A 144,179-nucleotide genomic window follows, 5' to 3' on the forward strand; every position below is an offset into this window, starting at 1 on the left:
AAAGGTTGTGTAAGTAGAGCTGGGGTGGGGGCGGAGCTTTTGACTAATAATAAAGAAGGTCTCAGTTAAAATGTTAGTAACTACTCCATACATCTACAGAATACTAACTGAACAGCCCTGTATATATTTTACATGAATGTGATGTCTGGAATGCAAGTGCAAATATTTGGCACAAATATATTTCAGATTTATCTTTCTGCATAACCTATCCATTGACTTAGTCTGGTAGCAAGGCATAAAATATGAAGGTAATGGAAGCCCAATTTAAAATTCAAATACGTAATATTCACAATTTATGAAGGGTTACAAATTCTATAATACTGAACACCACTCGATAATCTACATATAATAAATGTAACATCAACAAAATAAATGGCTGCCCTTAATGGAGTTTAGGATTCTAGTAGCACAATGGATTGCAACTTCATTATTAGTAAAAAGCATTATTTCACTTACAATGGAAAACAAAGAACAGTTTTCTTTGCAATGCAATTCTGTTTTTTATGCCTTGCAGATATATGGTAACCTACTATAAAATGACGTATCTTCTTTCAACAAAAAGCTCCTTGAGACAAAATTTTGCATATTCCCAGCCATTTATTGCTAATGCTAATATTATAAAACACTGCATTTATATGCACCTTATTTATATACACCTGAAAAGATGATATGAAAAATCAAGCAATTCAGTTATAAAGAATATTTATCTATCTATGTCGTGACAATATACATAATAATATATAAGATACATGATAAGAAAATGTTATACCACCACATATACATTCAGCATTTGACAACTGATAACAATAAAAGTGCTTCATATTTCTCTTTATACATATATAAATATTTGAAAAAATTTAAACAACTTTTACAGAAGGCTCTCGCGAAGTGGTTTCTGTGATCATGAGTGCTGATATTATGCCATCAACAACCAACATATGAAAATAATTGCAACCCAAAGGAACACTTTTGACAGAAACTGCTCCTCTTCAAACTGGGGTGTTCCACGAGGAGCTAGAAAATACAAAGAAACAAATGCAATTACAACTAAAAATTTACAGCTTTACTACATGCATTAAGACAACTACACAAATATTTACCTAATTTTACTTTACTTTATTAATGTCTTTGAATGAAATGCTAATGAGCTTTCTAATGCCACAGTAATTCCTACTAAAAAGAATTCACATGTATCATCTTCCTGATAGATGAAAAGTGTGTGCTCACATAAGGGTTCAGGTTCAGGTCTCAGCCAGTCAATCAATCAATTTTAAAGTGTCACAAAGTTTCACAAAAGTGCACATTCCAAGGCAGAGTGGTCTATGAAGAGTTACAATTTTGATACTTTTTTCCAAGATACCCCCTCCCCCCTTTTAAGGGGAATATGGTGGCACTCTTATGCTGAGATCTTCGTAAATCCATATCTCTATCATATTTTGTTCAATGTCACTGAAATTTTGCACATTGTATAAGTATCCAATATGCTTTAAATAATTTTTACAGAATCGTTAGTAGAATTTTAATGCTATGAGAGAATTTTGAATTTTTTGTTACATTATTATTTTAAGTAACACTTTTTCGTTATTCCCAGGCAAATTTTTTTATGGTAAAGTAATCTAAAATAATAAATGTACAACAAGTGCAGTAATGTTTTGGTAAATTATTTCTATTATTTTCTATGATATTTTGGATTTTAACATTTTTTTTAACGGACAAATTTTCCATATAATATCAACCATAAAACTGATTATAATGTCCAGATTAAAATTTTGTTCCTTTTAAATATTTCTTCCATGTAAAAGAATAGGTGTGCCAAATTTCAACAAAATCCTTCCAATAATTTCTGATATGTGTGTTCTTGAAAGGAGAAAAATTTAAGTTGCAGAAAAATCATTTTAAAGTTTGGATGAAGTATTTAAAATTTTTAAAATCATACCTTAGCTAAAACTGCCCATGTCCATATTCCAGTTCATCATCATCATCATCGTCCTCTGTAGCTCTTTTAACTCCTCTGCTGGCAATTTTTTCTGTATTCTCTACTGAAATCTCCACCTTCATGATCTGTTGCTCATCGATGATCTGCAGTATCTGCTCAGTGAAGACTCCAGGTGTAAAGCTGAACTTGCTGAGGGTGTGAAGTCTTGCCACATTCCCCTCATTAAACACTGCTGCAGCTTCCAAAGCAGAAATCTTCACTACCAAATAGGAAACAAACACAGTCTTTGGACATCTCTTCCAAATAAACTTAGCATTGACACTTTAATTTTGGTTCTCCATTTTGCCATGCAGACGTTTTTCTAGCAGTTCTGGTGAAGCCAGTCCTTGTAAAGTTGTTTTAATAGTGATTGCAACCTCCAAGGGAAGGTTATTTTTATGGCTGTAAGTTTCCCCATTTTCCTTGCTTTTCAGAAATTTGCACCATTAACTAGAAAACAGACCATGATGTGGTATAGTGTCTCTTGACAAGTAATGAAACCAAATAGCCCATACTACCTTCCTCATACTTTCCAAATCAATGAGGTTATTTCAAACTGTAGCAGCATAACAGACTTGCAGAATGTCAGTTCTCTTCTTTGTTAGTCTGTTTTTACCTCCCAATGGCTTCCCATCCTTTAGTAGCTTGCCTTTATTGTCTGCAACAAGCCATCTGAGACGTCCGCCCATCTTCTTCTGAATATGGCCTAATCACTCCAGATTTTTAACAGTGCAATCATTTCCATAGGGCTGATTTTCAACTACATTCTTGCAAGCACTAGAGTCTCCAGCTCCTATATACTGTGTGTATCTTACACCATACTTTCTCCGAAGACCTATTGAAAATGATTTTCATACCAACAGCTTCTATACCACCACTGGAGCCTACATTAATTCCTGTTACAAACAGCTTTGTGAGCTTCTTGCCATTCTGTTTCTTTACCTGCATCATTACGTTTCTTGTGCAAGGAACATGCAGAACAATATTTAGACACAGCCTGTAAGTCTACCACTTTTTCAGTGTCATTAGTGTTGACTGTTGAAACTCCATGCAGTGAAGTATGCTTCCCTTTAAGTGCCTCTGCCCACAATTCTGAAACCTGTATTTCTGTCGTGATTTGTTTCTTCTGACACACTTTTCCCAGGTTTTTGTTTGGATGCACTTCATCAGTTATTCACTTTATATAGTAAATATATATAGACTTTCTATATTTTTTTAATACTTTACCAGGCCCTTTGCACTGTAAAAAATGATCAATATATTCAACTTTGCGCAAAGAATGACACAATAAATCCAATTTCACTCGAATTCCACTACTTACAGCTTTAATTTTTTTTTTACACCATCTGTAGTTTAAATTTCAAAGAAAAAAATTGGAATAATAATCTCAATTAACTTTACTTTCAAATAAGCAAATATAAAAAATTGTGAGTTTTTTCATGATTTCTGCCACCATCTCCCTCTTTTTTTTTAAAAAAAAAAAAAAAAAAAAAAAAAAAAAGAAAAAAAAAAAAAAAAAAAGGGCACACACACACACACACACACCTGGTGTATACTTGAGGGGGGGCTCATGAACTATAAAAGTGATGTGGGAGTGGTAAAACTGATGTCCTAAAAGCAATATTGGTGCTACAGCTGAGAAATAATTGGAAGAGAAGTAAAAGTGCATGATCTGGGCTAGTACATAGTTCAAGGCAGCAAGAGAAGGCCTACCCATGTGACCCCCATGCGAAGCCAATTTTGGGTGAAGACAGTTACAGAGTGAAGATTGCCTTCTGACAGGGAGATTCGTATAGGCCCTGTTTATACCAAAGCGAACATGAGTGTGCACAGGTGAACGCACATTCGCTTGCAATGTGCATTCCATATTCACTATGTAATGACTGTTGATGTGCTGGAGTATTATGTATAGACAATGTCAACTGGCAATACTTTTATGGTGAGGATTATGATCCCACAAACACCTGTGGGGTCTGTACTCTTCAACTAAAAGGAAAGCAGTATCATCTAGCCACTCCTTCGCTCCGAAATCACTCAACAAAATACTATATCACAGCAGTTTGCACGAAAAAACATTACACTGTGGAAAAGCAAGTGTCTATTATCAAAGATTGTGCCGAATTGGTGAGGACGTGAACTTCCTTTGATAGTTTGTCCTGAAACCAAGAAAAACTGAATCAGAAGCGAACATATGCGAATGCAACCTGCACACAATCCAATGTCATGCACATAGCATTCACACCAGAGCGAATGCGCATTCATTTGTGTGTGCTTTGGTGTAAACAGGGCTTCAGAGTAAAAGTGAGAAGGCTAAAAATGTAATGCCTATCCGTTGGACTGACAACAATAAAATAAAGTGAGAGATGGGGCAAGGCAACTGTCCCGAGGGCTCTACACACAATGAGGGCCATCCTTCTCACAGTTTTGTCAACCCCCCCCCCCCCCCCCCCCCCGCCCATCTGTAACAGTGAAAGCGATGACGAGGGGAATAGCATCCACTATTCATCAGAGTGATACCCCTAAAACAGAAAATAGGGTGTAGCAGAAAAAAATATCCTCAATGTATCCCCAGGTAGTTAAAACAGAGTAAAAAGAGGGGCAGTTGGAAAAGGAAGTAGCCAAGGAGGAATTCTCTGTTCTTTCGAAAGGAGGAAATTTTGCTATCACGCCATCACAGATTCCCACGGAAGATATTGTTGCCAATATAGAAGCAGGGATTCGTCTGTTACCACCGCATTCCGCCGATGAAATCAGGATGGAAACAGCTAGGATATTACGTATAGTCAAGCCACCCAGCAGTAATTTATCCCTAGGAGAAAGGAAGGCATGACAGGAGATTAATGTGGACAGGAATATTATTGTACTTACAGCTGATAAGGGTAATGCTGCTGTCATGCTGAAGAGTGAGGATTATCATAGAAAGACCAGTGACCTCTTGGATCCCACCACCTATAAAAAACTGAAAAAGGACCCTACAACGAAAGTGTTAAGTGCTACCCAGCGATTAATAAAAAGCTCTTCCATTCCTACAGAAGATAAAAGTAACCTTTGCAAAACTGAAGCTTACCCTCCTAGACTGTATGGGTTACCTAAGACACACAAGCCCAATGTCCCATTGAGACCGATAGTAAGTGCCATTGGGGCTCCTACTCAAGAGCTGGCTAGATATCTTGCTTCTTTGTTGCAACCGTATATAGGTAAAACTGACACTCATATTAAAAATTCCATGCATTTTATCGAAAAACTGAGGGAGATCACAATTAGTCCAAGTGACATCCTTGTCAGTTTCGATGTAGTATCCCTGTTCACCATGATCCCTGTTGACGAAGCTCTTTCTTACATAGCTGATATGTTTCCTACTGATATAATAGCTTTGTTCCGACATTGTCTATCCTCGACTTATTTTCAATATAACAACGAGTATTATGAACAAATTGATGGGGTGGCCATGGGTAGCCCTCTAAGCCCTGCTATTGCTAATCTATTTATGGAATTTTTTGAACTACAGGTGCTGCAGTCGGCCAAGAAAAGCCCTTTGAAATGGTATTGATACGTGGATGACACCTTTGTGATATGGAATCATGCTGAAGAGGAACTGAGTGATTTTTTGGTGCACATAAACAGTTTCAATCCAAGGATACAATTCACCATGGAGAAAGAGAGTAATGGACAACTAAATTTTTTGATGTATTGGTTATTAAACGGGCAGATGGGACTCTAGGGCACAAGGTATATAGGAAAGACACACACACCGATCGTTACCTACATAAGGATTCAAATCATCATCCTAGGCAGAAGAGAGGAGTCATAAAAACTTTAGTGGACAGAGCTAATAACATCTGTGAGCGAATTTACTTACAAGAAGAATTAAGCCATTTGCGAACAGCTTTCAAGAGAAATGGGTACACTGACAAGGAAATAGATCGAGCACTCCACCCTAGAAGAAAAGTGTCTGAAAATACACAACAACAACAACAACAACAACAACAACAACCGTCGGCTGGAAAAGTTTTTCTTCCATTTATTCATAACATAACGGACCGTATTGGTAAAGTTTTGGCCAAGTTTCAACTGGAGACAATCTTTCGACCTACCAAGAAAATTAGTGAAAGTTTAAGATCGATGAAAGACGCACGACACCCCTTAGCTACCCCAGGTGTGTATAAAAATCCGTGTAGCTGTGGCATGGTTTATATTGGAACAACCAAAAGGAGTGTTAATACCCGCCTAACGGAACACAAAAGGAACTGTAGATTGGGACAGATTGAAAAATCAGCTGTAGCGGAACACGTTTTCAAAGACGGTTGGTCACTGTCCTCACCCATCCAGTCCCCTCCCTGCTCCCATTCTAGCACTACACGGCCATCATTTCATCACCACACACAGTCTTTTAATTTCTCTCCTTTCCGCTACTTACCCCCCCCCCCCCTCCCAACCTTCTCTCCTGCCCTCCGTCTAAACTGCAGCACTTCACTGTCCGCCACTCCCACCATACATCCCTCCCCCTCCCCACCCCCCAGCCTTCTCCTTACCTCCACCCAGTTGCCAAGTTGCCACTCCCCTCATGCACTGGTGCTGCTGCTTGCAGTGTGGTTTCAGCTGTCTCAGACTGCAGACATTCATGCAAGTTGCATTTACGTGAGTGTATGTGTGTGCGTGTGTGTATGTGTATGTGTCTATAGCTGACGAAGTTCTTAATGGCTGAAAGCTATAATTGTGTGAATCTTTTTATTGTGCTTATCGCGACTCAGCATCTCCCCTATATGGTGAGTAGCAACTTTCCTTTTCTAATATTGTTACATTCCATCGTGGATTTTCCATTGTTTGATATATTCAGATCCTTGAGACAGTCAGCAACACCTATCCCGAATGGCTGGATTGCATGGGGCTGATACCTGAACAGCCACTCAAAGTTGGGGTGGGCTGCTGCACTAATTGTCAATAACTGAGGCAATACTGAAATTTTCAAGGCTTGTCGGCCAGAAACAGGTGCCACCAAATCCAGAGTGCTGGTTCACCAGCCTCTGCACACAAACTCTGAACTGGGCTGGTCCACAACGCTCCAGTCGATATTCAAATTCCTCATGGTGGACAGCATCTAACATCTTGAAGGAAAAAATATGGGCTGATTCATAAACACTACTACTGTAATCCGACGAATGCCCTCTAAAACTGCAGGAGGCACGATTTGTTAGCTCCATTAATCTTTTCACTGTGGCATATCAAATTATTCAATGATTTGAAGCCCTCACCTGCAGGTCTTTCAGGATCCAAGTTAATTTCGAATCAAATAGTAGGTCCCCGAATGTTATCCTTAAAACGTAAAATACTGCCCCCACTGTGAGCTCTGGTTGGCTAAAACTTCAACAAGCATGGTTAAAATTGACACGCGTAGTCTCCTCTGATGAGAACCTAAAACCAGTTTCACTGGCTGGCCAAACTTCCTTCTCCTGATGGTCAACTGTAGCTGCCTCAGTGTTATCGTAAAACCAAAAGAACAGAAGAAGATTGTGAAGTCATCCACAAACAAAGATCCATGGTCATTGTAGAGGGTTCCTGACAGCGCAGGAGATGCCACTGATAGCCGTTGTGAATAGTGTGGCATTAGGTACACTGCCTTGGGGGACTCCATTCTCCGGAACACAGACCAGGTATCATCAATGCGATATTGAAAGCAATAGTCCTTGAGGAAGGTCTGAGTAAGACATGGCAGATGTTGACTTAGTACCGGTTTATAAAATTGGCAAAGCATGTTGTATCTCCAAGTGGTGTCATACTCGTTTTCAAGGTAAAAAACACACCTTCCAAAACATGCAGTAACTGGAGAGCAAAAATAAAGGCCAATGGCTGAAAATGACCCTTTAGTTGTAGAAAAGTGTTATCTGAGCAGAGTTCGAAAGGCAGATATTATCTGGACACATGAAATGCTTGATAAATTCAACCACTGGAGCAAATGGTAACTGAGGCTGACAGCACATTGGTGCACTGAAGTCACCCACGAGGAAGAATGGGCGAGGGAGTGCCCAGAAGAGTTCTAGGAGGAGGGGTTTTGTGGTTAACATCCTGTCAGCAATGAGGTCATTAGAGATGGAGCACAAGTTTGGAGCTGGGAAGGACAGAGAAGGAAATTGGCCGTGCCATTTCCTGCTATTTGCCTTAAGCGATTTAGGGAATATTGTGAAAAAACCAAATCTGGATGGCTGGACACAAGTTTGAACTGTCGTCCTCCTGAATGTGAGTCCAGTATGTTAACCAGTGCATGACCTCATTTGCTCAGAAGAGTTTCGTCAGTGCATCTACATCCAACGAATTATAATATAGAAGACATAAAGAACACACTGTGATTTTAACTGGTGTGAAAAATTGTACTGCAACTGCTTGTATGGCCACGGTAAGAGCAGAGAGGGAGGGGAGTCTCATCTGTCATTGATGAAAACAGCCACTCCACCCTAAGCCCTGTCTCCAGGAACATCTTCCTCCCTGTAGGGTGTGGTACCTTAATGCATGTGTTTTGGAGAACTTAAAATAAGTTTCTTGCAAGTACATAAGAAATTGTCTTAATTCTTTTAAATCGAAAGTCCCTGTGGGAGCCACTGATTAGTGATGGTTGTAGCTCTCCAGTTCTTCTACGTGGATATCAGTGTCCTCAACCGTAAAATCACCAACAGAAAGGGACAGTGCTTGTCAATCCAACGGTTTTGCTACTATTGCTTTCAATTTTGAACAACATTTTGTATAAGTTTTTCCTTACTTATGGCAGGAGTTGCTTGCATGGATGGAGTTGGCAGCTTAGTGGGCTTCTGATGGTGTGCAGTGGTATCTGGCTGAGGTTTCAAGTCCAACATTGACAGATTCTGAATAATTTTGGGTTCCAATGTAGCTTCTCCCTCATAGGTACCCTAGTAAGTGCATGTACCATACTTGAATCACTGGTCTGTGTTTGCATGGAGCCATCACACTGGTGCCTGACATTTTAACGGTTGCAGGTTGCAAAGCTTTGAAAGCTTTCTCATCTTCATCATGGGGTATACATCTCAAAACTTTCCTTATTAAAAACCCTATACTACCTGCTCTACACTGTAGATCTTTGGAGCAGTTTGTACACTTTGAGCACACCCCTATATCATATGTTACGGTCCAAATAAAATTTACACAAATTATCGATTCAAAATTCCGATGTTATGCTAATTATCAAAACTGAAGAAACAAATTTCGCCTGCAAAACTTTATTATTCAGCTTGTTGCTCTGGTCACAATGAACTAATTAGTTTTGTCGCAAATAATGAAAATCAAAAGATACAGCAATTTTTAAAAAAAATTCATACATCTAGTCATACAGAACAATCTGATGCACTAATAGGCAATAAAGGAAACACAACTTTCAAATTAAAGAGCTATTTTCCTCTTTTCAGCAACGAATTTACATTAGACCAAACTCAACTAGTTGAAAATATATTATTAATTAAAGATTTCACATGGTCCACACATTCATTGCCAATTACAGCCAAATTACTGTAAATTTCCAGGATTACCATTATATACAAATAAAATGTAATGACAAACTCAATAAACAATAAAATATGAACTTTCTGATCTACTGAATTTACAAACTATTTTAAATTAACAAAAATTGCGTAATATTATGGAGGAAAGGCCAACTCTTGTGCCATTTCAGTCAATCTGTTGTTTTGCTCATGCTGCTCTTAATCTTCATTTAGTACAGCTCCAGTCTAGCTTTTTAGCTCAGCCTTTGAAATTGTTTGTGTCTGTGATCCATTCATTTAAATTAGGCTGAGAGAACATATTTTATAGTTATGAGCAGTAGACACAAAAATGTGTGTGTGTTTTGGTTTAGTTGAATAATACACTGAAGTGCCAAAGAAACTGGTATAGGCATGCATATTCAAATACAGAGAGATGTAGAGAGAATACAGCGCTGTGGCAGGCAATGCCTATGTAAGACAAGAAGTGTCCGGTGCAGTTGTTAGATCGGTTACTGCTGCTACAGCGTCAGGTTATCAAGATTTAAGTGAGTTTGAATGTGGTGTTATAGTTGGCACACGAACGATGGGACACAGCTTCTCCGAAGTGACGAAGTGGGGATTTTCCCATACGACCATTTCATGAGTGTGCTGTGAATATCAGGAATCCGGTAAAACAAGAATGGGACCAACAATGACTGAAGAGAATTGTTAAACTTCACAGAAGTGCAATCCTTCTGCAAACTGCTGCAGATTTCAATGCTGGGCCATCAACAAGTGTCAGTGTGTCAACAATTCAATGAAACATCATCGATATGGGCTTTCGGGGCCGAAGGCGCATTCGTGTGCCATTGATGACTGCACGGCACAAAACTTTATGCCTCACCTGGGCCTGTCAACACCGACATTGGACTTTTAATGACTGGAAACATGTTGGCTGTCAGACAAGTCTCGTTTCAGATTGTATTGAGCAGATGGACATGTATGGGTATGGAGACAGCCTCAAGAATCCATGGATCCTGCATGTCAGCAGGAGCTGTTCAAGCTGGTGGAGGCTCTGCAATGGTGTGGAGCGTGTGCAATTGGAGTGATATGGGACCCCTTATATGTCTACATACTACTCTGACAGTCGTCATGTACGTACGCATCCTGTCTGATCACCTGCATCCATTCATGTCCATTGCAATGCGACACCCCACACATCCAGAATTGCTACAGAGTGGCTCCAGGAATACTCTTCTGAGTTTAAACACTTCTGCCGACCACCAAACTCCCCGACATGAACATTATTGAGCACTTCTGGGATGCCTTGCAATGTGCTGTTCATAAGAAATCCCCCCCCCCCCCCCACCCGTACCCCTACAGATTTACGGACACAGCCCTGCAGGATTCATGGTGTCAATTCACTCCAGCACTACTTCAAGCATTAGTCGAGTCCATGCCATGTCGTACTGCAGCACTTCTGCGTACTCATAGGGGCCTTACACATTTTTAGGCAGGTGTACCACTTCCTTTGGCTCTTCAGTGTATTTGTAACTACGGTAACAGTTCTGTGACTTTTTTCTTTCTTTAACTTAAATTCTTGTGAAGCAACTTATGATCTTTTGATTTGTACTGCATGCACTTTTACTTTCTGAAGAGAGAACAAATATTAACCTCTGCATATATCCATACTGTCTACTGTTTGTAAACCTTAATAGAGGCTGTAAGAAACCTGGTTACCACTAGTAGGATAATGTGATTAAAAGTGGGTGACCTTCGAATTTTGAAAAGCTTCTGGATATTCACTTCAAGGGCAGATCCTACGAAATTAATTTCAGGTGATGGTCAGTGAAACTGCACAGCTACCAAAGGCTTAAACCACAACAGGCATGTTTAATTAAGATGATAAAGGACTCCCTGATTCACGAGCTGAGCCTCCACAATTTCCACATGCAGTCCTCCTGTTAAAGGCCGTAGTGGCATGACTAAATCTTTGACACCTGAAACTTAGAATTGAGTTGGGAACAAATGGTAGACTCTTAAGACAGATATGGTCTGCTAGAATATATTCAAGTAATTCCGGAGTCTTGAACATTAGAAAAAAATGTTGTAGATTTTTTCAATGTGCCATTGACACTCTTCACGTAGTTTTGCATTTCTGTCACACCATATCTTTCTATTCTTCAAGTAACTCCTCCAGGTCCAGCTCCATTATACAGGGTGATTCAAAAAGAATACCACAACTTTAGGAATTTAAAACTCTGCAACGATAAAAGGCAGAGCTAAGCACTATCTGTCGGCGAATTAAGGGAGCTATAAAGTTTCATTTAGTTGTACATTTGTTGACTTGAGGCGCTGTTGACTAGGTGTCAGCGTCAGTTGATGCTAAGATGGCGACCGCTCAACAGAAAGCTTTTTGTGTTATTGAGTACGGCAGAAGTGAATCGACGACAGTTGTTCGGCATGCATTTCGAATGAAGTATGGTGTTAAACCTCCTGATAGGTGGTGTGCTGCCGCCAGGCAGCCCATGACAGAGCACTTCATCACTGGCCTCCAAGAAGCCCTGATCTTACCCCCTGCGATTTTTTCTTATGGGGGTATGTTAAGGATATGGTGTTTCGGCCACCTCTCCCAGCCACCACTGATGATTTGAAACGAGAAATAACAGCAGCTATCCAAACTGTTACGCCTGATATGCTACAGAGAGTGTGGAACGAGTTGGAGTATCAGGTTGATATTGCTCGTGTGTCTGGAGGGGGCCATAATGAACATCTCTGAACTTGTTTTTGAGTGAAAAAAAAAAAAACCTTTTTAAATACTCTTTGTAATGATGTATAACAGAAGGTTATATTATGTTTCTTTCATTAAATACACATTTTTAAAGTTGTGGTATTCTTTTTGAATCACCCTGTATAAGAGCGGGTAACCATGCCTTTACAGAAGTTAAGGGTATTATGCAGCTCAGCCACAACAGGTTAGTCTTGCTTCCCACAAAGTTAGGGATGTGGTTTGACTAGGCAATTTCAACTAGAAGTGTTCCACTAAGAAGTTGTTAAACACTTCTTTAAGTACTCATACTCTTCAAAGCCTTGTGAATATAAAAATGGGAAATCTTCTCGCAAGTTCTCTCTACTCTCTTGATTACAATGAAAGTGTTATAGCAGACTAGTGCCATGTTACTATAAATCTGAGAATACTTCTCAGGTGGACTGTCCAACCAAGTCCTCTTTGTTGGGTGGGTGTAGCTACTACCTGACGCTACACCCATCCTGCCAGGAGTAGGTGTGAATTTATGTCACTCCATGGAAATCTGAAGAGCTGCTAGGGAAACATATGTTAACTTCGACAGAGCCCCGCCTGCCTGATCAAACCTATAAAGCTCGGGAGGGGGTGCGGGGGAGGGGGGAAGCAGTAGCTACCCCTGAGGTGTCCACTATGGACTGTTTTAACTTAACAGCTATTCACCTCATCAACATTGTAGCGCTCCTCGAGACTGAGGTTTATTTTAGAGAGGAATATGCCTTCCTTGAGAACCAGGCCGTAAAGTCAAGGTCCCCACTCTCCAAATCTCACACCACTCCGCTGACACATTAAAAAAGTGTGAATGCAACATTTGTTTTACATCACTTCAGCCACAGCAAAAGGTCTATTGTACCACATCTCAAAAACTGTGGCTCTAATTTTTTTCATTGGAGGTACTGGTATGGTGTACCAGTGCGTACTGTCACAAATCAAGCACTGCCTGTACACAACTATTGTTGGAGGAGCTCCCTGGCAAAAACGTAGCCTTCCCGTTTCCTAACTTGAGAGAGGTACTGGCAGAAATAAAGCTGTGAGGATGGGGCGTGAGTCGTGCTTGGGTAGCTCAGATGGTAGAGCATTTGCCCGCGAAAGGCAAAGATCCCAAGTTCGAGTCTCGGTCTGGCACACAGTTTTAATCTGCCAGGAAGTTTCATATCAGCACACACTCTGCTGCAGAGTGAAAATCTCATTCTTAAGAGACATTCTTCATGAGGCGCATCTGCTAAGGCGGCATAGTCCTCACCATCAGTGAAGCATGCAAACACTTCTACCAGCACTATAGGTGTGTACAATGAGGTCGTGTCCTCCGGGAGGGAGAAACTAGTTGAGATGGATCTACATTCACTGTCAGCAACAATTCATGTAGAGTTTGAAACCAACTGCCATTGACAAGGTATGATACTCATCTCTGGCTCTTGTCACTTAGAATCTTTTTATGATCACACTTATCAAGACATGTTACTTGGCAGCGAATAGTACACCATTCCTTGCTGTCATGTTGGACTGTCTCTGTTGATACAATGGCAAATCGACCAACTTACTTCACGGTGTTATGGGGACATCACAACACAATAAATCTTTCTGTCAGTCTTTCGCATCTCCAAATTGAGTCATTTTACTGTGGTGGTTCTATGCAAGCAATTGTCATGTACCGCCACTTCACCGCCATGACTTTTGTCAGAAGTAGAGGGTGGCATGATCATCTGGCACCAGTTCTACATCGTATAATTTTCTAAAGTGAGCTGTGTGCTCTTTCAACTGGGTAATTATGACTTTCGTGCTGTGAGATTCCTATGGCAGTTATTTGCTGGTGTCTTACCGTATGTCCTATTAATCTATCCTTTCTTCTGATTGGTATTTTTCACACATTCCTTTGCTTGTTGATACTGTGGAGCTGTCGGTCATGTCAGAAATTATTTTTACAGATCCACGAGGCACGATGAAGTGCCGTGGTGCTATGAGCAACAACCTCGCCCTTAGCCCCTCTCAGTGCAGCTTTGCCTTGCTGATTAAACCATGTCTCCAGGTATCTGAGGGATTCCGGAAGCCAAATATCCAAATATTATGGTTCTCTCTAGCAGCCAGAGACCACCAGGGCCTAAGGGTCAAGATAACCTACTACAGAGTCCAGAGAATCATCAGAGATGTGATGATTAACTGAAAAGGAGTTTTGCAGTGTGGTGCGACACGTACTTGTGGGTTTCATGGCTAAAGTATAGATCGTCAGTCACATGATATTTGTCTTAGGATCCATGTGTGGAGCTGGTTATGGATAGTGTCTGAGACGATTCTTTGCTCTCATACTTTGACTATTCAAGAGAGGCACAACTGTCATCTTCAGCTCATTAGTTTCTTTCTCTAGTGCATTCAGAGTAAGTAAATTTGGGTTGTATGGTTTGAGGTTGAAAAGTCTCTACGAAAGCATGCAGGCAACTCTTGATGAGAGATGGAACATTAGCCTCAATGAATGTGGTATTGTACAATATGTTACCAACAAAATAGTAAGAGTGAATCAATATGTCTGGCAACACATTGCAGAATCTAATGTGATCTCAAAAAAACAGTTTGAAATTCATTCGTATGGCCAGTCTTTACAGTTCCTACATACTTTTCTACAACTGGACTTCAATTTTTGACTTAAGAGTTGTTGTTAGTGTGTGCAGACGCACTATCACTCACCTGCACTAGGTCTAGGATCACCAAAATTGAAGGTAGATGTGAAGATACCAAACGGAAAGGCACCAATGCCAAATGACATGTGAAGGCCATCTCCAAAGCCAAAGCCTGGGAATCCCTGCAAAACACACTTATCAGCAACTGAGGGACAAAACTAAAAAATCATACACTTACTGTAAAGAGATGGATACAATGGCCACACCAATGAATCACCCTTCTGAGTTATCACAATGCAGTGATGAAATAAGGCAAACTGATTGTGTGTAGTTAACTATAACATCAGAAGACATACACATTAGTTTCATCAAATAAATACAGATATTTACATTTATAAGTGCACAGTCTGACTGCACTGTATTAGCATTAAAGTAATATTTAAATTTCTGCATCCAAGAGCAAACTTGTTGCTAGATGTGTGAAACCCATATAACTTTTATGCAGCTTACAATACAAATTTTCTAGTGGAAGAGTAGGAAATGTGTATCTAATGTCTGACCCTATTTACCTGAATATACTTGAGCTGATTGAAGCCACATAACTACAACAGCAGCACTACAGTGCGTACTCCATGACTGCCAAATGCCAGTTAGCAATGTGGTACACTTATTTATTTATTGAACATTGCAAAATTAGAGTCAATATACATATTGTAAATTACATCTAATATAGAATACATCATTTAGAAATTACTATGGTATAAAGAGTGAAGGGGAAAAAAAAAAAAAACCATGGCTGATTTTCATTCCTGGCTAGTATAATATTAAAGACAAATTACAGGGATGTAGATTTGAACTACGAACAATAACAGCACTGGATGTGAGAGATGGGGTGAAGAGGGAAAGAAAGAAGAATCTGATAAAAATCCAAGCAATGAAGACAGGAAAATGGTAGTGGCATCAATGATTCCAAAATTGAGGGGAGAGGTGGGGGGGGGGGGGGGGGCAAGGGGGATATATAATGATATGTCTGCCTGTGTCTGTATATGTGCAGATGGGTGTGTGTGTATGTGCGCGCGCGAGTGTATACCTGTCCTTTTTTTCCTCCCCTGAGGTTAAGTCTTTACGCTCCCAGGACTGGAATGACTCCTTACCCTCTCCCTTAAAATCCACATCCTTTCGTCTTTCCCTCTTTCCTGATGAAGCAACCTTTGGTTGCAAAAGCAGAAATTTGTGTGTGTGTTTTTTTTATTGTCTCTATCAACATACCAACACTTTCGTTTTGTAAGTTACAGCATCTTTGTTTTTAGATATATATATAAAAACTGGGGGAAGATGACAGCACTTGCTTTACTATTTGACAGAGGTAAATTGCCTATATACATTAATTTTTAGGGACAAGGTACGACACAGACAGGAAGTACTTCAGCTTTTCCTCAAATGTAACAGGGCACTGACTTGTGCACCGAGTGCAGGGTAGCTTGTTCCAGAGGCAGACAGTAATAACACAGATGGAGCCTGTGGAAGCTTTTGTTTCATCTGTGTGTGTGGTTGGGGGTGGGGGGACACAGTTAGGATACTAGGTAAGACAGACCTTGTGTTTTGATTATAATGAGATGATAGGTTCTTACGTCTCATTCAATATACTGTGGTGTATGAACACTTAAGATGCAATGAAGTAGACACAGTGTATGGTAGTCATATAACTTGTCAAGCGACGAAATACGAGTATGAAACTCCAACACTGTAAGACCTTAGCAGCTGTCCTGGCAGAAAGGTTGCCACACTATTGCCTCACTTCGCTTAATTTAATGTCCAATGTTGCAAGTGATGTGTTTATAGCTAAATCATCCCATCGCAACTTATACTGTACTTGACACTGGCTAGAGGCTTACTTTGGAGGGATCGTAAATCTTTGCAAAATACAAAGTTCACAGCAAATAATGGGCAAACCTTAACAGTCATTCACATGCTGTGAGAAGACTGATGTAAGAGCTACTGCTGGACTGCTTAATTGTGCCTTGAGGAGTTTCAGTAGTGTGCCACATTATTCTCAGTGCACTAGAATAGTAGCAAATTATTGTGCTGCCAAAGTAATTTTCTAATCATGCTATGACTTCCAAAACTGATGCAGTTATATTAGTCTTAACTCAAATGAGTGGTTATAAGTTCCATTGACTGAGGGTATTATGAAACGCGTATTACAGGAATATTACAGTGAATGTAAATTCAATGTATATGACCAAGTCCTGATTTCACTTGTATTTTGTCACATTTTTCCTCTTCTCTGACACATGCAAAATGTGTGTGTATTTATGAGGAATTTTAAAAAAAGTCATCTAAACTAGAGCAGCAGTACTATGATTCATGAACACGCTACTCGCATAACTGTATGCCACAATGTGAAAATGTGCGGACATAATCTTACCAAGTCTTAAGGCAGCATCCACAATAGGCTGCCAATGATATGCAATGCACTGGATATCATTTACTGTAATAAGTTTGAGAGAAATTTTGCCTTCTTGACAGCAAACTCAGTCTTTGAAGCAACAAACTGTAAATCACAGTACCCACAGCAAAGTATTTATTTGCATTCTTAATCTAGATCCCAACCACAATTATATGTGCAGGAGAAGACTAGTAAAAAGACACTGGTAGCTAAACAAGACAGGACTTGTGAAAATGGTATGAAGTGCAGGGCATGGGATTGGGGAGCCAGAGGGGTGTTGGGATTAAACCAAGATGTTGTGCTGACTATGTACATGACAGAGCATCAATTTGAGAGATGTGAAGTGGATGTTAGGAATTGAAGCCAATGTAAAGGTGTAGGATGAACTACTCAAATTCTGGATGGTAATTACTAACAAGTGGAGAACTGCAACATGCACCATGAAATCAGCAGTATACCAAATGGAAGATCTGGTTTTGGGTCACATGCTAGGTAGTTATATGTTCCATACATCGTTCGAATTTTTATATTTTTTTATCAAAATTATTCAATTTACAAAATACATAATAATTATCAGTTTTCAAGTGAAGCTTTTGCTAGAGCTCAAACATTTTTGAATGTAGCTTTCTGTCAATGCTAATGTAAACACACATCTGATTCTAAGGATAGCATTTTTTTTGTATGAACTGGGATATGTGTGTGTGTGTGTGTGTGTGTGTGTGTGTGTGTGTGTGTGTGTGTGTGTGTGTGTGCGCGCACGCTCGCGAGTGTATACCTGTCCTTTTTTCCCCCTAAGGTAAGTCTTTCCGCTCCCGGGATTGGAATGACTCCTTACCCTCTCCCTTAAAACCCACATCCTTTCGTCTTTCCCTCTCCTTTCCTCTTTCCTGATGAAGCAACTGTTGGTTGCGAAAGCTTGAATTTTGTTTGTACGTTTGTGTGTTTATCAACATGACAATGCTTTCTTTTGATAAGTTACATCATCTTTGTTTTTAGATATATTTTTCCCACGTGGAATGTTTCCCTATACAGGGTGTTTCAGCTATCTTGTCCACACAAAATATCTCTGGAACAATAACAGCTATTGGAAAACGACTTTCACCGGTATCAATGTAGGGCTGGGGCCCATGAATGTACATATTTGTAAACATTCTAAAACAAAAGCATGTGTGTTTTTTAACACAAACCTATGTTTTTTTAAATGGACATCCTATATTCTTTCTTCAGCAATCCATAGCATGACAAAGCACATACACAATGGCGTTGATTGAAATCGCAATATTCTCATTACATCCCGAGATATTAAGACGCGAAGTTGACGCTTGAAACACCCGACATGCGCTGCTAGCGCGCGATGTGATTGACATGCGTAACAAAACATATTGAAATACATACAGTTTACAATTATACATTTAAGGTTTTAGGCACAGGGATAATATGTTTACATTATGAAAGTTAATAATTCAAGAATAGTAAATGGAGGACATTTGAACTATAAAATTAGGACTGTTAATTAAAACAAATACATTTAATCAGAGTTCAGCATCTGCTGAATGAAGCCAACTGATAGCAGATAAGCAGCATTAATAAAATCACTGAAATGCCCTGGGTACTTCCTCAGAGGGCAGTCGCTGGCAATACACTGAATGGTCTGTTCTTGTGCTGCACAGTCACAGGCTGGAGAGTGAGTCCCCACTTGTGCATCAGAACACTGCACCTGGACTGATCAGTTCTTATCCTGTTCAATGGCGTCCACTCACTTCTCTTCAGATCAAATCCTGGTACACGGGCAGATCATCTTCAACACCTTGAGGTTTTATTGTTGCCGCATTTCATCTCTTGCACCACCCTTCTTTAAAGTCAAACTTCTTGCACCTTCCATTATGTCGCAGAGGAGTGTGTGATATCGAGGGTCATTTAAGACTGTATGAGATGGAAGGTCTTGGGGGTAGTCAGGGTGATGCAGCTTCCTCCATTCTCTATAAGTATAAGGATATAATTCAATGTATTCTTGAAGATAAAGGCCTCATATGTTTGGAGTTAGTAGTATACTGGTAGTAATGCTTTCCAATGATACTGCCACCACATGAATGGGAGATGTATTGGTGTACAAGCATATGGCTAGGTGACAATGGGATGAAGGTAGTGGAAAAGCATTCACAAGATGGTGTCTTACATGTATGGGACAGGACAGAAACAGAGTTACTTTTATTGGGAGATGTTTCTGTATTCCTATTTCTGTGTTCTCTTTCCCTGAAATGACATCAGAGAGAGATAGGGGAGGGAGAGAGAGAGAGAGAGAGAGAGAGAGAGAGAGAGAGAGAGAGAGAGACTCTGTGTGGTGTGGTGGAAAGTGTCAATTTGTCGAAAGAGTTCAAAATTGTAGCACTAATCACAAAAAGGTTTAATGGCCTGGCACAGAGGTGGTAATGATATCAATAAATGTTTTTATATGCATATGAATAACAAACCTGATTTGTGAAAAAGTGTTGTTTTTGCACATTTTTAAAGCATGTTGTGTTGTGGGGTTTCATTTGAACGGAAATTTATCTGAAGTGGACACGATGTAATGAAGACTAGAAATATAAAGGGACCCAACTATGTGGTTATTAGTTCCTCAAGCCTCTCATGGTGTCCAAAGATGTAGTTACAAGCCTCTTTTTTAATAATCACAACAAACTTATCTGATTTGCACTACATACATGACTGGGTAATTACGCTACTAAAATTCAACTGTTAAAATACAACTACGATTATTATATAAAAAGTTAATTGGTAGCCTAGTATACATAGTCAGTATACTATGTTTAGTAATAGAGATATTTTGTTGTCCATGTCGAGTTCCAGTAGTGTAGGAGGAACTGGGTGGCACCTCGGAGTCATATTGAAGGCAAAGAAGGCCCCCCTTCCACTCCTCAGCCAACATGACTGTGTTGACTTGAAATCTTATTACAATAGCCAATCCTTCATAGGTAGTGTAGCTCATGGTTTATAGCTGTTTTGTCATACATTAGAACCTATGATAGGTGGTGTCCTACGTCTGTTTTTCACGTTACAGGTCTTGAGTAGCTGTACAATATTCAAGATGTGGCAAACCATTAATGTTGCTTCACAGACACACTGCAGGGGCTGTCCTTGTCGTAGTAGAAATTACAGGATGATGCCCAATTCTGAGATGACCTACGGCAATACCTTCACTTCTTGACTTTCGCTGTGAAGTCTGCCAGACCTTGGTGGTGTGTTTGATAATCTGTACTCCACTGAATTATATACTACCTTGCCATTTCTTCAAGACCTAGCATCTATTGTATGTTCTTAAGTCAGCATTTGGAATACCTGGTTCCAGTGTTATCAACCCCACTGCTTTGTTGGTGAGCTTCTCAATCAGCTCGTAACCTGGAATTCCGATGAGACTTGGTGTCCAAAGAAAAACGCTGGATATCACTGTACTGGGAAGGATATATAGTTGATCATGGGTGTTTTGAATAGCCAATGGGAGTTTTGAATAGCACTTGTCTAAATTTGCAGTCTACTTATTGAAGGTGTTCAATGTGATTAGTGTACAAACACTTCTGCATGCTCGTTCTGTGTTTAATCTATTTTTGCCACATATGTGATGCAAGAAGATGGTCTAAAAATTGTAATTCTTGTATTGCTATACACATTGTTGGATAGTTTGTGTTTGTTAAATTTCTTCTGGATAGTGTAACATAACATATCACTTGGGTATGAAGTGTTGCACAAAATCTACCAAATCGCTGATCAACTCAGTAAAAGTATAGCTTTTTTTTAATATAAGTCTAGAATAGTGTAGCCTTTGGAAGTTCATGGCTGGCAGTACATGTATATGGGTATGAATGGTTGCCATATCTTGCAAGGCGGCATGAAGTCAGCAGCTTTGATACACTTCATGGCACTTATGACCATTGTTCCTGTACAAATTCACATTCCTATGAAGTGTTATCTCATTGTATTTGACAGAGCAATATAATAAGATTAACTGATATAAAATTCAAAATAGGTAAGAGTCTCAAGATTTCCAGCAGAGATACAACTGCAACAGAGAAGTATTCAATAAGAACATAGTTAGTCTGAATATTAACTCAAGAAGCATTTCGGGATTGAAAAAGAATGGCAATCATAATCTAAAAACAATATATTCACATTAGGAAACACTCCATTCTGGCAACCATGCTGAAGAACATTTAATTTGACATTCAACCTACAAGAAATTGTTACATTCAAATTAAGCTGCGCCACATAGAAGTTCTAAGTTACGTGCATTACAACATCAACTCAGAATGAAGTTTTTCACTCTGTAGCATAGTGTGCGCCGATATGAAACTTCCTGCTGGTTAAAACTGTGTGCCATACTGAGACTCGAACTTGGGACCTCTGCCTTTCACGGACAAGTGCTCTATCATCTGAGCTACCCAAGCATGACTCGTGACCCATCCTCACAGCTTCCATTCTGCCAGTACCTCATCGTCTGCCTTCCAAACTTCACAGAAGCTCTTTTGCGATCCTTGCAGAACTACCAGCCCTGGACGTTTGTAAGGTAGGAGATGAGGTACTGGAAGAATTGAAGTTGTGAGGATGGGTCGTGAGCCGTGCTTGGGTAGCTCAGAGCTAGAGCTCTTGCCCGTGAAAGGCAAAGCTCCTGAGTTCGAGTCTCGGTCCGGCACACACTTTTAATTTGCCAGGAAGTTTCACATCAGTGTACACTCCGCTGTAGAGTGAAAAATCTCATTCTGGAAACATCCTCCAGGCTGTGGCTAAGCCATGTCTCCACAGTATCATTTCTTCCAGGTGCGTTAGTTCTACAAGGTTTGTAGAAGAGCTTCTGTGAAGTTTGGAAGACAGGAGACGAGGTAGTGGCAGAATCGAAGCTGCGATGACAGACTGTGGGTCGTGCTAAGAGCACTTGCCTGGGAAAGGCAAAGGTCTGGAGTTCGAGTCTCAGTACTGCACACAGTTTTAACCTGCCAGGAAGTTTGACATCAATCCATTCTGGTGCCCCAGTGAAAGGACCCAGAATATTTCTTTGCTGAAAAGTCAATGAAATATGAATAAAAATAATAAAGAACATCAAGAAGGAATTAATAATTTTTGAAATAAGAATGTAATACTAATAGCACTGTTGTGCTTGGTAATGGAGTCAACAGCAAAAATTACACTGCGTTGCACAATCTATCGCCAACAATGCAGTTAAAAAGTATGGATATGGACATATTTGTTCAGGAGTTGTTATAAATTCATCAACAATAATTACTTTACAGAAGAACTAAGTGAAGTTGACAAATCGGTGGTGACCGTGATCGACAATGAGGACTACAATTGTTTCCTCAGTCCCACATCTACGCCACGGCACCGAGAAATGGCAGTACCAGCCATGGATCAACTCACAGAAATGCAATTTGCCCAGCACAGATTCCAGCTTGTTGTTGTTGTTGTTGTTGTGGTGGTGGTGGTGGTGGTGGTGTGCTGTGTAAGTAGTTACAGGGCACTGGTGTGTGGAATATTGTTTACAAGAATTAACCTTGTCAGTGTGTGAGAACTCTTTACAAGAAAACATTAGTGGAAAACCTAATCTTGTTGTCACTGTTCACTTGCAGTGATGAGAGGTATGGATGTGCACTTACAAGATTTGTTTAAGAATTTGGGTGAAAAATTAATAGCAAATTTAAAAGGAGTTTTTCAAGTCACAAGATTACAAATTCAGTACTAAGTTATTCGCAAATAAGGCTGAAAGCAGATCTAAAACAGTTAAATACTAATTTAAATGGTCAAAGATTAGAATTGAAGGCTGAAATACAAGCAACTAATGCCATTCTTGAAAAAGTAAAACAGATTCACGTAAAGAAAATTTACAAATCAATAATCAAAGATCTAAATCAGACTCTACTATTGTAAGAATAACACAGGATTTGTATTTTCGCACATTTAAATTAAACTGGTGGAACCCACAGTAACATGACTCTGCTGACAATTTCAACTTAAGTAGTTTGATTTTGGTTGTCATCAATTTGCTATCAATTTCTCTGATATTTCTGACATTTACTAAGATTAAAGATTATGTACTGATATTTTCACAGAATTAAGTACAAGCAACATTGTGTTAACGTTTTGTAAACTACCTACCTACAAAAAGGACAGATTTATGCTCAGCTACGCATTCACGTGTAAATTTTATATTAAGTTAAAGACTAAACACTGTTAAAAGAAGGTGAAAAGGTTAATTTCAGATGGAAGGTCAATTGCCGCAAGTCTATAATTAACCTAAGTGAAAATTGAGCATCTGTTAGGGATATTCAGGATACCATCTGGGGTGCTCTTTTCCAAGCTATCAACACACAGGAATGACAGTTAACTGCTGCTGACCTTGGAGGGTTCATGTCTTGTCTGAATTATGTAGAGTGATGCTGACAAGGCACTTAGGTGTCCATTATACTTCTGGCTATTTAGACTTCCTTATCATGGTCTCTACTTCTTACACACAATATTCTTTAAATTTACATTTTGCAATTCTATTTGTATTATTTCGATGATGAAATGCTAGCTACTCTTTCACTGACAGCGAAGCAGTTTCGTGGCTTCTCATGTTGCAAGTATTTCCTATCGCTGTACATATAAGTAAGACAAAATGGAGAGTGGTGTGGCGACAGCATCATCATATTTATTGTGATTTATCTTACTCAGGAAACTCCCTGTATATTTCCATAATCAACACAGGTAACAACTGACACCCCCCCCCCCCCCCCCCCCCCCCCCCGTAATTTTACGTAGAGGGCAAACAAACTGCCCTTAAAATAACAAACGTAATTCATACATTAAGATAGTGAACTCTGTGGTCCTACATTTTTAGAGAGTGTGTTTCAAAATGCTGTAAAAGAGAACCACTGACCAGTATGACATCATATCTGAACAGCACATTAATGACGCAGAGATTAAGTCATGGAACAGGATGGTCCTGTAGTCGTCAAAGTAAATGGGGCCAACTACAGATGATGGATGAAATGCAATATTATGGCTATGGTTTGAGTTGCATATTACACTATCTGTTCTGTTCAATGTGTGTAACTGCACACGTTTGGCAGTCAACAGTTGTCACAATGTTTATTAGGTAAGCCTACCCACCATGGCAAGGCTGTAAATAAGATGGCAAAAATCAGTTTTCCTCTGCCAAAAAACTGCATAAAAAGCACAATGACATTGGTTTCTAAGTGTTGTAAGACTGGTGCAAACATGTTCAATTTGCTGTCCACCATTTTCTGCCACAAGATGAAACTGAGAAACAGCATGTTCCACAACAGATCGGAGCTTCTCGGAACTCACATTCAGAATGTGTTGCGCAGCATGTGCCTTCAATTCAGCTATGTTGTAACTGGAGCACTGAATACGTCATTCAGATAACCTCACTACCAGAAGTCACAAGATTATAATCAGGTGATGTCGACAGTCAAGCTTTCGGGAAATGACAGTTGATATTTCTAGCATTTCTGCAATGCCTTTGCAGCAGTCACTTGACTGGCTGTGCAATGTGAAGAGCACCTTCCTGCATGAAAACAATCCTACCCACACAATCATGTTGGTGAAGAGTTGGAATGATATTGGTGTGCAAAAGACACTCGTAGCATTTTCCAATTAGAGTACTGATAACAAGACCTGCAGGACTCATCTCCTTGAAAAAACATGGCCCTACAATAAACAACGCAATCAACCAGCACCACAGTCACCTTTGCAGAATGATATCATACTGGTTGATGTGCATGTGGATTTTCTGTTGCCCATGTTTTGCAGTTCTAGTAATTGACATGTCCTTGGAGCTATGGAAATGGGCTGCTTCTAACCACAGAACATTCCATGGCCATTCATTGTCCTGTTCCATGCAAGCAAGATATTACAGAGCAAATGACTGTCTTGCTGGCAGGTCAGCAGGAAGCAACTCCTGAACACGAGTGATTTTCTACGCACAGCAATGCAGTGTGTTTTGTAGGATTTTATACACCTTGCTCGCAGGTATGTCCAATGTTCGGGGCAAATCCTCGTGCACTGCATGTTCCTACACACTGCTTGCCCCTCCTGCAATGCTATGGACACATCTTCGATAGACATTGGATCATGGTTTCCTTCCTCTGCCACATTGTGCTCCATAAGAACCTGTCTTTCCAAATTTTTTAATCGTTTTCTCCAGATCCTTAGCAGACATTGGACAAATGCCTTTCTTCATATCCTTCAGTGTCCCAACTGCTGCAGGGCTACTGGCACAGTGACCAGGCTTGTGAAAGAGTTTCACCTGCAACGCGTGGTGATCCTTCATGAAGACTGTCATGTTAAGCATCTCGTCGGACGCAAAATGAGGAACAGCCATGTATCTGTTGGTGTGCATATTCTGACACAGTGCCATCTATTGGTCAAAATTTCATTCAAAACACCCCCCCCCTCCCCCCTGATGTTTCCCCTAGCATCAATAATATGCTGTTCAAATCTGACGTAATCCTGAGCAGTAATTCTCTTTGTACAGTGTTTTGAAACTGGAACTTTAATTATGGACATCCCGCCTACATATAAAGGTTGAGTCCCATAAGATGTTACAGCCCTTTTACTTTGGGTATGGTTCCAGGTATCAAAATTATATTTCAGCAAATGATAGTAAGATAAGGGGCATTTACTTTGGTATATGATAAAGTGACTTAACTCTTATTGAGCGAGATACTGAGGCAAGTATTTTTTTTTTTATTTAATGACATACCTTCTTTGAAGGCATCTGAATGTGCTTGAAACAATGAGCATAGTGAAATAAAGCTTATTAACATTCAGGCTGAAACTCTTCACAAAAGAATCCGAGAAATGCATTGAAATTGGAAAAAATGTGGCCAGAGTCAGCCACTGCGGTCTACAGAAAACCAAGCAAAGCTGTCATGCAAGGTACTAGCAGAAGTAAAGCTGTGAGGACGGGGCATGAGTCGTGCTTGGGTAGCTCAGTTGGTAGAGCACTTGCCCGTGAAAGGCAAAGGTCCCAAGTTCGAGTCTCGGTCCGGCACCCAGTTTTAATCTGCCAGGAAGTTTCATATCAGTGCACACTCCGCTGCAGAGTGAAAATCTTATTCAAGGCTCCGTCGTTATACGCAGCATGACAGGCCTACACAACTAACTTGAAACCTCATTCCCCATACACGTTAAACAGGGTGCCAGCTATGATTTTTGTATATGAAACTATGGCATATGCTAGCCATTGGCACATCAGGTGGGGCTTAGGAAAATTATTTCCCTTGTGCGTGTGGAAACAACTCTCTTACTGTCACGAAGTTTCCCCATTTAAACACCCCTGTTGCTGCTTACTTTTCAAAGACAAAACAGAAATGTCAATCATTCATATATATATATATATATATATATATATATAATGATGATAAACGGTGCTATTCAAGGGGAAAAAGGAAACTGCTGTATAACGTTCTTAGATTTCGGGGGGGCGGGGATACCAACACCCATATAACCTGTGTTCACCTGCAGATGCCTGAATGCTTCTTAAAGGAAGCCACGTACTGTCGGACAAATGTGTCTATAAATACAACTCAAAACTGTTATAAAACAGAACACACTTTAAATAATCCAAATTGTTTGTTCAGAATGAAAAGACAACATGTCACCCACAACACAGATACTTTCTGTAACGGGATGTAGTTTCGCACTTGAGTATGTGCTCAACATTATTTATCTTCAAGTTACACAGCACATTTGTCATCTTCATTTGAGAGATAGACAATCAAATGAAAATACATTTGATGATACGCTGCAGCATGCTGAGGCAATTTTAAGGGGCATTTGTGGGAGGCGTCGAGTCACATACAGCCACAATGAAAAGATTGCAGACCATTTAAATTTTCATACAAAAAGTCCTTCTTCAGAAGTGTGAAGACACACACACACACACACACACACACACACACACACACACACACACACACACAAGCAAGCACTACTCCCAAACACATCGCCACTGTCCCCGGCTGCTGTGGATCAACTCAAGTTTGCTGGAGACAGAGGCCGTGTGTGTGTGTGTGTGTGTGTGTGTGTGTGTGTGTGTGTGTGTGTGTGTGTGTTTTTTTATGCTTGTGTGTGTGTGTGTGTGTGTGTGTGTGCATTTTATATTTCTGAAGAAGTATGTTTCTATCCGAAAGCATAAATGTTTAGCAGTCTTTGCACAGTACCTGTCTGCGATGTAATGCCTCCTACGTGGTGAGTAGCAATCTATCTTTCACATAATATACTGAAGAGGCAAAGAAACTGGTACACCTGCCTAATACTGTGTAGGACCCGCGCGACCACACGTAAGTGCAGCAACAGGAGGTGGCATGGGCTCGACTAATGTCTGAAGTAGTGCTGGAGAGAACTGACACCATGAATCCTGCAGGACTGTTCATAAGTCTGTAAGAGTATGAGAGAGTGGAGATTTCTTACGAACAGTAAGTTGCAAGGCATCCTATAAATGCTCAATAATGATCATGTGTGGGAGTTCGATGGCCAGCTGAAGTGTTTAAATTCAGAAGTGTGTTCCTGGAGCTGCTCTGTAGCAATTATAGAAATGTGGGGTATCGTATTGTCCTGCTGGAATTGTGTAAGTCCACTGGAATGCACAATAGACATGGACATATCTAGACATATCAGGGGTCCCATATCAGTCCAAATGCAGATGCCCCACATCACTACAAAGCCTCCACCAGCTAAAAAATTCCTCTGCTGACACGCAGGGTCCATGGATTCACGAGGTTGTCTCCCCACCCAAACACGTCCATCAGCTCGATACAATTTGAAATGAGACTTGTTTGACCAGGCAACATAATTCCAGTCATCAACAGTCCAATGTTGGTGTTGATAGACCCAGGCAAGGCGTAAAGCTCTGTGTTATACACTCGTCCCAGGTACACGAATGGGCCTTCAGCTCCGAAAGCCCTTATCGATGATGTTTCATTGGACTGTTCACATGCAGACACTTTTTGATGGCCCAGCATTGTAATCTGCAGCACTTTGCAGAAGGATTGCACTTTTTCAAGTTGAATGATTCTCTTCCGTTATTGTTGCTCCCGTTCTTGCAGGATCTTTTTCTGGCCGCAGTGATGTTGGAGATTTGATGTTTGATAAAACACATTGATATTCACAGTACACTTGTGAAACAGTCATACTGGAAAATCCCCACTTCATCGCTACCTCGGAGTTGCTGTGTCTCATCACTCATGTGCTGACTATAACACCACATTCAAACTCACTTAAATCTTGATAACGTGATACTGTAGCAGCAGTAACCGATCTAACAAATGCACCAAACACTTGGTGTCTCACATAGGCATTGCTGACTGCATCTCTGTATTTGAATACGCATGCCTATACCAGTTTCTTTGACGATACAGTGTATTAACAACAAAGGAAGAGGTGGATTGCTACTTACCATAAAGATAATGCACTATGTCGCAGACAGGCACAATTAAAAGACAGTTACACATAAGCTTTCGTCCACAGCCTCTGGTGGAAAGAGAGAAATGCACAACATTCACTCACGCAAGCAAGCACACCTCACGCACAAATGACCAACTCTGGCAGCTTGCGCCAGAAAGCAACTATCACATGGGATGAAATGAGCAATTTGGAGGGGGCAGTGTACAGGTGAGAGAAGAGAGGAGCATTGTCTGGTGTAGTTTGCAGGAATTAGAATGACAACAGGTACAGCATCAGGAGGTTTTGGGGCAGGGAGATGGGGAAAATCATGTGAAAAAGGAGAGGAGCGGAGAAAGATGGGCAACCTAGATCAAAGTTGACAACCCTGTGGCACAACATGCAACTGACCATAACATCCTTGATTTAAATGGCTGCTTCAATACTCGAGCCACCTGATCACTCCCTCCACCACCAGCCTTACTGAACTGTGCAGATGGGAGTATTCCTTACAACACATTCTCCTATCCTTATAACACATTCTCCACCCCTGTAATTATCCCGGCCTCAATCTAGAGTAACATACTGTCCCCACACCCTCCACCCAACAGTTCCCATCCCTGTGTTCTACCACCCCATTCTCATATCCCACATTCTTTGTTTGCCACCCTCTGGCAATGCACCCGTTACTCTTTCCCTGTTCCTCTCCTTTTTCACTCTGTTTTCCTTAACTCCCTGCCCTACAACCTCCTGACACAGCAACTGTTGCCATTCCAGTCCCTGCACACACTGCTAGACAGTGCCCCTCTCTTCCTCCACCCATACACTGCTATCTGCTCCCATTCCCCTTCCCCATCCCCTCCAGATATCTTCTACCAACCTATGTGATAATTGCATTCTGGCCTGAGTTGCTGGAGTCGGCGATCGTGTATATGAGGTGCTTGCTTGTGTTAATGAATACTGTGTGTTTCTCTTTTTCCGGTGAAGGCTGTGGCTGAAAGCTTATGCGTAAGTGTCTTTCAATTGTGCCTATCTGGAACTTAGCATGTTATCTTTATGGTAAGTAGCAATCTATCTTTTCCTACACTGTTGATATTCTTACCTGTAGTTTCCACTGTTTGATTTCTCACAATATTCTAATCTCCTACTAGAAGCAAATGGATACATATGACTTGAGATGTATATCTATTTCGCAACTGTACCTTAAGATGTTCTGTGCAGTTTTTTACACTTTTCTCATGGTTAGAAGTAACCCTGTTCGTGAAGAGTTTTTGTACTATGATAATATACATCATTTTTGATTTGTTCAGTTGCATGGCCGAGTTCAGATATATTTTTTAGGGGCTGTTAGTTTAACTTAGAGTAAGGTTAGCTACCTGCTTATCTCATCTCGTTTGAATCCAATGTAGAGCAAGTAAGACTTATTGTTCCTAAGCCAGAATTTTCTCAGAAGTTCAGCTAATAGGAGGAGGTTACTGTTTGTGTTGCTATGCTTTCTGTAAGCTGTCAATAGTAGGGTGTTAGATATATTTTTTGGGGCTTGTGGAGGTGAATATGGTGGTGACCATTCTGTAGGATTGGCTAACACCTTCGTCCTACAGCTCACTGGTCAAGTACCTCCCAGGGAGGAACCCTGAGGGGTGATGGATGAGATGGGTATCTCTCTTTCGGATCTACTATTTTTCTTTCTTCAGTTTTGACATTCCTAGTCTTTCTTTCTTCTTACCAGGCCTATGGTCCTTCTTTCCATATTCGGTAGTTTCCACTGTGGAAACCCTTCTCTTATCTGTCTGTCAGAACCTATTTCCAAAGGACTGCCTGAGATGTAGTGCATGCATGATGACTTCTGGATGAAGTTATGGCAACAATCAATATGTAACAGGAACGGCTAATTACTTCATGTCCAATGACCATTATTACATGATGAATAGTAATCCTGTTTAAATGAGGAATTGACAGTTAAACTAGAGGTGCAACTGATTTAGCAGCCCCATTGCAGCTAGTCAACCTACACTATGTGCCCAAAGTATCCGGACACCTGGTTGAAAATGATTTACAATTTCATCTGCCCTTCATTGGTAAAGCTGGAATTCAGTAGGCGTTGACTCACCATTAGCCTTGATGACAGCTTTCAGTCTCACAGGCATACGTTCAATCAGGTGCTGGAAGGTTTCTTGAGAAATGGCGGCCCATTCTTCATGGAGTGCTGCACTGAGGAGAGGTATCAATGTCACTCGGTGAGGCCTGGCACAAATTCGGCGTTCCAAAACATCTCAAAGGTGTTCTATAGGATTCAGGTCAGGACTGTGCAGGTCAGTCCATTACACGGATGTTATTGTTGTGTAAACACTCCGCCACAGGATGTGCATTAGGAACAGGCTCTCGATGGTGTTTAAAGATGCAATCGCTATCCCTGAATTGCTCTTAAACAGTGGGAAGCAAGAAGGTGCTTAAAACATCAATGTAGGCCTACGCTTTGATAATGCCATGCAGAACAACAAGGGGAGCAAGCCCCCCCCTCCATTAAAAACATGACCACACCCTAACACCAACACCTCCGAATTTTACTGTTGGCATTACACACGTTGGTAGATGTTCACTGGGTATTCGCCATACCCATACCCTGCCATTGGATCGCCATATAGTGTACCATGATTCGTCACTCCACACAACGCTTTTACACTGTTTAATCGTCCAATGTTTACACTTCTTACAGCAAGCTAGGCGTTATAGGACATTTACTGGTGTGATGTGTGGCTTATGAGCAGCTGCTTGACAATTAAATCCAAGTTTTCTGGTTGGTCGGTTTGTGGGGTTGAAGGGACCAGACTGCGAAGGTCATCGGTCCCTTTTTCTACTTCCATGAAACATCCACAAGGAATAAAAACAAGCAACGGAGAGGACAAGGGGCGATACAGAACAAGGAAGACACAGACAAAGACCAGAAAAAAGGAAATCAAAGCACACAGAGCATTACAGTGCTTGGTTGACCATGGAAACAAAAAAAGAAAAAGCCAACCACCACGAGACGCACTAAAAAACCCAATCTAAAACCGTAGGCCAAAGGCCAGACGCAACACACAAAAAGAGGCAAACCCTTCGATTGAGCGACAAAAGTCCCCTGCTCAAATAAAACTCAAAACTAAGCCTGCCATTGCAGCGTAATCCATTAAAAGTGCAGGGAGTATATCAGGCAGCGCAAACGTCTGCCTGAGCACAGTGAAAAGCGGACAGTCCAACAAGATGTCGACCACTGTCAACACTGATCCAGCAACACAGAGGTGGGTTCTCGCAGCACAATAAATGACCGTGCGTCAGCCAGGTGTGGCCAATGCATAGCTGGCAGAGAGCAACTGAGTCCTTGTGAAAGGCTTATGTGGAGGAGTGCCACACACTTTTAGTCTCCTTGAGAACCCAAAGTTTGTTGGGTGAAGGCAGGGTGCGCCATCCTTCACCCCAGGTACCAAGGACTTTCTGCTGCAATATTGGCTGGAGATCAAAAACCACGGAGTGGCCACAATGGGCAAGAGTATGGATGGACTCCTGGATAGCCATCACCAGATGAGAGCGAGGCAAACATCGGTCGATAGCCTGTAAACCGCTCAGGGAGTCACTACAGATGACGAAGGACTCACGTGAGCAGTGGCGGATATACTCTCGGGCACGAGAGATGGCTACCAGTTCTGCAGTGAAACCACTGCAGCCACCCAGCAAGGAGCATTGTTCAGATTGATCCCCAAGAGAAAGCATAACCAACTCGACCAACAACCATTGAACCGTTGATATACACTATGACAGAGTCGTGAAACGCAGCAAGGATGGAAAGAAAGCGTCGGCAAAGGGCCGCAGGAGGGACTGAGCCTTTCAGGCCTTGTCCAAATCCAGCTGAAGGCATGGGCAGGGCACACACCACGGGGGTATAAGTAGATGGGCCCAGAAAAGAGATGGGAGAGGGAAAAGCCCAAGCCCAGAGAGAAGAGACCGTCCGATACCGGTGGTTGTTGCATGAACCACTACATCAATGGAATCATGAGAAAGAGGCTCAATAGTGGCAATGGAGGCGAACGTGTCCCAATCACCCTTATTCAAGGCCCATCGAGGGAGGTACCCAAAAGAGCGTCGCTGTGGCAGTGACAGAAAGATCAGAAAGTGGTCACTACCGCACACGTCGTCATCCACACTCCTTTGGACAAATGGTAGAAGGCCACAGCTGCACACCATAAGGTTGATGGCTGAGTGCATGCCACACGTCACACTGAAATGTGTTGAGGCACCGTTATTTAAGAGAGAAAGGTCGAGCTGTGCCAACACTTGTTCAACAACTGTGCCTCTGCCTGTTGCCACCAATCCACGCCACAAAGGGTTATGGGCATTAAAGTCGCCCAGTAACAGAAAAGGTGGTGGCAATTGGGCTATCAGCACAGCCAATACATGCCGTGGGACATCACCATCCGGTGGAAGATAGATACTGCAAACAGTAACAGCCTGAGGTGTCCACACCCGAACAGCGACAGCCTCTAAAGGTGTTTGAAGAGGTACACACTCACTGTAAAGAGAGTTACGGACGTAGATGCAGACTCCACCAGATATCCTCGCATAAGCTGCCCGATTCTTATAATAACCACGATAGCCACAGAGGGCAGGGGTTCAAATCACTGGACACCAAGTTTCCTCGAGAGCAATGCTGAAGAATGGGTGAAGGCTGATAAATTGTTGGAGCTCAGCAAGGTGGTGGAAAAAACCGCTGCAATTCCACTGGAGAATGAGATTGTCCGCGACTGAAAAAGTTGTGAAGGAACCGATGAGGCAGATTACACCACTGCGTCATCTACTGCCACCCAGGAGAGCCTGAATCGAGAACAATTGCATCTGAGGCACAGGGGAGATTGAGGTCATCGGGGGACGCCAAAATCTGCAAATCATCCTCAGACACAGAGCCGGTAGTAACAGGTGGCACAGAGCCAACCTGAAACTCTTCCTTCTTACCCTGAGGGCCCACTGGAGGTTTAACAAATGCAGGGACAGCTGTTGCCAACAGGGGCAATGAAGTCACAGTCACAGTATATGATGTAGTCATTGGAACAGGATGAAGTCATTCGTATTTCCTCTTTGCATCTTGATAGATGAGCCTGTCCAGGGTTTTGATCTCCATTATTCGCAGCTCCTTATGGAGAACAGGGCAGTCAGGTGAGCAGGAGGAGTGGTGCTTCCCACAACTGACCCAAGTGGGAGGAGGCACACACGGAGCGCCCGCGTGTAATCCCTGCATATGGCGCTGGTGGTACAGCGAGATGACGTGTGGCCAAACTTCCAGCACTTGAAGCACCGCACAGGAGGAGGGATGTATCGTTTCATGTCACAACGGTAAACCATCACCTTGACCTTTTCAGGTAAAGAGCCACCCTCAGAAACCAAGATGAAGGCACTGGTAGCAACCCTGTTGTCTTTGGGTTCCCTAGGCAAGCACCACACGAAGTGGACACCCATCGCTCTAAGTTGGCGCGTAGCTCCTCATCCGACTGCAAAAGGAGGTCTTGATGGAAAATAATACCCTGGACCATGTTAAGGCTTTAATGGGGTATAATCGAGACAGGGATGCCACCCAGCTTGTCACAGGTGAGCAATGCCCACGACTGGGCTGGAGAGGCCGTTTGGATCAAAATCGACCCGCTGTGCATTTTGGACAACGCCGCTACTTCCCCAAACCTGTCTTCTAGATGGCCGACAAAAAACTGGGGCTTCGCTGCCCGAAAGATTGCTTCATCAGTCCTGCTGCAAACTAGGTACTGAGGCGAATACGGCTCGCAAGACCTGGTCGCCCTACAGTCCTCCCAAGGTGTGGCCTGGGAGGGCAACGATCGGGAATCATAGGTCGCAACATCGAAATCATTCCTTACTCACTCTGAGATTGCTGGGGGCGAGCAACCACCAGCGTGATTCAATTTAACCCATTTCATTGTGGGTCAACCACCTTGATGCCACCCACTTCGACCAGGGCCTGGGAGTCCTGGTACCTCAGAAAGGATGGGCACCTACTCCCTGGCATACACAGGGAGGTTTCACCTCTGGCATCAGCAGTGTGATCCCTGTGTTGTCAGGGGGCTACCACCAAGAGAGTACATGACAACCCCGCCAGGACGGACTGGCTACCGCGCTGGATTTTGGGTGCTGAAATGGACCAGAATTGTCGTGGGCACAAAGGGTGGGACAGCGCAGGAGACGAGAAGTAGGCAACCCGTAAAATGTTGGGTGCAAAGTCCCGTACATGACAATAAGTAGCATGCAAGACCTTGGTGCATGATGGACAAACAAAAAACACCATGTAAGGTGTCCTTCCCCAACTAGCACACACTATCAACAGAAATTTGGAAAAGGTGGAGGCCAAACCTGACAGGGAACCAGCACAGAAAAGCTGAAACACTGGAGACTCCTTTTAGTCGCCTCTTATGACAGACAGGAATACCGCGGGCCTATTCTTACCCCCAGACCCGCAGGGGGGTCCAAGTTTTCTCACCTGCCGCTTAACTGACATAGTACTTGCAGTGGATCCCGATGCATTTTGGAATTCCTGTGTGATGGTCTGGATACATGTCTGTCTATTACACATTACGACCCTCTTCAACTGTCGGCAGTCTCTGTCAGCCAACAGATGAGGTCAGCCTGTACACATTTGTGTTGTACGAGTCCCTTCACATTTCCACTTCACTATTACATCGGAAACAGTGGACCTAGGGAAGTTTAGGAGTGTGGAAATCTCGCATACAGACATATGACACAAGTAATACTCAATTACCTGAACACTTTCAAAGTCAGTGAGTTCCGCAGAGTGCCCCATTGTGCTCTCTCATGATGTCTAATGACTGCTGAGGTCGCTGATGTGGAGTACCTGGCAGTAGGTGGCATCACAATGCATCTGATATGAAAAAGTACATTTTTAGATGTGTCCGGATACTTTCGATCACACAGAGTACAGAGAGAAACAGAGGTAGTGTAAAAAAGTGCATGATCAAAACATTCTAACCTTCAGTCAACAACATGAAACTCCAGGACAATACTGCGTCTTTTTAACCCAACTCGTTTTTTAGGTAATGTGTCGTTTTCAACATTTTACGAAACAATTAAGTACACTTTTTTAATATACAACTTTATTAAATGTTTTGGAGAAACAAATTCCAATTGTTAAGAAATAAATGCCAAAAAACATACTATAAAATGCAAGTCTAAAAAAAGAAATGTTGAAAACCCAAAATCTTTTTGGATAAAAAAAAAAAAGTTTCCACCTCTTATGAAATATTTTTGAAAACTACATGAAAACTTAGTCTAAAATTATACAATCTTATAAAATTCAAAATAAATAATGTAAATTTACAAATGATACACAGAATCACAAAGAAAAAAGTAACAATTGTGTAACATAAAGACATAAGCAAAAATACATTACAAAGAAAGCAAACATTAAATAACAATTATGTCAACATATGTAATTGACTAGGTACAACTAGATTAGGTAAGTGATATATTCTTCAGTCTTCGAACACTTACTCTGGTTCAAACTGAAAGCATAGCCAATTAATTTATCATGTAGACTACAAACTGGCAAGCCAAAGGACTCACAGGAATTGTGTGTTTTTCTCTCGTTTTTGCACTGACAGCATCTCTTTCCAGCTCCGATGGGTGGGGGAGGGGCAGTTTCAGTAGGCTCTGGAATCCCCAGAACTCCTCTTATTTAAGTTTGTACATTTCTGGGTAGCCTTTCACTGGTTACCCTCAGGTTTCATGAGGGGTAAAGCAATGTGAATGTCAACGAATCCATAATGAAATGGTGAATCTTCGAAGGTTGACAGCAATGAACACAACATGGTGGGGGATCACCACTTAACAAATGGAGATCATTAAAAAAGAGTGTGTCCGATACGCAACCTAACTAAATGATCTCACAGTGAGAGGGCTCAGAGGTCATCATCCAAGCCACTGGGAGAGGTTTAATTCCCTGGAGCTTTTTCCCCATGAAGGGAAGACCAGTGGTGATGCCGAAGTGCTACCACCTGCTGACAGACAGCAACACAGACATCACTGGAGGAAATGGAAGAACTAGTGGGCCGAGGTACGAGAGGACTGCAGCCTTGGCAGCAGTGTCAGCAGCTTCATTTCCCATCAGACCAACATGACCAGGGAATAATCATCACAGTGGCTCCCCCAGCATCAAGTTTCAGCTCTGCTCGTAAGCTTCTGATGTTAAGGTTGAATAATCTTGGAGTAAAAAATGATGCTTCAATATAATGTTGTCTTCTGCAAGGACTTCAAAGGCATCCTTGTTCATTGACGTCTTTTTGTGTCACATTATTTTTATCGTCAGTGTTAGATAATTCTTCAGGAAAGTGTTCCACATAATCAAAATTAGCACTGGTCAATCTTTTGAATTCTTGTCGAATTTCCTCATTGGGTAGGAAATGTGTGCTGTTCGCCATAGCTGAAACAATTCAGATGGGTTTAAAAATGTAAAATAAAGGAAAACCAAAGATTCACTCACATAATATTATAAAAAAGAAATTGGCTATAAAAAAACTAGTACAACATATGATACAACATGCAATCATATTGACCCAGTTCATGATTTCTTTCATTATTTGTTAACAATAAACACTCACTCACCTCTGACTAGGATCCAACTGCGTCCACAGCTGCTGATAAGAGTGGGCAGAACGCTACTCAAGGCCACAAGCCTCTCCTACCACCTGCCACTGACGCACGTGTGTTTTGACACTTCCGGATCATTTTGACCCGCACATTGTAGATGAAACATTGAGACTATAATATACTTCACAAACTTAAATTTATATTGAAGAGATGGTTACATTTTGGCAATGTTCGTATAACTTTGATCGAAATACTCTAAGATCAGGTACACTGCAACAATCAGTGTTATTGATTCTTTGTGGGTAATTGAAAGGTAACGATTAAGTAACATTAGGACTATGTCATGGTTAAAGACATTTCGAAATGGAATAATATGAAATATTACTTAGCAAAAACACTACAAACAGACTATTTTTAGCTTCCAAAGTTTAAACTAATTTTAATTTGTGAAGGTAAAAATGTGTTCTTAACTACTACTACTATTTATTTTTGTATGTTCTATAGCTGTGATGACATCATCTCAGTCTAACGAACTGATGAATGATGGTCTCACAGTGAAGGAATTTTTTTATTAATTAGCTTACAGAGCTTCTTAATCTCATTGACCATGCAAGAATTCACTTTCTTATGAAGTGTTATCTCACTGTATTTGGCAGAGCAATGTAATCATATTGAATATGAAGAGCTTTCTATTAATTGCTAGAAAGTTAAAAATAGATGAGAATCTTATGATTTCCAGCACATATATAATTGCAATGGAGAAGTCCTCGGTAAGGTAAACTACATGGTTAGTCTGCATTCATCAAAAAATCCTTAAAATGTAAGTATTCTAGTGGGTACAATAACATATCAATGTAGTTAATCAAAGAGTGCTCATGATAGTTGAGTTCTGTCTAAAGTTATTTGTGTAATCAATCTCTTATCAGAATAACATTTCCGGACAGACTAAAATATGCTGCGGTTAAGCCTCTTCACAAGAAGGGGGATAAAGAGATACCATCAAACTATTGGCCAATTTCACTTTTTCCGACTTTTTCAAAAATATTTGGAAAGGCTGTGTTCAAGCTTCTCCTTAAGCTTCTGACTGCAAGTAATATACTGTCCAAGTTACAGTTTCGGTTTCTTAAGGGTTCCGACACAGAGAAAGCTATTTACACTTACAGTGAGAATGTACGACGGTTGGAACTTAAAATATTGGCAACTACTTATACACAACCGATACAAAAAGAGTTACAGGTTTGCACCTGTTACTGTCCTTCAAAGTGGCCACCAGCTTTGTGTAGAACCCGTTGCCAGCAATGTGGAAGGTGTGGTATACCGTTAGCAGAGCCTGTTCTGTTGATGGTGCGAATGGAGCGGTCTAAAGTTATGGTGATTCTCGTGTATGACTGTGAAGGTGTTATCGTAATGCGTTACATTCCTCCACGGCAGACCGTCAATGCACAGTATTACTGTTCGTTTTTGAAGCATCACCTGCGACCAACTTTGCAAAAGAAGCGGCGACACTTTCCGCGCAACCCACCCATCATTTTGCACGACAATGCACAAGTGCATGCAGCACAAGCTGTGGTTGCTCTGTTCGGTTGATGGGACTGGGAAGTACTGTACAATCCACCATACTCATTGGACTTAAGTCCCTGTGACTTTGATTTGATTCCGTAGATGAAGGAACCACTTCGTGGCATTCGCTTCAGAACTGTTCCAGAGATCTGACAGGCAGTAGACTGTTTCATTCGCACCATGAACAGAACAGGCTCTGCTAACGGTATACTATGCCTTCCACATTGCTGGTAACGGGTTCTACACACAGCTGGTGATACTCTGAAAGACAGTAACAGGTGCCACCAAGTAAATCTTTCGTATCGGTTGTGAATAAATAGTGGCCACTATTTAAGTTCCAACCATCACACGTAACTGATTGGACAACTAATTAAAGGCTACAGGCATTTTCTGTAACCTGTCAAAACCCTTTGACCATGTGAATCACAGCATTCTCTTAAGCAAAATAGAATACTATGGTGTCACTGGCAATTCTGCGAAATGGTTTGAGTCTCACCTAACTAATAGCAAACAAAGGGTGTCATTGCAAAATACTCGTTCATTAAGTAATCAGACTTCATCTCACTGGAAATTAATTACATGTGGTGTTCCTCAAGGTTCCATCTTGGGTCCGTTGTTTTTTCATGTGTACACTCACTCCCTCTTGTATGTTACATTGCCAGATGCTAAGTTTTTTTGTTTTTAGATGATACAAACATTGCAATAAGTAACAAGTCAAATGCAGATTTAGAAATAGCTGCTATTCAAATTTACACTGACATTAATAAATGGTATAAAGCTAATTCACTGTCATTAAACTTTGAAAAGATGCACTACATGCAATTTAGAACCTGTAAGAGATCTCCTTCCAGCATGTGTGTAACATATGAAGACATGCAGATCAAAAGGTCGACAGTGTTAAATTCCTGGGATTACACGTCAATAATAAATTCAGTTGGAAAGGGCACACCATAGAACTCTCGAAGTGCCTAAACAAGTCTGTTTTTGCAGTGATAATGCTGTCAGATACAGGAGATATAAATACGCAGAAGTTTGCATACTTTGCTTACTTTCATTCTATTATGTCACACGGAATCATATTCTGGGGTAACTCATCAAACCGAGCAAAAGTTTTTAGAGTGCAAAAGCGAGTAATAATAATCATTTGTGGTGTAAATTCATGAAAACATCTTGTAGAAAACTGTTCAAGGAACTGTATTCTAACCACTGATTCTCTGTATACTTATTCCTTAATGAAATTTGTTGCAAGTAATATATCTCTATTTCCAACCAATAGCTCAATACATAGTATCAATACCAGGAATAAGAAAAATCTACATACAGATCTAAACTCACTCACCTTGGTCTAAAACGGGGTCCAATATTCAGGAACACAATTTTTCAATACATTTCCAGCAACCATTAAAAACTTGGTTTCAGCTAAAGCTTGGTTTAAACAGAGTTTGAAATACTTCTTGATAGACAACTCCTTGTACTCTACAGATGAATATCTTAACAGGGACTGTTAAACCAGCTTAAGTAAAACTTTTTCTGACAGCTCTTGGTCACAACAGTCAAGATCAGGTATTTTGTGTGTGGTAAATTTATTGAGAGTGTGTAACCATGTTTCATTATGACAGTGTATTAATTCTGTAAATATTAGCAGTTTCCGTTCACTGTAATGTATTCACCTGTTTTGAAAATCTCCTGACAAATGATCAGGATAGTAAGTATTATATTCAAATGCTTTATGTTTTTTATGTTATACTTTCTGACATGTTCCACACCCATGAGAATCATCTCATTTTTGGGTCTATGGAACGAAAACTGAATCTAATCTAATCTGAACATGAATCAAGAAGTAGGTGTTCAGAAATGACAATCATATTCCATTGTAAAACCCCTGATAAGGGTCACAGTGTGGTGAGTGAAGATGAAGGTGATAATATGATGATCTGCTAAGTTTCCTAATGCGTCCTGTGTGGTTGGGGTAGTGTCTATAGGTTCATCTGCTGTCAAGGAGAGTTCTGATTTTGACACGACCGATGACTTACTTCTCTGGCTTGATCTTTTTCTTTTGTTTTCTCTTGCACCTGTTTCTTTTTTTGTAGATTTTCAAGTTTGCAGGTCCGAGTAAGAAGCTGACCGGGCAGTTCCTTGTCCCAATGTCTTACTCTGTCTTCGCCACTGTTGAATATCTGAGTGTACACCTGTTACATTTTGGGAGGAAGAATGGGTGGATTGGAGCTTTCTCTATTGTGCTGTTTGAGGTATATGAAGCGTCTCCTGCTGTATCTGCTTGGAGGCTCCTGCTGGGTCTGTAACATTGGTCGTCAAGAAGGGCGGAGATCTCTCCACCTAATAATTTTTTGTTCTGTCTGCTTCTTCTTTAGCTTGTAGCACATGTTACATTTGGTTTCAAAAAAGTTGAGGAAGGCTAAGTGATAGCTGTGTCATCATGTTCACTAGATGCATTTGTTCATATTTTTTCCTTGCCTCAGAATATGTCAGGGGTTCAATCATTTTATATTCTTGTACTTTCTTTTCTTTTTAAATTCTGGGCAAATCAATGAATGTGGATCGTGGAGTTCCATACTATTTACACACAAATGTGGGTGTTCACAATGATAACCTTTGTGAAATGGTCATCCACAGTTTCCTGATTTTCGATCTGCCATGCAGTGGAATGACGTGTCCAAAATGTAAGCATTGGGAACATCTAGTGGTCAGTGAGATGTAAGATTTAATGTCAGTTCTATATGTTATAGAAGCTATTACTTCTCAGTTCAAAAGTTCATTTAAAAAAAAAAAGTCTTCCAAAGTTCTGACAAAGAAGACAGAAAGAAATGACAATACAAATGAATTGTAATACTCAAACAATTAATGCTGTGTAAACTGTTTACAGAAAGGCAATATCTTCTACAAATTAGTGCTACACATCATGAAATGTGGAATTATTGTGACTAACAAATACATACCCCATTATTTTCAGGTTCAGTACGCTGTCCAGGAGGGCGTGGCGGAATCTTGTACCTGAAAGCATTAATTGGAACATTCACAAAATTACTGACGAGTGTTCGTGATTTATAGTGCTTGTAAAGTGCCAGCGTAACACAGATGTATTATTCTATGTATCTGTAGAACATCTTCATCTTCAATGCACTGTATTAATAATTATTTAAATAAAGGTATATTTTTGATGTACCATATTTTAAAATCAGAAAACAAAGTATAAAATAATTTCTCCTAGCCCCAGTCAACTTCCTAACCCATTACAGATAGTTCTGAAACTTCAGGTTACAATGGATAATAGTATAGAAATGAACTATTCTTGCATTAGATATGTTACAAATATTTTCACAGCAACTAAAATTTCACAATAATAATTTTTAAGGACTATCTGTATGGGGGTTATGAATCTATATGGGGCTAGGAGAAATTATTAAATATTTTTAGTTCAATTTAAAAACTTGGTATATTCAAAATATACTTATATTTAATAACTTTTTCTGCTTTTTTGTCTTGAGTCTGAAATATTTCGATGGATTTTAAAAATGTTGACAAGATTATAAGAGAGAAACGTTAAATTTCAGGTTTATTTCAGTGTTTTTCACCTGATAATATCTGTTTAACTGTTATTATCCTACAAAATAGAACAATAAAACAAGCAAAATAATTTTATATGAATTTTTAAAAAGATTTTTTGTTTAATACCTGCAGCTTCGCCCTCATATACATATATAACACATCCCCACTACCACCACCACCACCACCATCCATCTCACCCCCCCCCCTCCCTCTCACTACCATCTCTGACCGCCAACCCTCCCAAACCCCCCCCCCCCCCCCTTTCAGCCATCCCCTTTTGCATGTATACCCTATGAAATGTCTTCCGATACTATCTGACACCATGCTGGGTATCAAATGGTTAGGCAGAAATGAAAGCAATCTAATAAAAACTTGTTAAAAAGCATGAGAAACAGAAAATGATCTCGGATCATTTACGATGAGCTGACAGTAAACAGACAATGAATCACAACCATGAAGGGTAAAACGCGCGCGCGCGCGCACACACACACACACACACACACACACACACACACACACACACACACACACCACTTTCATATTCTGATGCTTTCAGCTAATGCTTGTAAGTAGTGATCACAGAGGGGGTGGGTTGGTGCTGGAACAGAGGGGAGCAGTGAGTTAGGAAGTGGGTAGAGGGAAGAACAGGACAAGTGAGCATTAAGAACTATCACGCTGGAATGGAGCAAGCAGTCAGTTGCTGCACATGTTTTAGCATAGATGTGCTGGGAGAAAAAGAGGAGGGGGGAGGTGGAACAGTAACAGGTAGAAAAACACAGTAAGAGTGAAAGATCTGAGATAAAGAAATGATTCAGGCAGGGAGCCGTGATGGATGGATGGTGGTGGTGCTTTTGGATGTGGAGCACTCAACAGCATCATCATCATCATCAGTGCCCTTACAAAGAGTTTACCATGTCATTCTCTTGTGGGGGAGGGGAGGATGTGGATGAATGTTGTCCCCATAGGTGGCGTTGTTTATAATGCACTGAAGTCCTTCCTCCCCAGCTATTCAGGGAGGAGGCCCAAAAGTTCACATCTCAAAAACAAAATGTGTGGCACTGGTGTCAGTGAGGACAGTTGGCTGATTTCCAGCCAAACTGAGGCCTGCCCTGATGCCAATATATAAGGCACACACAGCCAAAATACCGAATGTGGCACCCACAAATTTCACAGAGTGGTCGTGGCTCCTGTTGGAAGAGGAAACTATGTTGAAGGGCTACGTTATATGTGCAGTTTTGTGAGCAGCACCTCTTATCATAGGTGCTGCCGGCATGATGTCTGCCCTGCCCGTGTCATCAATCTGAGTGACCGCAGTTTTTTGTCTGCCACCTCCATCCATTCAGTCCCCTACCAATGCACGATTCATCCACCACACAATGAGAAAGGATTGCGTGCAAGAGGACAACACATTGGCATGCAATACCATCCCAACAGGCTTCTTTGGCTGCTTTGTTGCCTATGTCACTTCTCTGTATTCCCGTGTGTTCAGATATCCAGCAAAATACCACTTCCTTACTATGGTGTTGGAGCGGCAGTAAGGTGTCATGGATGAGCTGAATCTCTGGTCGATGACTTACATTTGATGAGTCCCTTGTAGCGTACTGAGCAAGTCAAAACATATGAGAAACTGTGTACTGTGATGCCCGTGAAACCACTCCAGGGCCATCATAATGTTATACAACTACTCATCACTCATCATACATTTCTTGCGCTGCTTGAAGCTTACAAGCACTTAAGGCCTATGAAGATGCGAAGGTGACAATTTGTTCTGTCCCTGGTTGTGTATTTTGAGGTACAACATACCCAGATCTGTAAGACAGTCAGTAGCACTTATCCCAAAAAGGAACACTTAAATCTTTCCATTCAAGCTCTGATTTCTCTTATTTTATTATGATGATCATTTCTCCCTATGTAGGTGGGTGTCAACAAAATATTTTTGCATTCAGAAGAGAAAGTTGGTGATTGAAATTTCGTAAATAGATCTCGGCGCAAAGAAAACTGCCTTTGTTTCAGTGACTGCCGCTCCACCTCGCGTTATCATATTAGTGACACTCTCACCCCTATTGCACGATAACACGAGACGAGCTGCCCTTCTTTGCACTTTTTCAATGTCCGCCGTCAGTCCTACCTGGTAAGGATCCCACACCGCGAGGCAATATTCCAGCAGAAGACAGATAAGTGTAATGTAGGCTGTCTCTTTAGTGGGTTGGTCGCATCTTCTAAGTGTACTGCCATCAAAGCGCAGTCTTTGTTTCGCCTTCCCCACAACATTATCTATGTGGTCTTTCCAATTTAAGTCGCTCGTAATTGTAATTCCTAGGTATTTAGCTGAATTGACAGCCCTTAAATTTGTGTGATTTATCATATACCCAAGATTTATCGGGTATCTTTTAGTACCCATGTGAAAGACCTCGCACTTTTCTTTGTTTAGTGCCAATTGTCATTTTTCACACCAAACAGAAATTCTCTCCAGATAATTTTGTAATTGGAATTGATCGTCTGATGATTTTACTAGACAGTAAATTACAGCGTCATCTGCAAACAATCTAAGGGGGCTGCTCAGATTATCACCTAGATCATTTATGTTAATCAGGAACAGCAGACGGCCTATGACACTACCTTGCGGAACACCAGATATCACTTCTTTCTACGCAATGATTTACCATCTATCGCTACGAACTGTAACCTCTCTGAGAGGAAATCACAAATCCAGTTACACAACGGAGACGACACTCCATATGCATGCAATTTGATTAATAGTTGCTTGTGAGGAACGGTATAAAAAGCCTTCTGGAAATCTAGGAATATGGAATCGATCTGAGATCCCTTGTTGACAGCACTCATTACTTCATGGGAATAAAGAGCTAGCTGTGTTGCACAAGAACGATATTTTCTGAATCCGTGTTGGTTATGCACCAATAAGCCATTTTCTTCAAGGTGATTCATAATGTTCGAGTACAGTATATGCTCCAAAATCCTACTGCAAATTGAGGTCAATGATATGAGTCTGCAATTCAATGGGTTACTCCTATTTCCTTTCTTGAATATTGGTGTGACCTGTGCTACTTTCCAGTCTTTAGGAACAGACCTTTTGTCAAGTGAGTGGATGTATATGATTGCTAAGAAAGGTGTCATTGTGTCTGCATATTCTGAAAGGAACCTGACTGGTACACCATCTGGACCGGAAGACTTGCCTTTCTTAAGTGATCCGAGTTGTTTCGCAACACCTAAGATATCTACTTTTATGTCACTCATGCTAACAGCTGTTCTGGTTTCGAATTCTGGAATATTTACTTCATCTTCTTTCATGAAGGAATTACGGAAAACTGTATTTAGTAACTCTGCTTTAGTATCGGTAATATTTCCATCGCTATCGCGAAGCGACGGTATTGACTGTTTCTTGCCACTGGTGTACTTTGCATATGACCAGAATCTCTTTGGGTTTTCTGCAACATTTTGAGACAATGTTGCATTGTGGAAACCATTACAAGCATCTCCCATTGACAAACGCACTAAATATCGAGCTTCCATGAAACTTAGCCAGTCTTGGGGATTTTGCGTTCTTCTGAATTTGGCATGCTTTTTTCGTTGCTTCTGCAACAGTGTTCTGACGTGTTTTGTGTACATGGTGGGTCAGTTCCGTCTCTTATTAACGTATGCAGTATGAATTGCTGTCGATACTGTATCTTTGAATTTGAGCCATATCTGGTCTACACTTCTATAATTAGCTTGGAAGGAATGGCGACATTCTCTTAGGAAGGCATCAAGTGAATTTTTATCTGCTGTTTTAAATAGATATATTTTGCATTTATTTTTAGAGGTTTTGGTTCATATGGTTTCGAGCCTCGCTACAATGATCTTGTGCTCACTAATCCCTCTATCCGTCATGACGCTGTCTATTAGATCAGGATTATTTGGGGGTACGAGGTCAAGTGTGTTTTTGCAACCATTTACAATTTGTGTGGGCTCATGAACTAATTGTTCAAAGTAATTCTCAGAGAAAGCATTTAGTACAATTTCAGAAAATTTTTTTCTGTCTACCACTGGCTTTGAACATGTATTTTTGCCAACAAATCGAGGGTAGATTGAAGTCTCCACCAATTATAGCAGTATGAGTGGGGTACTTATTTGTAATGAGATTCAAGTTTTCTTTGAACCGTTCAGCTATTATATCATCTGAGTTGGGGGATTGGTAGAAGGGACCAATTATTATTTTGGTATGATTGTTGAGTATAACCTCACCTATAGTAATTTGCAGGAACTATCGATTTGAACTTCACTGCAAGATAAACTACTACTAACAGGCACAAACACACCACCAAGTACTTTATTTAATCTATCCTTTCTGAACACGGTTTGCGCCTCTGTACAAATTTCAGCAGAATTATCTCACATTGCAGTAGTAGTTGGTATTAGAGCTGCACCTTTTTTAGATTGAAGTCAGTAGATAAGTATAGTTGCTTAGAGGAAGTCCCTCTACCTAAGGGCTCACCTTCAGAGGATGTCATGTTTCCAAGTAGAGAAGGAATTAGCGTATTTCATCAAAATATAAGCGTTATTCGAGATAAAGTTAGTGAACTGCTTATAGATGCTGACTTGAAATTACTGATATATTGGAGCACCACTTAAATAATTTGGTGATTCAGAGACTTCCTTTACCAGGATACAGATTAGCTGGCTGTTTTCCAAGGAGTTCCATGAGGGGTGGGGGAGTGGCCATGTATGTACAAACCAGTATTCCATTTGAGTCCATAGACGTATCATGGCACTGCACTCAACAGATATTTGAATGTTGTGCACAGACAGTTGAACGCAGTGAAACTGAACTTCTAATTGTTGTTGTTTGTAGGTCCCCTAACTCTGACTTCAGAGCATTTCTGTTCAAACTAGTGAGGGTTCTTGATTTACTTTATAGGAAGTAGCAGAAAGTAGTTATATGTGGTGACTTCACTATTAATTTTGTATATGATATTGCAAGAAAGGAGGTTGGTAGATTTCCTAAATCCATATGATCTGATGCAGATTGTGTTTTTTTCCAACTAGGGTGCAGGGGAACAGTAGCACAGCCATAGAAAATATTTTTGTTCATTCTACATTACTAGATGGGCATTCTGTTAGTAAAAGTGTGAACGGCCTTTCATACTATAATGCACAATTTTTATCACTAAAATGCTTTTGTACTCAAACAAATGTCACATATAATTACAAACTATATAGGAAAGTTAATCCAAAAGCAATAGACAGTTTTTTAAACCTTGTCAGGTAACAAGAGTGGCAGGATTTTTATAGTGCCGATAACATAGATGACCCCCCATGAACCATGGACCTTGCCGTTGGTGGGGAGGCTTGCGTGCCTCAGCGATACAGATAGCCGTACCGTAGGTGCAACCACAACGGAGGGGTATCTGTTGAGAGGCCAGACAAACGTGTGGTTCCTGAAGAGGGGCAGCAGCCTTTTCAGTAGTTGCAAGGGCAACAGTCTGGATGATTGACTGATCTGGCCTTGTAACAATAACCAAAACGGCCTTGCTGTGCCGGTACTGCGAACGGCTGAAAGCAAGGGGAAACTACAGCCGTAATTTTTCCCGAGGGCATGCAGCTTTACTGTATGATTACATGATGATGGCGTCCTCTTGGGTAAAATATTCCGGAGGTAAAATAGTCCCCCATTCGGATCTCCGGGTGGGGACTACTCAAGAGGATGTCGTTATCAGGAGAAAGAAAACTGGCGTTCTACGGATCGGAGCGTGGAATGTCAGATCCCTTAATCGGGCAGGTAGGTTAGAAAATTTAAAAAGGGAAATGGATAGGTTGAAGTTAGATATAGTGGGAATTAGTGAAGTTCGGTGGCAGGAGGAACAAGACTTCTGGTCAGGTGACTACAGGGTTATAAACACAAAATCAAATAGGGGTAATGCAGGAGTAGGTTTAATAATGAATAGGAAAATAGGAATGCGGGTAAGCTACTACAAACAGCATAGTGAACGCATTATTGTGGCCAAGATAGATACGAAGCCCACGCCTACTACAGTAGTACAAGTTTATATGCCAACTAGCTCTGCAGATGACGAAGAAATTGAAGAAATGTATGATGAAATAAAAGAAATTATTCAGATTGTGAAGGGAGACGAAAATTTAATAGTCATGGGTGACTGGAATTCGAGTGTAGGAAAAGGGAGAGAAGGAAACGTAGTAGGTGAATATGGATTGGGGGACAGAAATGAAAGAGGAAGCCGCCTGGTCGAATTTTGCACAGAGCACAACATAATCGTAACTAACACTTGGTTTAAGAATCATGAAAGAAGGTTGTATACATGGAAGAACCCTGGAGATACTAAAAGGTATCAGATAGATTATATAATGGTAAGACAGAGATTTAGGAACCAGGTTTTAAATTGTAAGACATTTCCAGGGGCAGATGTGGACTCTGACCACAATCTATTGGTTATGACCTGTAGATTAAAACTGAAGAAACTGCAAAAAGGTGGGAATTTAAGGAGATGGGACCTGGATAAACTAAAAGAACCAGAGGTTGTACAGAGATTCAGGGAGAGCATAAGGGAGCAATTGACAGTAATGGGGGAAATAAATACAGTAGAAGAAGAATGGGTAGCTTTGAGGGATGAAGTAGTGAAGGCAGCAGAGGATCAAGTAGGTAAAAAGACTAGGGCTAGTAGAAATCCTTGGGTAACAGAAGAAATATTGAATTTAATTGATGAAAGGAGAAAATATAAAAATGCAGTAAGTGAAACAGGCAAAAAGGAATACAAACGTCTCAAAAATGAGATCGACAGGAAGTGCAAAATGGCTAAGCAGGGATGGCTAGAGGACAAATGTAAGGATGTAGAGGCCTATCTCACTAGGGGTAAGATAGATACCGCCTACAGGAAAATTAAAGAGACCTTTGGAGATAAGAGAACGACTTGTATGAATATCAAGAGCTCAGATGGAAACCCAGTTCTAAGCAAAGAAGGGAAAGCAGAAAGGTGGAAGGAGTATATAGAGGGTCTATACAAGGGCGATGTACTTGAGGACAATATTATGGAAATGGAAGAGGATGTAGATGAAGATGAAATGGGAGATATGATACTGTGTGAAGAGTTTGACAGAGCACTGAAAGACCTGAGTCGAAACAAGGCCCCCGGAGTAGACAATATTCCATTGGAACTACTGACGGCCGTGGGAGAGCCAGTCCTGACAAAACTCTACCATCTGGTGAGCAAGATGTATGAAACAGGCGAAATACCCTCAGACTTCAAGAAGAATATAATAATTCCAATCCCAAAGAAAGCAGGTGTTGACAGATGTGAAAATTACCGAACTATCAGCTTAATAAGTCACAGCTGCAAAATACTAACACGAATTCTTTACAGACGAATGGAAAAACTAGTAGAAGCCAACCTCGGGGAAGATCAGTTTGGATTCCGTAGAAACACTGGAACACGTGAGGCAATACTGACCTTACGACTTATCTTAGAAGAAAGATTAAGGAAAGGCAAACCAACGTTTCTAGCATTTGTAGACTTAGAGAAAGCTTTTGACAATGTTGACTGGAATACTCTCTTTCAAATTCTAAAGGTGGCAGGGGTAAAATACAGGGAGCGAAAGGCTATTTACAATTTGTACAGAAACCAGATGGCAGTTATAAGAGTGGAGGGACATGAAAGGGAAGCAGTGGTTGGGAAGGGAGTAAGACAGGGTTGTAGCCTCTCCCCGATGTTGTTCAATCTGTATATTGAGCAAGCAGTAAAGGAAACAAAAGAAAAATTCGGAGTAGGTATTAAAATTCATGGAGAAGAAATAAAAACTTTGAGGTTCGCCGATGACATTGTAATTCTGTCAGAGACAGCAAAGGACTTGGAAGAGCAGTTGAATGGAATGGACAGTGTCTTGAAAGGAGGATATAAGATGAACATCAACAAAAGCAAAACAAGGATAATGGAATGTAGTCTAATTAAGTCGGGTGGTGCTGAGGGAATTAGATTAGGAAATGAGGCACTTAAAGTAGTAAAGGAGTTTTGCTATTTGGGGAGCAAAATAACTGATGATGGTCGAAGTAGAGAGGATATAAAATGTAGGCTGGCAATGGCAAGGAAAGCGTTTCTGAAGAAGAGAAATTTGTTAACATCGAGTATAGATTTAAGTGTCAGGAAGTCATTTCTGAAAGTATTCGTATGGAGTGTAGCCATGTATGGAAGTGAAACATGGACGATAAATAGTTTGGACAAGAAGAGAATAGAAGCTTTCGAAATGTGGTGCTACAGAAGAATGCTGAAGATTAGAAGGGTAGATCACATAACTAATGAGGAAGTATTGAATAGGACTGGGGAGAAGAGAAGTTTGTGGCACAACTTGACCAGAAGAAGGGATCGGTTGGTAGGACATGTTCTGAGGCATCAAGGGATCACCAATTTAGTATTGGAGGGCAGCGTGGAGGGTAAAAATCGTAGAGGGAGACCAAGAGATGAATACACTAAGCAGATTCAGAAGGATGTAGGTTGCAGTAGGTACTGGGAGATGAAAAAGCTTGCACAGGATAGAGTAGCATGGAGAGCTGCATCAAACCAGTCTCAGGACTGAAGACAACAACAACAACAAACATAGATGACAAATATGCTTTCCTTAATGCATTTCTCATGCTCTTTGAGAGTTGCTTTCCATTACAACATACCAAACGGGCTACAGCAATAAAAGGGAGCATGGGTGGTTGACTAGTGGGATAAGGATGTCGTGTAGAGCAACACGGGAATTATATCAAAATGTTAGAAGAAGTCACAATCAAGCTACAGTAGCCCATTACAAACAGTACTGTAAGGCACTTAAAAACATTATTAGGAAGGCAAAGAATATGTGGTACACAAATAGAATAATTCACAGGATGAAATTATAACCATATGGTCAGTTGTGAAGGAAGTGTCTGGTCAGCAGCACAAGGTGAATGATATAAAGTCAGTTCGTAGTAAAAATATTTCTGTTACTGATAAATCAGATATATGTAACAATCTTTTCTGAGCAGTGCTGGTGAATTATATAAAAATTTAGTTTCTACAGGGAATCATATCACTCTCTCAGCAAATGCCTTTCCGAGATTGATGTCTGAAATACTCCTCTGTGATACAGACAAGGGGGAGGAGTCAATAATTAAATCACTGAAGACTAAGGACTCTCATGGATATGATGGAGAGCCTAGCAGAATATTAAAGTACTGTGATGCACATTGTAGCCCTGTATTTAGCCATGTTTGTAATTTTTCCTTTAGGAATGGTCAGTTTCCTGAACGATTAAAGTACTCAGTAGTAAAGCCGCTTTATAAATAGGGGGGAAGGGATATGGGGACTAGCTCACAATTGGTTCACCTCTTACTTTAGCAGCAGACAGCAAAAGGTCATTATTCACAATGTTGAGAATGGCTATGATGTGGGGTCTGAATGGGGTTCAGTCAAGTGGGGGGTGCCCCAGGGATCAATGTTGGGGCCCCTTCTGTTCCTTATATAGATAAATTATATGCCCTCTAGTATTACGGGTAACTCAAAATATATCTGTTTGCTGATGACACTAGCTTGGTAGTAAAGGATGTTGTGTGCAACATTGGCTAGGTTTCAAATAGTGGAGTTCATGACCTAAGTTCATGGCTTGTAGAAAATAAACTAACGCTACATCAAAATAAGACTCAAGTTTTTACAGTTCCTAACATACAATTCAACAAAACCTGATGTTTTAATTTCACAGAATGGGCATATGATTAGTGAAACTGAACAGTTCAAATTTCTACATGTTCAGATAGATAGTAAACTGTCGTGGAAAGCCCATGTTCAGGATCTTGTTCAAAGGCTTAATGCCGCCATTTTTACTATTCGAACGGTATCTGAAGTACGTGATTGCTCCACACGAAAATTAGTCTACTTTGCTTATTTTCATTTGCTTACGTCATTTGGTATTATGTTTTGGGGTAATTCTTCACGTTCTAAAAGGATATTTTTGACTCAGAAACAGGTGGTTCGGTCAATAAGTAGTGTTAAGTTCATGAACCTCTTGTCGACCCCTGTTCATGAGTCTGGGTACTTTGACATTGGTCTCTCAATATACAGGGTGTCTCATTTATCTTTACCACCCTAAACAACTGTTTGTGCAGATGCAAAATACAAAATTTTTCAAGCAAATGCTCTTTAGCCGTCAGAGGGACATAAATCAGCACGATTGCTTAAATGGCACCCTGTATTTTTTATTCGGTAATTCATTTCTTCTCCTAAAGACCTATTCAAAAATGTATCACATTGTACCATTCAATGAAACACAACGATATTAATTACATAACACAACATTGACACTCCCAGCGCTTAGTGCAGGTACTTGGAGTAATGGAACACATCCACGTGCTGACATTGACAGAGGACAAATGTAAACATAAGGAGAATGCACACCCATCATTCCATCAAACATCGTCAGTTGAAGAGTTGTGCGAGTAGAATGTACACCAATGAAGATAAGGTAGAACTGCTACTCATCTATGGGGAATATAAGTTAGCAGAACAGTAATTGCAATACTAATTTCTTATGTACGGGTACATTTAGTACACTAGTTTAGTCCTTTTAAATACTGTTGTATAGAGTAGGCATACAGTAAAGGCTGTTCTTCCTACAAACTGCATCAACATAATGTTTCTTTTATTGTTGTCATTGAAGGTAGGCAAAATGCTACGCAGGCAGTGGAAATGTAGAGAGAGTGATATCCTGACAATAATCCACCTTCCCAACAGATTTTTTCTCGTCTTGTTGCGACGCTTCAGGAAACGGGAAGTTTCAACCCACGACAATGCAATTGTCGTAGCACTTGCACAGACAAAGCTGCTAAAGTTACTGTTCTCGTTTCCATTGCTATGAATCCACATGTGAGCACACAACAACTTTAACACAAGATTGGCATTCCTAAAACCAGTGTACATGGTATTCTTACATGTCACTGGTTCCACCCTTAACATGTACACCTACATCAAGAATTGCATGGGAATGATTTTCAGAATCGTGTACAGTTCTGTAAGTGGGCACAGCAGCAAATCCTCACCAACCCGAACTTCTTCTCCAATGTTCTATTTACTGATGAATGTTCCTTCTCAAACAAAGGACAGGTAAAGACAAGGAACGTCCGAAATGTGAAATAATTTGGGTAAAGGTCACGGTTAAAGCAGGCTCAGACATGGTAATTGGATGTCTCTATAGACCCCCTGGCTCAGTAGCTGTTGTGGCTGAGCATCTGAAGGATAATTTGGAAAATATTTCGAGTAGATTTCCCCACTATGTTATAGTTCTGGGTGGAGATTTTAATTTGCCGGATATAGACTGGGAGACTCAAACGTTCATAAGGGGTGGCAGGGACAAAAAATTGAGTGAAATTTTTTAAAGTGCTTTATCTGAAAACTACCTTGAGCAGTTAAACAGAGAACCGACTCGTGGTGATAACATATTAGACCTCCTGGTGACAAACAGACCCAAACTATTTGAAACAGTTAACGCAGAACAGGGAATCAGCGGTCATAAAGCAGTTACTGCATCAATGATTTCAGCTGTAAACAGAAATATTAAAAAAGGTAGGAAGATTTTTCTGTTTATCAAAAGTGACAAAAAGCAGATTACAGAGTACCTGACAGCTCAATACAAAAGTTTTATCTCAAGTACAGATAGCGTTGAGGATTAGTGGACAAAGTTCAAAACCATCGTACAATATGCGTTAGATGAGTATGTGCCAAGCAAGATCGTAAGAGATGAAAAAGAGCCACCGTGGTACAACAACCAAGTTAGAAAACTACTGCGGAAGCAAAGGGAACTTCACAGCAAACATAAACATAGGCAAAGCCTTGCATACAAACAAAAATTATGCGAAACAAAATGTAGTGCGAGGAGGGCTATGCGAGAGGTGTTCAATGAATTCGAAAGTATAGTTCTATGTACTAACTTGGCAGAAAATCCTAAGAAATTTTGGTCTTATGTCAAAGCGGTAGGTGGATCAAAACAAAATGTCCAGACACTCTGTGACCAAAATGGTACTGAAACAGAGGATGACAGACTAAAGGCCGAAACACTAAATGTCTTTTTCCAAAGCTGTTTCACAGAGGAAGACTGCACTGTAGTTCCTTCTCTAGACTGTCGCATAGATGACAAAATGGTAGATATCGAAATAGACGACAGAGGGATAGAGAAACAATTGAAATCACTCAAAAGAGGAAAGGCCGCTGGACCTGATGTGATACCAGTTCGATTTTACATAGAGTACACGAAGGAACTTGCCCCCCTTCTTGCAGCGGTGTGCCGTAGGTCTCTAGAAGAGCGTAGCGTTCCAAAGGATTGGAAAAGGGCACAGGTCATCCCCGTTTTCAAGAAGGGATGTCGCAGAACTATAGACCTATATCTTTAACGTCGATCAGTTGTAGAATTTTGGAACAAGTATTATGTTCGAGTATAATAACTTTTCTGGAGACTAGAAATCTACTCTGTAGGAATCAGCATGGGCTTCGAAAAAGACAGTCGTGTGAAACCCAGCTCGCGCTATTCGTCCACGAGACTCAGAGGGCCATAGACACGGGTTCACAGGTAGATGCCATGTTTCTTGACTTCCACAAGGCGTTCGATACACGATACAGTTCCCCACAGTGGGAACAAAGTAAGAGCATATGGACTATCAGACCAATTGTGTGATTGGATTGAAGAGTTCCTAGATAACAGAACGCAGCATGTCATTCTCAATGGAGAGAAGTCTTCCGAAGTAAGAGTGATTTCAGGTGTGCCGCAGGGGAGTGTCGTAGGACCGTTGCTGTTCACAATATACATAAATGACCTTGTGGATGACATCGGAAGTTCACGGTGGCTTTTTGCGGATGATGCTGTGGAATATCGAGAGGTTGTAACAATGGAAAATTGTACTGAAATGCAGGAGGATCTGCAGCGAACTGAGGCATGGTGCTGGGAATGGAAATTGAATCTCAATGTAGACAAGTGTAATGTGCTGTGAATACACAGAAAGATAGAACCCTTATCATTTAGCTACAATATAGCAGGTCAGCAACTGGAAGCAGTTAATTCCATAAATTATCTGGGAGTACGCATTAGGAGTGATTTAAAATGGAATGATCATATAAAGTTGATCGTTGGTAAAGCAGATGCCAGACTGAGATTCATTGGAAGAATCCTAAGGAAATGCAGTCCGAAAACAAAGGAAGTAGGTTACAGTACGCTTGTTCGCCCACTGCTTGAATACTGTTCAGCAGTGTGGGATCCGTACCAGATAGGGTTGATAGAAGAGATAGAGAAGATCCAACAGAGAGCAGCGCACTTCGTTACAGGATCATTTAGTAATCGCGGAAGCGTTACGGAGATGATAGATAATCTCCAGTGGAAGACTCTGCAGGAGAGACGCTCAGTAGCTCGGTACGGGCTTTTGTTGAAGTTTCGAGAACATACCTTCACCGAAGAGTCAAGCAGTATATTGCTCCCTCCTACGTATATCTCGCGAAGGGATCATGAGGATAAAATCAGAGGGATTAGAGCCCACACAGAAGCATACCGACAATCCTTCTATCCACGAACAATACGAGACTGGAATAGAAGTGAGAACTGATAGAGATACTCAAGGTACCCTCTGCCACACACCGTCAGGTGGCTTGTGGAGTATGGATGTAGATGTAGATTGGTCCAGTGACAACCCACGATGGCTTAGACAGGTGGAACATCAGCGTAAATGGAGAGATAACGTCTGATGTGGGATGCTTGGTACTACAATTATTGGCCCTTATTTCATTAATGGTAGTCTAAAAGGCACTGCATATGCCAATTTCCTCAGACAAATTGTTCCCCCTCTTCTGTATGAAGCGCCGCTAAGAACCAGAATTCTTATGTGGTATCAACACAATGGATGTCCAGCACATAATGCCTTGCACGCATGTCGTGTTCTGAACTGAAGGTATCCTGCCAGGTGAATTGGTCGAGGAGCAACAGTTACTTGACTTGCTAGGTCTCCTGACTTAAATCCTCTGGACTTTTTTCTTTGGGGATGCATTAAAGACGTTGTCTATTGTGATATTCCAACTCCAGAGGACATGCAGGAATGTATTGTGCTTGCTTGTAATTCTCTTCAGCAGGCAACACTGGAAGCAGTATATAATTCTTTCATTCAACATGTGCACCAGTTTATTGGTGTCCAGGGTCACCACTTTGAGCACCTTTGAATGTTCTACTCCCGGGCAATGGTACAGTAGAGTCAAAGACAATTTTGTGTTATGTTTTTACTTTGTTTTCATTTGCTTTCTGACAACTCCAGAAAGTGGACGAGTTTGTGATCCTGGGCTCAAAATCAATGTTGTGTTATGTAATTAATAATGTTGTGTTTCAGTGAATGGTACATTGTGATACATTTTTGAATAGGTCTTTAGGAAAGGAAATGAATTAACGAATAAAAAATACAGGGAGCCATTTAAAAAAGTCATACCGCTGTTCATATCTTTTTCACTCAGTTAATACTTGGCAGAAATCAAGCCTGCATTTGGATTGGACTTCTTTAACTCTTGTGCAGAGAGGTGTGCAATATACTGCTTCATCCATTTCAATAAGCTACCACAATAATTCAAAAATCCTAGCAGTAATGCACGCACTTTCAGATCAAAAATGAATAGTTTCCTCATAGGTCACTCCTATTCTGTCAAGGAGATCGTTGAAAAATAAGCTGATTCTTGTTGAATTGTTGATTGGGTTTAAGCAAACTTATGGCTTGACTTTTTTTGGGTTCATAAACATTTTATTTTTATCTGCTGTAATTTCATGTACTGACACTTTCAATGCCCTTGGAGATTTGCTCCTCAATTTGGTCCTATGTAACTTGACAGTAAAAAAAACACACAGGAGGTAGGACCTGCTTTCTGTAGAGGCATTTCAAAATATTCAACAATTTGAAGCCCTTTGTTCACAGATGTGGTCAGCTGTTGGAGCCAGGTTCATTTCAAGTCAAATAGTAGGCCCAAAAGGCAGATACTGCCCTTAAAATTTAAAATAGTGTCCCCCGTTGTGAGCTACAATGGGTGAAAACTACGATGAGCATGATTGAAGTTGACACAAGTAGTCTTCTCAAGTGAGAACCTAAAACTAGTTTTACTGGGCCTCGTTTCCAGCCTTCTTATGGTCAGCTGAAGTTGCCTCATGGACACTGTACAATTGGAGGAGTAGAAGGTCTAGAAGGTCATGAAGTTATCCACAAACAAAGACCTTCTAACTGGGCTCCTCACTGCAGAGGAAATGCCATTGATAGCAACTGCGAACAGTGTGGTGCTTAGTACACTACCTCAGGGACTCAGTTCTCCTGAACAAAGCAATCAGACAAGGAATCATCAATGAGAAAGTAAAAGTGGTTTTCTTTGAGAACTGACTGACTAAGGAGTGACATACATCCACAAGGTCCCCATTCATGAAGTTGGTGAAGGATGTTTTATCTCCAAGTGGTTTCTTATGCTTTTTCAAGATTGAAAAACATAGTGACTAAATGATTGCACTGTAAGGAAGACTTCTGTATCTCAGTCTCCAGAAGAATTAAGTTGTAAAGGGCAGAACAGCAACACATGAAACCACACTATTAGAAGCAAAGGTGATCTCAGCATTAGAGAAGCCACATGAGGCAGATACTGAACTTGCACTCTAATGTCTGTCTTATTCAGCTGATAAGGGATACATTCCGACAACTACTAGGGCTGGCATATTTCTTGCCTGGTTTCCATAAGGGAATTAATAGTGCTTCCTTCCAAGTGACAGGGCACTGTCCACCAAAACATGTCTGATTGAAATGAGGTGTACTGCCCTTGTCTGAAATCAATCTGAGTCCCAAACTTGGGTAGTGGAAGCAAAATGATTAATGGACATCAAGACTTCCTTCTCAGAGTTCCCCTTCCATTCTCTTATCACTAATCTCACTTGTGCTCTTACTGATCCGAAGGCACATGTTTCCTGTAGTAGGATGGTGTTCGAATAGCTGCGTAGTTGCGTGTCTGGTTTTGATGGCTGAGCATCATTCTTCATTCCACCAAAAAGCATGCTGTCACCTGAGGTGGTTGGCAGACTGGGGAATGCAAATGGTGGCATCTCATTGGATTGTGCAGGTAACAGGATTTATCACCTCCTGCTGTTTGAAGGTGGCATGTTGATTGTACTGTGACCAATCTATCCTTTGAAGCATCCCTCTTTGTGGTCTCCTGACTATCTCCATCGAAGTCAGCAGTTGGATCTAGACCACAAAGTGGTCACTGGACTGGAAATTTGTGGCCACTTCCCACTGAACTGAGTCTGTAGAAGCTGGGGAGCAAAAACAGATGTCACTGAGTGAAGATGACCCTATAACTATAGAAAATTATGTCATCTAAGCAGAGGTCAAACAGCAGATACACACTAACCGGATGAGGTGCTCGATAATTTGACCCCTGCAGCAAGTGGTAGCTAAGCCCCATAGCACATTGTGTGCACTGAGGTCATCCATGAATAGCAATGAGTGTGGAGTGCCTGAAAGAGTTCTGTCAGTGCATCTGCATCCAACAGATCATGAGGTGGGAAATGTGAAGAATACACTCTTATCTTAACTGGTGTGAGAACTTCCACAGCAACTTGCTGTATTGGTGAGGAGTGTCATCTCTCTTTGATGAAAGCAGCCATTCCACCCTTTGCCCTGTCTCCAGTATCATCATCCTACCTCTGGAGGTGGTAGTCCTTTAATGCAGATGTGACGAAGAATTTAAAATGAGTTTCTTGTAAGCAGATGATGAACAATCTTTTCTGGACCAGGATCTATAATTCCTCCAAATGCAATTAGTACTCATCTAAGTTTCACTCCAATAAAGAAAGACCTGTTTGAGCCATTGAGTAGCATCAGCTGTTCTTGTCCTTCTCCCTTGGTGATGGTGATTTATCCAAGAGGTCAGAGGAAACACTACACAGATGGTGCCCAGCACTCTAGTTCCTCCACGTGGAAATCAATATCTGCAATCAGAAAGTGAGAGTGCTTACCAATCCAATGATTTTGCTGTCACTTTCTTCGATTTTGAATGACTTTTTTTAAGAGTTGTCCTTACTTATGAGATGAGTTGGTTGCATGGGTAGAGAGGACAGCTTAGTGGGCTCCTGATGGTGTGAAGTGGTATGTACCAACTCCGTTGTTAATGCCTTCTGAACGGTTTCAGGGTGTAACCTTCCTCACTGCCCAGTATGTGAAGGCGAGGCAAAAGATGTAAAGAACACACTGTGATCTTAACTGGTATGAGAACTTCCACTGCAACTGCTTGTAATGCCATGGTAATAGGAAAAGGTGAAGAGTGTCATCTATCATTGAGAAAAACAGCCATTCCACCTTTAGCCCTGTCTCCAGTAACCTCATCCTTCCTGTACAGACAGTAGTCCTGCACTCCAAAAAACACAACATTCCACTGGTGAGCCTAACGATGGTCCCTGAATTAGGTCCAGAATTTATGGAAGAAGAGGTTTGGTGGTGCTGGCCAGCCCCATCTTGGGAAACCCAGGGACGCTGTGCCTTTATCCAACCACTGTTGCTGGAGCTTCCTGGAAAAACACAGCCCTTCCTTAAGTAGGTTGTGTGACATTCATTTTCCGGTCCCTCCACCGAGAAATGTTTGACTTGGGTGACCCTATAACTAGCTATGCAACTGCTGGCATAGCCCCCAGCCACAACGGTTATGCGAATTCTCCTGCCTCGTAAGCAGGTGCCTACAGTAAGGTCGTGTCTCCTGGGAGGTGGCCGAGATGGAATTAAAGAGAAAAGGAATGAGGGGAGATAGAACGAGCTGGGATTAGATGAGATACGATGTACTTTTCATTCTATAGATATATAACAAGATGATTCTCCAGCATGACGAACATGACAGAAAACAGGAATAAACAATAAATATTTACAAACAAAATCAGATTTACTAATGAATCTTCCACAAATTCCAAGTGAAATGGTCTTCACAGGTCAGGACAGGAAAAAAAGTCTTAAGCATATTTCCATTCAAAAGGTAATAATAAATCTGTCAGAAAATATGTAAATATTCAACACAATGAAGTGTAGATGATAATTGTTAGCTATTGTGACCGCATATCATTAAGAGAGGTGTAAGCAAAATTTGTCAAAAACGATAAAAAAAATTTTGCCACCAGATAGTTCTGTAGCATATTAGAAATACTGTCTACAATTTTCATGGATTAACTCGAACTACAAATGATAAAAAATCTGCCTTGTTTCAATCACTGCGCAGCACCATGCCCACTTTTCTAGATGACACTCTTCTTGTTTGTGATGTTTTATTACTTCCTGGTGTCAAAAAGCATCGGAAGAACGTAGTTACCAGGAGAAAGAAAACTGGCATTCTACGGATCGGAGCGTGGAATGTCAGATCTCTTAATCAGGCAGGTAGGTTAGAAAATTTAAAAAGGGAAATGGATAGGTTAAAGTTAGATATAGTGGGAATTAGCGAAGTTCGGTGGCAGCAGGAACAAGACTTTTGGTCAGGTGAATACATGGTCATAAATACAAAATGAAATAGGGATAATGCAGGAGTAGGTTTAATAATGAATAAAAAAAATGGGAGTACAGGTAAGCTACTAGAAACAGCATAGTGAACGCACTATTGTGGCCAAGATAGACACGAAGCCCACGCCTACTACAGTAGTACAAGTTTATATGCCAACTAGCTCTGCAGATGACGAAGAAATTGATGAAATGTATAATGAGATAAAAGAAATTATTCAGGTAGTGAAGGGAGACGAAAATTTAATAGTCATGGGTTACTGGAATTTGAGAGTAGGAAAAGGGAGAGAAGGAAACATAGTAGGTGAATATCTATTGGGGCTAAGAAATGAAAGAGGAAGCCGCCTGGTAGAATTTTGCGCAGAGCATAAGTTAATCATAGCTAACACTTGGTTCAAGAATCATGAAAGAAGGTTGTATACATGGAAGAATCCTGGAGATACTAAAAGATATCAGATAGATTATATAATGGTAAGACAGAGATTTAGGAACCAGGTTTTAAATTGTAAGACATTTCCAGGGGCAGATGTGGACTCTGACCAAAATCTATTGGTTATGAACTGTAGATTAAAACTGAAGAAACTGCAAAAAGGTGGCAATTTAAGGAGATGGGACCTGGATAAACTGACTAAACCAGAGGTTGTACAGGGTTTCAGGGAGAGCATAAGGGAACAACTGACAGGAATGGGGGAAAGAAATACAGCAGAAGAAGAATGGGTAGCTTTGAGGGATGAAATAGTGAAGGCAGCAGAGGATCAAATAGATAAAAAGATGAGCGCTAGTAGAAACCCTTGGGTAACAGAAGAAATATTGAATTTAATTGATGAAAGGAGAAAATATAAAAATGCAATAAATGAAACAGGCAAAAAGAAATACAAATGTCTCAAAAATGAGATCGACAAGAGGTGCAAGATGGCTAAGCAGGGATGGCTAGAGGACAAATGTAAGGATGTAGAGGCTTATCTCACTAGGGGTAAGATAGATACTGCCTACAGGATAACTAAACAGACCTTTGGAGAAAGGAGAACCACTCGCATGAATATCAAGAGCTTTGATGGAAAGCCAGTTCTAAGCAAAGAAGGGAAAGCAGAAAAGTGGAAGGAGTATATAGAGGATCTATACAAAGGTGATGTACTTGAAGACAATATTATGGAAATGGAAGAGGATGCAGATGAAGATGAAATGGGAGATATGATACTGTGTGAAGAGTTTGAGAGAGCACTGAAAGGCCTGAGTCGAAACAAGGCCCCGGGAGTAGACAACATTCCATTGGAACTACTGACGGCCTTGGGAGAGCCAGTCCTGACAAAACTCTACAATCTGGTGAGCAAGATGTATGAGACAGGCAAAATACCCTCAGACTTCAAGAAAAATATAATAATTCCAATCCCAAAGAAAGCAAGTGTTGACAGATGTGAAAATTACTGAACTATCAGTTTAATAAGTCACAGTAGCAAAATACTAACGCGAATTCTTTACACGTGAATGGAAAAACTGATCGAAGCCAACCTCGGGGAAGATCAGTTTGGATTCTGTAGAAATGTTGGAGCACGTGAGGCAATACTGATCCTACGACTTATCTTAGAAGAAAGATTAAGGAAAGGCGAACTTACGTTTCTAGCATTTGTAGACTTAGAGAAAGCTTTTGACAATGTTGATTGGAATACTCTCTTTCAAATTCTGAAGATGGCAGGGGTAAAATACAGGGAGCGAAAAGCTATTTACAATTTGTACAGAAACCAGATGGCAGTTATAAGAGTCGAGGAAGTCTTTTCTGAAAGTATTTGTATTGAGTGTAGCCATGTATGGAAGTGAAACGTGGACGATAAATAGTTTAGACAAGGAGAGAATAGAAGCTTTTGAAATGTGGTGCTACAGAAGAATGCTGAAGATTAGATGGGTAGATCACATAACTAATGAGGAGGTACTGAATAGAATTGCGGAGAAGAGGAGTTTGTGGCACAACTTGACTAGAAGAAGGGATCGGTTGGTAGGACATGTTCTGAGACATCGAGGGATCACCAATTTAGTATTGGAGGGCAGTGTGGAGGGTAAAAATCGAAGAGGGAGACCAAGAGATGAATACACTAAGCAGATTTGGAAGGATGTAGGGTGCAGTAGGTACTGGGAAATGAAGAAGCTTGCACAGGATAGAGTAGCATGGAGAGCTGCATCAAACCAGTCTCAGGACTGAAGACAACAACAACAACAACATGGACCCGTGTAAGTCATGTTATCTTTGCCTTTTGCTAGCTATCTTTGGCAGCTGTTACTGTCTGTGCTGCAGAAATATAAACATTTCAGTTCTGCTGTTAGTGTGAGAATTATGAATGTGTTCAAGCTTTTTTTGTATGATTTACCATTTAAAATACCAAGGTATAGTGATAAAATGTCTAAGAAAGTGGCTACAGCTCACCATTTGTGTGTGAATCAACAGTTTCTACAAGTGAGTCAACATAATTCACTGGAAGATAATTGTGAAGCTAAGATGATGAGCAGTTCACAGAAGAAACTTTGAACTGGTGAAGAGTTTCAGTCCACTAAAGACTAAGTGAATAGTGGTTTTAGGATAACTGATTTAGAAATTATGTGTTATATTATTAGTAATTCGTGTGCATGTGGTAACTGTGGCAATAAATCTTTAAGATTATATGACAGCAATGACAAAGATGGTATTGTGTGTAATATGCACTTTTTTGTGACAGCTGTCAAACTGACATTCAATTCAAAACATCAGCTGCTAAGAACTGGGTGTATGAAGCCAACATAAGATTCTGCTATGGGATGTGTTGGTGTTTTATGTTACAATAATGGCAGAATTGAAGTGTTGAAGAGAGCTGGTATAGATCCTGGTGTGTTTACAACGGAAGCATTCTACACCATCAACGAGAGGGGCTGTTAAGTCAGTTCTTGGGAGGGGGAAGAGGCACTCTTCCAACCTTCAGTCTCATTTAGATGAGTACTGTTGGCGGAAGAGTGTCCCTGAGGGCTATTGTGTTTTTCTGGTTTTATAAGGGCTGTTAGTAAAATGTATATGCTGAAAGTGGTTAGTTAGGGTGGTTTGAGTGGGTGGCTGCAGCTCAGGGTGGGGTGGGTGGTTAATTTCGTGTTAAGAGTGTTTGTGGGGGGGGTGTTGGTGGTGTTGGTTTGTGTTTTAGTTGTGGAGGATCTATTTTGTCGAGTTGTAGTGTGTGATTGACATTTTTTTATGTTGCATTTGGTTTTTGTTTTATTTTGGGGTGAGGGGTGAGGTTGGGTTGGTTGGGGGGGGGGGGGGGGTGAGGTTTGGGTGGGTCCAGTCTTTCTTTTGGTTGAGTATTTTTTCGTTGGTGTGTGTGTGTGTGTGTGTGTGTGTGTGTGTGTGTGTGTGTGTGTGTGTGTGAGAGAGAGAGAGAGAGAGAGAGAGAGAGAGAGAGAGAGAGAGAGAGAGTGGTGGCCAACCTAGTTTGTGGTGTCGGAACTTTTTTGTGGTAAGTTTTTATTTCTTTATTTTTATCGTATGTGTTGTGTGTTTGGTTCGAGGGAAGGGTTTGATCCCAATGTGTGGCTGTGAATGTTGGTATTGGTACCGGGAGATGTTTTTGAGCTATATAGGTCAAGAGAGGTGTTTGATCTGGGTGTATACGTGGACAAGGAAAAAAAAAAAAAAACACTTTCTCCAAGGTGAAAATACACTTTTTCTGTGTTCAGTAACAGTATACTCTTCTTTGGCACTGGAAAAGTCATAAATCCCTTGAATGTTTATGGTTTTATATACCGATGTAGCATTTCCCGGCACTTTAGAAAACAAAACTCAGGGGGGAAAAACGTGTTTTGAAAGACCTTTGATGTGCAGCAACGTGTACACTGCATATTTTCATATTACGATGGTATAAATCTGAATTCCAACAAATATAGCATGTCACTTTCTGAAGCACTGACATCGAGATTGCGATGCACTTTCGTAAGCCAGTCATAGCTCATGTCACATGATCTCGGCAGCTGATGACAGCATAAGACACATGATGCAGTCAGTCAATAGCAAGATCATCCTTAAGTAGCACAAACACACAAATAATGAAAGTTAATAGTTTAAATTAATATACATAGCATTCACATAAGAAGATTAATAAGCTGGAAGAGAAGCTAAGCTGCCACTCATTATGTTGACCTTTTTTGCGTATGTTACACTTTAAGATACATCACACAAATGTGCCAGTAAATTTTTAATAATGATGTAAATGTCTGATCTTCTGGACTCAAAATTCTTCTAAATGGTCGTCCTCAAAGAGTTGATTTTGAAATGAGTGTCAAACACTTTGTGATTTAAGAAATTCATCGTACATTCTTGCACATAGTTCATCTTGCGTAAACAGAAATTTACTTTTTAATGTAACGCTTTTCAAAACACCAATAGCAACATTTTCCCGCGACGTGTTAGAAAGAGGTTCGTTTCAGCAGTTGCCAGAGAGCGCCAGATAACAGGCGTCACCGCACTTGCGCAGCTACGATGATGCAGGAAACCCGATGTTCCTACGTGTAAAACATTAAAAGCTCTTACACTATGACATAAAAGAAACAAGACATCAGAGGATGCTTCAAGAGCATCGGAATTTCGTGAACCATACTAAAATGCATAATTCGGCTTAATGTGCACATTCGTATGTCCAGGTTCGGATGCTAATTTTCTTGGAGTACCAGTACTGTATTATCTTATGTTTGGTTCTTTATTATGGCATAATGCCATGCGTGCGTTTGAAATGCAGCGAACTGTTGAAACTAGCCAACACTGAAATTAAACACTTTGTTTCAAATAAACTGACTGCCTCAACGGAAAAGATTTAATAAAAGCCAAATCTCTTTAGCAAACCGACAAAAATAACTTCAAAGGCAATTAATGCTCGACTGTCAGAAAGGTGGAAATAAAATCTGAAACTAATAACATATTTCAGCCTTCCGTAATTATGCGAGCATATTTTAATTCATTTGCTAGCTCCCGGCCACAAAAATCCGTTTTGTTTTCATTTAACGTGAGAGCAATAAATGAAGAGGAACAAACACAGGTCATGTGAAGACGACCCACTTCCCCACAACAACTTGGACTGCTCTTTGCATCAGCTCCAGATCTACGATATTTCCGAACTGGGACAATACTAGATAGTAGCACCTAGCCACACTTCTGTAACCAGAAGCAACTGCGCAAGCCCAGGAGCCTGCCCATAACTGCTCAAACGAATGTAATTTAAACAGTTGTCATGTCACGCTCATCGAAGGCAATTTGTTGTTAGGAAGCATTGCAGTCTTTCTAAAGCCTTTGACTCACTTTGCTGTTGGCAGACGCTCTTCTGAGCACTGTGTTTTGTTGTTGTATATGACTCATTTCCCTTGCAACTTAAATTTCATTTCCGTTTTCTATTTTTCTCTTGTTCATGTTTTGTTGCTGCAGAATTATTCTGCAGTAGAGTATCAGTTCTTACCAGCCAAAACCACAAAAATTTAACCGAAAACTACAACAATGAAAAATTCCCGGAATTCTAAACAATTCCCGGGTTTTTCCCGGACGAAAAAATTCGCGGGTTTTTCCCAGATCTCCCGGGTCGTATACACCCTGTTGATCCTAATTTATGGGATCGGGAGCTGCTGTTGAGCTATATAGGTCAAGGGAAGTGTTCGATCCCAATGTGTGGCTGTGAATGTTGGTATTGGTATCGGGAGATGTTTTTGAGCTACAAGGGAAGTGTTTGATCCCAATTTATGGGATTGGATGCTACTGAGCTATACAGGGTGAGTCGTGTAAGACATAACACCCCCTTTAATTCAGGGGCGAATGCACATATCGGCATGCGGTTTTCGGCGAATCATAGTGGACTATGGGGCAACAACATTTATACTGACGAAGATAATGAGGCAAGTACGTTTTTTAAATGGGACGCTATACCTTTTTTACAATCATTCGAACGCTCTGGGAAAGACGCGTATAGTGATGCAATGCATGTTGCTATTGTGATTCAAACTTTGCTTAAAAGAGGGCGGATGAGGATTTACCTACGTAGCGTAGGACGTGCATGCTGCATAGAGCACAGCAATTCAGCCTGCGGGTCGCGCGAGGCATGCTTACAATCTGCAGCTGCTTCCGACCGCCTTGACCTTCAATCGTACAATATTTCCCAGCGTCTTTTAAGCGAAGTTTGAATCACAATAGCAATATACGTTAAATCACTATATGCGTCTTTTCCAGAGCATTCGAATGATGGCAAAAAAAGTATAGCATCCCATTTAAAAAAGATGTACTTGCCTCATTATCTTGGTCAATATAAACGCTGTCATTATTGTGCATGTACCACAGTATGTGCCCATATGATTCGCCGAACACCGCTTGTCGATATGTGCAATCGCCAACGGAACAATGGGGGTGTTACGTCTTATGCGACTCACCCTGTATAGGTCAATGGAAGTGTTCGATCCCAATTTATGGGATCTGGAGCTGCTGTTGAGCTATATAGGTCAAGGGAAATGTCTGATTCCAGATGATGTGTTTAAAGGAACTTGGGCAGTTTTGTGATGTTTTTTTTCGTCGTTTCGCGTGGTTTTGTATGGGGGTGGGTGTCTAAATTTGTTTATATTTAGTTTGCCCCACCCAAAAACCCCCAATTTCCCACGCTTGTCCCATTAGTGTCATTAGGCTTTTTGTGGAACGTGTGGGTGTTTGTTTTTCAATGTATTTTCGTCTTTATAATGTGTACGTAACGAGTTTATATGCGCCATATTGGTATCGTGGTTTATGGTCATTTCAGCCGTATTTGTGATGTCATGGGTCAAAGCAGATGGGCAGGATCGGACGCTTCTGTATTTCCCAACGTAATCTCTACCATCTTCCAAGCAAAGGAAACAGGTCAGATAAGCCAGCAACAAGTAGACACAGCCATATACAACTGCATGAAGTAATCATGAACTACGCAGCAACAAACTTACCTAGGATCCTCTTGTTTGGTGCTCCCTCTTCCATACAATGGAACTACTTTCTCCTTGCTGATTGCAGCCTTACATACAGGGCACATCTGACGGTTTGGTCTCGTTTCAAGCCATTGGTGTAAACATGGCCAACTGAAATAATGTAAGCCTTTAAGAGAATCATGTTTCAAAACACAAAGCAGTATACACATTTAATATCTGAAATTATATTTAAGCATATAGGAAAGTTATATTTCTAGCATGAAGATCAATGCTAATAATAAATTAAGATTACAAAGCGAATTCATACACAGAAACTACAAAAAGGTGGAACCTCCACTGTTTAATGCTGATGGTTGGCACGAAATAACAACATAAATTTCAATTTGTAATAGCTTGCCAATAACGTGTCCTTTAATTAGTTGACATCTGTTCAAGATACTAAATCCCTGCCGCTAATTTCATACCAGTAGCAAAATAACAGAACCAAATACTAATTTTTGAGTCCCATATAAATCTACTATCCAAAGTTAAATCTGAACAGTGAGTTTTTAATGGAAACACTGAACCTACCGAAACTATCTCCTTAACCTCCTGACACAAACAAATTAACATTGAACTGTATTATGTGAAAACTTATACTGTACTAAGTCTTATAATTAATCTCAATGTTCTACCCCTAATTGTGCACATTTGCCACATCATTACATCAAGACTACATGATAATCTCAAATATCTATCCGACCATCCTGAATTTTTAATAGCTTATGTACAGATACAAATAAACAAGATATGGAAGATCATCCTGAACACTGACAGTCAACACAGAAAACTATACTGCACAGACATCTGTCTAGCAATTGTTTTATATACAAGTGCTATACAAAAGTGAGTAGTTTTACTGTAGGCTCTAGTGTAATAGTTATCGGTTCTCTCGTTAGGTACCTCTGCCGCACAGTTTTGAATTACTTGACCAATGTGTTAAAGTGACAGTTGGATCTAAATGGGAGTTTTTATACAGATAGTTTCACAAGTTCAAGAATTTTGTTATTGTGAACATTACAGTACAATATGCTAATGAATTTTTTTTTGAAGAAAATCACTAGGGAGACATGTTGCTATGGTTGGCTGATTTGAGGGGGGGGGGGGGGGGGGGACAGCGAGGTAATTTGGTCCCATCGGATTAGGGAAAGTTGGGGCAGGAAATCGGCCATACCCTTTCAAAGGAATCATCCCCGCATTTGCCTGAAGCAATTTAGGGAAATCACAGAAAACCTAAATCAGGATGGCCGGATGAAGGTTTGAACCATTGTCCTCCCAAATGCCAGTCCAGTGTGCTAACCACTGTGACACTCTGCTTCATTAGTGTTGTGGGTGTGGTCAATAAAACCAGTAACAATTCAGTCAATGGAATAATACTACTAAAACAATAGTGGGAGGCACTAAAGAAAAGAACTATCAGTAGTGCAGCTTCCTAAGAACTACCTCCTCAGACATATCAGTCTAGTAACAATGTGAGCCATCCAACATAAAAAAAATTGAACAGTAGCAGTTTTACACCCATCCTGCTCATCAGATCTGGGTTCTTGTATATCTGAATAAGAACCAAAGGGGAAGTGTTTCACAACAATGTGAACTGGAAACACTAAATATGTAGAATAGTAGTTACGAAGACACGATAAACTATTTGATATTAACCAGCAGATGACAGATGGTAACATAGCTAAGAATACCGGTACACTGCAAGGAGAATCTGTTTCTATTGCTACCCCAGTGTGTGTGTGTGTGTGTGTGTGTGTGTGTGTGTGTGTGTGTGTGTGTGTGTGTGTGTGTAGTTATAACAAAGTAGGAAACTCCACAAAACGTAGCAACATACCAAAACAGATGACCACACAAGCTCACTACAGCATCTCTTGCAGTATCTAAACAAATGTTACATTCGAACATTCGTTCGTCTTTTTCCTTGTCTTTTTCTTTCTCTTCGCCATTGTTACTTCTGGAAGGTCCTGGTTCACTGCCACTACGGGAAGGCCCTGCTTCACTTGTGATTGTCATTTCTCGAATTTGGTAATGAATACGGGCAATATTACTGAAAATTAAAAAACAAATATCACGGCATCAGTGACACTGTTTTCGAAGATGGGTGTGGAACAATTACGATGCACAGCATCCTGTTTATGGGTAATCAGCGAATGATAATCATGACAACGCTATCACTGAAAATAAACTTTTGTTCGTAACACAATCTGACAAATCACGATACTGTACTTACCGGCCAAGGAACAGCTAGACATTAACATTATAAAATTCTTCAAACACTTTCAAACTACTGCACCATACTTCTACAAACGTAAAAGCTTAGGTCATTTTCTCTGGAAAGTAATAAGCAAAGATCAAACATATACCACCGTCAGCAGCAAAAAACTTTAATAAAAATTACACTGAACAGTCCAACCGCAAATTTTAACAAAAACACTGTCTATCAAATTACATTCATCTGATCACGTTATTATCTTTGACCTTCGTGTTACAAACAACACCAGCCAAACGTTTCTGATTGGTGAGTACAAGGTTGTCACAGATGAACAATAAATACAACTTTATGTAGAGCCGACGTGTACTAATCAGGGAGTTTAGAAAGCAACCTCCTTGATATAGTCATAAGCTTATATAAAAACGTATTTTTATAGAACTAGGAAATAATGGTTCATAATACTGGTTACTAATATTAACAGTGTTTAATATTCTAGATGGATATATTACCTTTTAAAAAGTTTCCAGTATTTTGATCACTACCAAATTTTTTATTTTGGCAGTTGTACGCAAACTACAGTATTAGAAATGTTATTATTTCACCTAATATAAGTGTCTGCTGTCTTATCTAGGTACTTTTTCAATGGCGATAGTGTGTTTTAATAATTTCGGAATATTTAAGAAGTTTCCGATGCTGTTCGTACATACATTATTTTTATAAACCACGTAATTGACAGATAAGGTTGCCACATGCCTCAATTTTGTAGGGATCATCTCAACCTTTCCATAACTGTCCCGTGACCCTATAACGCGATACACAAGTCCCAATTTTTGGTTAGTTTTACAGTTTTATTTTTTTGAATCATATTGCATAATTTTTAATTCCATATTCTTAAGTTCATTACCTTTCTCTTCTTAGCCAAAGCCAGCATGTATAAAATACACCAAAGAGCGACAAAACAATGCATTAGAAAAGCCAATTATTTCGCCTCATCGTTGCCATAATGACGCAGACGAGGTAGGTGAACTTACGGAGTGAGCGAGTGAAGGAGTGTTTACATCTTCCGTATTTTCGCTGTTTCGTAAGAGGCTAACATTATTCATATTTTCGTGATTTTAGGGTTTTTCGAAGTCCGATTCATGTGTGAAATGCTCAATAGATTACAAAAACCAGTGACAGTGTATGCAGTGGTGACAACATAATGACACAATGAAACCCTAAAGGAAAAAAGCGAAATGTAAGTGCACATTTCGTAATGAATGGTTAGGCGATAATCAGTTCAAAAGTCGGTTATCTAAAGGTGATGGGGGAGGGGGGATGGCAAAGTGTACAGTGTGTATTGCTTCCTTTTCAACAAAAAACGAGGGAACTGGGCGATGAGAATGTTTTTTATCAAGACATAACCATGATTTTTCTCTTGCATCAACTTCCAAAAGTAAATCGATTGCAAATTTTTCTAGTATAAAACATTCTTTGTTGGTTGATTGATTTATTCATCCATAGAACAATATACATTGCATGGATGTCGTCAAATGTTTGTACAATATTTCTTATAAAATAAACATGTCGACAAAGTCTCGGCAGCGAACATAATTTATGTAGAGTAGAGCTGTGTATAACCACAGTTATGTTCTATTGATTGTAACATTAAATTATAAGCACAGTTTTCAAAGACGACAAGTTACGTCCAAAATTTCATTGTGGGTGCACAACATGTGCAATATCGGTACAAAATGAGCTGGCTCTTGCATTTGGTAGAACTGGTAGAAAATTAATTAAAAGGTGATACATTTATATCTGTTTTTAGAGATGCTTCCAATAAAAGCAACATTAAATGCTTTCCTGTATCGATACGATATTTTCCTGATGTATCTGGGTTGAAGGAGAAATAATTAAGCTTCTATGATGACAGTAATAAAACAGTTGATGCTATTTTCGGAAAACTTAAGTTTATTTCAGATGAACAAGTTTTGGAAGTTTCTAATATACTAAGTTTCTGTGCAGACAATGCAGCAATAAATCATTGAGAACATTAAAAATTTAAATCTTTAAATAGTAATACAATACGCTAGTTTTAACTGTTTTACTGCAGATAATATGGCGAAAAATGCATGTAAAACGACGAACTTCTACGTCAAAAGTCAAGTGTCTATTGTCAACAAAGAGTTCTCATCTTCGGGTACGGAATCTCATGAATCCAAAAAATGATTATATTTGTTGAACAAGAATATTCAACAGTTTTATGGCATATCCCTGTACAATGGTGGTCCTTGTTGCTGCATCTTGTGTGTTTACTAAGACAATGGAAGCTATTCGATCGCACATTCACTCTCAAGGGGAAGAGAAGACCAATACTTTAATAAGGACTTTCGTGAAAGCCATGGATGAATAAGGTGAATGGTTACTTTCCTTTTTGTATACAGTTCATATACAACTGCATGAGTTTTGATACACTAATAGTTTTGCAAGTTGAACACCCAAAAACACAACCTACAAATCATTATGTCATTTTAGAATTATTGAAGTAAAACGCTGAATCTACATTAAAATGCGTTTTTTTGTGTTAAAGTGAACCAAAACTGCCTAATAAATTCGCAATGTTGAGAAGTGTCATTGAAACTTTTAAAACTTCAGATTTACCAGCAAACAATAACAGATTCATTTCTATAGTAAAACTGCAGCTCCAAACTTATTAAAGATGGTGAAATTTGTGTTTTGTATTGGTCTGAACAATACACACAAAGAACGAGTATTTACTCTGATGAAACTTGTGGACTGAAGAGCGAAACACACATAAGGTGAAATCGGTGGAAAGTAAAAGTTAACATAAATTATGATATAGGTATTCAGTGTTCTATCCGAATGGTCTACATGACAAGAAACTTCTAAAGGCCACTAAAGGAAAACTTAGCTCCTCCCAAATAGGCCGTGAAGGCCCAATGGTACCGACCAAACGCCGTGGCATCCTCAGCCCACAGGCGTCTGTGGATATGTATATGGAGGGGCATGTGGTCACTACACTGCTTTGCCAGCCGTATGTCAATTTCCGAGGTTGGAGCCGCTTCTTGTCAATCAAGTAGCTCCTCAGTTTGACTCAGAAGGGCTCAGTGCACACCGCTTGCCAACAGCGCTCAGCAGACTGCCTAGCAGCTCTTAACTTCAGTGATCTGACAGGAATCGGTGTTACAATTGCGACAAGGCCGTTGGCTCTAAAGGTCACTACATGAGACAATATGTACATCTATAAGTTACATTCCCAGCCTCATTGATTTGTAATTTAGTTTCGACGTGAGGATAAAAACTGGCGCACTTTAGCAATACTTTCACATTAAATCTATAAACCCAACTTTTAACCATAGTGGCAAAACATATCTTGTTGACAAGTGGTCAATGACAAACAAAGTGTTTTCAGTCACAAATAAGCCAATAGAAAGAATTGTACACATGTCTGACCATAAGATTAACAAGACTCTGACAGTGCAGCTTATTATATTACACTACCCACTATGCGTCTGGGAAGGTTATGCCTCCACTCTCCTTTTCTTGTGACTTTGTCCTGCATCTGTGCAGGGTTGTCATGGTTATTAATGATTAATGTGAGGGGTGGTCAGATGCACTTCCATTTTCCACTCTGTTACCCCCTTGGGATGTCACCCAACTGTCTGTATGTAGTATGAGTATGTGCAGGTGTGTGAAAGTTTTCTAAATGTTTACAAATCATGTAACTAATTCATCTAGTTGTATATGGGAAGCCACCAGGAAACCACATTCAGACTGGCTGGCACACCAAGCCTCATTGTTAATTTAGATTAGATCCAGTTTTCGTTTCATAGACCCAAAAAATGGGATAATTCTTATGGGTGTGGAATGTGTCAGAAAGTATGACATAAAAACATAAAACATTTGAATATAATACTTACTGGAACAGCTAATATTTACAGAATTTTCTGTCAGAATGGAAATATTTTTACTTAAGCTGGCTTAACAGTCTCTGTCAACGTATTCATCTATAGAGTAGAATGAGTTACCCTGTTTAAACTGTGCTTTATCTGAAACCAAGTTTTAAATGGTTGCTTGAAATTTATTAAAAATGTGTGTTCCTGAATATTGGACGCATTTTTGGACGAAGCTAAGTGATTTTAGGTTTTTATGTAGATTGTTCTTATTCCTAGTAGTGATACTATGTATTGAGCTATTGGTTGAACATAGAGATATATTACTTGCAACAAATTTCATTAAGGAATAAATATACTGAGAAGCAGTGGTTAGAATATGAAGTTCCTTGAGCAGGACTCTAGATGATGTTCTTATCACACACTTTTGCATACTAAAAACTTTTGGTTGGTTTGATGAGTTACTCCAGAATATGATTCCATGTGACATAATAGAATGAAAGTAAGCAAAGTAGGCAAGTTTTTTTTATATTTATATCTTTTACATCTGGCATCATGCTCAATGCAAATACAGACTTGATTAGGCACTTCAGCAATTCTGTTGTATGCCATTACTAACTGGGTTTATTATCGAATTGTAATCCCAGAAATTTAACACCGTTGACCTTTTGATCTGCATGTCTTCGTATGTTATACACATGCTGGAAGGAAATCTCCTACAGGTTCTGAACAGCATATAGTGGGTCTTCCCAAAGTTTAATGACAGTGAATTAACTTTAAACCACTTATTAATGGCAGTGAATATTTGATTAGCAGCTTTTTCTAAATCTGCATTTGATTTGTTACTTATTGCAATGTTTGTATCATCTGCAAACAAAACAAACTTGGCATCTGGCAATGTAACAGATGAGAGGTCATTAATGTACACAAGAAAAAGCAATGGACCCGAGATGGAACTTTGAGGAACACCATATATAATTAATTCCCAGTGAGATGAAGTCTGATTACTTAGTGAACAGATATTTTACAACGACACCCTTTGTTTCCTGTTAGATAGATAAGACTCAAACCATTTCACAGCATTGCTGGTGACACTATAATATTATAATTTACTTAAGAGAATGCTGTGGCTCACGCAATCAAAGGCTTCTGACAGGTCACAGAAAATGCCAGTAGTCTCTAATTTATTATCTAATGAATTAAGTACCACAATTTATTTTTTGACTTCTGTGTGAGTTGAGTTACCTTTAGGGGAAAAATATTTTCAAAAGTGGAGGTAACTTTACTAATGAAGGCTTTGTATTTACCATTTCAGTCAGAAGTATTGTAAACATCTATCCAGTTCATGTCTTTGAGCAATTTCCTGTATTTCTCAATTTTTGACGTATTTATTACCCTCCTGTACTCAAATTTAACAGATTTTTTTATCTTAACATATTTCAACTTTTAACACAAGATGCTGCATGTCATGATCAGATACCCCATTTACTATTGGTTTTGTGATATGACTTTTTTCCCTAGATTTGTGTACAAAGATATTATCAACAGCCGTCTCAGAGCTTTACATATCCCAGTAGCAACGTTCACAGTAGGAACTAAATTGAATAATAATGTTACTGACTGCAATAATTGTTCACTGACAGGGCTTTTTTAATTAATCCACATTAAAATCACAAGCAACCACTATTTCCTTGTTTTTTACCATGAGATGGGACAGCATAGCTTCCAGATTTTTTATGAAGAGGTTAAAATTTCCTGAAAGTGATCTGTATATACCTACTATTATAAATGACTTATTATGAAATACTACTTCTATTGCACGAGCTTCTAAGTGCTGCTCTGAGCAAAATTTATTAATATCAGTATTCTTGAAATCAAAACAGTTTCTGACAAATGTGGCAACTCCTCCTTTCTCCATATTTTCTCTATGGAAGTAAGAAGCTAACTCGAATCCTGTAATATTTATCATAACTATACCAGTGGTCACATGATGTTCAGAAAAGCAAATTATATCAATTGGTTTGCTCAACTGTAAGTCTTCAACACAAATAAGGAACTCATTAAGCTTACCTCTTAGTCTTCGAATTTTCTGATGCAATAACGATAACTGATTTTATGCACTGGCTGAATTATAACTGGGTGAAACTAAATTTCCTGCCATTTCTTTTATTGACTCTAGTTTCAATCAGAGGCTGTCTGCATCAATTGTGTGTGTTAAAATTTGCTTTCTGGCTGCCTGTTTTATCAATGTGAATGTCTTTTTCAGTCTGTCTATGAACCTTTTTTTCTGCCCTTACTACCCTAAACAACTGCTGATCTGTCACTTGTAACCACTGGTACGTTACCACTTGTGACAGTGCCCCCCCCCCCCCCTTCTTAAGTTATTTGCTATTAACCCAGACAGTTTTCCCATCCCTTTCCTGTTAAGGTGAAGACCATGTCTAGTATTAGTCCCACCTGCTGATAGAGTCAACAGGAACCACACTGATATGAGATATTTGATCCCAGCAGCCGATCCACCTCTAAATTAACTCTCCTAACAGAAGAGTTTAAATGAGACCAGTCATGGCGCCCCAGAACAGTCCAACACCAGTATGTCTTGTTGCTGAAGCTATCTTTACCAGGTCACTCTCAGTTGAATAATTAGGGTTCCTATCTGTGTTGTTGCCCACCCCGCCCATTGTTACCATGGTGTCTTCCTTTGTGAAGTCTCTGCAAAGTGAACCTACATCCTCTATCACCCTATCTGGACTTGCACTAAATTTAAAAAAAGCTTGTGACCTGTTAACCTGACCCTAGTTCATCCTGCAACAATTGTCCAACACCTCTACCAGCGAACTACCTAACAACAAAACTTTCTTCTTCTTCTTATTCACAGCTTTCTCTGACTTCTTACTTTTCAAACACTTTTTGATAGTTTGTTGTGTTCTGCCTACGCTTACATCTATTTGTGGCTCATCAGTTTCCAACTGTGACAACATATCAAACCTGTTTTCCACATTCACAACCACACTGTCTGAGAACGTCCTATTCCTATTTCTTCTATAACCTGTTGTTTCTTCCCACCTCTCTTTTCCCTTCTCCCCCCTTAACCTTTCCCGACGTTGTTTCGCTTTATCTACACTCATGTTCATAAATTAAGGATAATTGCACAATGTGGTGTCACACAACGTGGCGCTACACAAAACTGGCGCTAATAGCATAGGCACATAAGGAACACACACGACACAGATCTGTAAGTCCATGGTATTGGTGATAAGTTGAGAAAACCGTCCCGAAACACATGTGCTACAAAACAACACTGTTTCCTGTACCCTGACATCAATATGGGATATGATCACCATACACACATACACAGGCCGTACAACAGGTTGGCATACTTTGGATCAGGTGGTCGAGCAGCTGCTGGGGTATGGCCTCCCATTCTTGCACCAGTGCCTGTCGGAGCTCCTGAAGTATCGTAGGGGTTTGAAGATGTGCAGCAATAAGTCGATCGAGAGCATCCCAGATGGGCTCGATGGGGCTTAGGTCTGGAGAACAGGCACAGCATTACATTCGCCTGATACCTTCTGTTTCAAGGCACTCCTCTATGGTGACATCTCGGTGAGGCCATGCATTATCATCCATCAGGAGTAAGGTGGGACCCACTGCATCCCTGAAGAGGTGGACATACTGGTGCAAAATGATATCCCGATACACCTGATCTGTTATAGTTCTTCTGTCAAAGACATGCAGGGGTGTACATGAACCAATCAAACACCATCAAACACCATCAGACAATGGCCTCCATACAGGTCCCTTTCAAGGACATTAAGGGGTTGGTATCTGGTTCCTGGTTCACGTCAGATGAAAACCCAGCGAGAAACACTGTTCAGACTATACCTGGACTCATCCGTGAACATTACCTGAGACCTCTGTTCCCGTGACGATGTACTGTGTTCTTGACACCAGGCTTTACAGGCTCCCCTGTGACCAGGGGTAAGTGGAATGCACCTTGCAGGTCTCTGGGCGAATAAACCATGTCTGTTCCAGTGGCTGCGGTAAGGTCCCGAGCAAGGCTACCTGCAGTACTCCGTGGCCATCTGCGGACACTGATGGTGAGATATCGGTCTTCTTGTGGTGTTGTACACTGTGGACGTGACGTACTGTAACGCCTGGACACGTTTCCTGTCTGCTAGAATCGTTGCCACAATCTTGAGATCACACTTTGTGGCACACGGAGGGCCCATGCTACGACCTGCTGTGTTTGACCAGTCTCCAGTCGCCTCAATATTCTACCCCTCATAACGTCATCAATATGTTTTCTTTGAGCCATTTTCGACACACAGTCACCATTAGCACGTCTGAAAACGTTTGCACACTTACTCGCTGCACCATACTCTGACATGCACCAACACACCTCTGCGTATGTGGCCTGCTGCCAGCGCCACCATGCGACGACTGCAGGTCAAATGCCCCACATGGTAATACCACGAGGTGATTTAAACCCAAAAACCGCCCACCGGAGCGCTGTTTCAACATGTATCAGCATTATCCTTAATTTATGAGCATGAGTGTAGTTCCAACTGAAGGGCAGCAATCTTTTCCTCCTGTTCCGCTATCTTCCTATCTCTACAGGAAATCCTAGACAACCAATGAGCTTTGTTTATTTCCCCAATTCCCAAGCTGCTACAATCAACCACATGAATGAAACTGCAAAACCCCTCTCAACACATCCTGGAACTAACAATCCTATGGCAAGTTATACACTTCTCATTCATGGAAAACAAATTTTAGGTTAAGTCTAAGTTAAGACAAGAATAACCTCATAGACTACTCAATTAATATATTAAATTTCTTAGAAAGTTTAGGCCTAAAGTTCGGATACTAATTCAAAATTTCTAGAGAAACAAAACTGATATAACCTGTATTGTTCACATGACGATACAAAAAGTAAACAAAGAACTGAGCCTACTCTATATAAACTTTTCACTTATTTCAGAACTTTTCACTTCAGCTACTTACTAGAGAATGAAATTGATAGCATATAAGAATACAGCAACAACACAAACCTTTACTTTACTGAAACAATCACGTAACTTACAGTATATCACAATGCAAACAAATCCCAGTCCAAAATTCGTGCCAATGAAATGTTCACTTTTTTCAGAAAGTATGCAAAAAAATGTGAAACCTTCAATTGATAGCTTACAGCAGGCATGAATTTACTTAATTATGATGTAACATTGCATAATTAATTGTTATTACTCAATTAAACACTTATCTTTATGAGCACTGTAAATGTGCACGACTCGTCAGCCAAAGATGGGTTGATTCGATCTGGGGCTGGTGCATCTCCTCTTCATGGAAGTGACACTTTAACATGCATGGCTACCCAGTTGGGTCAATATAAACCTCCATCATGAAGTGGTTTATGTCAGTTAATGGGACATATGGATAATGTATGTAGGACTTTTGCGTAATCTGTGATATTGTCATTCAGTGGACACAGGCTCCATCTCTAGTCATATGTCACATGCTATGCTATGAATTTCAGCCTAAAAATTGTCATATGCGCTTATTGTAGTCCTATAGATATTTATGTATTTCTTACAACAATATAATACTTCACAAAGCAAACAAATTTCAAATTTTTCACTTATTTCCTTATTCCACATTCCTTTTCACTAAGGATCACTGGAAGGAACAATCTGAAATCTTCTTTCTTGTAAATATTTATTAGTATGTTTTCTTGGTTGATGCTATGTTCTGTGTCCTTGAGGATTTCCTCAGTATGTGTATATCATATGAAAAGAATATTTAATCGAAAAACGTTTAGATTGTCATGTACTAGGGACAAGAAATACTTTGACTGTGAAGTTTCCAACGATGAAATGCAATCATAAAATGAATATGCACCATATGTGAGTAATTGAACTCCAACTCTTTCCTCTGTGATGTTAAACAGTTTCCTTCTGCCTATTACAATCTCCATTACTTACTCTCCCATAATGGACCTGACTCCATGAGCCAGTACTATGAAGTGTTCAAAATTTGACACAGCCTTATGGAAGAGTCTTTCTCTTTTGGAGGAGATATGATCCGCAATGAAGTGAGGAAGAAATATTTTTGTTCAGGCAAGCACCAAACCCGTACAAAATTTATGAAAGGACAACATTTCTGCTATCAACTGTAATTATTGTTTACATTTAACTACTGGTCAATTTCAGCTGCTGTGCTATTTTCAGGTGGTAGTTGACATGCACAAAGGCATGCCACTAAGTTGTCAAACCAGCAGCATATGGCAGACAAAAGAAAAGAACTCACAAAAAGTAATCTTTGTAATATATTGTTCCTACCCTGGCGGCAACATAACTCGTTCAATTTAGTTCTATGTAGAAGTTTGATCTCTGTTTTTCTCATCAAGTGTCCTTTACTATCACTTATGGCTCATTTGAGCAATAATGTCACTATGCCTGTCTGAATTTCAGTTGTCTAAAATTGTCTTAAAACATGAAAAATGCGGATGTAATTTTGTTTTCTGCTGGTGGAAGATGAGCTGACGAGGGGATGGCTCAATAGGACATGTCGAAACCTACTCTGAATTTTTTCATGCAGGAAGAAGACAATAAAAGGAATGCACTACAAAAATTTTAGTGGCTAAGAGGTTCTGCAGGTATTTCATAAAAAATGTTGAAATCAAACATTTTTGCCACTTGAAGAACAGCTTATAACAGCGGTTTGTGCAGCCCTACCCGCTTAGCGTGCGACTCGGCGAATCACTCAAGCAGTGCCATGTAGTGGAATTATCCGGAATTCACAGACACCAATTTTAAGTACCTAAAACCTGACTTACAATGGAGCGAATGGAAGCGAACATGTGCGAATGAGCATTTACAGAAAATTCACTACCATTTGCTTGTGTATGTGTAGAATCGTTTATACTAGATGGAACGGAAGAGAACATGAGGTAGGTAACATTGCTTACGAACGCTGTGCTACTAGTTATTAGTTTTTGGAGCTAATATTCGGCATGCAGGATACAACTCCATCTTGTTAGAGCCACAATACGAAACGTTGTTATTCGGTGAGGATTATTTTGCATAGCGAGTGCATTGTTGTTGTCAGAGTATGCAAAATGGCACAGGGAAGGAAGCATTTAAGTGTCTAAGATTGTCTGGAAGCGTGACATGCGTGGAGATCGTGAACTTTTTTTCACCCTGAAATGATAAAGTGCGGTGTGCACGCAGTTCTTCCACAGAACCTGGCTGATCAGCATTGTATACAACAGTTGCGAGGATAACAGCAAGTTTCTTCTTTACGTCAGCTATGAATTTCTCTATAGCAGTGTCTTTCACTGGCAGCTGCTCTACACGTTTACGTGACGTAAACTTGGTAATTTTGCGACTTCCTATTATGTACGATTTCTTGAACCTGCTTAGCCAGCCTGAAAATTAGCGATGTTCATGTCAGGTGCAATTTGGAGGACCCAGTCTTGTAGATCTCCATCGGTGACGGTGCATATCTTCTCACGAGCAGTTTTGAATTTTTCGAACAGTTTTTCATTCGGATGGTTTCGGGTTTCCGTTTGTCGCATATTTCTTACTGCATGTAATTCATTCTTCAATTTGTGCAGTTCACGCTCCAATTTTACGAAACGAAAACGCCTTTGTACAATGCATAACTTTTTGCTAGTAGTAGCAGTAGCTTTATTTATCCGTAGATCTCTTTTTATAAGGATATAGGACATGTCAAAGTATTTACAAGTTTAGACCAATTTAAAATAAGCTAATTCGTATACACATACATTTACAGACTTCTAGTTAGAGACAATCATTAGATTTACTCCTGGTATACAATACTTTTTAACAAATAACTTATTAATGCAATGTCACAACTGAAAACGTTTTTCTGCTCCTTCATTTAACCAATATTTCACTGCCTTTTCTTTGTCGCTGAAAGCTGTTGTAGCATATATTTCTCTTTTAGGTTTGGAAGGTATTTTTCTTCAGAACTGTTACTGCCACAACTGAAGTCGTCGGAACCACAGTTCATGGAACTGTCACAGTTATTCCCTATTTCTTCTAATGTATCTACAGTTTCAAACGAAATGGCGATATCATTCGAATAAATGTGAAGGAAATCAACTAGAAATGACACATATGTATGTCCTCAAGAGCAGTATGTGCTGGAAACCACGTTCTTCATATTTCATCATTGCTAAAGTGAGAATGTTAACTGGATTCCACATTGCCGTGAAACTGGAAGAAAAAACAAAGGGTACTGTACTATTAACAGGCATGCCTTACAAAAGCACAATAAATATTAATTCAGCTTTATCTGCATTGTCAATAATTACCAATACTGCAAAAAGCAACTCATAACTTGAAATAGATGTTACTTTAGTGGCTAATTCGAGAGAGTAGCAACTATGTACTGTAGTGTCAGAGGAATTATCAACGAATGGTAACCTGAAACGTCCTTTACAAATTACGATCGGGCTGTGTCGTGTTTCCTGTTTACATATGTCCTCCCGACTTCTTGTGTGTGTGTGTGTGTGTGTGTGTGTGTGTGCGTGCCTAGCTGCGCATGCGCAGTTGCTACAGCGCCAGTGCGGGTGTACATTTCTATCGCCGCCTGGCACGCTACGAATTTGGCAACTTTCAGCTTTTTGTTTTAATACTTGCACTGCCTTTTAGCAGCTAAAGTTTTGACAGTGCATTTCTTTAGTAGTCTTCTTCCTGTGTAAAAAATTCAAGGTGGGTTTCGAATGTATTATTGGACCATTCCCTAGTGAGTGGACATAAAGTGAAGTGAGACTACCTTTTGCAAAATATTTCATTAGCAAATTGTGAGTACCAAAATACTTTGGTACAGCTGACAGTATGTTAATTAATTACCTGTTCAATGATATTACGTAGAAACTCTGAATGCCTTCATAGTACAGTATCTATGGATGGAGAAAACAGATCCACCATCGAAATTACAGAAATCACTGCAACAAAAGCGAATGACTAAAAGTTCTAACACTATAAACACTGATCGATGTACAAGTTGCATTTCTTTGCTTTCCATGAAGTCTGTGTGATGACTCTCTATCCATTCTTGTCTTTCCACTTCTAGTGTCCAGATGGCATTTTACAAGTGGTTGATGATACAAATATGCTGAATTCATGCAGTTCATGAGTAGTTTCCTGAGGGGAATGAAAACTTGTAACTGTCTCTAAAACTTTAAAAAAATTATATAATCCTTGAATTTTCTTGATCGCAAACATGCATTACATTACAATTGATTACTAGTTTCGATTGCTAGCTAACCATCTTTGGAACATTAATGGTAAAGACGCTGTGGCTTCTTATACTGTAGGCTACACTTTGTACTAAGGATACATAAATTTTATAGTCAATTACACTTCTTTATAAATGTAGTTCAGAACTGTACACTGAAAATTCCTTGGTAAAACCAACAGTGTGCTGAAATCTGGCTATTAATGAGCATGTCCCAAGATATATTCTCAGAAGATGGTGTTCTGGCTTGCAGTGTATGTAGACACAGTCTTTACCATTAGTGACCTGAAGGTGGTTGTTTAGCAAGTGAAATTAGTAATTAATTGTAATGCAATGTAGTTTTGTGATGAAGACAATTAAAAATTTTTATAAAGTTAAAAGTTTTAGAAATGCATAAGATCATTTATCTTCACCAACAGATAACCTAAGGTTTGTACAACTGTCTGTCAGGGATTCATGTTATCTTCAATGCCAGAAGCAGAGGACCCTGGTGACTGGTTTTGATCTGACAAGGCGTGGTTTCACTTGAATTGATATGTCAGTGCACAGAATTATTGCATTTGGGCTATGAAAAACTCATGCCAGCTTCTCAAGTCCGTTCTGTATACACAAAAAGTACGATTTCCAAGTGCACTATCGTTTACGTGACTATATTGCTTGCAGTCATGGCACAGTGGACAGCAAACACTACATACAGGTGTTAGAACAGTTTGTGAGCATTACATGTGAAGATGAGCGGGAAACTGCTATGGCTCATACCTTCAATTACTCCATGACTTTATTGGATCATGCTTTCTTGGATAAGTGATTTGGAAAAGAGGTGTGGCTCTCTCGGACTATAGACTTTTGCTGTTGCAAATTATTTGTACAAAATTAACAAATAGCATATATATTTGTCTATCATCAGTTGTGAGAGTAGTTGTAGGGAATGGGCTTCTTCTCTGTAAAAATGTGGGTTGCTGCAGCCACCACAGACGCCTACTGCAGCGGCAACTCCGCAGACAGACCAGCGATGCGGGTTGCTGACTCCACTGTGAAGTCTGGCCAACACAGGAGTTTTTACAAGCAATTACCACAGTTGACAAGAAACACAAAGGTATGGCCAACGTCTTTCAGAGGGCATCAGCCAGCAGCAGAGAAAGGGGCGTGACGATAAATGAACTATTTCCTGGCGATCACGTGTATGCAAATAGTCCCAGAAATATCCCTCCACCTGGGGCTAGATAAGTGGCAACTAGGCATTGAGCAGGCAGTTCCTGACTTGTCGAGTGTAGAGACGATTGTCCAGTCCAGTGGTATGCCATCTCGACAATCCTCTCTTCTGTAACGATTGTGAGTCGTCACTTCCATTGTGTTAGGCTATCTACCAGCTGCTAACAGCCAACTTCGACATCAAACAGTTGTATGGGTATAGAGTCGAAGGGATCTCTCATTACATGAATTAGGTGTTATTTGCTAGATCTGCAGAAGGGATCCTTATTGTTTTGTTGGTTTTGAAGAGTCTTTTTACTGTTGGTAGTTTATCGTAGTTTCCTTAATAAAAAAGTTGGCAAGGCGAGTTGGTTCTTGCTCCATGGATATAGCATAGGCACTAAGAGAATAATCCTGCAATTGGCACCATTCATAATGGTAAGGTGTGCACCAAGTGAAATTGGTTGTGGATCTAAAACTGCTAACAACATTTCATAATTTTGAAGGCTGTCGAAACTTTCTTGTTCTCTGGTGGAATGTACATAAAAATTGTACCCTTACATTATATGAGAGATAGGTAGTAATGGATACAAATGTTATGTATTTGAAACCTGAGCATAGGATTTGCTAATAATACTGATATATCTGGAATTTTGCCCTACTGTATAAATGGTAAGCACACTTAAATAATATGCAAACCAGAATGTTTTAAGCATGTGCTGTTCCACAGCTTGTATGTATCTGAAGGAGACAGTAATTATGCACAGAAAATTTACGTAAGCTGACGATAATCATGTTCATTGAAACTAATAGCAAATGCAGTATTATTCATTCAATAGCTTCTGGTGATTAAATGTGATGTGCTTGAAATACATACATAATTTTTTAAAAAAATATGCTAAGTAGAAGACCTAAAAAACAATGATTTAAATTATCATACCATTTTTTAAAATTCTCTTACTTCGTGTAACATTATAAGCTGAGAATTTTTATGTGTTCTATATTAAGAAATAATTGTTAACTGTCAGAATTTTAAGTTGCAAAACATGTCTATAGAATTGGAGGATTATATTTCGATAGCACTGATAATATTGATTACTTGTTTTTACTCTATTTTGGTCACTTGAGTCTGATTTCTATGATGTGGAATTCCTGCTCAAGATAAAAAAAGTTGTTATGTTATTAAAATTGAGATAAACTCATTGTTAATGCCATGAATTAACTTATATTTCAACAGTAATCGCTGCATTCCATCAGAACTCACAAAAATCGCAGGTAATCAAATTATAGGGAAATAAATTATTCTTTGTTATTATGAAGTAAAATTGAAATATGGTTTGCAATTTAATCTTCAAAATTTTTGGTCTTGTGTGCAGTAAGGAAAATTTGTGCTTTCAATACAGGCAACATTTTATATGCTATCACAAACATCAGATGTGTCAATACCCTCAAAATTAAGACATATGTCTACAATATTGATCATTATGTATATTTGAGTACTGTTACAACCATGGAAACATTGTCAGTATTGCATAACAAGGAAAAAACTACACATTTAAGTGAAAGATGTGACAAGATCAACATTTAATCACAAATTGTATACAAGAGACAATATGTGGAATCTACCATACCCTAATCAAATTCTGTTTAACTAGTAGTGATATTCGCTGGCTTTAAAATGAAGCCTTGACAGAAGTTATGTAATACATAACAGCCACTAATAATGATCAAAGAACTTTCACAATGGACTGGACTATTTCTGCTTAACAGGAGACTACAAATGAAAAACAGAATTTCCAGTAAAATAGGAAAGCAAAATATGAAATTGATATTTGTATTGCACCATGACTCAGTCTGGTGAAGCAGCAGCTGTGACTGTCATATCAAAATACATCATAAAAAGGATTGTGCAAAAAATTCGTAGTAGGTATTATTGTGCAAGAAGATGTGTTCTGTACATTGACACTGCGGAAGTCATCGGCCAGGGCTTGTGAAAGGAGAAGTTGTGACACCATTACCACACTGCCAGGGCTGTGAATTTGCTGACGTGATAAGAAAGCTGGAGCAATGATGTCATGATTACTCAATGTTTGGGCCTAGTGCCTCAATCCTGTTATGATTTAGAGGACAAAAGTGCTACCATTTCAGAAATGATTGTTGACCATATTTGCATGTACACTGTCAAATTTAGACACTCACTGTCAGGCATCAACAGACACTAGCCACAAGGGGAGATCTGTGCTAGAACTGAGATGAATCAGGAAGCTGCCAGCACCAAACTCTTTCTTCACTAGGTGCAGGTCACCAACCTCTGTGCTGTAGGAATGCTGCTGATTTAGTGACTTCCAAACAGTGGGGCACCTGCTGGGTGACTGTTCAAATGGCTCTGAGCACTATGGGACTGAACTTCTAAGGTTATCAGTCCCCTATAACTTAGAACTACTTAAACCTAACTAACCTAAGGACATCTCACACATCCATGCCCAAGGGAGGATTCGAACCTGCGACCGTAGCGGTCGCGCGGTTCCAGACTGTAGCGCCTAGAACCACTCGGCCACCTCGGCCGGCTGGGTGACTGTCATTTGTCATTGACAGTCCACCCTCATAAGACGTGGTAAGAGCCTTTGTCCTGTAGATACCGAGCCATCTTCACCCTGAATGGGCAAAGACTATTGTTGTTCATCACCCTATGCAGGCATATTTTACCGTTGTGGGCTGCCTTCATCCTCAGTTGGGTCATGTCTGTCCCAGCACACTTCATGCTGAGCAGCACGAAGGAGCCCAGTTGCCGCAGGCTCTGTGCATTGTCCTTCATGTACCATTCACACCTATATTAGCACTATGGCTGCCATGCTGACAGCAGCATGCCTTCGCCAACTGCCGCCGTTACGCTGTCCATTACTGGCAAACAGTACACTTTTGCCAGCAGAGTCCATCTTTCATCAACTTCAAGTATCCTCGTCACTCTGTAGTTTGTTATGAAGTGAAGAGATTAGCTGAAACCCTATTTTCATCACCTTTGGACAGCCACCGCACTGCAACCATGCCCAAGGAGGTGATTTGTGGGCATCTTAAACTATGACTGCCAGCCTCACCACCCACCATTGCAATCACCCATCCTGGCTACCATATTCTGAAGCTTTTATCAATTGCTACTTGATACATGATAGACGTTCGAAATTCTGAGAAAAGTAGGTGTAAGCTGTAGGAAAAGACTGACAATATACAATATGTACAAGAACTAAGAAGTAACAAGAAGAGTGGAAGACCAAGAACGAAGTGTTTGGATTTGAAAAGCTACAAGATAGGAATGTAGTCTTTTGCCCCTACTGTTCAATCTATCCATTGAAGAAGTACACAAGAAAAAGATTCAAGAGTGGAATAATAATTCATAGTAAAAGGATATCAATGATAAGATCTGCTGACTAAGTTGCTATCCTCAGTGACAGTGGAGAAGAATTACAGTCTCTGCAGAATGGAATGAACAGTCTAATGAGTACAGAATACGGCTTGCGACTAAATCAAAGAAAGATGAAAATATTGAGAAGTAGCTTAAATGAGAACAGAAAGAAACTTAACATTGGGGTTGGTGTTCACAAAGTAGAAGAAGTTCAGGAATTCTGCTACCTAGGCAACAAAATAACCCACTGACAAATGGAGTATGGGTGACATCAGAAGCAGACTAGCACTGGCAAAAAGAGGATTCGTGGCCAAGAGAAGTCTACTAGTGTAAAACATAGGCCTTAATCTGAGGAAGGAATTGCAGAGACTGTGCGTTTGGAGTACAGCATTGTATGGAAGTGAAACAAGGACTGTGGGAAAACGGGAAAAGAAGAGAATCTAAGTATTTGTGATGTGATGTTACAGAAGAATGTTGAAAATTAGGTGGACTGATGAGATATGGAATGAGGAGGTTCTCTAGAGAATCGGTGAGGGAAGCATTGACAAGAAGAAGGGACAGGATGGTAGGACATCTGTTAAGACATCAGGGAGTAACTTTCATGGTACTAGAGGTAGATGTAGAGGGTAAAAGCCGTATAGAAGACGGAGTATGTCCAGCAAATAATTGAGGACATAGGTTGAAAATGCTGCTCGGGGATGAAGAGGTTGGCACAGGATGGGAATTCGTTGTGGGCCACATGAAATCAGTCATAAGACTGATGATTAAAAAAAAATCATACATTCAGTATTGGTCCTTCAAGACAACATTGTGCATTATAGTGCGTTCAAAATTAGTTGCGACTTTTGAGGTTTGGCTCTCTAGAGCGGACGTGATGCCATTGTCTGGGTAACACCAGTGACAAGCCGGCTTTCCCCACCGCGCAACCAACAGTTTGGTTGGCAAACCACCCCTGTCGCTACACCATCTATGAACAGTAACAAGTGGTACCGTGCATTAGATGCATAATATTCCTCAACTTTCGTTGTGAAGTGGTATTTTTTGGTGTTGAAGTGATCTGCAGTCGTCAACTGTTGAGAACGATTGTTCTATGAACATGAGACTCACAATAAAAGAGGTCATCCAAGGACACGTTCACCGGCTGTGTAGATATCGAACATTGGAACGGGAATTCCGACCTGTAGAAAAGGGTGTGAATTGGCGTGCTCAGTGTGCAGTTACTTTGAACTCGAATGTAATAGTAGCGATACGATTTTAGATGTAACAAAAGTGGTGGACAGAACAGCTGCTGCATTTAACATTCAGTGATCTATGGTGCTGAGAACTGGGAAGGAGAAGGAAAGAGAGCAAGGCGTGAACGAAGAAGCAACACCTGCTTTTTCTTTACTACAGACTCCGGGCAAGAAAAGAAAACATTGTAATTAAGATGGACGCATTCCAGTTGATCGCAGTGCACAGACATGTGTATGTTTATTATCAACGCCAGAAATATCCAACTTTAAATAGACATCTTTTCAGCCTCAAAGAAGCAGATCTGTTCAGTTGGGATAGGTCATCACTTCGAAATTGTTCCCACAAGCTGGTTTCCAGCACGTAAAGTTTTCGTAGCGGACATGTATCATCAAGAGAAGCAACATAGTGGTTTGGAGAAACTAATATCTGAATGCCTTGAGGAGCGTTTCGTTCGAAGACATTATGTGGCTGGAAGAAACGTGCGTAAATCTGTGTCATACATGGACAAATGGGTGGACGCATTACACAGCACAAGCACCGTTAGGCAGCAGTAGCAGGACAATCATCCTTCACGCTGCCTCTGCTTGCAGCTTCATTCCAAACCGTTTATTGCTGTTCCATTTCAGGGAGCAGGGAGACTATCACGAGGAAATGAACATCAAAATTTTCACGCAGTGTTTTTCTAATGTTCTGCTGCAAAATATTCCTCCCGATCGACAATCGTAATGGTCGATACTCCATATTACTTCTTTGTGATGGATGAAGTTCCAATAATCCAGTGGAGGAAAACAGACATTTTTCCCTGGGTACAAAGAAATGTTCAATCAGATGAAGTAGAAACTGGGATGAATAAGGTGAAGTTAATAGAACTTGTGGCACTGTACAAAACAAAACCTCCATGCTACCACGGCCGAACTGGTGAATGTTAGAGGGCATAGCGTCATTAGGCTTCTTCCATGTCATGTTCATTTAAATCCAGTTTAGAAGATATGGGCCCAGGTGAAAGGTTAATATGATAAAAAACAACAAGAAGTATAAGCCCATTGAGTTTGAAATGCTAACAACAGAAGCCACTGAAAGTGATACCCCACAGGTCTGGTCTCGAATTGACAACCATAACAAGATGGTGTAAGGACAATCAAATGAAACTCGAACACCTACCACAATGGGACCATGGAATGGACCAATTCAAATGTAATCACCACACACATTAAGACATTTCCTGTTTTGTAGAACACAGTCAGCTGCTGATGGCTCCATAACCACATACATTCTAGAACTTCCTCCTCTGACTGAAACCGATGTCCACAAATCTGCCTTCAGGTCGCCAAAGACGTGAAAATCACATGGTGAAAGATCCAGGTTGTGTGGAGGATGTTGCAGTGGTGCCCACCCAAGATGAAGAAGTGTAGCATTCATCTGATTAACAGTGTGGGGGTGGCCATTATAGTGCAACAGGATTATTCTGCCTGACAGCATTTCTGGATGTTCTGACTTTATGGCAAATCACAGTTTCTGTAAAGCGTCTTAATAGCAGTGTGCATTGATTTTAGTTCCATGCTCAAGGAACTGGACGAACAGAGGGCCCCTGCAATCGAAGAAGAACTCGTATCCTGAGCTTCGGATTTATTTGGTACTGTTGCCGGAGAGTAGTCGGAGTGCTGTCAGGTGCAATCTCCTTTTGCAAATAATGCCCACACCCATACTACCAACTGGCTGAAGCCTATGCTTTAATGGTTGGTTGGGAAACACAGCAGCATCCTTCACACAGTCCAGTTCTTTCCCTGTGTAATTTTCACATCTTTGGAGACTTAAAGGTAGACATGGGTAGACGTCCCTTTCAGCCAAATGGAGAAGTGCCAGAGTGTGTGCAGTTGTGGATCCATCAACAGCCGACCAGGCTATATGAAACAGGAATCGATCATCTCATCTGATAGGGGGATAAATGTCTTAATGTATGTGGTGATTACATTTGAATGGAAGCACACAATGGTCCTGCTGTAGTGGGTATTTGGTTTTCATTTGATTGCCCCTCTTGGTTGAAGAGTCATGGATTCGTGAAGGGCTGCTGGAAGAACAGGTTGAAGAGATGGTCATTTCAGTTGGTTCCAGTACCAGTTCCAAGGAAGAGGATAGTGAAGATTCTTCTATTGGGATGATTCCACTTACACTAATCCTGTGAGTATATATAAAAGATTCACTGGTGCAATTGCTTTGTTAAGTAAAGTCGTTTCTTTGCTGCCAGGGAATGTTTACCTGGCAGCTGACTGACAGCCATGACCTAAGGTAGGTGTAGTGTTATTGCTGTCTGTTGGCATGTTCAGCTTCCCTACAACCACTCAATACTGAACTGTGAAAAGACTAAGCTTATTTTAAATGCACCATAAAACTGTTTGTAAAATATTATGAAACTCTAAAAAAAGAGGTTACTACAACTAGTAACAGATTATGTTGAGTGAAGTTCAAACATATTTTCTACCATGAAGCATAAGGCACTATATGCATTTCACAGCACTGGATAAAGTTTGTGAAAGATCTGATTTAAAGAAATTGAGTAATTTGTGAAGAATGCTATATATTTTTGTAATATACACTGCCCGACCAGAATGTGAATCACCCTATATGTGTGTGTGTGTGTGTGTGTGTGTGTGTGTGTGTGTGTGTGTGTGTGTGTGTGTGTGTGTGTGTATACACCATTGGTGGTATGTAAATGACTAGAGCTACAACCTTCTGTGACAGGTAAAACAGCTAACACAATGAATTAATGTTGTTCACGTTTGGTGATATTACCAGGCCTGGTAAGGTACACATGGGGATTGAACAGTGTCAGATATGGAGTGATCACAGTGAAGGAGATGGAGATGTTGCATGCCTGTATGAGACAGCGTTATCAGCACCTCATGGAGCTTGAAAGGGGCCTCATTGTGGTTCCTCATTTGACCAGATGGTCGAATCCAAATTTGTGGGGCATTTGGATGCGAGAATGCCCTGATCTTGGACTGTATGGAAACGTGTGAACAGACATACTTGTCATCAGATCTGACCGCCAAAGGATGCACCAAGCACATTGTAACCCCTTCACATCAGTTCTGCAATGCAAGAACAAATAATAGACTCCCTACCACATTTTTGCCGTCTTGCACTATTGGCCAGAGAGTAGCAGCAGCCATTACAGGAAATTAACATCCCGTGCATAGGCTGCCGTCAAAACCACAACACAAACGGTTGTGTTACGAGTTGTGCCGGCACTAGGAAGCGTAGACAACTCATGAATGTTGCCACATTATGTCCTGCTATGTACCACGGTTCTGCACTACCAGATGACCATCATCGGCGACTATGGCAGTATGCTGGAGGGAGGACACATTCTTCCAACGTTTGGAGAGGTACAACGGTTTTACTCTTGGGAGGATGGTGTGGGGAGCCATTGAGTATGATTTCAGGGCATGACTGGAACTCTGATGGCACAACGATAGATCATGAACATCCTGCATGGTCATGTGCTAACTATTACATTACCATGGTGCTACTTTTCGACAGGAGGTGCAAATGGGATGTGTTTCTATAAACTATCTGCATGGTGCTGGGGTACTTCTGCGACCAGCAAGATCCCAGGTCTGTGGGACCAGCTCGGATGTCAACTCTGTCTCCGTGCCAGTATCAACGATATCAAGGACCAGTTCTGACACTTTTGGGCGAGATTGCCTGAAGACATGATACAACAGCATTATGACACTCTTCGCAGCCGAATCAGCGCATATATCCAGGCCAGAGGGGTGCAGCGTTATACGGATATGAATGTTGATATTGCTAATTTCTTTTTACATTTGATCCGATTTTCTCATGACCGAAATAATGTCTTATACCATCTCAAACCGTGAAGTTTCATTTCGTTTCTTCCTCCCATTCTGGGTACTCAATTTTTTTTGTCTGGCAGTTTATTAATACGAGTTTATCTCAGTTTATGACTAAATTACTCTGTTGTTTCCAAGCTCTGTATAACGTAATACAAAATAAGTGAAAATATAGACAAGAACTAGCTCAGAGACAGTACAGTGGAAATGCACATAATTTTTCATAAGAAATAATACAGCCTTCTCAGTTGTCCATTGTTAATCACAAAAAGGGAAAATTAAGAGAAAAGCAGAAAAAAACACACACACACACACACACACACACACACACACACACACACACACACACACACACACATTCATAGAGATAGGTAGAGAGAGAGAGGGGGGGGGAGGAAAAGAGGGAGGAAGAGAGGGACAGAGACAGAGGGAGAGGTGGGAGGAAGTAAGGAGGAAGATACCAGTAAGAACTGTCGATAGTTGTGGTGATTCTGAGACAGAGAGAGAGAGAGAGAGAGAGAGAAAGAGAGAGAGAGAGAAAGAGAGAGAGATTTGGGGAGGAGGATGGGGAGGAGGATGGGGAGGAGGAAGATACCCGTAAGAATTTTCGACAGTTTTGATTTTATTAACTCTGTCACTTAATTCATAATAGTGTTAACATTGCGACTGATAATGAAAGCAGAATTAAGAAAGATCAAGAAACGTTCATGTGACTTCCCGACCAGGAAAAAGGGTTCGACAGCGTAAAATGGTGCAAATGTTCGAAATTCCTAGAAATGTAGGAATAAGCTCTAGGAAAAGACGGATAATATACAATATAAACAAGAGAGGGAGAATTAAGAATGGAAGACCAAGAATGAAGAGCTCGGATTAAAAAGAACATAAGGCAGATATGCAGTCTTTCAGCCATACTGTCAGTCTAAACATTGAAGAAGCAATGATGGAAATAAAACAAAGCTTCAAAAGTACGGTTAAAATTCAGGTTGAAAAGATATCGGTTATAAGATACACAGATGACATTGCTATATTCAGTGAAAGTGATGAAGAACTGAATGACCTGGCGAAAGGAACGAACGGTCTAATGACTATAGAATATGGATTGAAAATGAAGCAAAGAAAGGGAAAAGTAATGAGGAGTAGCAGAAATGAGATTAGCTATAAGCCTACCATCAAAACTGGTGACCACATAATAGACGAAGTTAAGGAATTTTGTTACCATGGAAGCAAAATAACACACAACAGTCGAAGTCATGGGGGCATAAATAGTAGGCCAGTACTGAGTAAAAGAAATCCACTAGTACGAAACTCAGGTCTAATTTGAGGAAGAAATTCCTGAGAACGTACATTCAGAGCACAGTTTACTATGGTAGTGAATCACGCACTGTGGGAAAACCGGAAAAGAAGAGAAGCGAAGCGTTTGAAATATGGTGCTCCAGAAGGATGTTCAAAATTAGGTGGACCGATAAGATAAGAAATGAGGATGTTATTGGCAAAATCGTCGAAGAATGGAACATATGGAAAACAGGGACAAGAAGAAGGGGCATGGTGGTAAGACGTGTGTTAAGATATCAGGGAATAACTTCCACGGTAATGGGTGGAGCTGTAGAGGATAAAAACTTTAGGGGAAGATTGGAATGCATCCAAAAATAATCGAGAACGTAAGAGACATTTTAATGTATCTAATAAATAATTGAGGTGGTTGGCACTGGTCAGGAATTCATGGTGGACTGCATCTCACCTGTCAGGAGGCTGATGACTAATGAAAAGTGGTATAAGCAACAATGGCACCATTCTGCCCATTTTTTTATTTTCTTATGCTGAATTATATAAATTAATATTTTGTAGGCGCCCCGGTGGTCGCGGTCGCCTACGGTGGACTGGAAGCCGAACGGTGATCTCTCCAGTTGTCAGGATGCTAGGAAATGACTGTGGACGCATCAGAAATGCCAAAGAAACGTTATTAATTCACGACACCTTTATTCCTGCCGAGTACAATGTGACCCACGTAACACAGGCTGGCTGAGCTTGGTGATATCAACGACCTTCCCCGAGTCCTCGCTGACTCAGAGTGATGACACCAGCTCTGGACTGCACCAGTCTTGCTAGCGCAGTGCCACGTGCTGTGACATAGAGGTGGAATGCCTTTACTTTGGCCGCGCGTGGCTGGCGGCGCCCGGCTGGCCGGCTGGCTCGGCATTGGACAGCAGGCCGCTGCGCATAGGAGGCTCCGAGTTGGAGTCCCGGCGCTGTCGGCACGAGAGGCGTTCTCGTAGTGCGGAGTGTACTCCATCCCCGTCTTCTTCCCTGCTCCTCCTGGTGGCTCGGCCGCGGTGGACGGGCGGAACGGGCTGCAATCCCCCAGCGTCGTCGGCTCACCCGGTTGTGACGGCGGATGCATAGGGCCTAGGTCCTGCACGATCTCGACTACGGCTCACTGATGTGGTCAGCATTGGCGGCGAGCGAGTCTGCCGCGATGTCTGCTAATCCTGGGTTGATTGACAGCGGCAGCAGAGAGGACCAGAGCTGGTCCTGACGTCATGCTCGTTTGTAACGAACGAATTCGTTCCACTTATACTGCTGATTTATCTGTCGTACTCGCCCCTTAGGTGTTCTTGTGACAGAGTTACGTGTTGTTACGGCAGACTTACGTGAAGTTATGAAATGCAGTACAGCTGACGCTTTACCTCTGTCTTACACTCTACGAAAGTCTCCGTCTAACACAAACCCGCATGCTAAGTAGTTCTCTCTCGCCTGTTGTGTGTAACCAGGCCACTGCCCCTGCGTGACGACACATTCCGATACATGTGCTATCCTCTTGGCTAACCTACTGCCTCTGGCTCTCGGCATAGGCAACGAAACTTTGACAATATTCCACGTTTCAAACTCTTTACTATTCTGCGACACTACAAGTTCTAGTGTTTCCACTCTGGCTGCATTAATTATTTAGCCTCACTGAAAAGTATGAGCCTATAAAATGTTTGAATTAATGTGGTCTGAAATTAATCAATGGGAATCCCTGGAGGAAAGGCGACGTTGTTTTCGAGGCACACTACTGAGAAAATGTGGGGAACCTGCAATGGAAGCTGGTGCAGAACGATTCTACTGCTGAAAACATAAACTTCGCATAAGGACCTTGAAGATAAGATACAAGAAATTAGGGCTCATGCGTAGGCTTAGAGTCAGTCGGTTTTCCGTCGTTCTGTTTGCGAGTGGAACAGGAAAGGAAATGACTAGTAGTGGTACAGGGTACAGAGTACCTTCTGCCATTCAGTGTACGGTGGCTTGTGCAGTATGTACTATATATACACTCCTGGAAATGGAAAAAAGAACACATTGACACCGGTGTGTCAGACCCACCATACTTGCTCCGGACACTGCGAGAGGGCTGTACAAGCAATGATCACACGCACGGCACAGCGGACACACCAGGAACCGCGGTGTTGGCCGTCGAATGGCGCTAGCTGCGCAGCATTTGTGCACCGCCGCCGTCAGTGTCAGCCAGTTTGCCGTGGCATACGGAGCTCCATCGCAGTCTTTAACACTGGTAGCATGCCGCGACAGCGTGGACGTGAACCGTATGTGCAGTTGACGGACTTTGAGCGAGGGCGTATAGTGGGCATGCGGGAGGCCGGGTGGACGTACCGCCGAATTGCTCAACACGTGGGGCGTGAGGTCTCCACAGTACATCGATGTTGTCGCTAGTGGTCGGCGGAAAGTGCACGTGCCCGTCGACCTGGGACCGGACCGCAGCGACGCACGGATGCACGCCAAGACCGTAGGATCCTACGCAGTGCCGTAGGGGACCGCACCGCCACTTCCCAGCAAATTAGGGACACTGTTGCTCCTGGGGTATCGGCGAGGACCATTCGCAACCGTCTCCATGAAGCTAGGCTACGGTCCCGCACACCGTTCGGCCGTCTTCCGCTCACGCCCCAACATCGTGCAGCCCGCCTCCAGTGGTGTCGCGACAGGCGTGAATGGAGGGACGAATGGAGACGTGTCGTCTTCAGCGATGAGAGTCGCTTCTGCCTTGGTGCCAATGATGGTCGCATGCGTGTTTGGCGCCGTGCAGGTGAGCGCCACAATCAGGACTGCATACGACCGAGGCACACAGGGCCAACACCCGGCATCATGGTGTGGGGAGCGATCTCCTACACTGGCCGTACACCACTGGTGATCGTCGAGGGGACACTGAATAGTGCACGGTACATCCAAAGCGTCATCGAACCCATCGTTCTACCATTCCTAGACCGGCAAGGGAACTTGCTGTTCCAACAGGACAATGCACGTTCGCATGTATCCCGTGCCACCCAACGTGCTCTAGAAGGTGTAAGTCAACTACCCTGGCCAACAAGATCTCCGGATCTGTCCCCCATTGAGCATGTTTGGGACTGGATGAAGCGTCGTCTCACGCGGTCTGCACGTCCAGCACGAACGCTGGTCCAACTGAGGCGCCAGGTGGAAATGGCATGGCAAGCCGTTCCACAGGACTACATCCAGCATCTCTACGATCGTCTCCATGGGAGAATAGCAGCCTGCATTGCTGCGAAAGGTGGATATACACTGTACTAGTGCCGACACTGTGCGTGCTCTGTTGCCTGTGTCTATGTGCCTGTGGTTCTGTCAGTGTGATCATGTGATGTATCTGACCCCAGGAATGTGTCAATAAAGTTTCCCCTTCCTGGGACAATGAATTCACGGTGTTCTTATTTCAATTTCCAGGAGTGTAGATGCAAATGTACCAATGCTGTACGTCAAATTGTTGATAAAATCTTAGCATTTTCACTTTCATCAAACTGAGTTAATACAACATCTGTAATGATCTCACTCATCATGTGACCATACAGTACATAAAAAAAGATATTGTTTCCTCCTGCAAAGCGTGTCACCTCCATAAGTGTTCATCGCAGCTTTTATTTAGAATGGGAAGACGACTCTAGTTTCCAGATCTAACAGACATAGATAACGATTTACGCAGGTAAGGTAGACTGACTGGTAATCGCCCGTGGCATTTGGCGTCATGTTCCACGTGCCCCCCCCCCCCCCCCCCCCAATCCCCATTATCTGTAAGTATTCAAATGTGGGGAATTTGAGCGTCAGAAAAAACGTACACTAACTCTTGATCGTATAAACTGTTGGACTTGAACATTGAATGCAGATGTGCTAATGTTACAAATGTACAAATGTTGTTAAGACGATGGCAAAACAGGGGTAATCAACCAGTTTGAAGTAGGGGTGGAGGGTGGTGGTGGGAGGAGGGAGCCATGGACCATTGATAGTAAATGCGGCCGGTAGGAATTTGCGTGATTACAAGTTCAAGCAAAGTTTCTTGCCTGAAGCTTTTCGTGGGTAGAATGTCAGCAGGGTATTGACTGGTGATTAAGTCATTATCAATCTCGACATGGATACAGTCTTGATAGGCATGGTTGTTGATGTGGGACTATGCCGTGGAGTAGCGAAATGGGCTTTAGGAAGAAGTATGAAACATATCTCTTCTACCTTTCCTACATGCTTCCGCCACTAGTGTTCTCGTCGAACGCTTGTCTTAACGAATCGGAATCTTTCTGCCTGAGTACTTGTGCATGTCGAAACGGACCTGGCAACCGTGCCATCAATCAATGCCGTCTGACACACGTATACACAAGCCGTTCACCTGACACTGATACGATAACCGAAATCGGCAGATAGCAGATTGCAAGAAAGATTTTATAACCAGAATCGGACAATGAATTATTTTAAAGAATTTTTTTGTAGCTGCGAAACAGTACACCTGCATCTACATCTATGATCCGCAAGCCAAATAGGTGTGCGGCGGAGAGACGTTGTATACCAGTGTCCAGTGTCTAGTCAAGTGCGATTCGTGGGAAGAACGAGAGGTGGTAAGCCTCCATGTGGGCTCGAATTTCTCTAAGTTATCTCGATGGTCTTTTCGCGAAAAGCATTATATTGGTTGAGTCTTCTACGAACGTACGCTCTCGAAACTTTGAGAGTAGACCATACTGTGATGCAAAATGCCTCTCTTGCAGTTCTGCCGCTGGAGTTGCCTGAGCATCTCTGTGACGCATTCGCGCTTACTAAACGAATCTGTAACGAAACGTGCTGCTCTTCTCTGCATCTTTTCTATTTGCTCTGTCAGTGCCATTTTGTACGGGCCCCATACTGATGAGCCATACTCAAGTATTGCTTGAAAGAGAATTTTGTAAGCTACTTACTTTGTTGATGGACTAAAGTTCCTGAGGATTCTTCCAGTGGATCTCATTCTGGCATCTACCTTACCCGCGATTCATTTTATGTGGTCGTCTCACATCAAATCACTCCGTACGCATACGGCTAGATATTTTAAGGATGTAATTGCTTCCAGTGGCTGTTCCGCAATTTTTTAATCATACAATGAAGGGTCTTCCTGTCTTTGTATTAGCAATACATTCGTTTATATTGAGGGTCTATTACCGCTCCCTGTACAAAGCGTCGACCCTCTGCACGTCTTCCTGCATTTCGCTACAGTTTTCTAGCGTCGCAGCTTCTCTGTGTACAACAGCATCATCCGCGTAAACCTCATGGAGCTTCCGACGTAATCTGCTTCGTCATTTTATATTTACTGTGAAAAGTAATGGTTCTATAACACTCTCCCGTAGCACGCCCAAAGTTACTTTTACGCCCAAAGACTTCTCTCCATTTAGAATGAGAGGCTTTGTCTTGTTTGTTCGAAACTCTTCAGTCCAAACACACAGTTGATCTGATATTCCTTACAGTCGTATTTTTTTCATTAGGTAGCAAGTCGGAACTCCATCGAATGCCTTCCGGACGTCAAGGTAATCCAAGAAAATGTTTAAAAAATAAAGTAGTAAAATAGCAGCCTCTCCATATTAATGTATTCTCGCAAGATTTATGAGGTATATTGTAGTAAACTACACTACTGCTGCTCAGCTGTTGAATTGTAAAGCTAGTTTCGATTATTTGAACATTTAAGTATTTCCTAGCTTTACGTGTTAGTTTTAAACACGGTAAGAAAGCAGAGACGCGTGTCTTTTGTTCCACGTATCTGTCACCAACATACTACCGCCACAGGCGGTGTAAGCCGGTCGGCTGTACTGCTTAGTATTAATAAGAAGAGAGTAAAAGAGTAAAAGGGAAGACGACTGGAAAGGGATTGGAGAGAAAGAACAGTGTTTACAGCATTCGAGGAGGAGGGGGGGGGGGGGGGGGGCGAAGGGGCAGAAACAGGAAACAAAATTTAATGGAATGTATTGTTATTTAATTGTTCTCTTCTTAAGAACGAAGAGCATTCAAAAACTCACTATCCAGTAAGTCATTTGAAGCAATGACAATGTTTTCAACTAAATTTTCTCAGGTGCCTACCTTTAGTAAGCAAATTTCTCGTACGTACCTAATCCAGTCTTCTCCTACGACATCAGCAATGTCTTCATCATGTAAATTCCTCACATATTTCATTACGAATGTGCTATGATGCAAACTTTAGCTTCAGTTAGGCCTGTACATTTTCTGTCAGGTTTAACTGGTAGTGATAAGGCCGCCGTGTTGTGTTCAGCCAATTGCGTCACTGGAATACAGTACGGAGGGCCTCGAGTTTTGTCGGGTTTGTAGACTTTGGAGCCGCTACTTCTCATTCAAGTTAGTTCTCAGCTGACATCACGAGGCTAAGTGGACGCCTCTCAAGTGCTCCCACCAAGGGAAAATCCCTGGTGTTACCAGGAACTGAACCAGAGTCCTCCGCATGCCAGGCGGCCATGCTGATTACACAGCTGTGGAAATGGACACGAATATAATAAACTATTGTTTAAATACATTCCGATTCATTCCTCAGTGTTAGTAACTGGAACTAAATATTAACCTTATACCTTTCATAAATCCATATTCAGGTGATTCTGTATGACAGAACAAAGACTCTTTCTTTTGCCAGTGGGCACTTTTATACAGATATTGTCCCTCGAATCTTGTCAGATGTGCTTCCTGGCGAGATTGTAAATGTGCCAGGCTTCATCAAGATAAACAGTAACAAAGTGACGATGATTTTCTTTAGTGATGTACATTTTTCTCAGAAAAGTTGCCTTAGCTGTTACATTATTGGATTTCACAATTAGAATACCTCTTTCCTCATTGTTTTTTCTGTGTCTGAATCTTACAGATTTCAGAATTCCACTTGAATGGCACGCCGTTATGAAACCCATCGTGTTGTGTAAAACATCTGCCACATTTGCCTTGTGGGATAGCCGACTCGTTACTATAGTAAAATTCCAAGACAGTACGACTGAATAACGTGAATCTGGAAATCGTAAAAATGAGTGACAGTTCTTCTTCCAATAATACCTTTCCTCGGAGATTGCAACTTCTTTCTTGGCGACAGGTTTCCATTCCCTGTGGTTGTGTTATGTTCGGAGTAAAATTCCAAACGCCTTTGCTCTTGCAGTCTACATCGATGATAAAATTTCGTCTCTTTTAACTCTGTGACCAAAATGGTACTGAAACAGAGGATGACAGACAAAAGACCGAAATACTAAATGTCTTTTTCCAAAGCTGTTTCACAGAGGAAGACTGCACTGTAGTTCCTTCTCTAGATTGTCGCACAGATGTCAAAATGGTAGATATCGAAATAGACGACAGAGGGATAGAGAAACAACTAAAATCGCTCAAAAGAGGAAAGGCCGCTGGACCTGATGGGATACCAGTTCGATTTTACACAGAGTACGCGAAGGAACTTACCCCCCTTCTTGCAGCGGTGTACCGTAGGTCTCTAGAAGAGCGTAGCGTTCCAAAGGATTGGAAAAGGGCACAGGTCATCCCCGTTTTCAAGAGGGGACGTCGAACAGATGTGCAGAACTGTGTAGGCCTATATCTCTAACGTCGATCAGTTGTAGAATTTTGGAACACGTATTATGGTTGAGTATAATGACTTTTCTGGAGACTAGAAATCTACTCTGTAGGGATCAGCATGGGTTTCGAAAAAGACGATCGTGTGAAACCCAGCTCGCGCTATTCGTCCACGAGACTCAGAGGGCCATAGACACGGGTTCCCAGGTAGATGCCGTGTTTCTTGACTTCCGCAAGGCGTTCGATACAGTTCCCCACAGTCGTTTAATGAACAAAGTAAGAGCATATGGACTATCAGACCAATTATGTGATTGCATCGAAGAGTTCTTAGACAACAGAACGCAGCATGTCATACTCAATGGAGAGAAGTCTTCCGAAGTAAGAGTGATTTCAGGTGTGCCGCATGGGAGTGTCATAAGACCGTTGCTATTCACAATATACATAAATGACCTTGTGGATGACATCGAAAGTTCACTGAGGCTTTTTGCGGATGATGCTGTGGTATATCGAGAGGTTGTAACAATGGAAAATTGTACTGAGATGCAGGAGGATCTGCAGCGAATTGACGCATGGTGCAGGGAATGGCAACTGAATCTCAATGTAGACAAGTGTAATGTGCTGTGAATACATAGAAAGAAAGATCCCTTATCATTTAGCTACAATATAGCAGGTCAGCAACTGGAAGCAGTTAATTCCATAAATTATCTGGGAGTATGCATTAGGAGTGATTTAAAATGGAATGATCATATAAAGTTGATCGTCGGTAAAGCAGATGCCAAGCTGAAGGTTCATTGGAAGAATCCTAAGGAAATGCAATCCGAAAACAAAGGAAGTAGGTTACAGTACGCTTGTTCGCCCACTGCTTGAATACTGTTCAGCAGTGTGGGATCCGTACCAGATAGGGTTGATAGAAGAGATAGAGATGATCCAACAGAGAGCAGCGCACTTCGTTACAGGATCATTTAGTAATCGCGGAAGCGTTACGGAGATGATAGATAAACTCCAGTGGAAGACTCTGCAGGAGAGACGCTCAGTAACTCGGTACGGGCTTTTGTTGAAGTTTCGAGAACATACCTTCACCGAAGAGTCAAGCAGTATATTGCTCCCTCCTACGTATATCTCGCGAAGAGACCATGACGATAAAATCAGAGAGATTAGAGCCCACGCAGAGGCATACCGACAATCCTTCTTTCCACGAGCAATACGAGACTGGAATAGAAGGGAGAACCGATAGAAGTACTCAAGGTACCCTCCCCCAAACACCGTCAGGTGGCTTGCGGAGTATGGATGTAGATGTAGATTGTCTAAGGTCGTGAAGAAATTCCTATACTTCGTGCATGAGTCCCTCTGTTTGTCTCAGTGTGTCTTTTAACTTAGTAATCTTAACTCGCAAGCAAGAATAACAGTAGTACACGATGGAACAGCCATAACATGTCGTAGCGTACGACCTGGGTGGAGTGGGGTTCGTGCTGGGGATCGTGCAGGTAGGGAGACAGTTTTACAAAGAATTTACTAAACGTATAATATTCTTCTTGATAACAGAAAAATGATAGTAATACTTTTCACCCAGTTCAGTTCATGGAGGCTGGGTTCAACGAGAGAATAAAAACATAGAATGCCTTTAATTCCATGAAAACAAAATTCGAATAGACTTCGCCGCAGCAGATAGAATCGGACCATCATAATTTAGAATACGTGACCACTAGCCACAGGGAGAAAAGTAACAATCAGTTTGACTTCCTCAACTAACCGCAGGACAACCAACTAGAATACAACTCTCTGACTTAATTAAGGTTACTTAAATTAGCACGTAACTAAATATAGATGTACCACCATCCCCATCCCCGACTGGCCACTAGAGGACAACCTAAGCCAATTTCTTAATGGATTTTTCTGTACAATAAGACATACAAAATAGGTCACTCAGACAGGGTAAAATAGCAAGATAACTTTCGCTAAAACGCCTTAAACAAAATCGTTTACGCTCACAGAGTAATACTGACAAGATCACCTTCTGTACGACATCCATCACACTCACGGCGTATAAGTAACAAAATCAATATGGCCCTTGCTTTTAGAGAATTATCCACACGCTCACCTTGCCACCACACAACCTCAACACGCCACACTTTACTCATGAACCTTCAGCATGTAATATTACTTATCATCTGATACACTCAATGCACAGCCTACACTCTTCACTGTACACTATGTTGCATCACTCGACTGACCAAAATATTATTGTCAGTCGTTAAAGCGCTCAGATAGTGCTCCTCTTGCAATATGGAAGCCCCTGTCTGCATCTCCATAGGAATCGTTGTCCTTTCGCTACCACTCGATGACCTTCAGTGACGTCCTGTAGACAGCTCCTTGGTGTACCATGTTGGAGAATGCTTTGTGTTCTTGGCTTTCCACCAGGTGACTGCCTTCAACTGCTCTGAAGGCAATCACTGGACAGCACGCATGGCACCAGAAAGAGCCCCGTGGGCTGCTGCTAGCACTCCAGGCCTAATTTCTCTCTCAAGCTAACCCACTAGGCAAGCCATTACTTCAGCTTGAGTGCTGGTCAGCTCAGGACCGCCTTTCCTGTCTCGCACTGCCCCATTCAGCCACAGAGCGGCGCCAGCAATGCCACAGTCGTCGCCGACTGTTCTCCCTATCCAAGCGCTAGCACGAGAGCTCGAGAGCTGCAGTAACACAACTGGCTCACACAACGTGTCTCCAGTCCAACATGGGTGACACACAGACTTATACTGCAGTTTAAACCCACATGGAAATACCAAGTACAACAAACAATACACTGCAAGATCAGAATATGCCATCCCAACAAATAGCCACTACACGAAGTACATCACCAAAGATGGCCCTGCATTCCCTGTCTTATGATTGGGCATCATATTACACCACGCAATATCGTAAGGAAGCACGTGACCAGAAACCAGGAAAAGTGGCTCAGAAAAACGGCACCACGAAGTGTGGAACAAACCCTGACAAAACTGGCAACCTAGTAAAATAGCTCCCAGTGCGCTACATGGAAGACGCAGTTAACACATCACTAATTAAAAAAAATGGCTCTGAACACTATGGGACTTAACATCTGAGGTCATCAGTCACTAATTAAAACTTCTACTCTAGTTCACCTCTAGCAACACGAGCAACACAAACCCAGTTTCCCTGTCATCAACTCTCAACACATCAACAATATCATTCACATACTGTGTGGTCCTGTCTAACAAACCATGCATTTGTCGCACGTAAGTGACTCACCTCTTGGAATAGGTGTAGTAACTCAAACTCAAGGATGTTTGACAATTTTTCCTTTGGTTGTTATCCCATATGTACACAGAGTCAGCATGTTAATTATTAGAATTGGCATTTTCGATGACAGAGCCCTTCCTGTTACCACCCCATTACCACTCAGTGGAATTAGTGTACTGCAACTATCTGCAACTAGTGTTATCCATGTGAAAGTGTGAAAACATTTTGTTTGTAAATCGTGTAACTGAGGTAGGACGTTGGTACCAGGCTGGTATTAACATAGATGGATGTGAGAAACCGCCTAAATACCACGTCAAGGTTTGCTGGCAGACTGGCCCTCATTGTTAATCTGCCAGACAGATTCGATCTGGGGCTGGCATGCCTTCCAAAATTCCGGAATCAGCACGCTAACAGGTGACTGTCTGGATGGGTCATCAAGGATGACCAATCAAATACTGTTAATCTCACTAACCATGTCCTTGTGCTGTCCAGCTGTCAACTCCACAGGATCACCCATGTCCTGCTGAAGCTGCTGGGGTAGATGTGCCACTGTGCACGCAGGGGCCTCTCCCCATACCACCACCTCATATGAGAGCTCCTTCTTGCACAGCCAACTCACGCCCCGCACATCCCTGGTAGCCATATGTGTGACAACACGGGGGAAGGCAAGACACAGTCCCTAATGCTACCTTGCTGCGGACTCCTTGCTGGCACAACGTACAACCACACTCTGCTACCAACTGTTGTGTAAGATTTGGGTCGAGAGAGGCTTGGGCTGTGGGTTGTACAGCTGGGGTCTCCTTTTACAAAGAATCTATTCAGCATAGCCGCGCGGAGTGGCCGCGCGGTTGGAGGCGCCATGTCACGGATTGCGCGGCCCCTCCCGCCAAGTTTCGTGTCCTCCCTCGGGCATGGGTGTGTGTGTGTCGTTCTTAGCATAAGTTAGTTTAAGTTGCGTGCAAGTCTAGGGACCGATGACCTCAGCAGTTTGGTCCCTTAGGAATTCCCACACATTTGAACATACTTTATTCAGCATAAAGTATTCTTCTTGACAGCAGAGAAATGATAACAAAATTTATAGTGCAATGTAGTTGTTGGAGGTAGGGCTCAACGTGAGACTAACAATATAAAATACATTTAACACAAGATCTTCTCAAGAGATTTCAATCACAAACTTTCTCCTCTGAATGCGAAAATATTTTGTTGACGCCGACTCACAAAGGGAGAAACGATCATCATCATAAAATAAGGGAAACCAGAGCTCACACGGATAGATACAGGTGTTCATTTCTTCCTCGTACTGTTCGAGATCGGAATAACAGAGAATTCTTGTAAAGACGGTTCGACGAACCTTCCGCCAGGCACTTAAGTGTGATTTGTACAGTCTCCATGTAGATGTAGATGGAAACAAATCAGACAGACTTCACCCCAGAATATAGAATTGGGCCAATAATAGTTTACAATAACTGTTTATAGTATATGGCCCCTGGCCACAGGCAGAAAAAGATACAATTTAATTACTGAAATTAACAACTGGGAAACCAACTTTCTGGTTTTATTAAGGCTGTTTACATTAGCACTCAGTTTGGTATAGATCTATACCCACTTCCGTCACCAACTATTCGTTAAAGCAAACCTGCTATCAATCATCTCTAGGACTACCTGTGCAAAATTTTAACACACTCTCCTGTACAATTTGACATACATAATAGATCACTGAGACAGGATAAAATAACAATATAATTTTCAGTATATTGGCCTGAAACAATCAGTCATGCTCTCAGTGTAATAATAACAAGACCACCACCTGTACATCGGTACATACAAAATCAATTATGCTCACAGCACACACACGCACACACACACACACGCACACACACACACACACACACACACACACACACACACACAATCAATTTGATTATCAGTTTTAGAGAAACATCTGGGTGCCCAGCACACCACCACACAACAACCATAAAATGCTGTGTGTAACCATGGATCTCCTGTATGCACTATTACTGATCACCTGACACACACAGTGTGTACTCTTCACAATAACAATATTGCATCAATCAACCGACTGAAATAGTGACGTCAGTCACTAAAGCACCCAGCCAGTGCTCCTCTTGTAATCTTGAAGACCCTGACTGCATCTTCGCTGGAATCGTTCTCCTCTCGCCAAGGATAGACAGCAAGCATCCCACTAGGTTTCTTGTGTACACAATGGTCTCCTTGGCGTACCAGCTTGGAGAGGGCTTCCTTTTCATGGCTCTCAACCAACTGATTGCCTCCATCTGCTTACTGCGCAACTTGTGAACTACATGGGCAGCCTTGCTTAAGGTACATATGGTAACAGGAATAGTTCCCACCGTCCACTAGACAACTCAGCTTGGCAGTCACGTTCGACAGTCGGAATGCACCGTCGCTCGCAGTCCATGGCCCGACTTCTCTCTCTGGTTCGCTCACTGGTCAGTCCAGCACACTGACTGTCGGCCAGCCCGAGATTCCCTGTCCCCATCTTAACACTGCCCCATCCAGGCTCGGAACGGTGCCAGGAGCACTGGCCGCCGACCGCACTCCTATCCAAGCTCCACTGCGGCTGGTTGGCGGGGGGAGGGGGGCATGAAACAAGACGTGCCGTGAATAGCAGATTCACAGTACAAATATGATGAAAACCACAGCTCTTTTTGCCAACGTCCAACACTTCAATATATCGAATGCATAATGCGAATGATGCGTAACAACAACGTTGCAAAGCCATGATGACTGTGAATGAAACGTAATGTTGCCATATAAACCCTATTCGTGACATGTGTTTGTTTGACAGTCATTGCTTCTTACGGTGGTACCAGAACAGCACTTGTGGCAGAAATGATTCTGTGGCAACAGTGTGCACTTACACACAAGGACCAAACCGCGCTAGGTCGAAGCCTAGTCCCCGTAAAACATGATTTAGGGCCAAATAAAATTACAAATAAAGGCAAGCCGAAGCATTGGTACAGTGATGTTCTGCTCCCAGCAGTCAATTCCGCTCTCTGTAATTGGGGTGGAGGGGTTATTTATTAGTACCTCCACGGTTTTAGAAGTCGACTGCAAGAAAACTGCAAAACATACGGAAAAAGACTCATATCAGTGGACAGGGCATCTCTCCAAGTTTTTAACTCACTTTACAGGACATCATGTGGGCACCATTTGTGATGCAGCAAATGCTAATACGTGCCCGCAATGCACTGAATTGTCGGAGATGGCTCGAGGGCAGCCCGCTTTTGGAATTTATTCATTTCGTTGCCTATCTGTAGGCGAGAGCTAATTTGATGCGAGAGTATGTAGCTGATTTGTCCACATATTATGACACACCTGTCTACTGGTAAAACTACTCCACGGTGCTTATTACGAATAGAAACTTGGAGCTATGCTCTATCCTCTGATATACTTAATTTTTTGTTGCAGTTTTTGTGCAGACGTCTTCTGGAATCGCAGAGGTATTTACGAATAACTCTGTACAGTACCGCACGAGTTCAGGGGGGATGCTGCAGGTACTTACCTGCGGGGAATGTGGTAGGAGATGCTAAGAAGGATGAGGGAACTGTGACCAGTTGGGATGAAGACTTATGCAGTGGTCTGTGGAAGGGGCTCTTCTAAAGCAGGTGCCGGCCGATGTGGCCGTGCGGTTCTAGGTGCTTCAGTCTGGAATCGCGTGACCGCTACGGTCGCAGGTTCGAATCCTGCCTCGGGCATGGATGTGTGTGATGTCCTCAGGTTAGTTAGGTTTAAGTAGTTCTAAGTTCTAGGGGACTGAGGACCACAGATGTCAAGTCCCATAGTGCTCAGAGCCATTTGAACCATTTGAATCTAAAACAGGTATGATGTCTGGAGGGGACTTGTATTCACATAAGCGTTTCACGATGACACAATAGAACAAGATTATCTTGTAACATACGAGTAAATAGAGGCCACCATGCAAGTTTAGCACAGTAACAACTATATCTGTCAAGAGTTCTAAATAATAAAATAGACAGATATATAGTTAGTACGGGCGAGGACATGTGTAGGATGATTAAGGCAGATGTAAATTATAATGCTTTTAGTTAGACAGGTGAGGTAAAATGTTCGACAGGAAGGTAGTAGAAAGTTGCCCCAGACAGGGATATATGTACGGTGGTCAATGATGAAATTGCCTCAGGCCTTGGAAGGGAATTGTTAATTCGGCGGAGAGTGTAAAGTGATAATAAGTATTATACGGGTGCCATAAAAAATGTTTCATTTCGGGTAAAGACTTGAATATTACTTTAGGTTAAAGTATGGATAAAAGGGAGCGGATAATGTGAAGAAATCACACCTTTCTATTGTTTGGTTAAGGAAAGAAGACTTGGAAGTGGCTGAGTGATTAGTGTTCATAATTAGCTTTATCTAAGTCCACATGATGTCGGACAGCATATTTTATTACTCATTTTCTTTTTTACATCGCCCTTGTATTGTTACAGCACTAATTGTGAATCATCCAGATCTTGAATATCTCAGTTCTTCCGAGGTGTGGCGTTCGTCACAGGGAAGAGCGAGCCTGAGAAAGCGAGCCTCTGGGTAGCGTTATCGTCGGAGAACCGTGGCGCTGCATTGTTTGTGTCACTCACGGCCTTGAGAGCTATGTTCCTTGCAGATAAGACATGATTGAACATACAAAGAAATCTCACAAAACATTGCTTAATCGGATTAAACACTTGAACACTATAAAAACAAATACTCCGTCGTAAATTCTCCAAACACACGGCTTTAAAGCAACTTGCTGGTTGCATGCATAGTAATTCAGTTACCGGAGTCAGTTTTGGGGACCCAAACAATCGTCCGATGCTATATACGACGAATGAGTCAGGTACTACGGTACACCATCTCCATGGACACTCTGAACACTGGCCTATACTTCCCAGACATTTGTCACCTGTTGCAAGACCCACATGGCGCATACAGCCATCTGCATATACTATCAGCTTCGACACGTCAAGTGAGTACAGTTGTGTTCTGTAATCGTACTATTGGCATTTCATCATAAACCTAAGTAGGTCTGTGTCTACTTGCAAGAGGATATACTAGTAACTTGTTCGCTGAAAATACCTGGTGCAGTATGTATGTTGTTCTCACTTTTCAGTGGCACTGCGTTCAATGTGTGTTTCCACCTCTCACCATATGAGGCTACGTCCAGCAAATCGAGCAGGGTCGGTTTAGTTGTCGAGGTCTTATAGTGTGGGGAGGCATAATGTTGTCTGGCCCTACTGATCTCTAAATCTTTGAACCTAGTAAACTCGCCAGTCAACGTTAGTGTGACTGTATTCCTAAATCTACATCTACATACATACTCCACAAGCCACCATATGCTGCGTGGCAGAGGGTACCTAATACCACTACGAGTCATTTCCTTTCCTGTTCTACAGACAAATAGGGTAGGGATAAACGATTGTCCATATGCCACCGTACGAGCTTTGCTTTCTCTTACTGTATCTTCGTGGTCCTTATGCGAAATGTATGTTGGCGGTACTACAATTGTTTTTCAGTCACCTTCAAATGCCGGTTGTCTAAATTTTCTCAGTAGTGTTTCGCGAAAAGAACGTCGTCTTCCCTTCAGGCATTTCCATTTGAGTTCAAGAAGCGTCTCCCTAATATTTACGTGTTATCGAACCTAACGGTAACAAACCTAACAGCCTGTTTTTGAATTGTTTTGATGTTTTCCTTTTATTCGACTTGCTGTGGATCAAAACAATAGATCAGTACTCAAGAATGGGCTACACTAGAATTCTATAACCGGTCTCCTTTACAAGTGACCCCATTTTCCTTAAAGTCTTCCAATATACCGAAGTCGACCATTCGACGTTCCTACACAACTTTACGTTTGGATGTTTAATCGACATGGCTGTGTCAAGCAGCACATTATTAATGCTTTATTTGAACTTTACCGGATTGTTATTCCTACTCACCCGCTTTGACTTACATTTTTCTACATGTAGAGCTGGCTGCCGTTCATCACACCCACTGGAAATTCTATCTAAGTCGTCTTGTATCCTCCTACATTCACTTAGAAATGACACCTGCCTATATACTACGACATCATCAAAAAACAGTCGCAGATTGCTACTCACACGTCCGTCAGATCCTTTTCGTGTATTATGTGTACAGGGTGATTCATATTAACATTTAAAATCCCCTAAGCGATGTACACTACTGGCCATTAAAATTGCTACACCACGAAGATTACGTGCTACAGACGCGAAATTTAACCGACGGGAAGAAGATGCTGTCATAAGCAAATGATTAGCTTTTGAGAGCATTCACAAAAGGTTGGCAGCGGTGGCGACACCTACAACGTGCTGACATGAGGAAAGTTTCCAACCGATTTCTCATAGACAAACAGCAGTTGACCGGCGTTGCCTGATGAAACGTTGTCGTGATGCCTCGTGTAAGGAGGAGAAATGCGTACCATCACGTTTCCGACTTTGATAAAGGTCGGGTTGTAGGCTATCGCGATTGCGGTTTATCGTATCGCGACATTGCTGGTCGCGTTGGTCGAGATCCAATGACTGTTAGCAGAATATGGAATCGGTGGGTTCAGGAGGGTAATACGGAACGCCGTGCCGGATCCCAACGGCCTAGTATCACTAGCAGTCGAGATGACAGGCATCTTATCCGCATGGCTGTAACGGATCGTGCAGCCACGTCTCGATCCCTGAGTCAACAGATGGGGACGTTTGCAAGACAACAACCATTTGCACGAACAGTTCGACGACGTTTGCAGCAGCATGGACTATCAGCTCGGAGACCATGGCTGCGGTTACCCTTGACACTGCATCACAGACAGAAGCGCCTGCGATGATGTACTCAACGACGAACCTGGGTGCACGAATGGCAAAACGTCTTTTTTCGGATGAATCCAGGTTCTGTTTACGGCATCATGATGGTCGCATCCGTGTTTGGCGACATCGCGGTGAACGCATATTGGAAGCGTGTAATCGTCATCGCCATACTGGCGTATCACCCGGCGTCATGGTATGGAGTGCCGTTGGTTACACGTCTCGCTCACCTCTTGTTCGCATTGACGGCACTTTGAACAGTGGACGTTACATTTCAGATGTTTACGACCCGTGGCTCTACCCTCCATTCGATCCCTGCGAAACCCTACGTTTCAGCAGGATAATGCACGACCGCATGTTGCAGGTCATGTACGGGCCTTTCTGGATACAGAAAATGTTCGACTGCTGCCGTGGCCAGCACATTCTCCAGATCTCTCACCAATCGAAAACGTCTGGTCAATGGTGGCCGAGCAACTGGCTCGTCACAGTACGCCAGTCAGTACTCTTGATGAACTGTGGTATTGTGTTGAAGCTGCATGGGCAGCTGTACCTGTACACGTCATCCAAGCTCTGTTTGACTCAATGCCCAGGCGTATCAAGCCCGTTATTACGGCAGAGGTGGTTGTTCTGGGTACTGATTTCTCAGGATCTATGCACCCAAATTGCGTGAAAACGTAATCACATGTCGGTTCTAGTATAATATATTGGTCCAATGAATACCCGTTTATCATCTGCATTTCTTCTGGTGTAGCAATTTTAATGGCCAGTAGTGTAGATGACGCTGAGACAAATCTACATCTACATCTACATTTATACTCCGCAAGCCACCCAACGGTGTGTGGCGGAGGGCACTTTACGTGCCACTGTCATTACCTCCCTTTCCTGTTCCAGTCGCGTATGGTTCGCGGGAAGAACGACTGCCAGAAAGCCTCCGTGCGCGCTCGAATCTCTCTAATTTTACATTCGTGATCTCCTCGGGAGGTATAAGTAGGGGGAAGCAATATATTCGATACCTCATCCAGAAATGCACCCTCTCGAAACCTGTACAGCAAGCTTCACCGTGATGTAGAGCGCCTCTCTTGCACAGTCTGCCACATGAGTTTGCTAAACATTTCCGTAACGCTATCAAGCTTACCAAGTAATCCTGTGACGAAACACGCCGCTCTTCTTTGGAATTTCTCTATCTCCTCTGTCAACCCGACCTGGTACGGATCCCACACTGATGAGCAGTACTCAAGTATAGGTCGAACGAGTATTTTGTAAGCCACCTTCTTTGTTGATGGACTACATTTTCTTATGACTCTCCCAATGAATCTCAACCTGGCACCCGCCTTACCAACAAATAATTTTATATGATCATTCCACTTCAAATCGTTCCGTACGCATACTCCCAGATATTTTACAGAAGTAACTGCTACCAGTGTTTGTTCCCCTATCATATAATCATACAATAAAGGATCCCTCTTTCTATGTATTCGCAATACAATACATTTGTCTATGTTAGGGGTCAGTTGCCACTCCCTGCACCAAGTGCCTATCCGCTGCAGATCTTCCTGCATTTCGCTGCAATTTTGTAATGCTGCAACTTCTCTGTATACTACAGCATCATGGAGCTTCCGACGCTATCCACTAGGTCATTTATATATATTGTGAAAAGCAATGGTCCCATAACACTCCCCTGTGGCACGCCAGAGGTTACTTTAACGTCTGTAGACGTCTCTCCATTGAGAACAATATGCTGTGTTCTGTTTGCTAAAAACTCTTCAATCCAGCCACACAGCTGGTCTGATATTCCGTAGGCTCTTACTTTGTTTAGCAGACGACAGTGCGGAACTGTATCGAACGCCTTCCGGAAGTCAAGAAAAATAGCATCTACCTGGGAGCCTGTATCTAATATTTTCTGGGTCTCATGAGCAAATAAAGCGAGTTGGGTCTCACACGATCGCTGTTTCCGAAATCCAAGTTGATTCCTACAGAGTAGATTCTGGGTCTCCAGAAATGTCATGATACGCGAGCAAAAAACATGTTCTAAAATTCTACAACAGATCGATGTCAGAGATATAGGTCTATAGTTTTGCGCATCTGCTCGACGACCCTTCTTGAAGACTGGGACTACCTGTGCTCTTTTCCAATCATTTGGAACCTTCTGTTCCTCTATAGACTTGCGGTACACGGCTATTAGAAGGGGGGCAAGTTCTTTCGCCTACTCTATGTAGAATCGAATTGGTATCCCGTCAGGTCCAGTGGACTTTCCTCTGTTGAGTGATTTCAGTTGCTTTTCTATTCCTTGGACACTTATTTCGATGTCAGCCATTTTTTCGTTTGTGCGAGGATGTAGAGAAGGAACTGCAGTGCGGTCTTCCTCTGCGAAACAGCTTTGGAAAAAGGTGTTTAGTATTTCAGCTTTACGCGTGTCATCCTCTGTTTCAGTTCCATCATCATCCCAGAGTGTCTGGATATGCTGTTTCGAGCCACTTACTGATTTAACATAAGACCAGAACTTCCTAGGATTTTCTGTCAAGTCGGTACATAGAATTTTACTTTCGAATTCACTGAACGCTTCACGCATAGCCCTCCTTACGCTAACTTTGCCGTCGTTTAGCTTCTGCTTGTCTGAGAGGTTTTGGCTGCGTTTAAACTTGCAGTGAAGCTCTCTTTGCTTTCGCAGTAGTTTCCTAACTTTGTTGTTGAGCCACGGTGGGTTTTTCCCGTCCCTCACAGTTTTACTCGGCACGTACCTGTCTAAAATGCATTTTACGATTGCCTTGAATTTTTCCATAAACACTCAACATTGTCAGTGTCGGAACAGAATTTTTTTGTTTTGATCTGTTAGGTAGTCTGAATTCTGCCTTTTATTACTCTTGCTAAACAGATAAACCTTCCTCCTTTTTTTATATTCCTATTTACTTCCATATTCAGGGATGCTGCAACGGCCTTATGATCAGTGGTTCCCTGTTCTGCGCTTACAGAGTCGAAAAGTTCGGGTCTGTTTGTTATCAGTAGGTCCAAGATGTTATCTCCACGAGTCGGTTCTCTGTTTAATTGCTCGAGGTAATTTTCGGATAGTGCACTCAGTACAATGTCACACGATGCTCTGTACCTACCACCCGTCCTAAACATCTGAGTGTCCCAGTTTATATCTGGTAAATTGAAATCTCCACCTAAGACTATAACATACTGAGAAAATTTATGTGAAATATATTCCAGATTTTCTCTCAGTAGTTCTGCCACTAATGCTGCTGAGTCGGGTGGTCGGTAAAAGGAGTCTATTATTAACCTAGCTCGGTTGTTGAGTGTAACTTCCACCCATAATAATTCACAGGAACTATCCACGTCTACTTCACTACAGGATAAACTACTACTAACAGCGACAAATTTGCCACCACCGGTTGCATGCAATCTATCCTTTCTAAACACTGTCTGTGCCTTTGTAAAAATTTCGGCAGAATTTGTCTCTGGCTTCAGCCAGCTTTCCGTACCTATAACGATTTCAGCTTCGGTGCTTTCTATCAGCACTTGAAGTTCCGGTATTTTACCAACGCAGCTTCGACAGTTTACAATTACAATACCGATTGCTGCTTGATCCCCGCATGTCCTGACTTTGCCCCGCACCCTTTGAGACTGTTGCCCTTTCTGTACATGCCCGAGGCCATCTAACCTAAAAAAACCGCCCAGTCCACGCCACACAACCCATGCTACCTGTGTAGCCGCCTGCTGTGTGTAGTGGACTCCTGACCTATCCAGAGGAACCCGAAACCCCACCACCCTATGGCGCAAGTCGAGGAATCTGCAGGCCACACGGTCGCAGAACTGTCTCAGCCTCTGATTCAGACCCTCCACTCGGCTCTGTACCAAAGGTCCGCAGTCAGTCCTGTCGATGATGCTGCAGATGGTGAGCTCTGCTTTCATCCCGCTAGCGAGACTGGCAGTCTTCACCAAATCAGATAGCCGCCGGAAACCAGAGAGGATTTCCTCCGATCCATAGCGACACACATTAGTGGTGTCGACATGAGCGACCACCTGCAGATGGGTGCACCCTGTACCCTTCATGGCATCTGGAAGGACCATTTCCACATCTGGAATGAATCCCCCCGGTATGCACACGGAGTGCACATTGGTTTTCTTCCCCCCTCTTGCTGCCGTATCCCTAAGGGGCCCCATTATGCGCCTGACGCTGGAGCTCCCAACTACCAGAAAGCCCACCCTCTGCGACCGCCCATATCTTGCAGACTGAGGGGCAACCTCTGGAACAGGACAAGCAGCCATGTCCGGCCCAAGATCAGTATCAGCCGGATACAGATCCTGAAACCGGTTCGTCAGACAAACTGGAGAGGCCTACCGTTCAGCCCTCCGGAATGTCTTTCGCCCCCTGCCACACCTCGAGACGGCCTGAGGGGTCAGCCTCAATGTGGGCAGTATCCCGGGCAGCCACAGCCGTAGTACATAATGTATAATGTAATACAAGACGCAAGCGGTCGCAAATGTCGGGAATCAGCATAAAAGTGGATGAGAAATGTTGAACATGTGACATTACTATGTGATGTCCCCAGCCGCAGGTGCAGCTGTTGGGCTTGTCGGTCCCACTCTCGACGGTAGGGGCAGTGCTGCACATAGCTCCGCTTGGGCACTCTGTTTTCGTTGTTGCGCTGGCAGATGTGATGCAGTAGTGCTTGCGGCAGAGGTAATACAAGCTTGCGATGAATCGGTTTACATTTTCGAAAATGGAGTAGCCTAGCCCAGCGATGTGTAGCACTGTTCCCTATTGACGAGAGTAGTATCGACAATACCGATAGCTGCACTTGCGGCGAGGTATGTCATCTGGTAAAGTCACATGTTCAGCATTTGTCATCCACTTTTGGGGTGTTTCTCGATATTTGCGGTGCCGTGTGTCTCATATTAAATTACTTGACTCAGCGCCATCTACGATGCTTTTTTTAACGTTAATAAGAATCGCTCTGTAGAGAGAATAAAAGGGTCCTATCACACTTCCCTAGATCATTCCTGATAAAACCCCTGTCTCTGATGAACACTCGGCATCGAAGACAACGTATGGGTTCTATTACTTAAGAAGTCCTAGAACCACTCGTATGTTTAGAAACCTATTCCGTATGCCAATATCATCGGTAATAGCTTACAGTGAGGCATCACTGCAAAGGCTTTTCAGAAATCTAGAAATATCAAATCTGCCTCTTGCCCTTCCGTCGATAGATCGCATTATATCACGTGAGAAACGGGCAAACTGCGTTTCACATGAGCGATGCTTTCTAAAGCCGTGCTGATTCGTGGACATAAGCTTTTCCGTCTCTAGGAAACTTGTTATATTGGATTGAGAATATGTCCAAGAATTCTGCGGCAAACCGATATTAAAGATATTGGTCTGTAATTTTGTGGGTCCTTTCTTTTACCCATATTATATACAGGAGTCACCCACGCCGTTTTCCAGTCGCTTGGAACTCTACGCTGTGCGAGAAATTCATGAAAAATATAAGCTAAATAAGGGGCCAATGCCGTGGAGTTCATCTTTCAGTCATCAGACTGGTTTGATGTTGCCCACCATGATTTCTTATCCTGTGCCAACCTCTTCATCTAGGCAGCATTTGCAACTATTTGCTGGATGTATTCCAATCTCTGTCTTTCTCTACAGTTTGTGTCCTCTACAGCTCCCTCTAATACCATGGAAGTCATTCCCAGATGTCTTAACAGATGTCCTGTCATCATATCACTTTTCCTTGTCAGAGTTTTCGACATGTCCTGGGCGAAGAATCTTTTAAAAGAAATGAAAGTTCACCTTTGCTTTCGTTAACTGCAAATCGCCCATTAAGTAATCCAAATTTTCCTTTTTCGGAAAATATGGTTCCAGTGCTGAGTCTTCGTCACAGTCGCTGAAATCAGAGTCACTATCACTATCTGGTTACTCTTCGTGTGGTAAATGGCTTGGTAGTAATGGAACAGGCAATTCCCGCACTGTACGGCCCTGGAGCAATACATGAGCTATAGTAGGGTAAACCAAATTTGTCCTTTTCTTTGCACTTTTGTAGTTTGAAATGTTCACAGTACAAAAGCAGCAAACATCATGATGGTTTGTGGGCTCCTTCCAAATTAGAAGGACTCTTTAAAGTCCCACAGACCCATCCTTCGAATGTAGATCTACAGAAATTAGAAGGAAGGTCAGCGTTGGCCGTAATGTTGATGGTTTATTGACAGCAAAATCGATTTTCAATCACATAGTGATCATCTTCTATGCTGTGGTTTACAAATTAAACTCATAGGCACTGGTGTCAAGTTATTATCCTAACTCTACGGACTTTATGGAGTCTCCAATCAATAAGTAGATCTACAGTTTCCACATGATACATGAGTAGCCAAAGAAACAACGAGATCTCAAACTGGCATTGCAAAGTAAGCTTCATATGCATCACAAAAGTTTGTGCGTAACAGAATCTTCCGTTTAACTTGTTTAAGACCAATTTAATACCCACAAACATAACAAAAGGCGTCAGTTGATAATTTATTACTTCCAGTTGCCATTAATCTATATGATCAGTAAAGAAAACACGACAAAAAGCTTACAATCAGTTTCGAACAGTCTAGAAAACAGTGGAACAAATTTGCAACTGAAATTAAAATGATAAACTACGGTAATAACAAAGGAAATTGAGATAAAGCTATTAAAAAACACGACACTAGGAGGTATATGATGAGAGTTTATCGAAGTAAATCCATGAAAAACTTTTTATGCTGGATCTTTTAAAAATATGAATATCATAGCTATTTTAAAAAAGTAATTGTTATTTGGGCAAAACTACGATCGTTCTCACTTTCGGGAAGTCAGTTTTATTCAGAAAGTGTTGTTAAATTGATATAAAAAAGTTATTTTTACACAGAATCATGTGCATGTAATAGACCCCATTCTGCTTACTCCTTCCATGTTCGGATGGTAAACTGATACTGATGGTTCAATCTTACGAACCTGAAACGTACCTCTTTGTGTATTTTTCCTACGTAGCCTCTGATCGAGAAGTCGTTCTGTTTCGACCCCACTCATTTTTAATTTGTGTACATACGATCTTTCAGAAACAAAGCCCAGGAAATTTATTTAGGCTGATCGCTCAGGATCAAGGCTTTAGGTAAGCTGAAGCAACACTAACATCAAACTTGATGACTGTCCCACGTAGGATGAATACTTGAAACATAACTCTCTCCGACCAAACCCTCAAAAGACCTTTGTATCAACTCTACACCACTGGAATAAACAAGGAAACTACAAACCTAGCATCACATTTACAGATCAGACTCTCCCACACTGCAACACTCAAAAATATCTAGATACAACCCTATACAGGTCTTTGACATTAAAGTCCATCTCAGATATGAGGCCGGCCGGTGTGGCCGTGCGGTTTAAGGCGCTTCAGTCTGGAACCGCGTGACCGCTACGGTCGCAGGTTCGAATCCTGCCTCGGGCATGGATGTGTGTGATGTCCTTAGGATAGTTAGGTTTAATTAGTTCTAAGTTCTAGGCGACTGATGACCTCAGAAGTTGAGTCGCATAGTGCTCAGAGCCATTTGAACCATTTTTTTCAGATATGAGGCAACTAAAGTGAAAAGTTGGAACAGCGCAATGTAGAATTGACAGAAACTGCCTGGGTGCCACAGCAACTGCCTTCAGATCGTCAGCTTTAGCTCTTACGTACTCAGTCGTAGAATATTGCTGTTACATCTGACTAAACAGCCCTCATACTACAATAATTGGCACACAGCTCTATCAAGCAATGCGCATCAGGGCGACACACGGTGTCCCACAAACAAACATTGGTTACGGATTCTTAGTAAAATTTCACCACCATCCATAAGAAGATCAAGTCATTGTTGAACGTATCAACAAGAATAAAAAACAATCCAGAATTACTGGTTCATTTTGAAGCTTCATTATCAGAACCCCAGCGACTGAGGGCTGCGCACGGCAATCAGCCATTTGCACAAGCAAGATGCCTAGAACAATCAAAGGCAGGAATGAACTTTCTTGAAGCATCAGAAACTAGGTAAAACTCAATGCGAGCGACCAGTATGTTTTCATCCACCGCGACGACTGTGGTGCACTCTGAAGCCGATCAGAACTGACTGGGACTGATGGAGAGCTTTGCTGCACCAATGGGGATGGAAGGCCTCCCCTGAATGTGACTGCAGCGAAGACCAGCAAATAGTACGTCATATAAAATTTTAATGTACCCTCAGTATTCAGAGGGACAATGGAAGACCTGCATAATTAAATGACTAGCTGAAACCCTCAGCTGCTGACAGGTATTGTTGATATATCTCGATGTGGACAGCTGAAAATGTGTGCCCCGATCGGGATCTCCTGCTTACATGACAGACGCTCTATCCATCTGAGCCACCGAGGACACAGATACGTAGCGCGACTGCAGAGACTTATCCCATGCACGCTTCCCGTGAGACTCACATTCCCAACTGTCCACAATTCTACATATGTAATGTACCTTATAGACATTTGCCCATCGACTCATTACTCGTGCACACTTTGGCGATTCCCGTAAGAGTTTGGGCAACCTGTGGACAGTTGGGAATGTGAGTCTCACGGGAAGCGTGCAAGGGATAAGTCCCTGCAGTCGCGCTATTCATCTGTGTCCTCGGTGGCTCAGATGGATAGAGCGTCTGCAATGTAAGCAGGATATCCCGGGTTCGAGTCCCGGTCGCGGCACACATTTTCAGCTGTCCACATCGAGGTATATCAACAACACGTGTCGGCAGCTGAGGATTTCAGGTAGTCATAATTTATTCCAGGGAAAAGCTGCACGGTCATCAACAGTATCTGCTCTTTCGAGAACAGATACTATCTTCATATACCTGCATAATTTGTCTGCAAAATCTTCTGACTGGATTTCAAACCTGGACTTAGCGCTATCAACTCATTATGAAGTAAAGATTGTTTGTATAAATGTAATACATACGTTGTAAGTACTTGTCTACTATTTTGTCCTGTCATCAAACGATAAATAAATAAACAGAGCCCACAAAAACTCAGAGAAGTAAGGTCACCTGACAAGCCGGCCGGTGTGGCCGAGCGGTTCTAGGCACATCAGTCTGGAACCGCGCGACCCCTACGGTCGCAGGTTCGAATCCTGTCTCGGGCATGGATGTGTGTGTTGTTCTTAGGTTAGTTAGGTTTAAGTAGTTCTAAGTTCTATGGGCTGATGGCCTCGGATGTTAAGTCCCATAGTGCTCAGAGCCATTTGAACCGTTTTCACCTGACAAAATATTAGACACTCCAGTGCGCACGAGCAGATGAATCGTTATGTCTGTACAGGTGGCACAGCGATAGAGTCACGTGCTCAATCCTGCACGACCGAGCGAGGTGGCGCAGTGGCTAGCACACTGGACTCGCATTCGGGAGGACGACGGTTCAATCCCGCGTCCAGCGAACCTGATTTAGGTTTTCCGTGATTTTCCTAAATCGCTCCAGGCAAATGCCGGGATGGTTCCTTAGAAAGGGCACGGCCGACTTCCTTCCCCGTCCTTCCCTAATCCGACGAGACCGATGACCTCACTGTCTGGTCTCCTTCCCCAAACAACCCTCAATCCTGCGCGCTCTGCCTCTACGTGAGCGTAAGGTATTAGCGATCACTGGGACATTTATGTTTCAAGTAGACATTCTATGCAAACATGGGTAAATCTAAGGATGTGACAGAGTGGCAAAAACAGGCAATCGTGTTTGCCCAAGCCCATGACCACACGATGTGTGAAGTTGTTGGATTTATTGGTGTTTTGCGGCGTACAGTTCAATGTGTCTACAAGCTGTGTTGTAACACTCGTGGTCTCGAAAAAAGACGTCAGAATTGTGGTCCGGAAAAAGATGCCATCGGGGAGGGGCTTGGATGTGCGTTTCACGGATTGTGAATCAAACTCACGGGAATTGCTGCAGGCAGTGAAGGAAGGTCCATCCCCGCCCGTTAGCGAGATAACATTTTGACGGGAACTTCATGGGATGAACATTTTGAGTCGATCACCTCGCAAGAGGCCATTGCTTACACAGAAACGTAAAACTGCGCCTCTTTAATGGTCTAGAAATCATCGAACGTGGACAGCAGCTGGCTGGCAGAACGTAATGTGGTCAGACGAATCATGGTTTTTTCTATACTCAAATGACGCACGTCGCCTCTGGCACAGAAGGCCAAATGAAACATTTCATTTTGAATGTGAGCAATGTCAGGCTTAAGCCGAGGGTGGACCTGGCATGTTTCGGAGTGTTTTTCTTATCATGAATCGGACCCGTCCACTGAGGTGAGGACTAGCATCAATGAACATGTTTATTTGAACATTCCGAAAGACCGAGTGTTGCCATTCAGTCAACTTTTGCATGATGCGCGTGCTATTGATACCCAAATTTTTCAAGACGACAACAGAGTTCGTCGAGCTGGGAGAATATGTGACTGGTTTCCTGAACACTGCCAATATCCTATTGCACATCGATTGACCTGCAAAACCACCTGACCTGAATCCCGTACAAAATATGTGGGACATATTGGACCAGTGGGTAAAACGCCGACATCAGCATCGCCACAATTTGGTTGAGTTGCGAGATCAGATCTTCAGCGAGTGGCTTAACCTGCATGCCACGTACCTGCATAACCTTGTGCACACACTTCCAAATCAAATCCAGGAGCTTATCAAGTCCAGGGGCGGTACTGTTGTTGATATTGTCGTCCTTCAGTCCAAAGACTGGTTTGATGCAACTGTCTAAGCTACTCTATCCTGTGCCAGCCTCTTCATCTCCGAATAACTACTGCAAACAACTTCTTTCTGAATCTGCTAACGGTATTCATCTCTTAGTCTCCCTCTAAAGTTTTACTCGCCCCTCCTCCCGCACACGCACTTTCCTCCAATACCTAATTGGTGATCCCTTGAAGTCCCAGAATGTGCCCTTCTTTTATACAAGTTGCGCCATACATTTCTTGTTTCCCCAATTCCTTTCAGTACCTCATTACTTGCTCGGCCTACCCATCTAATCTTCAGCATTTTTCTGTAGCACCACATGTCAAAAGCTTCTGTTCTCTTCTTGTCTAAATTTTTCGTCGTTCCTCTATATTCAAAGTCAACAATTCTTTTTTTCTTCAGAAACGCTTTCCGTGCCATTGGCAGTCTAAATTTTATATCTTATCTACTTCTGTCATCATGTTACTTTGCTGCCCATATAGCAAAACCTACCTACTATTTTAAGTGTCTCATTTTCCTAAGCTAATTCCCTCAGCTTCACCTGATATAATTCGACTACATTCCATTAGCCTTGTTTTGCTTCTTTTGATGTTCATCTTATAGCCTTCTTTCAAAACACTGTCCGTTTCATTCAACTGCTCCTCCAAGTCTTTTGCTGTCTTTGACAGAATTACAGTGTCATCGGTAAACCTCAAGGCTTTTATTTCTTCCCCCTGACCTTTACTTCCTACCCAAATTTGTCTTTGCTTTCTTTTACTACTTGCCCAATGTACAGCCTGAATAACATCAGGAATAGGCTGCTATCCTGTCTCACATCATTTGCAACCATTGCTTCCCTTTCACATACATCGAGTGTTATAAGTGGCATCTGGTTTCTGTGCAAGATGTAAATAGCTTTTCGCACCCTGTATTTTACTATTGCTGCCATCAGAATTTCAAAAAGAATATTCCAGTCAATATTATCAAAAGTTTTATGTCTACAAATGCTATAAACGCTAGTTTGCCTTTCGTTAATCCTTCTTCTAAGGTGTATGGTTAGTATTGCCTCGCGTGTTTCTGTATTTCCCCGGGAACCAAACTGATCTTCTCCGCGGTCGGCTTCTACCAGTATTTCCACTCTTATTTAAAGAATTCGTGTTAGTACCTTACAGTCATGACTTATTAAACTGATAGTTAATATTCACACCTGTAAGTACCTGCTTTTTCGGAATTTAATTATTGCATTCTTCTTAGGGTATTTCTCTAGTCTGATGCATCTTGCACACCACGTGTAAAAATTTTGTCATGGCTGGCTTCCAAGGCTATCAGTAGTTCTGACGGAAAGGTGTCTGCTCTCTGGGGCATTGTTTCGACTTATGTCTTTCAGTGCTCTGTCAAATTCTTCTCGCAGTACCATGTCTCCCATATTATTTTCATCTATGTCCTCTTCCATTTTTATGATACTGCTTTCAAGTACGTGTACTCCTTCCACCTTTTAGCTTACGCTTTGTTGCTCAGTACTGATTTTCCATCTGAGCTTTTGGTATTCATACAGCTGCTTCTCTTTTCTCTAAAAATCTCTTTAATTTTCGTGTAGGCGGTATTTGTTTTTCCCCTAGTGACATATGCTTAGAAATTCTTACATTTCTCCTCCAACCATTCCTGCCTAGTTATATTACATTGCCTTTCAATCTCATTTTTAGACGTTTGTATTTCCTTTCGCCTGGTGCATTTGCCGCATTTTCATATTTTCTCAATGGCGGAATTACACGGTATTAAATGAAGCTTGTCATGATTTCCCTGTCCTTGACTAACTTCTTGTCTGGCGAACATGGTTCGTACACGCAAAAGCATAGGGTATATTCAGAGAGGTTGGTGAACCGTTAGTGTGACACACCTGTTGTGATAAATGCGGAAACCGAGGCTCGTTCTCTGTAGCTTCAGATCCGTGGTTGCGCCCCAGCCACGTCCTGTGTGTTGCCCCCGTTCTGGCAGCCTTCTAATGGAGAGCCCGGCGGGTGGGCTGCGCTGCCCCTGCTCGCGGCGCCATCACATTAGCGCCAGAAAGGAGCACTCGGCCGGCTTTCCGATGGCACCCTCGGGGTCGCCTTAATCACGGAACCCAGTCTGCTCGCAAGTTCCACCCGCTACTGCTTCCCTGTTGTTCGATTGACGGCGTGACTGCGAACGAAACCTTCGCTGCAGGATCCCGTTTCAGAGTGAAATACGCATTCTGAAAGTTCTGCTTGTAGAGGCGTGACCTCAGAGCCGGATATTGTAAAAATAAGCTCACCCGACAAATAACACTGGTTGACAATGCAATTTTTTCTTAAAGGTGACGAGTTTTCTGGTGTAGTTTTTAGGTGCAGATTTCAAGTGAAGCAATCAGAATGTTCATTCACATGCAGTTTTGACACAGATTTAGAATTTCTGTGAGGTATGCATAATGTAGCTATTTAATCATTCCAACAACGGTAGCAGTGTTTTGTGGAGGTTTACAGTGCAGCGTGCTAAAAAAAAGTATTTAATTTTGTAGTCTGTAATACAGGTAGCTTTGTATTTTGATGACGTTGCTATGTTGAAGCCTGTATGTTTGTTTTATACATCGTTCCACATTTACATCAAAGTCCTCAAGCCACCTAATGGTGTGTGGTGGAGGGTACATCTGTTACTAAAAACTGGTCCCTCCTGCACTGTTCCACTCGCGAATGACGGATGGCAAGAATGATTGTCGGGAAGCCTCTGTTTTGGTTCTAAGTTCCGAATTTTCTCCTCGTGGTCATCACGCGAGCTGTATGTAGGGGGAAGTAATATGTTATCCGACTCTTCCCGGAAAGTGCTCTTTCGAAATTTCAAATGGCTTTGAGTACTATGGGACTTAACATTTGAGGTCATCAGTCCCCTAGAACTCAGAACTACTTAAACCGAACTAACCTAAGTACATCACACACATGCATGCCCGAGGCAGGATTCGAACCTGCGATCGTAGCTGTCGCGCGGTTCCAGACTGAAGCGCCTAGAACCGCTCGGTCACAGCGGCCAGCTCGAAATTTCAGTAGTAAACCACGCTATGAAACGCAATTTCTCTCTTGTAACGTCTCAATGGGGTTTGTTGAGCATCGGCTGCCACTTTCTCTCGCCGACTAAACGATCCCGTGAGGAAATGCGCCGCTCTTCGTTGTGTCTTCTTTATCTGTTGTCTCAGTCCTATACAGTACTTAAGAATCGTTCGAATAAGTGCCTTTTAAGCCATTTCCTTTGTGGATGAGTTACATATCCTTAAGATTCTTCCTAAATCTCAGCCTGGCATCTGCTTTCCCACTTTTTGTTTTATGTTCTCATTTTACTTAAGGTCGCTCTGGATGTTTTACTGGTAGATATTGTTTCCAGCAGTTTGTCATCGTATGTGGTAGCTGTGCAGTATTGAATTTTTTTTCTCTATGTACGTGCAATGTGTTACATTTATTACAGTTTAGGGTCAACTGGCAGAGTCTGAACCATTCATCAGTCCTCTGCAGGTCGTCCTGCAAATCGATACTAACTTCTGGCGATGCTACTTACTTACACACAACCATATCATCTGCGAAGAGACCTAAAGAGCATCCAACGCTTTCTACTTAGCATTTACATATAATGAGGTGACAAAAGTCATGGGATAGCGATAAGAACATATACAAATGGTGGTAGTATCACGTGCACAAGTGTAATAGGGCAGTGCATTGGAGGAGCCGTCATTTGTACTTAGGTGACTTGCTTGAAAAGCTTTCCGATGTGATTAGGTTCGCAGACGGGAATTAACAGACTTTGAAGCGAAATGGTAGTTGGAGCTAGACGCATGGGACTTTCCATTTCGGAAATTGTTAGAGGATTCAATATTTCGCTACCCATGGTGTCAAGAGTGTGCCGAGAATACCAAATTTAAGGCATTACCTCTCACCGCGGACAACGCAGTGGCCGACGGCCTTCACTTAACGACCGAAAACTGTGGCGTTTGTGTAGACGTCTCAGTGCTATCAAAACTTGGTGGCATAATGTTGTTCTAAATTCCACTTTTTCATTTTCGTAACACACAACAAAAATACAGCGATCTCAAAAACCACGTGATGGCTGTATGGAGCTGAATCTCGGGCTGAGCATCCGGAAGGGATGAACGCACGGGTCAACACAACTAGAATAACACAGCATTGCCGGGTCGCTCACACTGTCAGTCTGGCTACTTTTCTCACACACCTCTTCTGTTGGGAAAAATATTCTGGAGGTAAAATTGGGGGTGGCTATTCAGGCGGATGTTGTCACCAGGAACAAACAGAACTGGCATTCTACAGGTCGAAGCGTGGACTGTTAGATCTCTTAATTGGGTACGTAGGTAAGAGAATTTAAAAACGGGAATGGACAGGTTGAAGCTTATATAGTTGGTATTAGTGAAGCTCGGTGGCAGGGTCAGTAGGACTTCTGGTTAGGTGAGTGGAAGGTTATAAGTACAAAATCTAATAGTGGTAACGCATGAGTAGGTCTATTAATGAATAAGTAAGTAGGAATGTGGGTAAACTACAATGAACAACATATTGAGCGCATATCGCAGCCAGTATACACACCAAGCCAACCCCCTTCACAGCAGCACAGGTTTATATGCCAGTCAGCCAGATAGATAATGAAGAGATTGATAGAATGTATAATGAGATAAAAAATTATTTAGATGATTAAGGGGGCGGACAATTTAATTGTGATGCGGAACTGAAATACGAAAGCAGGAAAAGAGAAGGAAAAATAGGACGGGGTGGGAAAAGAATCCAAGGAAGCCATCTGATAGAATTTTGCGCAGAGCACAGTTTCATCAGTCGCTAACACTTGGTTTAAGAAACATGAAAAAAGAATGTGTAGTCGAAGAGACTAGGAGGCGCTCGTAGGTATTAAGATTGGTTATATAATAGTAAGGCAGAGACTTCGGAACCAGATTTTAAACTCCGAGACTTGCCAGGGGCAGATATGGATTCTGAGCATAGTTTATTGGTTATGACCTGTAGATTAAGCTGCAGACATTGCAAAAAGAGATAGGAAACTCAAGAGAGACGGACTGGATTGGTTGAAAGAAGTAGAGGTTGCTGAGAGTTTCAAAGGATGCATTAGCTAACGATTGACTGAAACAGGGAAAAGTATACATTACAAGACGATTAGGCAGTTTTGAGATATCAAATAGTGAAGAGGGCACAGGATCGCATAGGTAAGAAGACGAGATCAAGGAGAAATCCTTCGGTATCACAAGAGACATTGCATTTAATTGATGAAAGGAAAAATGTAAAACTCCAGAAGATGAAATCAGAGAAAGGGACTGCAGACGTCTAAAGAAAGAGATTGACAGAAAGTGCAAAATGGCTAAGCAGGAATGACTAGAGGACAAACGCAAGACTATAGAAACTTGTGAAGCTAGGGGAAAGATAGATGCTGCCTCTAGGAAAATTAAAGGGACCTTTTTTCTTTGAGAAAAGAAGAAGCAGGTGTATGAATATTAAGAACTCAGATGGACAACCAAAGATGGTAAAGCTGATAAGTCGAAGGAATATATGGAGGAACAATACAAGAGAAACGAATTCGAAGGCAGTATTATAGAAAGAGAAGAGGTACAAATGGTTCAAATGGCTCTGAGCACTATGGAACTTAACATCTTACGTCATCAGTCCCCTAGAACTTAGAACTACTTAAACCTAACTAACCTAAGGACATCACACACATCCATGCCCGCGGCAGGATTCGAACCTGCCACCGTTGCAGTCGCGCGGTTCCGGACTGAAGCGCCTAGAACCGCATGGCCACCGCGGCCGGCAAAGAGAAGAGGAAGTAGATAAAAATGAGATGGGAGATATGATACTACGAAAAGAATTTGATTAAGCAAAGAAAGACCTAAGTCGAAACAATACCCAGGGAGTAGACGACATTTCCTCTAACTATTGATATCCTTACGAGGGTCAGCCAAGACAATATTTCACATTGTGTGCTAAATGTATGAGACAGGCGAAAATCCCTCAGAGTTAAAGAAGAATGTAATAATTAAACTCCAAAGGTAACAGATGCTGACAGGTGTAAATATTGCCGAACTATCAGTTTAGTAAATCATGGTTGCAAAATACAACACGAATTATTCACAGACGAAAGGAAAAAGTGGTACAAGCCGACCTCAGGGAAGATTAGCTTGTGTTCTTGAGAAATGTAGGAACACGCGTGGCGATACTGATCCTACCACTTATCTTAGATCGATAGGTTAAAAAAGGAAAACCTACGTTTATAGCATTTATAGACTTAGAGAAAGCTTTTGACAATGTTGACTGGACTAAACTCTTTGCAATTCTGAAGGTAGCGAAGGTAGCAGGAGTAAAATATACACTCCTGGAAATGGAAAAAAGAACACATTGACACCGGTGTGTCAGACCCACCATACTTGCTCCGGACACTGCGAGAGGGCTGTACAAGCAATGATCACACTCACGGCACAGCGGACACACCAGGAACCGCGGTGTTGGCCGTCGAATGGCGCTAGCTGCGCAGCATTTGTGCACCGCCGCCGTCAGTGTCAGCCAGTTTGCCGTGGCATACGGAGCTCCATCGCAGTCTTTAACACTGGTAGCATGCCGCGACAGCGTGGACGTGAACCGTATGTGTAGTTGACGGACTTTGAGCGAGGGCGTATAGTGGGCATGCGGGAGGCCGGGTGGACGTACCGCCGAATTGCTCAACACGTGGGGCGTGAGGTCTCCACAGTACATCGATGTTGTCGCCAGTGGTCGGCGGAAGGTGCACGTGCCCGTCGACCTGGGACCGGACCGCAGCGACGCACGGATGCACGCCAAGACCGTAGGATCCTACGCAGTGCCGTAGGGGACCACACCGCCACTTCCCAGCAAATTAGGGACACTGTTGCTCCTGGGGTATCGGCGAGGACCATTCGCAACCGTCTCCATGAAGCTGGGCTACGGTCCCGCACACCGTTCGGCCGTCTTCCGCTCACGCCCCAACATCGTGCAGCCCGCCTCCAGTGGTGCCGCGACAGGCGTGAATGGAGGGACGAATGGAGACGTGTCGTCTTCAGCGATGAGAGTCGCTTCTGCCTTGGTGCCAATGATGGTCGTATGCGTGTTTGGCACCGTGCAGGTGAGCGCCACAATCAGGACTGCATACGACCGAGGCACACAGGGCCAACACCCGGCATCATGGTGTGGGGAGCGATCTCCTACACTGGCCATACACCACTGGTGATCGTCGAGGGGACACTGAATAGTGCACGGTACATCCAAACCGTCATCGAACCCATCGTTCTACCATTCCTAGACCGGCAAGGGAACTTGCTGTTCCAACAGGACAATGCACGTCCGCATGTATCCCGTGCCACCCAACGTGCTCTAGAAGGTGTAAGTCAACTACCCTGGCCAGCAAGATCTCCGGATCTGTCCCCCATTGAGCATGTTTGGGACTGGATGAAGCGTCGTCTCACGCGGTCTGCACGTCCAGCACGAACGCTGGTCCAACTGAGGCGCCAGGTGGAAATGGCATGGCAAGCCGTTCCACAGGACTACATCCAGCATCTCTACGATCGTCTCCATGGGAGAATAGCAGCCTGCATTGCTGCGAAAGGTGGATATACACTGTACTAGTGCCGACATTGTGCATGCTCTGTTGCCTGTGTCTATGTGCCTGTGGTTCTGTCAGTGTGATCATGTGATGTATCTGACCCCAGGAATGTGTCAATAAAGTTTCCCCATCCTGGGACAATGAATTCACGGTGTTCGTATTTCAATTTCCAGGAGTGTAGGATCGAGAAAGTTATTTATGACATGTACAGAAACCAGACTTCACCTATGAGAGTCGAAGGGCATGTAAGGAAAGCCGTAGTCGAGAAATTAGTGACACAGGGTTGTGCCTACCTCCAATGTTATTCAGTCTGTACAGTGAGCAGGCACTAAAGGGAAACAAAGAAAAATTTTGGAAATGAATTAAAGTTCAGGAAAAACAATAAAAACTTTGAAGTTTGACGATGACATTCTAATTCCATCTGAGAAAGCAAAAGACTTAGAAGAGCAGTTGAACGGAATTGACACTGTGCATGTAAGATGAACATCAACAAATGCAAAACAAGGTTATTGGAATGTAGTCCGAACTCTGAGAGAGTAGATTAGAAAGTGAGACAATAAAAGTAAGTTTTGCTATACTGATGATGGTCGAAGCAGAGAGGGTATAAAATGCAGACTTGTTATGGCAGGGAAATCATTTCTGAAATAGAGGAATTTATTAATATAAAATATAATTTTATGCGTTAGGAAGACTTTTTTGAAGGTATTTGTGTGGAGTATACCCTTGTACGTGAGTGAAACTTGGATGATAAACAGTCCAGACAAGAAGAGAATAGACGCTGTTGAAACGTGGTGCTACAGAATACTGCTGAAGATTAGATGGGTAGGACGCGTAAATAATGAGGAGGTGCTGAACAGACTCGGGTAGGACCGAAAATTGAGACTCAGATTGATTGAAAAAACGGTTCGGTCGATAGGACAAATTCTTAGACATCAAGAAATCAACGCTTTAATATTGGTGGAGAGTGTGAGGGGTAAAAATAGAAAACGGTGATCAACAGGTGAATGCAGTACGCAGGTTCAAATGGATTTAGGTTGCAGTAGTTATTTAGAAAATAAGAGGCTTGCGTAGGACTCAGTAGCGTGGAGAACTGCATCAAGCCAGCCTTCAGACTGAAGACCACCATAATCAAATAACAACAACAACAACAATCTCAAAAGTCGGTTGGTCAGCTTCGCTAACAACTGAAGTTATTAAATTTAAATCGCAGTGAACATCTCAAATTTCGTACAACTGTATACATCGTGTTTCAAATAACGTGTCATTCTATGTAACTGACAAAACAATGAGCGAAAAAATATTTATTAAGATGGCTTCATCTGCATCTACATGGATACTCTGCAAATCACGTTTAAGAGACTGGCAGAGGGTTCATCGCATCACCTTCACAATTTTCTATTATTCCAATCTCTGAAAGAACGAACACCTATATCTTTCCGTAAGATCTCTGATTTCTCTTATTTTATCGTGGTGACCGTTTCTCCATATGTAGGTCGGTGTTAACAAAATATTTTCGCATTCGGAGGAGAAAGTTGGTGATTGGAATTTCGTGAGAAGATTCCATCGCAATGAAAAACGTCTTTGTTTTAATGATGTCCAGCCCATATTGTATCATTTCAGTGGCACTCTCTCCCATATTTCGAGACAATACAAAACATGCTGCCCTTATTTGAACTTTTTCGATGTACTCCATCAATCCTATCTGGTAACGATCCCACACCGCGCAGCAGTATTCTAAAAGAGGACGGACAAGCGTAGTGTAAGTAGTCTCCTTAGCAGATCTGTTACATTTTCTAAGTGTTCTGCCAATAAAACGCATTCTTTTGTTAGCCTTGCTCACAACATTTTCTATGTGTTCCTTCCAATTTAAGTAGTTCGTAATTGTAATTCCTAGGTATTTAGCTGAATTTACGGCCTTTAGATTAGACTGATTTATCGTGTACCCGAAGTTTAACAGATTTCTTTTAGCACTCATGTGGATGACCTCACCCTTTTCGTTATTTAGGAGCAACTGCCAATTTTCGTACCATTCAGATATCGTTTCTAAATCGTTTTGCAATTTGTTTTGCTCTTCTGATAACTTTATTAGTCGATAAACGACTGCGTCATCTGGAAAGAACCTAGGACGGCTGCTCAGAAACGCTAGAAACGTTACTCTTTCTGTGGAGTTAGGAACATAATTTGTTTAGTTATTTTCATACATTTAAAACAAGGAGTTATATTTTTAAAAAGAACATTGTTTTTTCTATCACTAGCGAATGCACTGAAATCAACTGCGTACAAACTAGTTCAAATCCAATTTCTATCAATTTTAATTAGGTAGCTAGAAACGTTCAAAGTTTAGAGGTGGATGCAACATGCCATACTTAATTGTCTGTATTCAGATGAAAGCTGTAGTTGCAAAACGTTTATGTAAGTGAGGTCTTCAACGAGTGTCCATTTTCCTGAATGCACAAAGTGCTTTCTGAATGACCTGCAGAAGAGACACAAAACAGGTGGTGTCACGGAACGACAGTCTTCCTTGATGCACTGTTTTAAGTCGTCAGGGGTTTGTTTATTCCATATCGATATCCGTGGCAGACCGCACCTCGTTTGTTTGAGCTTTCCTACGTGCCTTGTATACTGCAGTGTAAGGGCATATTATTCTGTCTAACCGTACATCACTTTAAACTGCGCACAGAGGAAACACATACATGATGCGCAACAGACCAGTCGAGCATCTTTTGCCAGCGCAGATACTGATGATCTTAGAGTCAACAACTGTATTGAGGTATTTGAAAATGGCCTAAGGCCATAATTGTGCGATGGCAGAGCAAGCAAACCAAATACTGACAGTTGTACGTGGGATAGAATAATTTAAGAAATTCCTAGAAACTTATCACCAGATTCAAATAAATTTGTGGTGACAATTTGAAAAGCGACGCGGCTCAGCAGGTAGGAAGTATCGATACCTTCGAAACTAAGTCGCAGACTGGATAACTGAATCACGTGTGTTTACGCAGCTTCCGTTTTTAGTTCTTTTTCTTAGTTTATTAGTACTGAATGCCCGCCTTTCGTCATTGACATGCACGTAAACCAGTGATTCAGAATTGACAATTTGTTCTTTGAGACAGCTTGTGGCGAATCGAGAGCTTCGCTGTTCGAGTTACGCAGCACGCAGCTTTGATACACGACCGATCTCAACACTGCAGCTGACACAGCGTGACGCTAAGTGCTGACGTCGTCCGCTTATCTAATGTACTGTCAGCTGCGCTACGCGAAACCGACAGGTGACTAGCGATTGTACAGTCAGCATGAATTTGCGCAGCGGGAAATGCATACGGCACTCCACGCAGTGCAGAGCGTCCTGTGTCTCACAAACTGGCCGATAGCTATCTGGGCTGACATGCACTTCATAGTCACTGCGCATAATAAATAACATTGAAACGACACAGAGGAAGTTTCTTTATTCGTACCCGAAGTATTTGCCTTTTATTTTCTGTAGAAATTTAGCGTATTTCATCTACATCTACGTGATTACTCTGCAATTCACAATGAAGTTCCTGGCAGAGGGTTCATCGAACCAGTCTCAAGCTATTTCTTAAAGCGTTTATTAACGTTTCTATCGACAGTTGTATTATTTATTTTAGGCGACTAATTTCGAACGTTACAGACTCATTTTCAAGCCTGGCCTCCAGAGACTGCATTGCACTGCCTGATCTTAATAATATACATCAAAGCGCAACACATGCTTTATAAATGTTTGCAAAGTGAATGCCGCAATCCACACGTGCCTCCACTCTCGAACGGCACTCGGGGAAAGCAAACAATTAAAACTTTCTGTGCGAGCTCCGATTTCTCTGATTTTGTTATGGTGATCACTTCCCTCTACGCATATGGGCGCCAAATAAATATTTTCGCAATCGGAGGAGAAAATTGGTGACTGAAATTTCACAATAAGATCCTACCGCACGGAAAAGCGCCTTTTTTTAAAATGTTGTTGTTGTTGTGGTCTTCAGTCCAGAGGCTGGTTTCATGCAGCTCTCTATGCTACTCTATCCTGCGCAAGCTTCTTCATCTCCGAATAACTGCTGCAACCTGCATCCTTCTGAATCTGCTTTGTGTATTCATCTCTTGGTCTCCCTCTACGACTTTTATCCTCCACGCTGCGCTCCAGTACCAAACTGTTGATCTCTTGATGCCTCAGAACGTGTCCTACCAACCGATCCCTTCTTCTACTCAAGTTGTGCCACAAATTTCTCTTCTCCTCAATTCTATTCAGTATCTTCTCATTAGTTATATGACCTACCCACCTAATCTTCAGCGTTCTTCTGTAGCACCACATTTCGAAAGCTTCTATTCTCTTCTTGTCCAAACTATTTATCGTCCACGTTTCACTTCCATACATGGCTACGCTCCATACAAATACATTCAGAAAAAGACTTCGTGACATTTAAATCTATACTCGATGTTAACAAATTTGTCTTCTTCAGAAACGCTTTCCTTGCCATTGCCAGTCTACATTTTATATCCTCTCTGCTTCGACTAACATCAGTTGTTTTTCTCACCAACTAGCAAAATTCATTTACTGCTTAAAGCGTCTCATTTCCGAATCTGACTCCCTCAGCATCACCTGAATTAATTACACTCCATTATCCTCGTTTTGCTTTTGTTGATGTTCGTCTTATATCCTCCTTTCAAGATACTGCCCATTCCATTCAGCTGCCCTTCCAGGTCCTTCGCTGTCTCTCACAGAATTACAATGTCGTCGGCAAACCTCAAAGTTTTTTATGATAGCTACCCAAATTCACTTATCAGTCCGTGACAGTGTCTCCCCTGTTCCACAATAATACAAAACGAGGTGGCCTTTTTTGTACTTTTTTGGGTCCCTCGTCAGTCCCATCTGATTCGGATCCCACACCGATCAGCGATACCCAAGACCATGGGGGACAAGCGTGGCTTAAGCAATGTCTTCAGTAGGCCTGTTGCACTTTCTAAGTGTCCTGCCAATAAATCGTAGTCTTTGGTTTTCTGTCCCCACAACTTTATCTGTGTGATCGTTCCAATTTAAACTATTCGCAATTATAATCCCTTAGTATTTAGATGAGTTTACAGCCTTTAAATATGTGTGATTTATCGTGTGACCGAAATTTAGCGGATTTATGTTAGAACTCACCTGAATGACTTCACACTTTTCATTATTTAGAGTCAATTTCTAAACGTTTTTTATTAATTTCGGGAAAATCACCAAACCTTATACGAAATATTTTTCATACACGTTACTTATCTTGGTGAAACAACGGAATAATCATAGTAACACATTCGTTTTCTGGCTATTGTTCCACAAAAATGTATTTTATACTGTGTAATATTCGGGGTGTTTCTCATTTTCTAGTACTATAACATCACAACCAAAGACTGCTTGCAGCACTCTGGTATGTACAGAAGGAAACATATAGCAACCGAAGTAGAGATTGTAATGTTAACAACGTGCAATTAATGCAACAGTGTATGAAACATTGCTACAAGATTAAAGAACTAACAATAATTTTACAACTGTGATTAAAATGGTCTATAGCTTTGAGTCTTTGCGGAAACCATTACTCGAGAAGAATTAAAACATGTTTTGTCATTTAGAATAAGACCAAGATTTTACCCTATCTAAGTGTGAAACCAATTATAAACACATAATAGAAGAAGTAATTTTACATGCAAGAAACCAAGAAAAGAACAAAATGGCTTTCCGGTATTGATTTTATATGACTAAACTCAGCGTGTGGAGCACAGGCGAAAGAAATGTGTCTAGTAGTTTAGGTATACAAAGAATTATTAGTACGTTGGAGTATAAAGAATGTTGTTGTTGTGGTCTTCAGTCCAATGACTGGTTTGATGCAGCTATCCATGCTGCACTGTCTTGTGCATGCCTCTCCATCCATAAATAACTACTGCAACGTACATCCTTCTGAATCTGCTTACTGTATTCATCTCTTGGTCTACCTCCACAATTTTTGCCCCCCCTCCCCCCCCTCCCCCCCCTTCCGGCCACTTCCCTCAAATAGTAAATTGGAGATTTCTTCCTGTCTCAGAATGCGTCCTATTAACCGATCTCTTCTTCTAGTCAGATTCTTTTCTCCCCAGTTACATTTAGAACCTCCTCATTAATTACGTGATCTACCGACCTAATCTTCAGCATTCTTTTGTAGCACCACACTTCAAAAGCTTCTATTCTCTTCTTGTCTTAGCTGTTTATCGTCCATGTTTCACTGCCATACATGGCTACGCTCCATACAAATACAGTACTTCCAGAAAAGACTTCCTAACATATTTATGTTGGCTGCTAACAAATCTGTCTTCTTCAGAGACGCTTTTCTTCCTATTGCCACTTTACATCTTATATCCTCTCTCCTTCGGTCATCAACAGTTATTTTGCTGCCCAAATGACGGACACTTTTACAACTTCAGATGTTTCATTTCCTAATCTAATTCCCTCAGCATCACATGATTTAATTCGAGTACATTCCATTAACCTTGTTTTGCTTTTGTTGATGTTCATCTTCCAGGATGACAATTATTGAACTACATGAAGAAAAACATACATTAATTACAAACTAAGGCGTGCTTACACTTTATTCATCATGTGAACGTCACTACAGAGATTCGGATTTAGGTTATGACATGTTCGGTATGCCTACCATCATTGACGATGATGTGGCGCAGACGAGTAGCGAAATTCTAGATGACCCGCTGAAGTGTCGAAACATCGTTGCTGTCAATGACCCCCTTCAGCTCAGTAATGGTTTCGGTGTTATTGCTGTACACCTTGTCTTTAACATAACTCGACAAAAAGGAGTCTATGGTTTCAGATCTGGAGAATATGGCGGCCAATGGAGGCCCATGCCAGTGGCCTCTGGATACCCAAGAGCCAGAATGCTCCCCAAACTGCTCCTTCAAGACATCAAACACTCTCCTGCTTCTATCGGGTCGATATCCGTCTTGCATGAACCACGTCTTGTCGAAATCAGAGTCACTTTGGATAATGGGGATGAAATTTTCCAAAACCTTCACGTACCGTTCAGGATCCACTGTACCATCGAGGAATATCGTACCGATTATTCCGTGACTGGACATTGCACACCACACGTTCACCCGTTGAGGGCGAAGAGACTTCTCGATCGCGAAATGTGGATTCACAGTGCCCCAAATGCGCCAGTTTTGCTTATAGACAAACCAATCGAAATGAAAGTGTGCTTTGTCGCTAAACCAAACCACACTGACATCAAAGTCCTGTTCATCAGTTCTGTGTTGGCGATGCTCAACCGCTAATCCATGGCCCTGGGGCTTAATTGCTTTTGGGTTTGATTTTTTTATGGGAAGAAATGCAGGTGTTCAACAATACTTTGTCTCAGTGTCTCCCAGTTGATTCCCAGTTGCGCAGCTCGTCTGAGCGATTTCCTGGGGCTGGTTTGAAACACAGCACGTGTCTTCCCTATGTTTTCAGGTGTTTTCACTTTTTGGGCGACCGTCATTGCCAACTGTGTCATCAGGAACACTACCCGTTCTCTCAAACTTGCGAATAAAATTCTTGATTGTTAGCTCACTTGGACCGGTTGTCTTCAGCTTGAACTCGGTCGCAAACTTCATTTGAGCCGGTTTTGGGCTGTTATTGCTCGCATAGTTGGTCTTCACAGGCGCTATACGCTCAGTCGTGACATTTACAAGTGCAAATGGCTTACAACCACAAGGTGCGTGAGCATGCGCATACCAATTCCCATCATGCCCCGCGGCCAATCGTGAGTTTGAACGTCCTAACGCAAACCGTTCAGAAGTTACGACGATTTTATTTCATATAGTTCAATAATTGTCATCCTTTGAAGACATTGTCCATTCCATTCAACTGATATAAAGAACATATTCCTTATTTATCCGAAAGCCAAAGACGCATTCATACCAGAAACGAAGGGAAGATCAACATTTGGTTGGAGGACAAATGAATGCGAGTTGACGGCAGTAAGAACGCAAGGTAAGCAGACCTGCTTTGGGTGCATAGGTTATCGAAGCCATGAATCTAATAAACCATTTCTATGTTGTCAGTCGATAAATCTTGTCAGCTGTCCTGCTAGACAGATTCCTCAGTGACATCTGCTGCTCGATCTCATGCGTTATATTTGCACTGAAGGTGGTAATCTGTTAGTATTACATAACATACTTTGCAGTTTATTGCTGTTTTGTATAACAAGTACTTCGGGTACAAATACAGTAAAAGTAACAAAAATCTGTTGCTAAAACTTTGGTGTGTTTGGCATTTTTGTTTATAATGTATTACAACGCCCATAGCACTAAACTACTTTTAATTTAAAAGTTCTCATTCGTATTTGGAAGACTGAAGATGTCCTGTTAATACCAAGTCTTTAAAGGGAGCTTTTAATAATAATATATTCATGGCTTTTACGTAATTATTATGGGGCTTACGCGCTTAGGTACTGATTGTGGAACTCGTGTCAGTGCACCATGGCTCTTTGAACCATTCCTGCGCATGCATGGAACAAAAACTAAGTATGTGTTAAATACAATTTCAGTTTAATTATAAATGCATTCTTTTCATCTTGGATCCTTTTTTATGAAATTGACGTTGCCATATTGGGAAGTTGTTTGGTTGCACATTTTTACATATCAGCAGTGAATATAAATCCAATGGGATATATTTTCAACTTGTATGAAGGTAATATTTTTAATGTATCAACATGTAATGAAAATCTTCATTCTGCCCAGAGATTGCATTATGATCAGCTCTTTTGATAACAAATGAGGACACTGATGTCAACGTTAGCAGATAAAAAGTAGATCAAGTAGTTTATTACAGCCATTCCAGGATAATATGGAGATTGAATATGAACGTAAGCTTTAATTAGAGAAGTGATGTGGCTATCTCAACAGCTAATCCAGTAGGATTGCAAACTTTAGCTACACAGTTCCCAAATTAAATTCTAAAAAAGGAACACTGATTTCATTGGGAAGAAGTCGGCAGCAACAACATTTGTCATTCTTTGCTTGTCCTCCAGTGGTGTTTTATAAAGAGGTCATCCTTATCCTATTTTACTCTCAACACCAAAGGCAGTACACGTATAGAAAACTTCATCATTGAAACACGCTTCTATATAGGTCTTATGTGAAACATTGGTTTCAGGACGCAATGGCGACACAAACCCGGCTTGTGCAGAGGTAACTGCGACAGACCCACAAAACAGGTCTAGAGACAGATATTTTAACTATAAAGCTTATCCACAGAGGAACTATTCTGCTAAGAAGAACGTGAGCTCGAAATTACAGATTGTATTGTGATACTTTCTGATGTTAAGTGCAAAAAAGCAACAATTATTAAAATTTTCCGACTTTTACGCAGTGGTCGAATGGGTAATCATGAAAAACCCAATGTTTCTCCATTTTGGTGGAGGATATCTTCAGAGACGGGTGACAGGGATGGGGGCGGGGATGGGGGACATGGCTTTGAGCCTCTGCATACGTTGATTCGTTGCTGATTGAAGTAAAATTTTGTATCGTAACGAGACGCAACTGCGTCGAGAATGACGTCACCTCTTTTTGAAATTCAAATATAGATGGCTGTCGTTGTTATCTAACAACATTGTTTCTTAATTTATAAAATTTTAGGTGGCAGAACGCACCTCTTCAATTATACAAACCCCTCGTGCTCTCACCCTCCCCTCAACTACAAAAAGCACAAGTTTAATTTTTGGGAACTTGCGATAAAACTCTCAATGAGAATTCAATTTTTACAAAATACTGGTCTGAAATTCAGGTTTCTAAAACATAATTTCTTATAATCAAAACAAAATAACACAATATTTAATATAAATAACAGGTATTATCGTCTGTCGCTTTGCTCCATAGTTCTTGGTTCAAATGGCTCTGAGCACTATGGGACTTAACATCTGAGGTCATCAGCCCCCTAGACTTAGAACTACTTAAACCTAACTAATATAAAGACATCACACACCTCCATGCCCGAGGCAGGATTCGAACCTGCGACCGCAGCAACCGCATGGTTCCAGACTGAAGCGCCTAGAACCGCTCGGCCACCGCGGCCGGCTCCGTAGTTCTCCTTGATACATATCGGTACAAATCGGTAGTATTCGTGACTATGGTGTCATGTTTTCAACTGCTACCAGCCGCAACGTTCAAGCAGTTGCATCGTAGCTGCTCGGTGAATATGTGTTCAGTATCGATTAATAAACTATTGAGCGATGAAGGTATTCCTGGCCCATTGGGGTGAGCTACAATTCCGATTCCCGAAAAGTTAGGAGAAACATAACAGGATAAGACGATATGACGTGAGACACGGAGTTAGATGTTTAGTAAATGATTTAAGAGCCATTTGCCTTCTACTCATTGAACTGTATTACAGCTGCATTGATTTAAGTACATTTTGCTTACTGTGAGGATGTGCTGATAAGTAACATCTTCGAATTTTTTATGTGCAAGTTCTTAAAACTTTTTAGCTGAAACAAACTTTATTAACATTCTACATCTTTAGCCTTCAAGTCTATACTTTTATTTCTCAACATTATCACCCTGGCAACGAGCGTATTTCCCCAACGAGGGACCAGTTTGTTGATACAGTCACTGTAGAATGCCTGACTTTGTTGACGGAGCCACAACTACACCTCTGCTTGCACTGATTCATCACTATCAAAGTGAAGTCCTCGAAGGTGTTCTTTTAGTTTTAAACAGATGAAAATTGGATGAGGCCAGGTCGGGACTGCATGGAGGATGGTCAATGACAGGAACCCGAGGCGTCGGATTGTTGCAGGTGTCGCAACGCTCGTGAGTGGTTTGGCACTGTAAAGCTGACGGAGAGGGCACTTCATGTGTGGAAGAAGTTTTCTGTGATCAGAAATTCGATTACAGCACTCTATTTCTCACGCATCACCATAGTCATATTGCACACCGCTAAGTTTGCTGTAGCGACAAAGGGTTATCACTTGCTTCGACGAAGCGTGAAAGTTGACCGATAAGTAAGTTTAACTTTTAATACTTCAACTCATATTGGGAAGAAAATAAAAAATTTGGAGGCATTACTTTTCAGCACGCCCTTGTGCAAATAAGCAACACATTTGAACTCCAACGTCCTTATAATACGTCTTCGCGGAACGTTAATTCCGTGTGCCATTTGTACTATAGGAGCTGATCGGTGCTTGGCGCCTGAGTTGGTAACAACACGAGACAAAGAGAAAAACGTTCCTCCCCTTTCTCTTCTCCTTACCCCGCGGCTGCCACGATCAGCCACCTTTTCTCCACACCTCATATAACACTTTTATGGGGACAGACTATACGTAATATTACGTTGCGATTTAATACACGTGCGCTGTTTTAAATCTCTGAAGACGTCTTGTTCCAGAGAGCTGAAAAGAATTCCCCGGGAGGTTGCTCAACCGTGACAAATTTAATCTACAGATGGGTACGAAAACTTTTTATCAAGGAAATCCATTCGACTACGTCACAATAGCTCAAAAAATTTGATAATTGTAACATATACTCCCCAGAAGCGTAAATTTTACGACAAATACAGTAAATGCCGGAGGAAGGCAATGACAAACCACCTCCGCTAGGACCTTGCCGAGTCGGCGGTGCGGGTCTCCCGCATCGTCTCCTACGCTCCTCGGAGTATGGAACCTCATCATCATCACAGTAAATGCACATAATTCTAAGAAGTAACCGTTCTGATACTTTTATAGACTAATGTGCCAGGTGCCATTGCTGCTATGTTCACTGAACAGTTTATTATGATAATATAAATCAAATGTATTCCGGTGTTTAAACACTCTGACTTGCAGGCGTTAGTCGTCTCGCAAGATCTACGCCGGCCAGCAACAATACAATGATCATAAGTACCCGGACATCTACTAGTGGACGTTGTTGTGGGGTATTCCATCCTTCTAAATCTACACCCTGCAAACGACCGTGAGGTGCATGGCAGAGGGTTACAATCCGACGTCTTGTGTTAAGGTCATCGATCAGCCACCATACAATCCCGACTTGGCTCCATCGGATTTTTATCTGATTCCTAAACTTAAAGAACACCTTCGAGGACTTCACTTTGACAGCAAAGATGTGGTCCAAGCAAAGATGAAGTTATCGCTCCGTCAACAAAGTCAAACATTCTATAGTGAGGTTATCAACAAACGGGTCTCTAGTTGGGAGAGAGGTGTTCGTCACCAGGATTAATATAGTTTCAGCTCACCCTCTTATACAACACTTTGTAGTTTCTTGGTGATACGAAATTAAACTTCATAAACTAAGTATTGACTGAAATGAAGGTATTTTCGCAACATAAAATTTTATTTGAAAAAGACTGTAAAAGTTGTCCAACCGCAATACGCAGCATTTAGCGCCTTTATGACGGTTTGAACTCTGCTAGGGACACTTTCAACGAGCTTTCTGAATGCTCGTGGAGGAATGGCAGCGCATTCTTCCTCGAGAGTCGTAACCAGAGAAGGTAGTGGTGTTGGATGGTGGGGTCGGCGCTAGTCGACGCTCTAACTCGTCGCAGTGGTGTTCTATTGGGTTCAGGTCGGGACTCTGTTCACGCCAGTCAATTTCGGGAATATTACTCTCCACAAACCGTTGCCAGACAGACGCTGCTTTGTAACAGGGTGCATTGTCATCACACCCTAACCAGAAAGGACCCCTCCCCCCCCCCCCCCCCCCCCGTACCGTAACAGCGCCAGCTATATACTTCACTGTTGGCACTACACATGATGACAGATAACGTTCTCCAGACGATCGCGAAACCTTAACATTCCGTCGGATTCTCACAAGACATAGTGTGATTCACTACTCTAAATCTCTCGTTTACAGTCATCCACTGTCCAGTGGCGTCGCTCTTTGTAGCACCTCAAACGTCACTTAGCGATGACTACAGAAATGTGTAGCTTGCAGCGGGCTGCTTCATTACTATAACCCATTCCTTTTCCTTTGAACTCCTTACGCACAGCCATTTTGCTAGCTGGACTGCTGGTACACTTTGCAACTCACGAGTGATTCCTTTCGATGATTTCCTGCGATTTTTTTACCACTACCCTCCGCAATACTCGTCGGTCCCTGTCCTTCAATACATAAGGTCTCTGATCTTGGTTTAGATGCGGTTATTCCTTCCTGTTTCTTTTTCACAGTCATGTCACCAAGAGTCGACTTGAGCCGTTTCAGACAGGCTGAAATGTTTCTGGTGGATTTACTATTCAGGTGACTTCCAGTGACCAGTACACATCCGAAGTCACTGCTCTCTCCTGAGCGGCCCATTCTGCTGTTGCTGCTTTATTGACAACACAATACCCCCTGCCCCCTTTATACTGGCAGGTCTGCTTCTCCAGTGATCAGTTCCGAATTCCGAATTACGTAGAGGGTCTGGATACTTTTGATCAAATAGTTCGTATATTCACTAGTGTTCATTTTATAGTCTCTCATATGCAGTGCTATGGAGCGTGCAGACGAGTACAATCGTAAAAAGATCGCAGGCGTCTATAATGTGTCATTTACCATGGCAGATCCTCCAGTTTATGCTCTTGGAGTACAGTTCCAGTGCGTGCGGAATAACGTGGTTGGTAGATTTGCAGTTGGCAGGCCAAGCGTGAGAAGAGCCTTGGTGGGGATTACGGACAGTCGGTCAGTGCACTGTAGGGACAATGCCGGGTGTTGTAGAAAAATGGCTCTGAGCACTATGGGACTTAACTTCTGAGGTCATCAGTCCCCTAGAACTTATAACTACTTAAACCTAACTAACCTAAGGACATCACACACATCCATGCCCGAGGCAGGATTCGAACCTCCGACCGTAGCGGTCTCGCGGCTGCAGACTGTAGCGCCTAGAACC

General features: G+C 41.7%; 1 protein-coding gene across 1 annotated transcript; it reads right to left on the reverse strand.

The window, feature by feature from the left end:
- Window positions 1–685: 685 nt before the first annotated feature.
- On the reverse strand, window positions 686–70,584 carry LOC124796402 (E3 ubiquitin-protein ligase RNF185-like). Its single transcript, XM_047260581.1, has 7 exons — window positions 70,465–70,584; window positions 70,246–70,345; window positions 69,850–70,062; window positions 67,995–68,126; window positions 41,890–41,944; window positions 14,921–15,035; window positions 686–1,014 (listed from the first exon to the last, which is right to left on the reverse strand). Exons 3-7 carry the CDS (start codon window positions 70,026–70,028, stop codon window positions 917–919), a joined length of 579 nt encoding a protein of 192 aa, XP_047116537.1. The 5' UTR covers window positions 70,029–70,062; window positions 70,246–70,345; window positions 70,465–70,584; the 3' UTR covers window positions 686–916.
- Between the last annotated feature and the right edge of the window lie 73,595 nt (window positions 70,585–144,179).

This window comes from Schistocerca piceifrons, chromosome 1 (genome assembly GCF_021461385.2).
Source record: "Schistocerca piceifrons isolate TAMUIC-IGC-003096 chromosome 1, iqSchPice1.1, whole genome shotgun sequence".
Taxonomy (NCBI): Eukaryota; Metazoa; Arthropoda; class Insecta; order Orthoptera; family Acrididae; genus Schistocerca; species Schistocerca piceifrons.

Excerpts from the sequence above, each read along its gene's own strand:
- LOC124796402 (XM_047260581.1), bottom strand. The coding sequence starts at position 70,028 with ATGACAATCACAAGTGAAGCAGGGCCTTCCCGTAGTGGCAGTGAACCA. Across the intron at positions 15,036-41,889 it reads CTGAACCTGAAAATAATGGG|GGATTCCCAGGCTTTGGCTT; the intron begins GTATGTATTTGT and ends TGTGTTTTGCAG. Across the intron at positions 1,015-14,920 it reads TGATCCTAGACCTAGTGCAG|CTCCTCGTGGAACACCCCAG; the intron begins GTGAGTGATAGT and ends TGTATTTTCTAG.